Here is a 144,179-nt window from a genome sequence, read left to right as displayed (position 1 = left end):
AGGGATTCAGCAACTTTAATTTATACCCGTCAGGAGAGATGTAAATAGCATAGCTGAAAGGAAGTATTAGGGGTTTTATTTTAAACTAAGCCATAAATAATCAGCAAACATGGCATCTCTGACTTCTTTCCCACTTATTTAGAGATTTGAGTGTCAGTGCTGACTTTCTGCTGAATTTAATAACCCTTACAATCACTACCAGAATTAATATGAAAATTTTCTGAGATGATCTATAATTAAATTCTTTTTAACTCAAAAAAAGTCGTCCTCCCCTTCCTTGGACACCAGTGTCATCACCTCATTTAATAATCTCATTTTTAAAGGTGACATTACAGCTGAATGAGAATTGCAGGTCTGACAAGGCAAGGATATGCAGCACACAAAACCAGAAAGTACCTGCCACTGAAGTTCCTGCATCTAAGCAAAAGATAATGGTAAAGGGGAAAAAAATACAAAGTCAGGATGCTGAGAAGTCCACATTACTTTTAACAAAGGAATTTGCTAGAATGAATAAACATTTTCAAGTTAAAAAAAAAAAAAAAAAAGAGATACTGGGGTTTTTTGTATTTTTTTTAACTGTAGTGTATGTCATCATAGATACTAGAGACAAAGACTGCAGGAAAACTCAGCCAATACTGTTTACGTCACTGAATCTGTTCTCCACAAGAAAAGGACAGAACACACATCTGAATCCTGTCAATGCTAAATCTTTTGACTTGGTTACCAACTAAAACAGTACTCCCTCAGCCCCACTTGGAACACTGTAGATTTCCCTGCAATACACAGAAAAGAGCCAGAAGCTTTACCTAGTGCCTCCTTGAATACTAAACACTTTCACTGGTCTGCACGCTGATGTTGTCCTTGGACTCAAAAAGATAGCGATCTGCTTCAACAACGTGCCAAGAAAGGCAGCCTGTTGATGCTCCTGGTTCTGGGGGTGCCCCCAGGGGTGCTGGAGGGAAGCTGGAGAAGACAGGGTGCTCCTGGTTGTGTTTGGTGAGGAGCAGGACCCCTCCTTCACCTTACAGCCCTTAGGGGGACAGGCAGGTTCCACTTCGCTCTCACACATCCTCTGAAATCTGCCCTGGAAAACACTTCCCTTTCCTACCTGCCATGCATGTAATACAGATCCCAGACACAGACATGTCCAAACCTGACCTATAATAACATTTCCTTCAACGGGCAGCAGGCTTACATTAATATATATTAGTTTTTGTAACCAACTTGAGTAGAGATGTGACATCCGCTCCCAGAAGTGAAATTATACACTTATCTATGTCCTATCATGTTTTGCCATCTCATTTCTTTACAGCAGTCAGCTTTCACATTCTCTCTCACTCTAGTCTGAAAGAAAATCTCCTGGGTTTAACAATGAGAAGGCAAAAAACCCCAAAGAACAAGCCAATGTCAGTAGCAGGGCACTGAGCCCAGTTTACGTATCCAAAAGTTGAGGCATGAGACAGTTTTGAACAAAAAGGATTGTGTTTTACCAGTCTGCTTTCAGTCACCCCTCTGGGGAAAGAAACCTTATCCCTCAGAAAACTGAGCGGTAACATAGAATTATTACCTTGTTTGTTTGTTTTAAATAAAGAAAAAAAAAATCTATAAATATAAGGTCTAAAATGTGAGTAATGTGCTAGTGAACTATGTGCCCACACATGTAAACTGATCCAAAAGCAGCCTAGAAAGCACATTTTACAAATTCAGATCTTTCTGCTCTTCTGATCTTGGTTATTTCACTTTTTCTTTTTAAAATAATAGAGTCCACCAGCTCCCATCACTAAGATGTGTATGATAGCATCATCCCACTACATCTCAACCAAGCAATTACAAGTCCATAAGAAGCATGAAATCTTACTCATTTTATTTGCACTTATATTGGCTAAAATAAGATTAAAAACATAAAAACAAAACAACACTTCTAATTTCATCAGAATAAAATGATGTGTAGTGGTGTGAACAAAAGGAATTAAGTATTGGGGCAATTATTTGTTTTGTTCACAGAAGCTGGATGAATAATGTGGGATGAGTAATTTATAGGATAAATTTCTAATTTACCAAGAATGGATTCTACTTTATCCACAGTCTGCAGATAACAGCACCACAGATCCTACCTGAACTATTAGCATTACCTAAATTGAAAATATTGATTATTACAAGTAACCAAAATTCAATTCAGATTTTTTATTTCAGTTAGAACATCACATGGGTTTTTCTTTTGCCCGCAGGTTCAACTTTTAGAGTACATAATATTTTGCATTTTAAGACAATATATTACTGTGCTGCCACCAAAAAAGTAATTGTGCCTTTCCTCCAAGTCACCTACACTGTTACCATTTCCTCTCTAGTCATCCTATGTGCCCCCAAGTCAGATCAGCTTCCTCATCCGACTAATTAAGAAACTGGAAATGAACTGAGGACAAATTGCTATATAATGCATCTGACTTACCTTAAAGTTACTAAATATGAAAGAGAAGAAGGTAACAACAATTTATTAGTTTTGCAAAAGTAGCAGGACTGTTCTGGCAGACAGCAAGCCATGGTTTTGGTAACTCAGGTCGATGAGGTAGCTGCAGTGCTGGGTGTCACTGCTTCACTCTCCTTCCCTAGTCCTGCAGCTTTTTCTTCTGCACCTGCCACAGTGTGACCACAGTGTAATATCACCTCATGCAATATGCATGGTCTCATACACTATAGATTCAAACATTACTGATGAGAATTGTTCAAACCTTGCTCCTGAAAAATATTCTTGTCCTTACCATCCTTCATTCTTGCCAAGGGCATAAGCATGTGATTGACTGTAATAGGGTGATTTTAGATGTGTAATTAAGAATACATATAACAAGACTTCTAATAAAGGAAAAATTATCATAAATATTTAATTTTAAAACCTGTACTGTTATAATGTTTGGTCAAATATATGACTACTTTAAACCAAGGATTCTAAATAGGGTTGCTATTAAGATTACTTCCCCAGCATTCTACCTGCTGTGAACTAAAAGACTTAAAATTACTTGAGGTTAAATGAGTGGAGGCACTGCCAGACAAACCTCATGGTATGCAGGATGCTTAGTCTTCATGGTTGTTGCCCTATTACTACTCTGCTAGCTGGAAGCTGAGCTCTTCCAAGAAATCAAAGATTTCAAATCCATTTCTAAAGTCAGCACTGCATAAAGATTTAGGAATTCAGTAAAATCAGAGTAATTCCTTTCTATGCCACAACCAAACAAGAGACTAACAGCAAGAACCATAAGAGACTGGAAAATTTCTTTCCTTCAGATATAGAATTTTATAATATATGCATCCAATATATGAACATACATGCCTCAGCCTCTCCTGTAGTATATTAAAAACAATGGTACAAATTAACATAAAGCTACAGCTTCCAATAACATTATCCTTTGTTTTAAAGAGTGTTTGTGAAAACTGACAGCTAAAGATAGTTAACTCTTTTCAACCAGTTATGCTTTTGAGTCACACATTTGAGAATAGTGCTCTTAATACATTGCCCTAAAGAGTTAAATTGTCACTGGATTAAATACAGTGCAGTTAACTTTGTTCCTGAGAAAGAAGAGTCCATTCTCTTGTAGTGATATGAGTTAGATTTGGGTAAATTCACTTGTGTTTGTGCAGGCACAGCAAAGCCTGCATTATCCCAAGACTCTCAGAAACTATTTAAGTGCCTTGCTCCTAAGAAAATCCAATGTTTGCAGGAAATCCAGTGAAGTCTCCCTTGTAAATCAGTCTCCAAGGATGAAGATGATGAGAGCCATTAGAAACAAGAAAAGAAAGTCAACACTAAACAATTCCAGATCACAATTACTCCTTTCATACCTTTGGTTTCTAAAATGAAAATGTTGTTAGCAGACAGGTACGAAGAAGGTGGGACCAAAACCTTGCTAACTCTTGTTGTGCTCATTCCATGGTCCCATGTGGAACTGGGGGTTGCAACAGCCGAGACCCCTCCCCCCTTGCACACAGGGCATTTACACAGGGGCAGGATGCTATTCCCATCCCCTGCTGAGCACATTAAGGGGAACATCACCCCTGTGTAACAACTCCACAGTGCTATTAGCAATGCAATCAAACTACAGGGTACTGAAGGCTGGACATCACAGAAGATGAAGTTCCAGGTGCTTCTCCTACTGCCTAGGTAATTTCATCAACTTATTGAATGCCACAGATAAAAAACCTGCTCCAGATTCCTGTTCTTCTAGGTCAGCTGACACTCAATATATTCTGGAGGAATAATTCTGTCTGGTCAAAAAACCTCATTTATATCACTTAGTTACACCAGAGTAGCTGAGAAAGGGAGTTCTTCACTCCCCAAGATGGATGAGGGTGTTTTACTGGCAGCTGCACGGTGAGCCCAACCTACGAAAAGAAACACTGAGAAACAACGTAGCAAATCAGAGCAATAGAGAGGAAGGAAATAAATAATATATCCTTCAGCATCAGTCAGGGACTTAGCTAGAATTACTCCTGCCAGATTAGTTTCTGCAATGCCCTGAGCCACCAACTTCCAAAACGACTGGTCCAGTGAATACCTTTACAAGAAATAGTCAACTTCTCGGCTTCTTACGACTCTTTCTATAATTCTTTAATCCTGTATCAAAATTCATCAAACATGAGTCTTTCCTGTTAACATGGCTTAAAGCGAGGATCACAGGCAAACATGAAGTAACACACACATCCTGATGGTAGGTTTGAGTAACTGAAATATCAGTAAGTGATACCACCGACAAGTGCAGAAGTTGCCTTTTATACTTGTGTGCTGCTTCTTTCCCACTGGCAACTCTAATGAAAATTGATTGGGTTTTTTTTAAATTGTTTTATACTACACAATACAAGCAACTCTGCTTCCAAAGTCTTCCCTCCCCTCGATTCAAATGCATTGTGCCAGTTCCCCTTTTAAATTATAAATGTCTTTATGGCTCTGGCCAAGCTTATTGAAGGGTTTTTGAGCAACAAAACAGGCAGACAAGTAAAGCTGAAAGTTAAAAGAATCAAAGCTTTAAAGGAGTCCAAGAGAGGTCCCAATGAATCTGCAATTTTCTGGTGCATCATTCTGCATCAGATGAGTAATCTATTGTTTGGGACCACTTCCAAGAACAGACCATCTGCTCTCAGCATGACCACACTCATGGAAGCCGCGTAGAATCTTTCACCTCCTCTTTGACAGCTCTAGAGAAAAATAATAAGGTTTCTAAAAAGAACAAAGCCAATAAACTGTAAGCTGCTTTGCCTGAAATACTATCTCTTCAGAGGTTCAGTACATGTAACTTGCATTAGTGCCCTTCTGCCACACACTGGTGGCATTTGACATGGAGGAAACAAATGATACCGACAGGAGAAAATAGATTTTGAGCCATGAGATCACAACACTGAAACAATAAAATCACAGATAAGTGATTGAGGGAATTTACATATGTACAGTCTCTGAATTCTTCCTAATTTCACGCACGTGTTCCATCACAAATGCCTTGAAGAGCAGTGAGGCAACCACAGAATGAAAATCCTTCTCATCCAGCCCCTACTCTGCGTGCAAGGAAGGCTACAGGACAAAAGCCCCTGACCTCAATACTCCAGCAAAACAACTCCATGGAAGGAGCAAGATCTGAAAGGGAAAAAGAAACAGGCCAACCACTTTTTATCAAACTGTCCTGCTAAGTTAAATGAAGGCAGCTGGCTAATGGGATAGGAAATCAAATTCTCTCATCAACAAACAGGTGGGTGCTGCCAGAGAGGTGTCAAGTTTCCATTAACCTTGGCCGCAGCTTCACAACCATCCCTACACCAGCACAGGCACTCACCTGACCCTTACAGGAGCCACGCTTAGGAAACTGAACCAGCAGAAGGCTTCAGATTTTTACACAGGAGGAAAAAAAAAGCCTCATGAAGAGTCTCCAGCCAGGAGCAAAAGATCAGTAACAGCATTTTCAGCAGTGGCCTGCCAGCAGGTCACTTCAGCTGGTGGTCGCACATGAATGCTAATAGCACATGGGTTCTAGCTGTGGTGCAAGGGAGACCATGCAGCGGAAGAGAAGGCTCAGCTGTCCTCTTTGTTACTAAGAGTAGTCTTAGATCCAGTATTTTGCTGCCATCAAAAGGATAAGATGTCACTGCCTCCCCACTTCCTAGCTGCAGGATCCCACTCGCTCTCCCTTGTGAGGACCACTGCTCTTCCAGACTTCAACAGAGCCATGACCTCAGCAGAATTATCCATCAGGCTTCATCCCTCAGACTTATAAATCAGAAAGCCAAGCTGACTTAAAACCAGAAAGCAGAGCCAGCCACAGCAGTGTCACTCAGACTCAAGCTACAAGGACCCTAGAAACTTCAGCCTTTATTACCAGCCCTTATTCCAAATCATCTTCATCAGTTATTGCAGGTCTCAAGTATGGTTCCAGTAGTCTTTTGAAAAACTCAAATATTTTAGGTAATAGGAGAAAGGAAAAATTCAGCACAGACCACTGGAAACATCTCTGGCCTGCTCATCACTCTCCTTTACTCTCTTTCACAGACATTTCCAAGGCAGCTTTTGAGCTGCCAGATTAATTGCTCAGCTGGCAGGCGAGCAGGCCACCAGGTTCCCGAGGTCCCAGCTGCTCCTCCCCTATTACTATCAGGGCTCCCATTAGAGGCAACATATCCTACCCTGATTAAAACGTTTCCTACCCAAGACTTACACCAGCCTCAGCCTGCCAATTTCAAAAAGACATGCTCTTGATTTATACCAAAGTGAATGAGAGGAGAAGACAATTAAGAGCTGAAAAAAAGGCAAAACAAGGATGGGGAGAAAATTTCAGAAATACTCAGTCCTTGAGCTACAGGACCATCACTCAGACCTATGAGTGTTGGTCCTAAAAGGTGATTTATTATCTTAGTCATCTAATATTTTCCATAAAGAAAAAGTTGGTTTTGTGCTTTATAAAAAAACATGCTCCATTCTCAGACTAATATCAAGGATTACTAATATCGACTTCCAGGATTAGCTATTGCACAATTAGGTGTGATCCACATTCACAGCTGCACCATTTCCCAAGCACTGCAAAGGGCAAAAAGGATGTAGTGAATACACAGAAACTGTATTTACAGTTAAGAGCAACCATCCTATTTGCCCTTCTTTTTGTTACAATGTTTCAATATAATATTAACACTCATCCTTTGTGCTCCTCTACTCTGCTCGGTCTTGATTGATGATTCTTGTAAATATTTGTTTAGCAGTTAATCATCTGTCTCCTTCTTTTGGACTTTACTGAAAGCATCTTGATCACAAAACAAAACCATGTCATACAGAATACTATCATTGCCTCCAAATAGAGGAGAAAAACCAAAAAAACCCAATAACTAACCTACTTTGGAATTCTGCAGCTCCAAGGTCTATGGCATTGATACATGGCAGTGAGCAACCACCTCCTCCCAAGCAAGGGCTCAAAATAGATACCTTAAGTATCAACAGTGATTGTTTAAACAGGGTGCTATGGATTATTGATCAGTGATGTTACAGAACATTAGTTACTGGTACTACAGAGTGGGTGATTGTTTGTGATTTGGGTTGTTGTTTTGTTGGGGTTTTTTTTTAAAGTACCACAGCCAACTATTTCCCCTCACTCTTTTCTCCTTAATGGAAAAAAAAAACAAACATCCAAGAGTAACAAGTTATATTTGACCAGGGTGATACCTACTTGACAGGTAATAAATTCCCTATGGAAATCAAGGGAAACTTACAGCTTTGAAGCTCTATGCTCATACTGAAAAAACAAACAAAACAAAAAGCAACACTGAGAAGGAAAATAACCTGGTTGCTCTTTTTTTGTTCATTTTTAAAAAAAATCTACTTTGTGAATCTCTCATTCTTCACGCTCTACTGAGCAACATTGTCTGCAGCATCCAAGGATATCCCTGCCCTAGGAAACACACCTCCTCATCTAAACCAGACCAAAAAAAAAATAATTAAAAAAAAATAAAAAAAATCACTCTGACACCCTATAGCATGGAGTAAACCAGCACGAGCCTGGATAAGAGCTCAAGTTGATGAGATGTTTTGTGTTGCATCAAACTTGATACCAGAGCACAAAAGTCCTTCCACAATTTAAATGGCACATTCTTCTTTAGTCATGGAAGCATCACCAAAGGAAACCAGGTTTACCTGCTTAAACTGTTCCACTCCCTTGCAAGCAAGACCTTTCCTACTCTCCTCCTCCTTGCAGCTCAACCATAGCATATGGTGTATGTAGATATTGACAGTCTGCTCCCAAAGATACCACAGATCCAGCCCTTGTAGCTGCCCTCAACTGGTAAACTGGCTTTTGCCAGCCCCATTATTGCTGCTCTCTTGGCAGAGCTTCCCATGGCTGGGGAGAAAACGTGCTTCTGTTCCATTTGCTGCCAAGCAAGGATGCCAATCTTTGGACACCAGCCTTTGGCATCAGGCCAGAGGGATGCTTTCTGCTGTTCTGTGCTTTATGGGCTTGAATAGCAAGAGACTAGGAACTGTGAAAACACAACACTGGTATCTACTGCAGAAATAGGCATTGGTCTGCCATGCAGAAGTGAAACAAGCTCAGAGTAAAAATCAGATTTTTAGAAAGAGGAAGGTGAGTGGGGGGAAAAAAAAGAAAATAATCTAACAGGAAATCAAAATATAAAATTTATCTAGAGAAATAAATGCAACTTACTACTAAATACATGCACTTGAAGTAAATTAAGAGACAAACGTTGCTGCACCATCTTTAAGAATTGAAATATTACTAATGCCTCACATCCGTGGAACAGAGTCAGGGACTTGCAGGTTTGGCATCTCTTTCCAGAGCTGGGGAATTACTATCTGAAACCTCTGAGAGAAGCTGTGACATCTGCCTTTTCAGCAGCTCCTAAGGTGGTCCCCATAAGCAGGTAGCATTTTCTGAGCAGAAATGTCTGCCTCTTCTTCCCTCTATCCCGTATATACGGCCACACTTGAAGCTTAAACCATTTCCCCGTATCTACTTCATCCATCAGATGAACTGTTCATTACTTGACTGTAAGGAAAATTAACTTACGGCAAAGTAGATAATTCAGGTTGGATTAATTATACTTCCCGGGGCAGCCAGGCACGGACACAAAGGGAAGAGTAACCTTTTCAGAACAAGCAGCAGATCAGCAGTGACACAGCCTGCTACACCCCGATACTATCCTGTGCACATGTAACAACAGTCTGTGCCTGTCTGGCACATTTACCAAGAGAAATCTGGCATATGTTTTACTGTGAATAATTAGGACAAACACACAGAACTCTGTTATTTCAAGGTAGCTTTCATTAGGGCACACATATTGATTTTCCTTTTTAGCCAAGGATTTTTAGTTGTAGAAGAAATGTGTCCATGGAAGGGAAGAAAATCCACAGAAAAATCTAGGCAGTGTCTGATTAACTCTTTGGTTACAATAGCATTGAGTCTCCCGATTTTAATTGCAAGTCATGCCATATCTAGACGCTTCAGAAAATGCTTTTTACTTTTTCTATTACATTGTTTTAAAAGTAATAATAATCCTGAGAGCACACCAGAAGCTACAGCTGTCTTCCATTAGGTATTACTGTAGAGGAAACTGTATCTTGGAAATGAGATGTAACCAAAGGCTTCTGTAGCAGTGTTTAAGCACTTGGGCAAAAGAAAACCAGTTCATACCAGAACAGTGGTTAGAAAGTTGGTCAAGTACCCAATTCAAGGAAAGAAGGTTGTACAACCCCACCATAAAAGGGAAGAAACAAACAAGATTGAGCCAGCCTTGTAGGCGGGGTGTGGTAACAGGTAAACAGGGGTGGGACATCAAGTGATAATCTTAGGTGTCCCCACCTAGCCAGTGGGGAAAGAAGGGAGGGATAACTCTGTTAGGATTAGAGAAGAAAAATTGGGCTAAGTGCCCACCCAGTGGGTCTACTTTGTGGGTCCCCAGCTCTTTCAAGAACATAGTGTGCTGCACTGAGGAGTCTGAGCCTTTACTGTCACCTCTTGTGGTGTTTCTCATGCTCCTGGCACCAGCTCAGACCATGAAGGCACAAACAGGACTTCTGTGATTCACAATCCAAAAGACAAATGGAAAGACCTCTAGATGCTTCAGTGTTTTGGTTTGGTTTTTTTTTGTTTGTTTTAAATAACATTACAGTACCATGTGGTAGTCTTGAAGATAGTGAGATGTATCACGTGCTATGAATACTTGTACTAAAAAACCTACCACTAGCAATACCTTTTTTGGCACAAAGGCTACCAAGGGAGCAAAAGTCACAGGGAGCTACAGGAGCCCTCAGTTGCTCCTTCCTGCTCCTCCCATCCTTTGAACACCAACATTCACGTGGACAGGCTGAGAACAAAGACCTGTTTCCATATGTCCCCAAAGAGTGGCTTGTGCCCACACAAGGGAGATGGCAGCCAGCCCAGCAGCAGCCACAAAAAGCCCAGCAGCAGAACAGGGCAGAAGCACATCCACCAGTGCCAGCCACAACAGCAGCACACATTTGACTGTATCTTGGGGATTCTTCCTTGGAAATTCAAGAGTTTTCAAGAGCCCTCTTAGCCTCCATTTACACAAATTTAAAAATCCTTCCATGCTTAGGCTGGACAAAAAAATATTAATGTTTGACACAAACAAGCCTGTTTATAAAGGGATTCAAAACCAACTTAGAGCCAGAAGCATCAAAGCCTGACCAGGAACAACGACCATAACCACAACCAAGCTGGAAGAAAGCAATTTAATTAAACTGGCTTAAAAGAGAAAAGTGGTGATAGGAGAGACATAATTTGGAAAAGAAACATGTGGAGCTTATGCATAATGTTTTTTTTACACCAAAAGCTTACAGTTCCTGGTACTTCTAACTTGAGATCTTGCAGCACCACTCCCAGTTACAGCTGAGTTTGGAAAGCCTTTAATATGCCATTCCAGACAGCTGTGGTGAAAGTGATGCGTTACAAGTCAGGGTTGGTGTCTAATCAGCATAATTAATCTAATTTAATGATTAAGCCAAGGAGGGAAGAGCTCCTTTAGGCACAGGTTAAATAGTACATGAGTCATTGCTTGGCAGTGATTAGTTTGAAAATGCAAGTTGTGGTTTGTTGGTAGATTTGGACTAAGTATAGAATGGAACCACACAAATTATTAGGCTTTCTCTGACCATCAGAAACCAAGGCAGTACTGTCACTAAAACCATCTGATAATTTGTCAAACATGAAGAAGTCTTGGGACACAACACCCAAGCTACAAGTGTACCCCAAACTCTGATATAGGTCAGTTCTCCTGCAGGTATAACGACAAGGACTCTTTGCAGACAGCTTTATACATTATACCACAGTCTGAGCCTTTGTAACCATAGATCCCCTCCCGTGGAATTGCCATAAAAATGCTCTTAATGTCCATTCAAAAGGCACAGCTTATACAGTGCCAGGACCCATTCTACAAGTATCTGATGCCTGATGTCTCCAAAGCAGTTCTCCTGGTTTCTCCACACAGAAATTTCAGAAATCCTTTATGCAACTTCAGAGCTGCCTCTCACCAAATATGGTCCAATTTCAGCAGACTAGAAGCAACAAGGTGTTTAAGCATTGCTATACATTCCTATAAATTGAAGGCAGCAAGAGCTAGCACAGTCTCCAAAGGAAGCAGCCTACCTTTGAAGATACTGTGGTACATTTTCTGCTACCTTCATGCCTTTTCCCTTTCTGCATCATGTGGCTGAACAGAAAATGGGATGGTTGAATATACCCAAGGTAAAAACATTTTGAGGTAAGCAAGATTAATTTTAAGTTTATGCAAGTTGAGAGTATATGAAATTTCACCTGTTTCTTCCAGAAGCATAAGACACTGATGGAAGAAGAAACTAAGTCATGTCACATCTGACATCAGAGACTTGTCCAGCCTGATTTCAAGCAGCTGTTTGCCAAGTAAGCCAATTGCCACAGCACTGGAAACACACATGGGCTACTAAACGGTTCCTAGTAATTCCTGGTCAAGTGTCACTCCACAGACAGATTTAGCAGGCTGCCTGTACACTTAGCTGCCATGAAAATAGTTGCTGCTGTAGTGATTTATCCCCTTAGACCTGACCTAAGCCCAATGCAGCTCGCCTGCAGCATCCAGAGAACTTTGGACAAGAGTATTTACAGCTATAACTGGCAAATGTCTTACTGCTGATAGAAAAGTCATCTTCTGTTTCATCTTCAGAGAGCTAACACGCAGCATATTTCATTTTTATTTCTTAGCTTCCACTAGGAGAGACACAAATGTTGAAACTCTTCAATAATCTATCGTCATACAGCATGCAACTAGGGAGAGAACTGTCCCCATTCTATTCAGATCAAAACCAGTTGCTACTCCTGTTACAAAATAAATCACAGCTCACATCTGTATCAACTGTTAAGGCAGGAATGTGCTTATCCAATTCTTCAGACATCTCTGCTGAGGTGCATGATTGCTACTGTGCAAAGCAGTATTGAGGAAAGTGAGAAACAAAATCTATTGAAGATTTATGTTGGCCATTAGCAGAGGTCAGGACAGCTGCAGAGCCCCCCAGGAGAGAGACCCCATGTGTTGCTGCACGTTGCATATGAAGATGCAAAGGGCTGTTTCAGATTTCCTACATACCTCCAAAGAGAGGACCAGAAATTCTCAGGATGAGCTAAAATTAAGATTTTTCCCTTAGTTCCTTTGTGGTTACACACACACACACACACACACACACACACACACACACCCAACTGTAAAATTTCTACTGAAAACTTAAAGTTGTTGGTTGGTTTGTGGTTTGTTTTTTTTTAATAGTTCAAATTCAATAGTTTTAATAGTTCAAAGTCAATAGTAGCACAAAGATGTTAACAAGGACAGTGCAGGGAGGGGAAAAGTTCTGCAGTAGATAGAAGGTCAATTCTAGCCCAAATCACAGTGTTACTGTGGAGAAAACATTAATGAGTGATGTGGGCAAGTGCTTTCAGAGCAGTCATTACCAAACAGTTACCATCTTTATTTTTTTCCAGCATTCTGGTGGGCAGCATTATTACAGGGGACAAGGAATACATGCTTACAGATAACATATTACTTTTCACCCATGAAAGAAAACTCTCACCAGGTCATGATGTAGGCCAACTTTTAGGCTCACATTAACAAGCTTCCACCAGCCCTGAAAAGTCAGCTAGTGCAGAAATGCTGCTCTCAAGGCCTGGCAATCCACTGCCCTTCCTTCATCTCCCACAATGCATCAATGACAAAAACAAACATGCCTTCCTGCACACACACACTCTAAATCAGTAATATTTTCAGTTTAAGTTGTCATACACTTGGAGGTTTTCCTATAAGGTCACATAAACGTTATTAGTGTACCTGTAAGAACAAAATCATCCCAAAGCCAGAACATGTAACTCAAGCAATTATTATGGAAAACTGCATAAGGAAGCCTTGCAACAACCTGCCAACCCTCAGATTGCTGTGCTGTAAAATATATGACTCTGAGAAGTCCATATTAAGAGGACTTATGCTCAATGGGGCAGTTTGAAAGCATTTTTAAGTGAGACCACGCAGCCATGACTTCCCGTCCAAGCAAATAGCCAGAGCTAGACCAGAACTAATTTGGAGCACTTAGTGAATAAACATGAGAATAAGGGATTATAACTGGCCTTGAACTCAGGCAAAACAAGCAGGGAAGTGTGAACACGAACCCACGGCAGGCGTGAGAATTAAGTCAGAGCATCAGGGCTGCTGCTGGTGACAGGCAACCCGAAGGATTGACAGCAAGCAAGAGGACAGTTACAGATTCCAGTCAGAACAGCAGAGACCACAGAACATTCTCCAAAAGCAACATAGGAACCAATTTCTAAATAAGATCCTCCATCCCCTACAGATCAGACTGATGAGCAGTTTCACCACAGTCAGCCCTGTATCACTGGAAAAATCTCTCAAGACACAAACAACCCCTTTATTTGGGAAGCCCCCCCTACCTCACCCTCCCCCAGCAGCTCCCCAGTGCTTGTTATCTGGCTATTAGAAACCTTTTCATCTCTTCTGATGGCTTATTATTATTATTGTTATTATTAATATTAATATGTTGCATTGTCTTGTTCTATCGATAAGAGATGAGGGGAAAGAAGACAGCAGCAATGGAAGTTTGAAAATTCCCACCCTTATTCCAGAGAATCCAGGAAAATTGGTGCCTCTGTGTTTGTATCATAATTATACTCTCAGGAGGTGCAAGAATCTGCTCTGCAAGGAGGACTGCAAGAAGATCCAGCTCCCAACTGGTTGCACAGAGTCTTGAAATCCTAAAAAGGATTTTTGAAACAACAGCCAAGGGCCATGAAATAGGAAAACAGCAGGACCAGCTGCGGGGGACAAGCATGAAGGAAGATGATTGTTTCAGCTTGAGGAAATAATAAAGATTAACTGCAAAAGAGGAAAAAATAAAAAAATAGTTTGTCACTCATAACTCACACAAAGCCATGTCAGAGTATCCAGTCATTAAACACATTTCCAGTGTTAAGGGGCTATGCAAAAGGCAGTGGTGGATTCCAGGCTCGGAGGTTGAATGGTCATGGATGGGGAAAGGCAGCTGAACCACCTCCATGTGCTTCTCCTTCCTGGGGAGCACTGCCTTTGATTACAGCACAAGGCACAGGCAAGCTCTGGAGGGTTTTTTTATGCAATTGCATCAAAAAAACAAAACCTCACAGGTACAAATAGGGAATGACTGTGGTGTTTTGGAAACACTACCCTGAAGTCCTGAAGAAACTATTTTAAACTTATTGGGATTTGAATGCTAGCAGTTAGACAATAAACAGCTGCCTCACTGCAAGAGCAATAACAACCATTTCCATTTTGTGACATGAAGGGTAATGCACACCAGAAAAAATATTTTGTCAGAGCTAATATTTATCCAAAGTAACAAATAACTTACTTTGTTGACTGCAAACTTCTGGAGTCCTGGGTTGAATCTGAATGAAGTATAAAACTCCTTCCAGCATCAAGCAAGTTTTTGGTGGCAACCACCAAATGGAAGGAAACTCAGACATACACGAACTGAATGAGACAGTGAAACAATTGTTTCACACCCCACTACAGGGCTTTGTCCTTCCTCCATCTGAATTATCCTGGCAATCTCTACAGTTATCGTTAAAAAATAATCCACGTGCCTTTCTTCTAAACAATTTCTCAAATTTTCTGATACAGTTCAGCCCCATGCAATCAAGACACTATCAACTCTCAATTGATCTTGCCTGCATAAGATTGTAACTTGCAGTTTGCCTTGTGACCATTACCTGCTGTACTACTCTGTCAGCACAGAAGAGGTTCGGGTTTAAAATGATCAACCTCATTTAATTGTTGGGCTGTGAATATAGACAGGCAAGTTATGTTATGGTTCAATAGTTGCAACGTCTAGTGTACATTTGAACTTTGATTGAAACGAGACCAATATCTGTGAAAAAAAACATCTGCCCTGTTGAAAGCAGTTGCAAACAAGCACTACTTTTGGTTGTTATTGCACAGGCACAGTTTTGTCTCAGATCTAGAGATGAAGGTGTTTGGTTTCTGACACTGACTGGTTTAAAATCATTTGCCTCTTCTAGTGCACATTGATTAATCTACCCATGCATATACCTTTCTTTTAGAACAGGACTGCTGCAACACTGAAGCAATTTCTGTTTGTTATATGGTTTCATATCCTTGTATAATCCCCCCCAATGTCTACGGGTCCCACTAATTACTGTTACCTTACGGATTTGTGTAGAACATAAATGAATCCTGTCATCCAAACAACAACCAAACAGCTGGGGCAAAGACAACAATAGCTTAAATCCCTTATTGTCAATTTTCCACTTCATTGGATTTGATACCACAAGCCAGTAGCAACTCCCTGAAACCAAACAGGGTCATGCAGGTGCAAGCCTGTATTGAATACAGCATATGCAGAGGTCATACAACTTAACTTGTCCCATTCCTTCTCAATTTGACACAAGCTGTTGTACTATTTCTTGCTCCCATTAAAAAAAAAAAATAAAAAAAAAAATTAAAATAGACACCTTCAATTCCTGCAGTGTTGAAGGATTTCCAGTCATCAGATGTGGCATATCTGAAAATATGCTTGACTTTATGCACGTGTTTATAGGCATTAAAACAGAAGAATACCTTAGTTTTGAGACTACATCATCTTTGTTATTTATAGAGCTGTATGCATAGCATGTTCTGCACGAGAAGCTGAATCACACAATACACAGTTAACATCAAATTACTTAATTTAGCACAACTGCTACCTCCACTAAAACAAAGTAACACATGAAAATTACCATTCTCTCCCTTTAAAGTTGCATTCATTTTATTACCCTTAAGGTGAAACAGGTGTATGGAGTTTAGGACACATTTTTGCTGAATGTATTCAAATGATAACCAACCTTTGCAAGTCCATGAAATAAATTCTTCAGATACCTGCAGGTTTACTTAAAAATCCTTCTTTAAAAGCCATTTCATAAAGAAAAACATCCCTACTCACACTTGCACTGCAAATTGTCACAGGTTCAGCAGTTCAACTGATTTCTTCGGTGTCTACTCGGTTTTAAGACTTTTACACATATATGCACACCACATAATTGTAGGTACAATACTTCCCCTTATTATTTAATCCCCTGAAGCTATAACTGAAAAATGCTAATATTACCTTGCATGCTTGAAGCAGCTTGTTAAAGAAAGGCAATTTTCTCATGTGTCAAAAGATTCCAGTCCCATGAGATCCTCCGGTTAATTCATAAAGTAATTTAATCATAATTAAAGCAAAATTGTGTCTTACCCAACCATCATGTTTTGCAAGACAGATTCAGCTAAAAAATAATTTTTAAAAAATCTACATTGCCAGCAGAAAGAGAGTAAAAGCACATTACAGGAGATGAGGGAATCAGAAGTTGGAGGCAGTCTCTCTGCTACAAGTGATAGTGAATTTCTGCAGGTCCAGGTTCCTCTGCAGCCCTTGGTGAGCCCATGGGTAGGTGGGTCATACTCTTCTGTACAGGACAGATTTTTTTTTTTTTTGCATTTCTCCTACTTAAATACCACTTACTTCAGGAACTCACTCACTCCCCACTAATTACAGCAACACAAAAGCACAGCCTTTTGCTATTTGCCCACACACAGGCATCAGAAAACAACATAGACATTTCTTTCCTGATGAGTTATATTTAGCCACAAAAACAACCACATAGCCAATGATCACATAAAAATTAAAGATAACTGCATCAGACCCTGTACCTAATGTCTGTTTTCTGGATGGATTGAATCAGCAATAAATCCAGCATGCAACACAGCGAGTGCCTGCCTCTGAGTTAAACCACAGCATTTTGTGAAGGAAACAAAGTCTTTTATGTTTGGACTTGGTTTGATTTTTTAATTACTGAAAACTGAGATGTATATCAAATACAGTAACTGCTATAATCTAGTTTATAGAAATTGTTAGGGGTCAGGAAAACTATGCCTAAAACATCACGTTACTGAGATTAAAATTTTCCCTCACTAGTAGCTGGAGAATTCTGATGTTTCAAGACTACATTAGAGTCCAATGAAAGTCGGTTCAAATGGAAATGGAGCACTCAGAAAATAAGGCCTAGATAAGAAAATTCTCATTAATTCTGACACACGTCTTGCAAGGGCGGAAAAACCACACACACACAAAAATTAAACCAGGAAAACACACCAGAAAAGCACTGTCTTACTGTGTTTAAACAAAAGAAAAAGAAGTACATCAGATAGAACAAATCTCTACACTCACTACTAGAAAGTCCTTAATAGAGAAGCAGCAGCACAAGAACAACTATTAAATTCCAAAATTCAGCACTTGTTCAAGCACTTTTTTACTAATTCTTTTTTGCAACAAGCCAAACCTCAAAGCTCAAAACACAATCCTCCTCCAGGGAAAAAAACAACTGAGCACTCCGTGGCTGTGGCACCCATGGCTCTGTCCCAGTTAAATGAACTGAGCTTATGGCAAGCACTGACGAGACAAGGTCACCATGCCTTCCAAAAGGGAGCTGAACGTGAAGCCCACCAGCCTCTTGAGACTAGCTCTTCAGGGGTGGTCATGCCAGAGGTCCCACTATTTTCAAAACCTCTCAACAGCAGGCTGTGATATCCACACAGATTAGGTCATGTACCTGACACTCCAGAGATACTCCAGCTTTTCAAAACCCACAAACAGCCCAAAACTTGCTAAAAAAAAACCTTCTACAGTATCACAGCAACTACTTTAATTAATCATTTATTCCTTGCTAATACATGCAGGAGTGAGGGAGGTTTGGAAGGGGTTTTGGGTTTTCTAAACATATGTTTCAGATTCCCAAGCCATTCTCCAAGTAAGGAACACCAATACAAGTTATTAGGGCTCCAAACTACAGAAGGGCCTTACTGAGATCAAGAGCAGCTCAGGACTTGGAGAGTATGTGGTGGTTTCTTCAAGAACAGGATGTGTTTCCTACTTTACTTCTGACAATCCAAATGCTATATTCCACAAACACCAAGATCTTGAAAGGTTTAGTTCACAAAGAATAAACTACCATAGAAGAATTACACAAGGTACCCCAATGCTTGCACAGACCAGGATATTTCTGATATGGACCTCAGTGAAAACACTTTTCACTTTCTAGGTCTTTTCTTATTTTTTAAAAGAAAATACATTGAAACAAAACAAAAAGCCCTGCCATTGTTACAGCTCAGAAGCATTATTACAATCCAAACCAGGAGGTCTCCCCTTCTTCGAAGATTTCATTATACATTATAGTTTTTAACCATGACTTTCAAATTCTTAAACAGAAGGCCAACAAGAATCAGAGTGAGTGCAGTGTTCAGAAAGTTATTCAAATTCTACTTGACTTTTACTGGAAGGTTCAGAAAGCATGTCTCAAGCATCCTTTAGAACTCTTCAGGACACAAAGTACTGTGGTTATATCACCTGTGCCATCTGCAGGGCTGCCTTCAGCCTGATGACAACATTTATGAAAAACACAGTTGAAATATTTCTCATTACCACCTCATGTAGCACTAAGGTGATACTTAGAGTTAAGGGATGGTGGCAAGCAGACACAAGGGACATAAGGTCTCCAGCAGATTTGCTGACACTGTCACTGACCCACCTGTAAATGTTCTAAAGGGGGATCAGTTCCCCATGGGAGATTATTAGCAGTCTACTACACTTGAGGGTCTAACAAATCACTGTCAGGATATTCCTATAGACATTCATCTGATTTTTGTTGATGTTTCTTCCATGTATTACTTAATAATCCAAATCCATCTTGACGAACTGCTCTAATCAGTCTGTGCTGCCACAAGCAAGTGTAATACTGCATCCACCCCAGCTCCTCCAAAGACATTTTAGCCCAACATGTACATTTTCTGTATTGCTGAACAAGGACAGAAACAAGCTCTGCTTACCTTAAGAAAGGAAACACACCATCTCCATCCGGGCCACAAATGTTTTATTTTAACAAGTGTTCTCTTTCAGATCAAGGTCACTAATTAGAAGCTAAAGAATCCCAATCTGCCTGACTGGTAGATCTGTTAAATCAATCAATAATTTATTAACATTGATTTTGGACCCTGACATGGTTTACAGGGCACTGAGCATCTCTTACTTCTCACAGTGCATTCTGTAGAGAAGCCAGGAGTAAAGCTGACATCCATGACAGGCCTACCTTAGCAGGTGCTTGCAGAGGAGAAATTGAAGACAGAAACCAGGAAATAAAGCAGAGTTACCTCCATGATTTACAGCATGAAAAGGCAAGAAACGAGTCCCAGCTCTGACATGTTGTTTCGCCAATGCACACAGGATTCTTTTTTTCCAAATTGTAACAGCCCAGCATAATTAATCTTAACACACTTAGGTGGGAGTTACAGGTTTTTGTGTGTTCCAAGCTACAGGACAGTCATCTCCTTCCCATCAGAAGATAAAATTGTAAGCCTAACCATGACCTTATCATGTTAAGCTAACGTGATAGCCCCACTTCAGCTAAAGCACTAATACCACAATGTTCAATGCAAAACCACCAGGTTATTATTGCTACACTAACATGCTACAGTAATAAGCCACTGTCACCTTAGTCACAATCAGGCACACTAAATTGAATTATGGCTCAAGGGTAGCCTTGCCACTGACTTGGGAGCAGGCAGGTCTGAGCTGCCTGCATCTGTAGGGCAGAATCTTAGAATGGTTTGGGTTTAGACCAAAATATATCCCAGCCAAACATCTCACAGTATGTCATGATACACAGAAGCACAGGAAAGTTGGTGGTATGGTGTGTATATTGCCTGCTGGGAACCAACGTGCAGAAGGATAAAGCACTTGATTCAGTCACACAAGAAAGAAGTCTGTGACAGAAGTAAGAAATGCAGCCAGATGCCCCAAACCCAAAACCAAACCCTAACACTGACAAAGCACTCCAGGACAGATGTGGAGTTTCTTACATCAAACAGAAAACAAGATTTGAGAAGGGAAAATGAAATATTTGCATGTAAAACAAGGATCCATATAGGCTAAGCAACTCAGCTGAACTAATCAAAGGATTCATTGATCAAAGGATTAATGAACTGAACGGTCCAAATGCTTAATAGAATCTAGTTTTAAAAGCTGAGTGATGTCCATTTTTCATCGTTATGGAATATCATTAATATAGTTGTCATATTTAATGTCATGTTACACCATGTTTCTTAAGAAAATTTTACAGTTAGGTGCAATTCCTATTCTGAGTTTTGGTCCCAGCCTAAAAGCCTGAAGAGCAGAGCTTGGAGTCAGACATGAAGGTAGCACATGTTTACAGAAACTGGTTCAGCTCAACTGAAGCTGAAGAGAACTCAGCAAAAACTGCATCACTTCATTTTCTGTAACTTACTATAATGATATTTTCATGTGACAATGTCACAAAAATGTATTCTTCCTATATAAAAGGCAATCTGACAAAGTATAGGAAACCTATAAACAAATCCCTAAGTGCACGAGACTTCACAGTCACCCCTACGTACCAGGGCCAGCTTTGGAGACTCAACTTTTAGCATCTCATTTATAAAATATAAATAATTTTAAAAAGGAGAATCCCTAGTAGCACTGTCACCGTTTATAAGCACCATGTCACAAATAAAAAATGATAAGCCAATGCCTCTCTCAAGAAGAGTTTCTCATGAGTATTTGAAAGATACATTGAGAAGATCTGACATCTCTGGATAAAGACTTAGATTTACAGATCTAGTTACAAAAGTATTTTGTCTGTTAACCTGAATCTAGACTACTGTGATCAAAACTGGCTTTTGGTCTATATTTGGGAAGCATCAACAAGTCCCACAGCAGCCACACATCACTGAACACCCTGGGACAATTTTGGAGTTTGGTCTATGCAGAACAGGAGTAAGATTAATTTTGCACATACAACAAGCCAATGACATCTGTGTAATAAATTAGTATCCAGTAGTGACTTCATGGCTGCAGCTGCCAAAGTACTTTATTAAAATTAAAGCATACAAGCAGGAACCTGTGGATCAATGGAGTGACTAAATCTCCAGCTTACAACAGAGCACACACCTGCAAAATCATCATTCTCTCCTTGATAGGATCCAAGCCCATGAAGTCCACAGATCTGTGAAACACCCATGCTACAAAGAGAATCAACTTCAGGACAAGAATTATGACTCTAAAATTACACAAAAAAAAAAAACAACAAACAAACAAACAAAAAAGTGTGCATCCACATGGACAGAACTCCTTTTCAGTCACAATCTCAAATTCCTGCTTAGTGTTCAACAGCTTCTCCCTCACATTTCCAGTCACGTTCCTGCAAACAAAAATCTGCTTCTCCATATTTCCCTCCTAAACCCAAAGGAAAACCTAGTTCTGGTAACTACAGAACTGCAGCCCATTTAATCATCCTGTAACTTTACAACTTGAGGGACCTCCAGGATCTGTGTGTGGCAGCCTTCATCTTTGCTTAGTGCTCCTTTATCCAGAAAACACCAAACTTGCCACTAATTTTAGAATCCTGTCATCCAAAAAAATCAAGCCAGCCCCAGCAGTGGCAACCTGGCCATCCTCTCTCCATTCAAATCCATGTACCATAGGCTACTCCAAGTGAATTGGATACCTCACCTATGTAATCCACACTAGATCCATATGGATCTAGAACCATACAAAACTTCAGGATGGATCTTATAACATGCCTTGTTTAGCAGCATAAATGCCAGGCTGAACTGGAAGATGAGCAATAGCTGCCAATTCTCCTCAAAGAGTGGCACTAAATAAATATTTAGGGATTACCCTGCTGCTTCTCACAAGGGGAAAAAAAAAAAAAGAGAAAGAAACTGATGCAAAAATACATTTGTGTGAGCATGCAGTATTCCAGGGCTGACTTATACCTTAAAAATAACAACTCATTTCTGTAAGGCAGCACTTTGAGACCTTAGAGGTCTTTTGTTTACTGCTTGCAGAGGACTGAGAAGCATTTGGAGGGGAGTAAAATTACCCTTAAGAAATGCTGCTGTACCAGTTGGGACTTTTCCAAGTGGTTCTGTAATTATCCCTGCACTGAACCTTGCTGAATTCTTATTATCTGTACATTGGTTTGCACTGATGTGTCTGCTGACAATAAAAAAGCAATTGAGGTTTCAGAAGTGAAACAGAGAACCTAATTTAGCCCCAAAGACTTTTATTACTGATTATGATATGCAAAAATGAGAAAACACAGCTTGACATTCAGAACATATTGCAGCTTTGCTCAATTGGCAGTATCTGAAACATTTTTCCTAATTTGCAACCACAGATGTCATCTTCAGTAAAATTCCAGTGGTATTTTTACTAATAAGTTCCAATTATTACTAAAATAATTGTCCTCTCCCAAAAGTTTTCTTCAAAAGCCCTTCAATGATGAGGCTTTTCCTGATCTCCATGTCAGACAAAGACACAATACAAACAAGACAGCACAAAGGTTACTGAGACCAGTTCCAAATGTACATTTATTCCAAGGTCTCCAGATGTTAAACACCACTAAACCCTGCTAGAGTGAACCAGTGTTGGGAGATATGATAAACAATTCCATTTTTTTTTCTTATTTTTAAATCAGAAAATAAATGTGAGAGGTTTTTTAATTTAAAAAATTAGCTGGACTTCTATAACATGTCTATTAAATTAGTTTTGTACACACAGCCAAAGCAGCTAATGAAAGGATGGCCACATTCCTACTGGGATACAAGATGAAGCACAGCTACCCACACTTGTGCCCAGAGCCTTGCAGCAGTTTAGGAAGCCCTGATCCCTCCCAGTTACTCATTCCTGCACAGAGCAGTGCACTGGAGCATCCCCTGGCCACAGGGTTAACTGCATCTGGAAGTGCTCCCAGTGCCAGGTGAAGAACTCTCTATTCCCAAGAAAAGGTTTTTTAACAAGCACAGGAGCAGGCTCTTATTCAGCTGGTATTTTCCAACCATTCCCAATTTAGATGCCCAAGCAGTTGCAAACATTCATCTGCAGAGCCCCAGGTGGGTGGCTGCAGCTTGAACTCCAGCTCACACAGGGCACACGTCCACCTGCAAGTGCCCAGGTAATGTTTTTTACCTTAGAAAAGTCTGTGTGAGGATGTTGTATTTCAAAAGCTTCCCCTCATTATTTGGATAAAAGCTGCTTGCAGGGGATAGGTGCTGAAATTATCCTTCTTAGTATGCTGTTGAGTATTTTGTTATGGATCACACCATCTGTCCAAGCTTGTGAATGCAAATGAAGCTATCAATTTTTAAAATATAAACTTAAAAATGTGCATGTGATATTAAAAATCCCAGACAAGCACCTTCCGCTGCACACTTATTATTTGTAAACTCCATTGAAAATGTAGGATTATTTCAAAAGCATCTTTCAAGTTCCTAAAAAAGACCCATTACTTCTAGCTTCACCAGTCTTTGTATGAAAACAATACTTCTGGCTTTACCATCTGAATATTAACAGATACAGTACAAAGTATTTTGTTGACATTAATGTGCTCAAAGCTTATTACACGGAGTTAATTAAAATTTGAATAAGGTAAAATCTGGAAATTCTGCATGTCTAATTTGTTCCCTAAAGCAACTTGGGTAATAACACACAGCTCTAAGAGCATTAGGCTATCACAATGCAGCATATGATTCCGTTCCAGCTCCACTCATTTTGCAGAGAAATGGGAAAAGCTGCATGTCTTCATGGACCAAATATTAGCTTGTCATCTCTGGGGAAATGGTTCATCACAGCATTTTGGCTCCAGCCAGATTACATCTCAGTCTGCTTCTCCTTCAGCAGCATCTACGGGCATGTAGCAAGACCATGGAAGGGATGTCCCGTTTGGGACAGCTGAGCCACCCTTCGGCCTGAGTCTGAATTTTTGAGGTGCAGTTCAAGTCATTCGCAGTTTACTACAGCAGCAGTTAAAAAGGTGCTGTCAGAGGGAGGCATGTACAGCAATTCCATTTCTATAGCATGCAGCCTGGAATGTAAGCTTCAGGAAGCACTACAACATTACTCTCCTCTCCAAAAGGTCTAGTGATGCAACAGGCAAGAGCAGAAGATCACCAGCCAGGCTAGAGCTTCAAAATGGAAACACAATCATAGAATATCTCGAGTCGGAAGGGACCCATAAGGTTGCAACATCCTTTTTGCTCTGCCTTAACTCCCTGCTCACAAAAATCCTGTGATGGTACCATCACACAAAGCCTGAAGCTGCCACATTTAACACATTACCCACGCATACTCGCGAGCACACACACCAACACTGAGCTGTATTGGCCACTGAAGGCTTTACAGCCACAGGGCTGGATCGTCAGCTGGGTACAGCCTGACAGCCCCCACTTGTCCTAATGAAGCTCTGATAATTCACAACAGCTGAGGATTTGTCCCCTGGGAATCTAGATTGACATAAGTTATGTTAGCTGCTTGCATCCTCTCCTCCCCTGCTCTGTCAGCCAGCATAAGCTCTCACTACTGCTGCACCAGCTACTCCTAAGACAGGAATTTTCCCAAAATTCCCAGTTTCTCCCCAAATCTCAGTTTTGCTTATGGCATTGTTTGACTTTTCTCTAAAAACCCCTGTCTCTAAGATCTTGTGACTATAAGAGAAATTTTAAATCTCCCTGAAAGCAGAACAAAGTAAATCAAGGAAGGTTCTCATGTTGACTGTCATAGTTGGAGAAAATCAATACTTGACCTAGGTTCAAAATTCCCAAATTCAGTAAACCTAAGTTTAAAAGCCTCCCAACATTCAGTGATTCAGTCATACCCTTGACTACTTGAACTTCTCCTGCAAACATTCAGAAGTTGAAAAGGAGAAAAAAGCAGAAGGAACAGTTGACTAAATGAAACCTGAACTGAAGCAATTTCGGTACATGTAATACTTTTTATTTCTCCCTAAATTCCACTTCCAAGCGCTTCTTCAGCTCACGTTACAGAGAGAAAGTGAAAATCCTGCTGGATTACTTCAGGAAAGCTTAGTTAGAGCTTCTCAGGAATATGGGAGCTCAGAACTGTTGTCCACACCACCAGCAGATACCTGCAGCCAGAAAGGAATCACTAGATTCTGTTTAAACTAAAGTAGATTAAACACTCAGAGACAAGTACAAAAATCTCTCCCTCACCCCGAACAGAGCATTTGGGATTCATTCCCTAGATGCAATCTGAAGTAAGAAATAAAGTATTCACAAATAATAAAATAGAACCTAAGCACAAATGAAGAATCAGCTCATTCATTATCTATTTGTTCTCAGGGCAACGAGCTGCTAGCACCCAGATTTCAACCTTCGTGCAGGGTGGCATGAAGAACTCTGGTGGGCTGATGATTACAAATATCCTCTGCACCACATCTCTCTTTATCAAAGCAGCAGGGCAAGTGTCCAAAGATGAATGAAGAAACAGATTAAGTTGCCAGTATCCTGCTAGAAGTTGCCAGTCACCACCAGCTTGTCAGTCTCAGTGCCCACTCCTGCTCTTGGCAACTAAGAGTTCTAGGACCCTTCAGACTCAGATAAAACAGATTTGGATTATTAAGTTGCTTTCAATTTAAATATTGTACTGAAAGAAGAGTAGTGAGATCCATCAGAGCCTCCCACTGGTAGTTCAGATGATACTGCTGCCTTATTCCATCCAGTCAAGCACAGTACCAGGGCTTCCTAGGGACACAGCTTTTCTCTAGGCACCATGCTCCTCATCATGCATGAGCTTCAGATGAAATTTACAGAATGGCATATTTGACAAGTATTTATTCCTTAACTTCTCTAATAGTATAAAAACTTGCCACAGTCTTTCAGATGTAACCTCACAGTAAAGCCTCCTGCACACACAGGTTCAAGCTGAAGTAGATCCAGAGTCCTTGGGAAGGTGTTTTTCAACAATACTTAGCAGTGGCCTCACTGACCAGCTACAAACTGGCACCAACACAGCAAGTTTTTCCTACAGGAAAATGTCTTGAGCATACAAAATCTATAGTAAGGTTCATGAAGCAAAGAATGACCTGACTGGTAAACAAAGGAACCCCCAACTCTCACCTTATGAGAAAGGACTCGAGATGGTATATTCAGTCCTTAAGTTCAGAGCTCTTCAACTGCCAAGGCAGTTCATTTGCATTTTGGAACCAACTGCTTTACATTTCTACAGTAGATAAATTATGTGTAAAATTCAAACTCAGCATCTGGATATCTAATCAACCATGGGAGAGTTGGGTATTGATTACACAGGAAATATTAATTCTATCATTTATCATTATACCTATATTGTGATTATACTATCCCTTCCTCTCCCCAGTCAATAAGACATTGTAAATCCAGTAACTCAGACCACAGAGTAAGAAATATGTAGGGTAAGGGACAAAGGAACCAAACACCCTGTTCCATCAGTGTACAGTCTGTCAAGCCACCTATTTGAGTTGCTGATAGATGTGCTGATCCCACAGGACTTACAAGAAAAAGTTTATAGAGTAATCCTAATGATTTTTGCAAATCAGCATAAGGGCTCCTAAGGGAAGCTGAGAACCTCCTGTGGCACCCCAAGGACCCCCCAGTCTGCACAAGCAGTCTCCATTCTCCAGCACAAGAGCAGGCCAGGATTTCTAGACTCTTTCAAAAAAACACATGATCAGGAACAAGCTGGGCTTGAACACTGTGTTTAGAACAACCAGGCCAAACATCTCAGTGTCCAGTTTTGTTGGTTAAGGCCTGCTGTTTAGCACAAGTCATTTCAACCAATAAGCGGAGAGGAAGCTTCCCATGAACGCAGTAGAGACTGGAATTGATATGCAGGGAGTGTTCCTCTCAGATAAAACAAGAAGCTATGACCAGGGCTTCAGAGAGAGGAGCAGAAGCTGTCTGGGTAGCACACTGTACAAAGCAGTCCTTACTCACATCCTTCTCCACTGGTGATGTGTAGGTCACTCATGCACACAGCCACCAAGCTGCAAGCTGCCGCAGCAGACATGAAGGACATTGACTCTTGCTGCAGACATTTTTCCACATATCTCTCCCAGTCCCTCTGTCTCACTTGCTTCAGAACAACTTGTGTGACAAGACAAATCTGTGTCGTCTATTTCATATTAGGGCAGAGGGGGAATCATTATCGTCAATGTGCAAAACAGGTTTATTTCACAACCCAAACAACTGACTTAACCCCTCTGGTCAGATAAGAAGATATGCACAAAAATAAGAAAAATTAGAAGTAAAAATATTACAGAATTTAATATTCTGGCATTTATTAATGCCTAGTTCTTTGTATAGAGATTTCCTTTTTCCTCCCCTGTTTACTCTATAGTAGTTCTTAGGTCTATCTTCTGTGGTTAAGCTGACTTTCAACATTTAAAAAGATGTGGCATTATTTGTGTTTACATCTAGTAAAAGACAAACACCTAGGTACAAGCAAAACCAATGCAGAGCTTTCTCACACCATACTTCCCAAAATTAGCTTTATTTTCCATTAATATAGTAGATTTATATTTAATGTCTTCTCTGTGCTATTCAGATTTAAACATGATTTTAATTTAACTACTCTTTTTCCGTGGGGACTTCTTATTTAAATTCCATTCACAACCCAGCTATTTCTCTAAATTACACTGATGTAGGGATGAACTGATCTTATCAGGATCACTGGACTAGCACAGCCCTTAATACATGGGTTTTAATTATTTTTGCTGTGACATGACTTGCATCAAGTCTATTTACAAACACTAAATTGGTCGGAAGGAGAGTCTCATCAGCCAGACAGGTTGGCAGAAAGACTTGACAGCAGAGCAGAGGCTCAAGCAACTGCTTATATCTCTGCGTGAGAAAACACAAGAAAAGCAGCAGAAGCCCAACATACAGCACTATCAAGAAAAGCTTGAGTGGTTAAGGAAAAAAAAAAACACCACACAACTGGAGATATACAGTTATCCAGCTAAACTTTAGAGTTTAAAAATCAAAATATTTATTAAAACAAGCCTAAAGCTTTTTGCACAGAACTTCCTGAAAGGAAACAGAAGATTTTCTCAGCAGAAGAGCTAAGGCCTCCACCAAGTGTTACTTAGCATCTCCTTGCAGGCACAGGTAGGGAAACTGTAGCAACAGCTAGGAAGCAAGGGACCTTCTTTGACAACATAGAATAGGAACACCGAGGTGAGGTTATAATTTGTAACTGTTTTATACCAGCAGTGCTCTTGGACATCAACAGAATACCCTGCAGCGCTTACTGCTAAGCTCCAAAATTTATATTTTTCTCTGCATGTCAGTCAGAAATGAGCTAATAAAGAAATTTATTAGAGATTTTATGTAGTCCACTTCTGCGTCACCTAAGTGCAGGGTTTTTCCTCTACCCTTTCCCCCCAGCCCTCTCTTCTTAGACTAGGAGATGCAGCCTTTTTCCCCCAAAGGAAAGCCAGACCTAAGGTAGATAAAGCAGACTTCTCTCTCAACCTCTGTCCTCCAGTGTTTCACGGTTCACAGTTTACAGTCATAACAAGATTCTGAATCTCGACAGCAGCCAGCGCCGCACGGGTACTATTAAAAACCTCTCTAATGGCACTGCCAGCAGGAGGGAGATAACAACAACAACCCCAGCGTTCACCATCCAGAGCATCGAGGGAAGCCTTACCGCAGAGAAGTGCAGCTGGCAGCCTATAACCACGTTTTTTACCTTATTAAAGGGCTGGGAGAGAGGATGGATGAAACAAAAAGTGACTGGTGCCCTTGAAGTTTCCTAAAAACAGCTGTTCAGAAGCCACTTGGCATCATGACTGCTTCACAGCCAAGTGATGATGCTTTAAAACATAAGACTGCCTTTGAAACAGACTAACCTCCAAAGATACATGGAAGAGCCCCTCAGCTCCCCTCCCCTGTTCTCTCCATCCTCCAAGCACAATTCAATATAAATAATATTACTCAATTGTTAAAGGGGGGGGGGGGGGGGGGGGGGGGGGGAAAGGTAAAGCTTAAAGGGTCCCTTGGATTTCAGTACAAATCTGCCACTAGAAGAAAAAAATCTTTCATCTTGTATGTAGGTTATGTAGGTGACATTTGAGACAGGTACTCAACTAAGTATGCAAGTTAAAGCTCACTTCATTAAATTTCAATTTTTGGCAGGTGCTGACTGATGGTATCTGACCATTTCTATGCTTAAACCCAAGACATCCAGACCAGCAGCAAATTCATATAATAGACTGCATATAAAAGTCTTCAAACACTCCCACAGCCAAGCCACTTCTGGCAGGAGTTGTGATGTTTTTATTATTATTTTTTCCACCCCCAGTTTCACCTTGAAAGCAGTTGAATATCAATGAAATAAAAATATCATAATCACTTTCATTTAAAGTACACAGCATGAAGATTGAGAGGCCATTAAATAAAATTGCCCATGTGACCAAAATAGCTGTTACAGTAATGCAGAAAGGAGACCAGATAGAAACATCCTGCTCTTTTGATCAATACCTGTTTCCCCTCGAATGTTTATGCATGTATGTCTTTGAAGAAAAAGGCCCTTCTTTGAGATGCTTAGTCTCCAGTAAAGAATGCTCCATTCTGGTAGGGTGTGAACACTTGCATTTACTAGACAAGATGTGCTAAAAGGGGAGTGGAAAGTGTTTGAGCGCATTGTAGTAAGACCTGAGACCAGTCACCTTGACTCCATAACACAATTAGGTTGAGATTCACTCATATTCCTTGTAAGCTCAAGTTTTCTTCCCTTAAATAGATTTTTAGATCTACCTTTCCAAATAAAACCTAAATACCATCTCCTTGCTATAGTTATCTTTTTGCCCCTTCTCCTGTAGTAATTCTATACATCTCAACAGTTTTCATACACACACAGACAGGACATTGCTGTATAATTTCTTTCTCACTTCTGTTAACTTACATGCCAGGCACATACTGCTCAGCTTAGGTTAAATAACACGAGACTACAGCAAAAGAAGTGGGAACAGCAGACTGTTACCATTCCAAATGCCTCTGAGAAGCTGTCCCTGCCTCCAAGTCAAACTCTGAGCCAGCTATCTGCTGAAAGGCACCAAAGCCCTGCACTGGGCACCCACAGCCCTACAAGGCAGCTTTTCCTGGCACCCAAGGGGCAGGCACAGCACCACTGAATATCCACCGTAACCTCTTTTTCTAAATTCCACTTGAAATTCTGATCTCTATTGATCTCATAGCTGCAACAGGTTAACTCTGAGCTGCTGTGGAATTCTAGAGGTGTACCCCAATATCTATCAACCTGCACTCCAGCTAATACTTCTTTCCTGCTCAGCTCATAGTGTCTTAACAAGCTACAGGTATTAACCATACACTTACTCATGACCTCAGCTTAAACAAAATTGAGTTGAACAGATATTGTTCTGCAAGCTTGCCCAGTAAGTGTGCTAACATTTCTCATGCAGAAAATTTTACGTAGTTTCAAAGAGAAAGACTGCAGAGAAATTATATTTTTAGACATGTACTTTTCCATCTTGTAGTAAAACAAGCCTGTCAGCAAATCAAACTCAGCATTGAACTTCAAAGTAACTGTGTACTTCAACAGAAGGGAAATAGCAGTTATTTACATCAATAGATAAAACAAGCATCTTGTGCTTTTTGTAAGCATTTTAACATCATTTAATAGAAGCACTTTGCAATCTTAGCACTTTGTAATGTGTTAACAATGCTGAGTAGATTCTTAAAAGACAAATATAAACTATTAATATTTTATGTGCCAACATCTTCAGAAGACTTTGGGACTATTGATTACTTAAATCCATTAAGTGCTATTTTGATCTTAAATAGCCAGAGATATCTGCAGACATTCAAGCTAAGTGGTAATAGTTATTTTGAGAGCAAGCAATTTTCAGCTGTTATCATTACTGATAATGAAGTTTGCCTTCTAGAAGCTGCTAATCAGTAAACAATAGCTGCTGGGAGAGTTTGGTCCAAAAAGACTGTGTTTCATCCAAAAGTCAATTTTTTTTCCCTCCTCATTTAAACATGCTTGAGTCCCATTCTTACCAGCACTACAGACCAAAAGATAATAAAAATTACAGCATGAGTTTTCTTACTGTGCCATTTCTGTTTACTTTCTTTCAGAAATCACTGAAGATAAGACTAAGTTTGCTTCCAGAAGCAAAAATAGATCACGGCACAACCTGAGTCAAGAAAGAAGCAATTGCTCAAGCAGGAGGATGAAGCCTATCACAGCACAAAAGCTCTGTGCACCTCAGAAAGTCCTCCACTTTGAGATCTCTAACCAGAAAAATAGACCTACTCAGGTAGTTAAACTCATCTTTAATGAAATATAACCCTCTGCTTCAAGGGAAGTACATAAGAAATTTGAGTTGGATTCAACACTTCAAGCAATTAACAAGTAATCCAGAGATTTCTTTATGCTGGCACTGGTGACTACTGTAACATGATTTAACAGCAGATCTGCCGTTAGTCACAAATTAGAAACAGTGAACATATCACAAAATCATATTGAGACCACAGCCCACCCAGTTTACTCCTTTTTAAAAGACATTTCCTGCAGAGTTGCTCCAATTCTGAAAGACCATAAACTACTGCACAAAGCACTGAAAACAGTGGTTTAAAGACAATTATATTAGCTGCTCTAAAAATTTATTTTCAAACTTTTCAGGCAGCTGAATTGCGTTTATGTTGAGTTACAATGAAAGACATCTGAATCCAGGTGGAAAAGCACATTTCCAAATTGTATTTTGGTGTTATTGAACTGTTCTGGCAGCCTGATGGAGACGGGATTGTCAGGCTCATACAAAGCCAAAATCTTTGACTCTGTTGCTTGTTCTCTTCTGATTGTCCTATGGGAGGCATATAATGGACACACAGTGCACATATAAGCACTACGGTTTCCATGAGAATGAAGTGCAAGAAAAAGTGTATCAGGCACTGAAAATATGTGCATTGTCTTGTATTCTGTTTTGGAGAGCTCCAGATTACTGGTGGGCATCATTTCATCTGATTTTGCTTCTCTTTAACTATATTTACAATACTATAGCCAGTTATCAAGACTGTGACTGACAGACAACTACTCAAGCATCAGGGCTTCAGTGACAGTACAAGGTGTAAGTCAAAGGATTCTGTCCTCATGCAAGTGCACGAAGATAAATTGAAGAAAAGGGGAATTTTAGAAAATAAAAGAAAGCAAAACCTCTAAAAAAACCTGTTAACTGTATTGACAGCATTTTCAATCTCCTAGGTCTGAGCAGCTTGGAGAAGTGTTGACTATCAAGTGTACCTGTCAGAGTACACTACCCAATCTATGACCCATAAGCACTGCACAGGCCTCGTAACATCTCACTCCCAAGTCATCCTAAGACATCATGCTCCAAACCTGCAGCAGAGCCACACTGCAGAGACCTTTAATACAAAACACACATGCATAAGATACATGCACACTTTTGTTGTTGTTGCATCACTGCGGCCCAGAAGCTGAACACATTCCTGCCTCTTCGTCTTGTGTTTAGACTAAAACATTTCCACTAACCTCCTCTTACCAGATTCTGTCTTCAAATAGCTTAGCATAAGGCATATCCATCATTTCAAAGCTGTGTCTTGCAAGATGTTTTTCTTACTAAGACTCCTCAGATACCATGTCCCCTTCTTACTAAACAAGGCAGAAATCTAACCAGAAGAGCACACTTCCACCTACAGCAAGGTCTGAGTAGGACTTAACCTCAGCTTAAATAGTGCCAGGGGTTAAAAGTGACAGGTCTGGTGTTGCAACCTTTGCAGTTCAAACCAAGAGGTTTCTGTGTCCTCCTAAGGAGCACGTCAAATTATCCAAGCTAGCAGCAAAATACAAAAGAGTCAAGTCCATTGCTCTAATACCACAGCAAAGCTACTTGAAGCTTTTCCTTCAGAAGAAGGGCAGTGTGAAGAGCAGAGATCACACACAACAGGGAAGGAAAGGTCAGCTACAGAAAGTTCTGAGAGTTAAAACAGGCTTGAGACTCTCTTTTGCTGTAGAGGGAGAAGTCATCCAGAAGTACCATCTGGAAGGAAAAAGACAAGTCTAGGACTTGTTTTTTTAAAGCATCTATACCCTTGTTAATTATAGTTGAGGATTATGTCTATTTTTTTAAAAGTATACACATATACATACACACTATTAAATTGAGCCACCAGGGCTCACAAATCAGAGACAAATCCATCACTGGTCTAACCTCCATGCCCACATTGCCTCAGATGTAATTCATACCATTGCACTTTCCCAGCTTTTCACTCATTTCTTTTTTCAGAATGGCAAGATGGGCTTTTTTTTCTTTAATACTAGTGTGTAACAGGGAAGCTTGAGATCTGAAATATTGGGTAAAAGTCTGAAGTTGACAGCTGCAAGTGCTCCAAAAGTGCACAGCATTATTTTCTAAAAACAAAGAAAATACAACAAGCAATCCAGCTACGGGGGGGGGGGGGGGGGGGGGGCGGAAATCAGAATTTTTTTGTCTAGAAGATCAGGGAGACCCACATACTTTCCAACAAATCAATAAGCATCCAGACAGCAACAAGAGGAAGGAAACTCAGAATAATTTCTCCTACAGAGCCAGGACTGCTGTTCTGCCAGACCCCCAGGAAGTAGGGAGGGGTACTTATGAAGCCAACAGAACAGGAGAAAATAATTTTTGAAGCCAGGCAGTATTGTCATTTCTAATGATAGAATGGACACAAATTTGAGACATTTAGTGAATCACCAAATCCAAGGAAGGAGGCAGCCTACTGCTCCAAGCAGCACTGCTTCCCTAGAGCTTGTGCCAAGCTGTTAAGAGAGCCGTGAACTCAAGTGCTTTACAAATATTTCTGCAGGACTGTAAATACCCAGTTCCATGGGGAATACCAGTGTACACATCTCAAATACAGAAGCTAATATAGCAGTAAACAGGAGAAAAAGCTGTGCTACCCAGAAGTGCCTCTGTTTCAAATGCCAGCTCAGGTGTCCCTCTGCACCATTAGGTAGCAGACACCATTAGGCACTAGCAATAACTTCATTCATACGGAGCGTCCCCAGGGCCAAATCCAGCTTCTGGTCAAGTCTCCTCATCCACAACTCAGCACCAGCTTCAAAATGTCTCAAAACACTTGGCTTGTTCAAAGGCTGAGATGTTATAGGATTCTCCCTTTGTCAGCTGTCAGTCAAGAATGAAGGGCCAGGTTAGGAAGAACCATGGTAAAAGCCAAGGACAACTATCAGCATTTGGAGGACTTGCACCCATCCATTTACCTGCCTCATCACAGCCAAGACAACAAAATAGCACAAACAGCTTTAAGAAAAGCATTTCTCAAACTAGTCCTTACTCACACTTTGAATAAAATCCATGTGCTTTAAGATTATTTGGAGGCAATGGGGTGGCAGGTTAGAAAAAAGACTGGGAGAACCTGTTCCAGGGTGAGAAAGGTGTCCCTTCATCCAGACCTGTCAACTATCAACACGACAGCACCATGAACATCAACTCAACACAGTGACTGCCTAGTCCCTGGCATCAGTATCAGCAACGATAGGCTTGTGCACATCTGTCCTGGGGGAAACATGCATAAGACACTTATATTTTAGATGCTAAAAAAACCACTGATAGCTCCACATCATGGGGCTTTTTCCCCCCAGGAATTACACCTGCCACCAGCTGTCAGCAGAATCACAGCGATCTGGGGCTAAACTGTGATTGGTGATACTCTCCTTGATACCAAGAGCAGGGTCTTCTCGTGACAATAAACCATCCCAACCACTCCACCAAAGTGGAGGACATCACACCACTTCCCTCTTTTAGTCTATTACCACTCCACAACAGAAAACCATGTAAAATGTGGAGACCACGTGTTAAAGTTACAAGTGAGAAAGGTTCAGACCCCATGAAAACCAAGTCAAGGACAGCGACTCCACAAAAGGTGTACACTGGACAGGAAAACCAGGACTCCCAGGGTCCTATCACATACACAAGCAAAGAATCAGTCAGGAAGAGGCTGTGCCAAAACACATCAGAATGCAGCAGGACTGTGTGTTTCCAACATTATTGCCAGGTACCTTGTTTCAAGTTTCTTTTAACCTTTAGCTCTGAATACCCAAATTATTTACAGTCCTTCCTTAACTACTGGTGTTCTGTTAACATTTTCACTCATAAGCTATTGCTAACATATTCAAACTTATCTTCTCCTTAATCAGTGGTTCTGGATTTCAGATGCAATTCACTACATGAAAATAGCTGTAGTCCGTGATAAAATAGTATCTATTTGTGTTTACACAAAGGACTATTCATTTCACATTCAGGATCTAACACACAGATAAGCCTCACTGCAGAGGCACAACAAGGAAACCTCACTAAATAGAAGACCTCGGGGTGCCAAACCAATTATATTGCTTTTTCTCAAAGTTTTTTTCCACCAGCAACGCTATTTTAACTCCTGTGAGGAGAAATAATTACTTTAACTTGACAGTTGGAGTGACTACAGTTACCAAGTTTAAGAGCAGCTGCAGAGGCTTCTTGAATCTGCACATTTGATCTTCCAGCCCACAGTTATGGCAGACAGAAGCACAATTTGTGTTAAATAAGCATAAAAAGACAAAAATAAGTAGGGCACTTACCCTACTTTAAATTACTGTTGTGCAAAGAGAAATACTGAAGGTTGTTCCAAATTCCTAATTCAGCCTATACTGAAAAGATAATAAAAAATGCACAACAAATGCACCATTCTAGTTCTGACCTTGCAGAAGGTCCCTCTTGCAGAAGACAAGTTTTATCTAAAACTTTGATCTTTTAGCTATCTTCAAGGTCAGTCCCTATTCCACAATCACAGTTATAGGGTTAGTTATCAATAGAGTAGCAGCTTCCTCTAGAAGAGACATCCAGGCAGGAACAGATGTCTTGTTTTCCCCTAGGAAGAAGAAATTATTCACAGAAGGGGCAAGGCCCCTTGCTGGGGGCTGAAAGAAGTGTAAGCTAGTCCAGGTATTCATGACATAAACCATTGAAAAGGAACCACAATAAAGACACTGCAAACACATGCAACTGCAACCAGAAAACAAGCATAATGGAGCCAAATAAGTTACCCATGCAGACCAAAAAAAGACCAAACAGCCTCTGGACCTCCTTAAACTATCAGAGAGACCCTGATACAAACAGTAACTGAGTGTTACAGCACCAGAAGCCCTCCAGGAAAACACACACCAAAACAAGTCACCCACACAGGTTTACTTTTCTAGACTGTTATTAGTGACCACTGATGTTATCTTCCAGGTTCTCCCATATCTTCAGCATGGCCAGCAGGAGTAGCAATGTGATCGTGCCGCTGTACTTGGCACTGGTGAGGCCACACCAAGTACTGTGTTCAGTTCTGGGCCCCTCACTATAAGGAGGACATAGAGGTGCTGGAGTGGGTCCAGAGGAGAGCTACAAAGCTGCTGAAGGGTCGCGAGAACAAGTCCTGTGAGGAGCAGTTGAGGCAACCAGGGATGTTTAGTTTGAAGAAGTGGCTGAGGGGAAACCTCATGGCACTCTACAACTACCTGAAAGGAGGTTGTAGGGAGGGGGGTGTTGACCTCTTCTCCCATGTAAATAATGACAGGATCAGAAGAAATGGCTTGAAGTTGCAGCAGGGGAGATTTAGGTTGGATATTAGGAAGAATTTCTATACTGAAAGAGCGGTCAGGCACTGGAACAACCTGCCTAGGGAGGTAGTGCAGCCACCATCCTTGGAGGTGCTCAAGAAACGTGTAGATGTGGCACTTCATGGCATGCTCTAGTGGCTGAGGTTGGGGTTTTTTTGTGGGTGTGTTTTGGCAGAGCATATGTGGTTGGTTGTGTTCGGTTGGGTTTTGGTGGGTCTGGTTTTTTGTTCTGGTTTTGTTTATTTTTTTGTTGTTGGTTGGGTTTTTTTGTGGTGATTTGACTCTGATCTCAGAGGTCTTTTCCAAACATGACAATTCTGTGATTCTGTGATCTTCAAAATGGGCATCTAAATATTTTTCTGTTTGCAGGAAGAGCACACACACCCCCCATTACCAGAACTATCAATGACACTTCGTTTGCTCCTACAGCTCATGGGTTTGTGTGCAACAGACCACACTGGAAGCACAAGACCAAGTAAACCAGCCAGCATTTCTGCTGTTGCTAATACAAACAAGGAAAATACAAGGGAAAAGGAGCTCCCAGCAAACCTTGAACAACCTCAACAAAAAACAGCATCAGCAGAAATAGAGATGTAACTGCTTGGAAAAAAAAAAGTTACTTAAAAAGTTATTCTTTACCTTGAACTGCCTAGAAGTATGATGATCTAGTTTAGAAGACACTTCTCCAACTTGCTTACTTGAACTAAGGGCATTTATATAAATAAACTTCACAATTTTATTAGACATCTATGACCACTAGAAGACTTATCTTAACCTTCTAGATTTTGGGTTTACTCTTCAGCACTGAGAACATGACTGAACTTAATCTGAAGCTTTGAAAACTTAAGCTTTCAAGAAGTCATGTTCTCAATGAACACTAAAACAGCTGGTGTTTGTATTTAAAATCAGGGGTTAATTTATCAAGGAAGGAAGTTTCTACGAGCCACAAATTTTTGGGAAGCCACAATCCAAACACCTCACCATAGCCTCTAAATTACAAATACAAGCCATGAAGAGGTCAGAGAACACCATCCCTGCATTTCTTCAAAGGTGGGCTCTCTTGTACATGCAGTTTTAAGACCTTAGCTCTTAAATAAAATTAAGGGAAACATAAAGCCTCAAGAAACTAACAGGACAAAAGAAACCTATGAAAACTACCACTAAGGATACTAGATTTTCTTAAATTTTGGGAGGAGTGGGGGCAATTTGAGCATTTTTCTATTTTTAAGACATATTTGTCTCTTAAATGTATATGTGGTTTACATGACTGGAGATGACCATCTTCCCTCAAAAGAGGGATGTGAGATACTTTAAAATACAAACTTAAATGGAAAATGTACTATTTTCACTGCAATTATAACCTTTAAAATAAGTAGGTACTTAATTACAGAGCAACTGTCCCTATCTTCAGTGACATTTGAATGAGGAAACAAGTTAAAAAATATATACATGTATATATGTATATATATATTAAAACTCATTATTTCTTCCAGTATTTGGAACAGCTGGTAAAAGCAATCATTTGGCAGGGTCTGCTAAGGGCCAAAAAAAATAAGAGAGTATTTGCTCTGGTAGATTACATACTTTAAACCAAAATGAAAGGCTGAAACATACAAATATTTGTAAAATATTTGTAAGGGGGTTTTATACTTCCCAACTGTGCAGTAAACATATATTTGTGTACATACACACATCACACGCACCAGGTCAGTGTGCTATAAATATATCCCCTTCATTTCATACTCTTCCTATTAACTATTACTCTTACTATTTAACTCTTTTCACACATCCCATCTTTTTACATCACACATACCACCATGTCTGTGCAGTTAGGGATGGCCTTCAAGGCTTGTATTTATTGTCTGAAAAGCTTGATAAAGTCACATAAATAAAGTGGGGAAAAAAAGCAATTTTTTTTTTTTTCTAGAAAGCCACCATTTTCATGTCATCTGGGAAATCATTTTACACAGGGCAAACAATTTATGGAGCACAGGGATAATACACAGCTATGTAATAAGAGGGAAAAGACAACAGAAGGACAGAAGTTTCACCAGAAGTCATGAACCACTTTGGATGACAGAGTTGCAGTCACAGACAGGAGGGATTGCTGCAGCCCCTGGCTGTGTTCTTCATTCACTGCTCCAGCAGTCACAGACAAAATGAGGCACTTGGAGCTCAGTATCATTCATGCTATTGACAGAGACCCTCGCAGGACCCAGCATAAGAGCAGCATCAAGTACAGCCACCAGCTGCTTGGCAAGACCCTCCGAGCACTCAGAGGGGAAGACCGAGTTGGGTCACTTCAGCACCATCCCATTTTGCCTTAGGCCATTGCCACCACAGCCACCACTTCAGTTTCTGGAGGATACCTGACATCCGACACGCTGCAAGGAGCCTGGGAAGCCTGAAGTTATTGGCAAAGATGACTCAGAACAACCTTTTCACTCGCTTTCACCCAATGGGCCAAATCTCACACCTTTCCCTCCACCACCACACTTTCTGTGAACGGTAAAAAAACGGACATGAAGAACCTCAGAAGGTCTCTCTATCTCCAAAGGCCAAGTAATTCTTACCTTTGAGCTTTAGACAGGACTTGATTAATCCCATGAGAACACCCATTTTGAAGCAGCCTTTCAAATACAAAACTGTTAAGTGGATTGTGACCTATTTTAAGTAAATTCATATTAAAAACTTTGAACCTGACCTAACGTTAAGTTGCTCAAACAAACCAGCCGTTTTCACTCCAGCTGGAAGCACTATGTCATCTCTGAAAAGAATTACTTCCCTTTTAGTATTCCGGATTCCTTTCACTGATGTTTCTTGAGGAGGCCAGAGCTTCCCTTCAGGTGGCACTAAATTATGCAAAGGTGGGTTCAGATCATGGTCAGACTGAACATCAGCAAAGAGTTACATTGACACAAAATGCTGGTCAGAAGAGCCCAACCCCACCCCATCTTGCACAGAAGCTGAGACTTGAGTCTCAATGTTTTCACAACATACTGAAACTTTATTAACATTCACGAGCAGAACTAGAATCATTCAGTTTCACACTCATTCATACTTTGTGGTTGACATTTCTAGTGTGTGAAAGGTACTCCTCTGACTGGAGCCTTCTGCATAGGAAAGGAACTTAGTCTTCCTTTCTCTCTAGAAGACAACTTACCTGTGAACACGTTCAAATTCTGTCAAATTACTTGAGATTAAGATAATGCTGTCTGTCAGTCCACCACTGCACAGCTTTTACTTTCATTATGAAACCAGGCTAAATGCACTTCAGCCTGTCCTCCTAAACACAAGACCCTGACACACACAAAGCACCTACCGGGCTTAAATGAAAGTATCTAGGAAAAACACATTAAAGGTCTGACATGATTCCTCCTTGCCACTACCTAGCCATGAAATTACAGGTATCAACTGACCTATGGAATTCAGAGGGACCTCAAAGAGCCTTCTATTTCAGACCTTTCATAGGCTCAAACCTTGTAGTACTGGCTACACTGTGACCCTGAGTGGCAACAACCACTGATAAAGTGGTTCTAGATACAGTGCTGTATCTTTTTATACATCATACTAGTACTTTCATTGCTACTTGGTCAAATATTCATTCTCATGACTCCAAGATCTAGAATGAGGATCCAACAAAACAAAACCACAATTAGGAGATAATTTGAGGTGTAAAGACTTTAATCTAACCTCAAAACATCCAATGTTTGCATCCAGCAGTGCAACAGATGGCCCAGAAACTACTTTTTCTGGCCTTTTCCTAGCAGTCCACAACCTCTGGCCCTACAACCCACACTAGACCTCAACAGGGGTGCAAGCAGGGCATGGTAAAGCAGGAGAGAACAGCCACAAGAACCTGATGGGGAGCCTGATGATAGTACATGATCAAAACGTGTTAATTGATTAAGCTCTTAGGCTAATTTTCAAAATGCATGTTCCAGGACAAGGTTGTTCTTGCCCGAGACAGGTATTTCAGCCACCAACCATACAGGTTAAGCAAGTAGAAAACCCTTCTTTCTCTATCTACCTGTTTTTCCATTAGTCTCTCCCCAGTGTACATGTTAAATGAACACCCAGCACTAAAAGGGATCCCTTTATGTGGCAAAATGACACGAATAACGATGCATCCAAGTTTCTCTGCTAGCCAAGTTGCCTCTAGTGCAACCACTTGAATGCTTAAATTGGCAATAGACAGTGTTCATTTTCCAGTGGCATCACACCCACTCCATGAATTCATTAAGAGAACAGAATTATTTAAAAAAAAAAAAAACCTGTCAGAATCAATATCACAAATTAGCAATTCCCTGCCTGATAGGGAATCTCTTCAACTGAGTGTGACTATTTCAGAGTAAGCTATTCACTTGAAGAGGCTAAGAATAGGAAACCTAGTGTCACATTCAAAGCCACACAACCATTGTGCAATCAGTTCATACATTCATAGGCCAATTCTGGCTTCCAAATTCTTTTCAGAGATGCTCCTGTGCACAACAGTACTCATCTCTAAGCAGTGTGATAAAAATCTGAATATTTCTGATGGAGAAGTTGTCCACTGTTTCGTGGCTGACTATCACAGGACTTCTCATATTATTCAATCCTTCAGTCCTTGCCTCCAAGCTCTTAACTGCAGATGCCTGTACTGCTGGGGAAAGTACATCTCTGGAAAGACTGGAAAACCCTAGTGTTTTCTGGAAAGTATTTTTCCTATTTGCATACCAGCTGGTCTTCAGCAAGCTTGTGCACAGACCACACTGTGCATCACCCTCCTCCGTATTCTCTACATACATTTTAGAATCTTACCCTGAGTCTAAAATGCCTAGGATACTTCAAGTACAACTTTTAAAGCATCAAAGAGCAAAAATAGAGACCCTTATACAAGACTTCAAATGAGAAAATCCATTTTTCTTTAGAGTGTATTAGCATAATGACAAGACCTGACCTTTGTTAAACAGAAAATTCTTCTATTGATGGCATAGGGACAATCACAGTACAAGTGGAAGAGTCTAACTCAGACATATGAATTCCAGGTATCCAGGAAATAACACAGGCCTTAGTATCACCACTGCAGTCCCCAATAAAATGTAAATTAGATTGTGAAAAAGACTACAAACCCCATCCCTCCACTGAAAACAAACTAAAACAGCAATTCCTCAGCCTTTTCCAATGATTTCACTAGTTACTCTCCTTCATTTCTCAACCTTGGATGGAACACTGAGGCTACACATCTACCTCATCCAAAAACTGGGAAGAGTACACCCAGAAATACAGTAACCCTACACAAAGCTGCTCTGTGCCAAGCTTCTTGCTTCTCCATTTTCATAGCCTCCATGGAGAAGCAAGGAACAGACAGTTACCGTTTCAAAAATGTTGGTGCATCTTGGTGGACAGAAAGATCCAGCTAAACCCACCACCTTTTGTCTATGGTTTAAGTTCAACTATGTGCCCTTCCACCAAGGGATAATGGAGCCCCTGTCCCAGAGATCTTACCATCTGCTTACACAGATGTAAGGATGGAGGTTGTGGCATGTAAGAAAATGCAAAGATGCAAGCTGTTCAGGTGACAGTTTAACACAGGTTTTCATTTTCTTCGTGTGTATACTTTTGAAACACAGGTCAGAGCCAAATAGAGTAAATAACAGTTTCTCTCATTTTTAATGAGGCCACTTTATTGTTTCCCTGCTGTTATTGTGTGTCTGCAAAAATTACTTCTTCCAACTGCGTTTCCTCTCCATGTGGCACAAGATCTGTTATTCAACAACCTTTCCTTTCCAAGGCTGCAGTGAGAAAAGTGAGAAAATTGCTACCATTCTTCCTGGTTCTTTGCATTTCTTTCTGTACAAGTTTCCACTGCAATGTGAATTTGGTTTAAATTAGTTTTCAATACTAATTTCCTCTGATCCTGTGGCTCTACAGAAGCACATAGCCAAGCACACAGTCACTCTAGAGCAAACTTTTAAGATATCACCTTTAGTGCAATATTGCACAATAGGCTCAAAACACTTAAAAGGAAGGAGCAAATAAAAGGTTTTTATGCAGCCACAATCCTGTTCCATTGGACTTGCATCCCTCCCACCATCACCCCACATTGTTTAGTTTTACTGAAATATCCTGGCATTTTCTCTGTTCACCCCTCCTTTTATCCAGAGCTTTTCTTAATAAAAATATCTTCTGCTCCTGAGTGAACAGATATTCCCCTCTCACCTAACCACTTCCATCACCAAAGGAAACATCCCCTTCATTGCCCACACAGTACATTAGCAGTTAAAAATACATTCTACCACTTAAACTTGCCTGCCTGAAAGAGCAGATGATGCCCACTCCAGCAGCTTTTCTACACTCAGATGCCCCATCAATATCAATGCTAATTCCCCACAGAGAATAACTACAAAGACTGGGCTACTGCAAACATTTATAGCGTAATTCAACATGCTTAATTAAGTAACTGTGACACAGACCAGAAAGAATACCAGTTAAATATGTCAGGCTTTAGCCATATGAAGAGAAATTAATATATATAAAAATAATACATCTAAATCATGACAACTAAAGGCTCTGCATTAGTGAATAGTGCAGCTGAACCAACAACAAAAAGAAAACCCAACAAAGCTTGAATCTTGAAAGATGAAGAAGCTTACAGACAATTACACAAACAGTAGAAAAGCTACTATTAAGTTTCTTTCAGGAAGAAACTAATGTGAAAAATCAGCATAGCTGACCTAACTTACAGGTCAGTTTCTCTTGATCAGATATGCTGAGGTGCAATCTACTCCAGTACTATTAAAAAGAAAAAAAGCTAAGCTTCAGGTTAAATACCATGGATTAAAAAAATATTATAGCAACTGAAGGAAGTAAAATTACATAAAAGGTAGCCAAGTATGAGAATAGTTCTCATCTTTTAATTTCCAATAATAAGTTTTACACTTCTTACACACTGCCCAAGAGATAAGTGTCTAGTATTGGGTGCTTATCAGTGCACACACAATGGCAATTTCTCGTGTTTTGCCTACAAACCCAAGGTTTCCAAATTGCAGTCATCTTTTCACAAGCACTTGCTGTCTTCATCACTTCATGGTTTAACATTAAAAAGAGTATATGAGGCATCTAGTGATTTCAAAGATTTCCTTCCTCACAGTAAAACCCTTTAAAAATCCACTTCTATGTTCGTACGCTTGTCCTTCAGTCACTTTACACTGGGAAACTGGTAGAACTGAACCTAACAACCAGGAAACTGGTAGAACTGAACCTAACAACCTAATACTCTACCCCTGGAATGACATAAAAATCATACTGCAAACTACTACTCATGTCCTTGCTTTTCCAAAAGCAGCACTCGAATTTTACTGTGTGAATTACATTAGTTCCCTAATTAGATATTATTTTCCCATTACCCAAAATATTGGTATTTGATGCAATGCAAGTGTGTACAACACGTTATTAATCACTGTCAACAATGTGAAAGGTTGCAAAGATAACTACTCGTCATTATAGAATCTGGGCAGGTGGCCAAAAGGAAAAAAAAAAAACAAACCTCATGGATATTAAGTTATCATCAATGGTTATGAATAGTTGTTGGCTTCCAGAGTTCAACACTCAAAACATCTGACATACTACCTGGACCTGTCTCATGAAAGCCTTGGTTTCAAGAGGCTTCAGCTGGATGATGTTCTCCACTAAGAGAGCAGATGTGGTAATGTGTTACAACTGACAATGTGCTTGTATTGCAGACACACAACAGCTAAGATATTGGAGTCTAAGACTTGTTTTTGAACATATTTTTCTGAAGTGCACAGTGATGTTTTCCTCTCAAGAATTAAGGTTGAAACTAACATATTAAACAGTCACAATGTTGGTTTACATTATTCCTTGACAGCTTCTGCAAAGCCCAAGACAGTACATAACAAATAAAAACACTCTTCTTCCAGCCATTAAAAAGAAATCAAGATTGACTGTTTCCATTATTTAGGTGCCACAGAAAAAATCCAAAGTTGGAATCCACATTCCAGTTCTGCAAGAATGGATACAAAAATATAAATGAACTGCAATAATGTAAAAAGCACTCTAGATTTCTCATCTTAATTAGCAACCAAATATATAAATTAAGTTTATTATAGGAACTGACTTGCAATAGAGTTATTTCAGCATACTACTCTCTTTCAGAAAATTATTCATTCTATGCTCCCAAAAGAATTTGGGCATATATCTGCACATCCTTTAAGTTTGCTAAAAACACAGGCAAGCTTTAAGGAAACATAATTACATCCTGTTGTATCCTCAGAGGGCCACACTAATAGTCTTTGTATTACCTCTCTTCAAAAGGCACATCCCCAAGCAGTCAGCCAGGGCAGCAGTTACAACACTCTGGAGCACTTCGTGCAGTGCCAGGTTGTTAATAGTATATATTGAGGTTGATCAGGGCTGGGGGGTTGTTTTCCTGATCTCAGCATGCATTGTGGCAAGGACAAAAGGATTATTTCCCTTGTCCTCTGTTTTGGAAAATTGTTGTGTCTAGACCAGTTTTCCCAAGATTCCAGAAGCAGATGCAAGCTTGAAAAACTACTAGATAAGTGAAGTAAAACATCTACCAGCACTAACTGTGGCACACACAGTACTTGCCAGGACTGAGAAAGAACAGACTCTGTCCTGACAGATTCTAACCATTCTCTAGCTTAGACTCTCCCACTCAAAACATGTTCACTAAAAACAAACAAAAAACCTCAACTCCTTCCTGCTCTAAATATTTGAAAAGGTTTCCTATAGAAGCTGCAACTGTAACCACTGCTGTAGTTCACAGAAACAGGACTCCAGACACAGTTACATTCCAAGTCTATTAAAATAAATTAGAGGTTTACTTTGAAGACACCTAGTAAGATAAGCTAATTAGCATGTTTAACTGGTTTATACATGCACCTCTTCAGAGACATTGAAAACATCTCAGCCCAAAGATGCGATCATAAAGAAGTCCCTCTGCACTTCATAGTCACTAGATTTTATTGCACACCAAACACTATTAGTCACGATCCATCACCTTAAGGCAGAAGAAATGGAAGGGAAGAGAGGAGGGATGGAGAGCAGTTACTGTTTCGTCATCTTCAGCAACATGTGCAAGTGATGCAGATTAAAGAAAGCTGTTGGGCTGTCCTTGCTCCCTGAGAGCACAGGGCAGCAGAGGAGCAGGGTCACCTCCATCTCCTCATGACATTCCTCTCCACACATCCATCATCAATTTGCTGTTCCCAGAACACATAAAAACTTCAAAATACAAATTAAAATCCAGCTATGGAACAGTAGCAGTCATTTACAGACTAGATAGAAAGTATTTGGGGTTTGTTTCTTTTTAGAAATAAGGACAAGCATCTATTTTAATTTTTAAGCTGACTTCCTCACATGAAGTAAATTCTTTAATTATTCATGTGTTGCTTATTTTGTATCCTAATCTGCAAGACTAGAACAAATAGTTGTCATCATTCATTAAGATTTTCCAAATCCAACTTCCATTTTACTTGTACCAAAAAGAAACAAATAAGAAAAGAAAATAAAAACCCAAGCTAGCACTGCAAAAACTTGCAGAAAAAAGAGAAAAAGCCAGAGCAAGCCAGGTCTCCCCTACCTTCCCATTTCCCCTGATCCTGAGGTCAGCTGAGGATTTTGAAGCCACATCGTCTAAAAGCTACAAGGGCCACGTTGCCAGCCAGATTCATTTGCAAATAAAGCCCCTTCTCAAAAAAAAATAAATCTTAATCCAAGGGGAATCCAATACTGTGGGCTGTGTGTCTCTCATCTGTGTAGGGCAACACTGAAGGAGCCATCTGAAGGACATATTAGCCCTTGAAATGCAAATCTGCAGCAGTGAGGCAGCAGCAAACTGAGCAGGCCAACCCGTGTTGCACAGACTGATTCTTCAGCGGGTTTTTGTTTGTTTGAACTTTTTAGTACAGCTCCAGAGATGCCTCTTGCTATTGCAACATGAACAGGTTAGGTAAATTACTACAGCCTGACTGCAGCAATTGAAATTCAGATCCTGTGATAACCAAGCAGTGAGCGAGGGAGCTCAGGTTTGCTTTTGTACCTCAGCACATCACATACTGCTCCTAAAGAGCTCCATCTTTCCTCCCATTATTTCCAACTGCTAGAAACTAATATTCTGCTCTATAAAGAGATCCTCTTGTACAGACAGTAAAATTGAACAGCTGCCTCTATAAGCTGAAAACGTATTACCTGCAAGCCAGATAAAGACAGATAAGTATAGAAGGCTATCAACAAGACACAGTGTTTATGCCATTATGGGCTACATTGTATGTTAAAAATCTGGATTTTCTGCTAAGGTCCCTCAGCTCTGGCATTGGGAGGCCCCAAAATGTTTTGTTAAGTGAATGTTACCCCACATTTTAGATAGGAAAGACCAAGAGACAGAAGTCTTTCACATTATCTCATTAATATGTTGTGGGCTAGGAGAGCAAGGACACACTTGTAGATTTGTATTTGACACCTTATCTACCAACAGTATTGCCCTCCTCCCCACAGTTACATGAAGTATACTTCCATGCTCTAGAAGTGTTTAAGACCAGGTTGGATGGGGCAAACTGGGTCTAGTGGAAGGTGTCTCCACCCATGGCAGGGGGGGTAAAATGAGATTTTACTGTTACAAATCACAGGCCTGTTAGTCTGACTTTAGTACTGGGCAAGCTGATGGAATAGATCACACTGAATTCATTATGCAGAACATGCAGAACAACCAGAGGATCAGGCCCAGTCAGCATGGGTTCATGAAGGGCAGGTCCTGTTTGACTAAGCTCATCTGCTTCTATGACAGGTTGTCCTGTGTATTGGATGAGGGAAAACCCCTTGTTCTATCACTGCCCCCTCTGGTGAAAAGCCCCTCCCCAGCTTTCCTGCAGTCGCTTCAGGCACTGGAAGGTGCTATAAGGTCTCCCAGGAGCCTTCTCTTCTCCAGGCTGAATAGCTCCAGGAAAGGTTCAGATTGGATATTAGGAAAAATTTCTTCACAGAAAGAGTGGTGAGGCCTTGGAACAGGCTGCCCAGGGAGGTAGTGGAGGCCCCATCCATGGAGGTGTTCAAAAAAGTGGTAGGTGTGGTATTCCAGGAGATGGTTTAGTGGTTAGGGGTTGTAGGGCTGGCAGTTGGTCTTGATGACCTTGAAGGTCTTTTCCAACCTCACTGATTCTATAATTCTATTATTGATTCTATGGTTTTCAAGGTCCTTTCCAACACAAATTATTCCATGATTCCATGAGCAACAGTTATAACACTATCATTATGCAGGATGGATATTCCAGCTCATTTTGAATCTATCAGGGCATTAAACACCTTCACTTCAGATTCAGCTACTGCAAACACAATGAATGACATCAGACCACCTACCATCAAGATTTAGAGTTCCAACCTCTTACAAAAGCAATCAGCTGTCTATCTGGGAAGAACCCTGTCTGTACATGCCTCCATCTATGTCAGTGATTCAACATGCTATACTGCACTCAAAGTTCATATGCAGTTTATGTAAGGTGAAAAACCTCCCCCATACTCCACTTTCATCTTCTGCCAGCTGGTCTATTATATCACTTGAGTTTAAAAATTGATACATCCATGTATTTCTTTTTCCCCACCTGATAAATATTTATGAAGATTTTATTCCAGTCCTAATGCATACATGCTATAACTAATCTTTTTATTCAGTCAAGCATCTTAAAGGAAAAAGGAGTTTGAAAACAGGCTTTTCCTGTTGCCAAGCTTGTGCTCCAGAAGTCAGCATATTAAGTGAAATGATGCAGGTTTGGAAGGCAATGAACAACAAAAAAAAAAAAACACAAAACAAACAAACCAACAGCCACCACCACCAAAAGAACCCAAACAAAACAGCACACAAGATTAACACCAGTTTCACAACAATGGAATGCAGTAAGGACTTAAGACCTGCAAAAATTAAATGTTTGAAAGAAAGATGTTCTGGCATTTGGTGATGGTTCCCTCATTCACTAGGATGTGAGCTATCAGCCTAAACAACATTAAAGCACTATTTTATGTAACTAACATATAGTTGGTGCGACTTTCACTCATTTCCCATTTATTACACTGATTTTCATCAAGGTTGCTAGGGAAAGGACACTGTTGTTTTGATAACTGAACTACCACTGTCTAGTATTTATTTGTTTTAGCATTCACTTGTGGACCAATGGAACAAAAATGGAACTGAAGCCCAGTTCCTGTCCATCTCACAGATGATTTAACTACAATTCAACTTTCCTTATCCAAACTCCATGGCCTCTCTAGTTTCTAGCCTGTCTTATTTCTTCCGTGTTTGCACAATTTGCTTAGAATTTTTTTACATCACAGTACTAAATGCAAGACATTAAAAAAATTAATTACCTGGCTTACAGTGATACAGCAAAAAAATCCATGATCAAAACAAGTAATTTCAACTGGAAAAATTCAAAGAGAGCCACTCAAATAACATAGGCAATTTCATCTGCCTTGCTACATTTTTTGAGTAGTCATATCAGATGCACATTGTTTATCCAAAACAAATCCTCCAAGTTACTGAAGGTCTGATAGTCTCTGCTGTCATCACAATGAAGAACTGAAAGGCTTCAGAAAATGAACTGCAAGCTGAGTGCCTGCAACACAGAGTTCTTGTTTTCCACCTCTAAATGAGGTTTTTCATAACAAGCTTACTTTGTCTCTATTGATTTCTCAACTTACTCCATTATCAGATCTTGGAAGCTACTCCTTTACTCCTTGAATAGGAAGGCAACTCCTTTCTTAGCAGAACACTGGGAGTAATAGTTACACAAGTCTGAGTACATATTTATTACTATCAATGTGTGATAGCCTCAAGAGACAACCACACATCATATTCTGTTAGCAAGAAAAGGAATCACGGCCTTCAATGCCATGCTATTTTTTCCTAATGCTGCAAGGACAGGCTAATTTCTAAGCCAGATAATTCCTTTCTAGAGGATGAATAATAGTCTTCTGTAAAGGAAAAAATAAATAAATCAAAGATAGTTCTCTGACAGAGTTTTACTGCCATGGGAATTTTTCAAGGGGCTCCCAGCAAACTCCAAAAGACAGGCCTCCTTCTCATCTAGAAGCTGCAGTAAGCTCCTGAGGAAAGGGAGAAATGTTTAGGAATCTACACTGGCTCTGTGTTCCCCTGTAACACCACACACATGCCATTTCCACCTCATACTGTGGTTCTCTGTCACCTCTGTAACCTGGGGGGTTATTTTGCACCCCCAGAATAGACAGTGAAAGGTCTGATGGGCAAAAAGCTCAGTGCAAGAAAAGGCAAGAAACTCAGAGATGTACTATTCCTCTTTCTTTTTCTCAGCAAAGAAATGGGAAGTTATGACCTGATCTAGCAAACAGGGAATAACATGATACTGCACTACAAGTGGATTTGAGATTCAGAGAGCAAGTAAAGGTAATTTAGTCCAGCAGTCTCCTACCAGTTATTTTAGAGTTAGACCAATGTAACCTTGAACAATTTTAGGAAACAAATAAATAAAAATATTCAGCTTTTGTCTGTAACACAGCTGTTTTATTACCACATTCTGTTAACACTCCACATATTCCTTTTACAATCCTTCGAAAATATTATATGAACCTGAAAGCATACACAGACATATGATGCTTTTCAAAGAGAAATACACAGCTAACACACATTTCTTACACTCACTAGAACCTCCTTCATCTGCACTGAAACCTATCATGGAGCCACAAACTGCACCAGTAAATAGGCTTTGACTGTAGTACTGCATCTACACCTTAACAAAGAAATCTGATTTCTTTGTTAAAAATATCCTGTAGCTTTACTGCTACGGGAAGCTGTCACTAATATTTGTTTCTTAAAGTTGTTATAAATTGCTGTGGTATGCAAGCACAAATAAATCTATACCACATCTGTCAAACTAGACTATAATCAACCAGAAAAAACCCTAACACTCAGCACCTAAAAATAAATAGTGACAAATGCATGTATGTCTCTCCCTAATGCCTCCCTCTCTGGAAGACCCTTGAGGTAAGCTCAGCATTGCAATATGTCCTAGAATTAGTAAATAAGTCAGTATTATCACAGAGGCTGTTTCCTTTACACCCTTTCTCCCTTCCTTCCATTCCCTTTCATACCCTTTCCCCCTTCCTTCCATTCCCTTTCATACCACTCCCTTTCCCAGGAGTGCCAGAATAGACAGCAGACCTCAGGGATATCAGATTTGCTTCCAGGCAGAGACATCATGAGGGGCAATATCTGACTGTCCAATACAAGTTTCCCAGCTATTTAGGTTTTGAAAAATTTAATATCATGGCCCACACATTATTCCATATGACAATTACTTCAAAGCCAGAGGCTAGCTATTTGCATAATAATGAACATTTTTCTAAAGAGGTGTACATGAAACTACATGCTAATGAGTTGTAGTATACATTATCTGAAAGTCACACTTTATAAAATGATTAAAAACACAACCTCTAATGTTTACTTACTTGTGCCTTTTATGTAAGTGGCTGTGCTATAACCTGTCCTATTAAATGAACAAACCCACAGAGGATTAATTTTTGCCATAGTGAGTCACCTGAAATTCAGTAATTTATGCTGAACTGTTAACATCTACACAGACAGCAGGGTGGGCTGGCTTCAGAAGCTGTGCACCAGGGAATATGCATCCTGTGGCACAGAACACATGCTTTTGCTGCACCTCAATCCAACAAAAAAAAATAAATGAGGGAAATACAGCCATTTCTGCTAATTTGTCCTAAAAAAGGGGAAGGACAAATGAGGAGCATTTCACACCTGGAGAGACAATTTCAAGAACACTTGGAAATCTGACAAGCCAGAGGTAAGGTGTTTTTTTTTTACACACTCTCTCATACAAGTCTGTCATTAAAATGATTACAGAAAGAACTTGTAACAGAAAATAGAAGAAAAATAAGAACAGAATGCCTTGTAGCTATCAATGCTCAAATCTCCATTGCTGAAATGAAGAGAGCAACCTGTTTCCTTGAGCCAATTCCTCAAAGTCTAACCAGTAACAAGAAAGCTTATTAGGCAGGGAGCTCTCCTCAGCAACCCACATTTGATACAAATGCAGCAGGCGTTTGACAGCAGAAATTCACCTATTTTGCAACAAGTGTATACTCTAAAGAACACATACTAGATTGCATAACACTTAACCTCTGTTTACTGCTTGAGCCCTTAGGTTTCATTAGCTTTGAGATTAGTGTGATGAAGCTGTAGGGATCTTAGATATCAAATCCCCATTTATGCCACAGGATGCACAAAACTCAAGTAACAGTCTCACTAATGCATTGAGAGACATTTGCAGCACCAAGACCACTCTGGGAGCTTTCACTCTTCAGCCCACACTCACATCCAGTTGCCCCAGGAAAGGAAGCCCAAAACCAACTAGAGAAGACAGTGCAAAATACTACCTCTCCATACAATCCATGGCTGACTGGAGATTTTCCACAGAACCAAGGTGCCTGGCTGAATTTTAACATCTCTGACCAGTAATACTTGTACTCATCCAAGACAAGGGCAATAATCGCCCCTAACGCCTGAGGGTTTAAAGCCAGTTGTCAGCAGCAGCAGGAAGAAGGGCTGGATTTCCTCCCTACAAGCAAGGCAACCAACTGATGCATCACATAGCTGGGTTTCTCTCCAGCTCTGAAACATCAGATATTGATCAGTGCCACAGGCAGTACAGCAAACCAGACAGACTGTTACAGGATTTGTCCGAGCGGATCACACCAATGTGTTCTCAATCTACCCTCAGAGAAGAAGGAGAAAAAAAGCCAAACAGATGCCATGTAGCTAAACACGTGTGAGCAGGGATGTCCTTGCAGGGAAGAGCAGCATTTGGGGTGTCTTATGTGAAGTCCTCATCATGCTCCTTTGGAAGTTAACTCTTCCATATTGTACAACAGTTTTAACTAACAGAAAACATTTCCACCTCATTTTGTTCAGTGCCATTTAAAATGGCATCTGTACTTACTTACTGCGTAAATAACTCTTCCATGCAGGCATTTTCAGAGGCATGACCTCCAGGATTTTGGAATAAACCCACACGAATAATTGTTCTGCTTTTTGTGCATGTGGGGGGAAGTGGGTATCGGGCTCTTCTGATCACCCTGCAATTCATCCCCATTCTCTATTTCTTGTTAAGATAATGATCCAGAACTGGACATTCTTCATCAGAATTTTCAAAGCACACCCATATTATTTAGAAAGGTATGGTACATTGTCTTGTAATGCTGCTGTGCTTATACATGAGTATTTTTCACATCCTCAGAACTTCAGATCACTTGGTCTTGATGGAAGGGTTTATTTCCAAGATAAGTAACTTCACTCAGGATAAGGAAAAGGCATAGGTGATTCAGTGACCACAGGGCTTTTTTTCATTATTTTATTATTGTTTAATGAAAGAAAAAAAAAATGTTGTGTTGGATCAAACAAAATTATTTAGAGAGCTGAATTTAGAATTCTCAGTTCAAGACAGAAATGTGTCAATGCACCTACATTGGATTAACCCAACATACACAAACTCCCTAAAACTCAGTTACCTTGATGTAGATTTCCTGCATAACCTGGCAATATGAACAATAGACAGATGATAACCACTCCAGATCAGGCAAAAAAAAAAATATCAGGATTTGAACTTGGTTATCTACAAAAAGGTCTCTCCTTCCTATGATAGCATATCATTAACATCAGCTAGGGTATCTTGGGATGGACTCCTTAAAGGACAATTGTTTGGAAGAAGGCTCCAGAACGTTAACAACTAAAAAAAAAAAAAAGGGGGGGGAGGGGGGAGCTCATACCCATTATAGAAGATTGCATAGACTCTGACATTGTCACAGAAGTAGCCTCATCCACTGGGAGAGAAAAACCAGTTTCATATCAAGTGTTTACCAGGAAGCTTAATTCCAGTCACAGATGGAGAAAAAAAAAATATTAAAATTACTCAGGTTCACAAGCAGCAATTATGACAAAATATGCAGGAATGAGTCCATATAAACCAATCTGGACACTGCAAGATGGGAGAATTCAAATCAAAACTTGATTTAAATCAGGGTTTTACCTCACATGCCCCATGTAAACAACTAGATCACAAGTGGGAGTCATTGCTGCCCCTTCCAGTTTTGCAGTACTGTTGTAAACTTAGTCTTGTTATTCAAGCTTTGTGCCCTAACTCCTCTAATCCATGAACACAAACAGCTTCAGTTCAATTAAGCTGGATTTTCATTTTTCCTTTGGATCACAGATCCAAAAAAAAGCTACCCACACAGCCACAGAAGTGCTCATCTTAGAAGTCTTAGTGTTAAGGTAACCACTAACAGGAACAGAAACAATCCAGCACACCTCCATTACAAATCTCATCCATCCATATTCCATCTGTTAGCTTCAGGAGCCATATATATATATATACATACACATTTATGCATCTAAGAAGCCATAGCATGTGTACATAAGCTGTATATTGTTTACTTACTTTCATGCAGCAAAACAGACCTAATCAACAATTAGTGCATGTATAAGGCCTCAAGAAATCACAAACAAGTTCTTTTTTTAAATTATTTTACTGTAACAGACTTTGGAAAAAAAGACATGGCAAAAAGATGAAAAATGACTCGGGTCAGTTGCAGATGAGACCATACCATGGATACCTCATCCTAATGTAAACTTACTGAAGTTGGAAAAAATCACCCTCTATTTTTAAAAAGTTTGCAACATGCCTTTAACTAGACAAGTATTGCAACTGACATCAGCTCAACAGGCACAGTTCACTGTTTATCATTTACCTTCTATAATATTCTGTTTACTGTTTACCTTATATAAATATTTTGGACAATCCTAACTAGCCTTGTTTCTTCATCCAGGAAATTTCTATGAGACCAACATCTAACTGGGAGAGAACTGGCAATAACAAAAACACAGACTCTTATACAAGTCTGTCATTAAAATGATTACAGAAAGAACTTGTAACAGAAAATAGAAGAAAAATAAGAACAGAATGCCTTGTAACTGTCAGTGTTCACATCTCCGAGGCTGAAATGAACAGAGTTACCTGCTTCTTTGAGCCAATTTATTAACAAAGCGTGGTTTAAAATAGTCACAGAGAGCACATCCACAAAATGGGTTTCAGGAGCATCTTAATAGCAGTAAACCTATGACCTTAAAGTAGAAGTCAAGCCTAGGACAGATCACCAATGCCCACCCATGTAACCAAGTCTCCCAGATCTCATCCTGTTAATATCAAGATTAAAGTATATTTATTAACAATCTTAATCACTAGAACAAGAACATCAACTCCATAGCTAGGAACTAAAAACTTTAAGATTGTTATGTTTACAGAAGGTTTTAAACATTAGCAAAATGAAGGAGAGATTGACAATTTCTCAGTTCTCTTTTTCACTGGATTTTTATTGCTTTCCTTTTTCCATAGCAGCCCAGTTAGTTACATTATCAAAACACCACATAACAGTTTGCTACAATTTCAGAATGTAAGCCTTGCTGCAATTTATAGGTGGTTATAATTGAGTGCTTGCACAGTGGCTCAGCAGCACACCACCCAGCAACTGCATTAATGTGTCAGCACAAAAATCTACCAATGAATATGGTTCTTGGCCAACATTACACTGCTTTAAACAACACAAATTCTCAGTACAAGGTCAACACATGCAAGACCACTTAAGCTCTTTAAACTGACAGAAAGTAGCAGCGAAGTATCCTCAAGCAGTTCTGAAGTGTATCAATAACAAGTCAGGAAACACAGAACACCAACCAAGAGAAAGCTACAGCATATGGCTTCAGTCATGTGTGTCACGATGACTATTTCGATAAAAACAAGTCAAGAGAAAAGACACCCCGTGGAAAAAGTGTTAGTCTGCTTTTAACACTATAAAACTACAGCTCACACATTCATCATTCAAAACAAAAGAGATGAGGCAGTTTTCTATCAAGTAGCAAGAGGGAAAAACCCTACTGTAAGGTCGCTATGACTTTGGCTTTACAAGCTGTGGTGTCAGACCCACTGCTCATCTGTGATAGCTTGAACTAACACTTCAAAGTCCAGGGTGACAATTTTTCTGCAGTCAAAAAAAAAAAAATCACAAACCCACATAAAAAAACAACCAACCACCTACAAGGGGCAATATTAGCACACTGCCTTCTGCGCTGCTGATGGTAAAGAGAATTTTTCCTAAGACCTGCTAGCCTAATATGCCAGATAGGCACAAATAAATCTCTGCTTATCTTGTGATGTTCAGCTTTTATTAGAGCCAAAAGTGTAGCTGGAGAACACAGCACATATAAGCACATTAAATGCACGTTACAGAGATCCTTCCAAAATCTAAACTCGTTTCACATTTATGTTGTACTCATTCAATCAAAGAAGGCTCATTCAGGCAGAGCAGAAGACTCTTCTGTCACTATTACACATACACATTTCTTCACCGTGTCTCACTAACTGAAGAGCTACTAACTGAATGAGCAATCAGGAAGACAGGGAATGAAGGATTGAAGTCAACCGAAGAAATATTCCATTTCACTCATCAGGAGGAAATGCATTTAATCAGAGCACAGGACAATACTAAATTTTTCATAAGAGGATGATTGAAATGTACCTAACTAGATTATTTTAGCAGCAGTTTTTACCTGCTGTACAGCAATTTCCTCTGGTGGTCATGAGCAATCATCCATTTTTTAATATCAAAACAATAACCTATACACAAAATCAAGAAGTCTATAGCATCACTTATGTCCCTCTTTTATTTAAAAGACAGTCACCAAGGTCATATATTGGCATAAAGCCTCCTTACTTTATTCACATTAACATTCATGTTAGCAATCCTACTACCTTCCGCTGGTCCACTTACATGGTTGTTAAAGCTGATCAGATTTTTCACTAGTATATTACAAGTTGCCCAGATTCTGGCTGTTTCAAGTTAATTCCCCCTACAGCCAACCTAAGTTATGTAGACAGATGTGATGCTATCCTAAACATTAATACTAGAGTCCTCTTAAACTCACCCTGGAAAGCTAGTACAGCCATGAGTGAAAAGAACCTGCTTCTACTGATTTCAGCAATGTTAGGTGCAGCCCAGTTTCTAGTTCTTGAAGATCAGCCAAAATGCAAAAAGCAAAACCTCATACCACAAAAAAATACACAGAAATACTAAATCTTGTCTTGTTTTAATCAATATAGCTTCCAAGTAGATACTTAAATATACACTTACCAAAAAAAAAAAAAAAAGTAAAAAAGCAAATTAAGCTTTATTTCTACACCACAAATGCAAGCCTAGCTTGCTGTATTTTACTTGGGGAAAACATGCCAGATGCATCATTGACCGGTGTAGTTACACACACTGATTTCTTACTGATTCAAAAACACTAAACAATGGTTGACTTCATGTCCATAAAATATATTTCCATAGAATGGAGAATGTGCTTGCCTGACTTAAAATGAGCTTGGTCTTATTTATTCCAGCACAAGCCTCATTTCCAATAACAGAGGTGTCTACTGATGATTAATTCTAATGGCCCTTGATCACACACCCACTTTTCCCAACCAGAAAGCTCAGAATTTTAAGCTTATGAACACCAAAGTTTATATTACTATTCAGCTCCACAATAACAACTGAGGTGCATCACCACTCTTATTCCAAACAGATTTTCCCAGCAAAGTAAGTCTAAGCAAAGCTCTCCTCAGTAACCTTTCCCTACAAAATTCTATAGGAAATGAAACGTAATACTCTATTAAGACTTGTTTTACAAACAGAAGTGAGAGAGATCACCCAAGCATGCAGAGTCATTAAAATGGATCTTACATATATCATTATAAATTTAATAATCTCCATGACGGCTAGAGTTCAAGTTAAAATGCATGTCAGCAAAGCATGACCAATTGATGTCATCCCAGCTGCCACCAAGCCTCACTTGGGGTTATATTATACTTTCAGAGGCCCCAGACTACATGTGCACCACATACCCAGAGCCAGGAGCAGATGGGAGATGTAGGCTTCTATACCCATCAGCAAGGAGATACAGACATAATTGCATATTAATTTTGGTGCATCAAAACAATTATAGCATACTTGGGTGTCACAGGTCCCAAATGTTTCTCTCATCATACCCTACATGCAGTATAATGTCACATGCTTAAGGAGACAAAAGCGTATTAGCAGGCTCCAGAAATGAAGTCAATAGAAGGATTTTGTTTCAACCCTTATTGATTTACTTCAGTCCCAAAATGCTTCCTTGAAAAAAGGAGAAGGAAGACCTTGGCAGTTTATCAGCCAATAGATCAAGCTTGGTGCAATTAAAATACATTTAGGACTCCTGTTTGGTTCCCCAAATAAACATTTCCTAAATGTCAGTTCTCTCTTAGGAAACATCTGCATTTTATTCAATTTCTGAAAGATTTCCAGGCTGCTTAGATTTCTAATGGGGTGACAGAGAAACCACTTTTATTCTTCAGCAGACTTGATGAAATTGTGACACAAACCTCCCTCTCTTGAAAATTAGACAGTGCTGTTGAACAGCAAAACAACAGCTGACAGTCAAGTTTTTTTCCAACTCACTTTTCAGCTGAAATAAAAATCACATGTAAAGCAAAAGGAAAAAGAAGCTCTCAATACATAGCTGAACACAGTGATTTCCATCACCCATCAAATCTGCATGGGAAACGACACATCAATGATTCATACAGCAGAAACATGTTGAGTTTTACAGTTTGCTTGACTGGTGCCAAGTAAACAACTTTGAAGTCCCAATTGTTCACAAGCTACAGTTTGTCTGAGATGGCAACTTCATTTAGGTCAGCTTAATGTACCAATCCATTAGCATTAAATACTACAGTACTACCTTGACACACACAGCTTCCACAAAGCACTTGTAGAAAATAAGGTCCACCAGCTGACACTGAGTCTGTTCCAACATGCATTTCATTTTAAGTCAAATTCAGGTCTGGAAGCTACAGGATAATGTGAATGCTACCACCAGGACAAAAAGGATACTGACAGGTGTACAACATTTTCAGCAAACTGAACCACCAAATCCCAAGAAAGCCATTTTTAACCTCTCTAATGATATTAATAAAAAAGTTAAACTTAGAAAAAAATCAATAATCTGACCAGACTCAGTAATAGTCAGTATACTCTATTCACACTGCAAGTTTCTTCAACAAGAGCTATCAAAAATTCTGGATGTTTTTCCCTTCTTTCACTCAAATTACAATTTTCCCTTCCCTCAGGTTTTGCTTCCTAGATTGGAACAAGCCTGAAGAGAAAGACAAACATTTTTTAAAAGTTCATCATCAGGAGAAGAGATCTACAACTGGCTAAGCACAACAAGCAGCAACTGCGATTAATGAGAATTACAGGGAGCTCTTCTGCCACTTGTATCCAGCAATTTAAGCTGCAAGTGCTTCCACCTTTTATCACTTACCCTTTTTTGATCTTCCAGTCCATGTGTCACAGGCTTTCTGTTCTGATGTTGGCTGGATTCAGAGCCAGGTTCCATTTCCCAGCTATAAAGACTCTTCCGGCCTCTTTAAGCTTTCCCTAAAAATCCATAGTAGGAACACCCAAAATCTAAAAATAAATTAAAAAGGCAAGAGGAGCATTCCTTCAAACCTTGTCCGTGTTTTTTAGCATCCTTCTAAATCCTTGTTTGCCATCACTGCTCATTATCTCAACAAGCAGCCATTCTGTGAGCCTCTATATCCTATTTTAGCTCAGATGAAGGTTTCCACTTGCGTGCTTTACAGAAGGACAACAGAGCAGAATCCAAACCCAGTAGTTTGTGCCACATTATTGCTCCATCAGCAGCCTTTTCAGTGCATTTCTGGCACGGATAATTTATATGTCAATAAAGGTGTAAACGTGCATTTAATCCACTGTGTTGATATTATCAGCATCCCTCTCTTGGGCCACCTTCCTCCCATAAATCAATGTAAACACTTCACAGTGATAATTGCCTTTTGCAAATCTAGCAGGTGTTAATTACGTAAAATCATCCATGCACGCTTGTCGTCTTCTTCTATGTATTCAAACAAATACCTAAAAGGGGGAAAAAAAAGCAATTTTTACCAGCTTGAAAGAAAACACAGCTACTGATACTCCTTACCCAGCACCAGGAGCCACGAGGCAGAACCAATGCAATAACTGCATGTGTTGTACAAAGTACACTCTTCATCCAAGCCTCTCAAAATACTTAGATGCCCATTTAGTGTGTTCCCTTGCCTGTGGTGCTCCTTGCATAAAAACACCCCAGAATGACAGAACTGTACATCAGACTCAAGCCCACTGTCATGACAACTGAAGCCTGCAAGAACCAACTCAAAACTCAAGTCTTCCAGGATTCAAGTCCTAGACCTAAAGCCAATCCACTATTCTTCTGGGGACTCTTACCCAAAGATCCTTCTCCACAGTTTATAAGGTTGTTGTGTGCCACTTCCCAAAATCCTGGGCACAAGAAAATCTGAATTATCAGTTTCATTTTTACTTGGGAAAGAAAGTTGCACCTGAAATAACAGGTTAGCAACTCACACACCTTATAATTCTGCTCTTCTTGTACTGAGACAAATATCTTCCCAAGCTAATTTGTAAGGTAGGATCAATAATATTAGCTTGAACATACAGACATCAGAAAAGGAACATTTATTAAGTATACCTAAAAAGGCTAAGTATTAAATAATTTGTAGTAGTCTTAGCTGAGCATGGTAGGAGACCACACATTCAGCTGCATGTTGTTGAGACAAACTTTGGTCATGAGACAAGCACCAAAAATAAGCCAAATGTAAGTATTCTATGCCAACAAAGAAAATAAAATCATCCTAATGATCAGACATTCTCCCAACACTAAAGGATGCGTAGAATGAAAAATACACTTTATGTACAGACAGTAAAAACTAGGTGTCTACATCCCACCTGCACATTTCAACAAAGCTTCAGCACTGCCTGAACTGAATACCTGAATCAAATATCCAAGCTAGATATAATGCAGATTTTCAGTCAAATGCATGAACAGGTTTGTTCTACATGCTGAGGTCCCTTGTTATTCCAAGGCAAAAAACAAGACAACAGTTGGAAATACTACTTCTGCCTATCACTTTAAATACTCTTTTACTGCTCCTCACTGTGAAGCAGTAGCTCATTAATCCAGTTTTTTTTCTTCTGCCAAGTCCAGGAAAGACTACGACTGCATTGGTGCTGCTCTGCTTTACTGTTTGAAAATAATCTAAACCCACATCTATTTTATAGAGAAAAACAAGGTTTCAAATTTTATTTTGAACCACAATCTCCTCCTGATCTGTGGTTTCACACCTGCTGATATCCATGGAAATCACCCAGGGAGCTTGAAGGCAGTAAAGGGCCTTTCACCTTAGCCACAAATACTAAGCAAAAAAAAAAAAAACCCAATTTTTATAAATATCCTCTAAGTACCACCGACAAAAACTTCTTCCCTCCAGTGATTTCTCTGTGATGTGACACATGAGACTGCATCAGTCACATCGTGTAATGCCATGCTGGAATAGCATGAGATAACCAGTGCAACTAAGGACAATGTCTCGCTGCTCAAAAGGTCCCCTGAACCAAAAAAAAAAAATTAAAAAAAAAAATAAAGAAGAAGAAAAAGTGCAATCTCTCTGGAGGTTCCTGTACATTCAGTGTTATGGCTTCAACCGTGGTTGAAGCTGACAGACTCTCCAAGGAAACATGCAACTTCAGTTTGTATATAATAATTAGTAAATGTCTGTAACCTCAGAGCATGCATTACTGGATATTCAGTGTTACTGCATGAGTTGGTTACATTAAGCTTCATATAAAAACATATATATATATACACCAGTAACAACAAAAAAATACATCCTGAAGCTTAAAGAATTCTTCAGTTCAAATCAGCCACGGAACAAAACATCAGTTAGTTAGATTTATTTTCTTCTATTTTCCTCCCAACAAAAAGAATTTTCACTTTTTATCTCTGCACGTACCTAATTTTGTTAGCAGGAAATTAGCATTAACAAAATAGGAATTATCACAAGAAGAAAAGCCAGGTTTGCTGGGGAAGCCACCACATGTTTGTCAGAGACACTAAAACCAACAAAATGCCAAGGGACCAAAAAAATCTCCCTTATCTCCTTTTCCTACCGCTGCAACATCCAGAGGCCCCAGTCAGGCTCTGGACCCTGATGGGATGTGTACTGGTCTAAACCCGACCTCGGTGCAAGCACATGAACAACCTCAACGAAGCTCAGATGAACTACTATTCCTAGAATTTAAGCCCTAAGGGGCTGTACGTGGATGTGTCCTACCAGGGTCCATCCTCACTCACAGCCCCAGGAGGACCCACACCTGCACAAAACGTCACTCAGAAATTTCTGGCTGGGTAACCAGATTCCCCAGCCTCCTGGGTCTCTCTCTCCTTTCCTTGAAAGCAAAACAAATCAGCACAACTTTCTCGTTTGTTGGTTTGGTTTTTAGCTCAGGATTAAAAAAAAAAAGAAAAAGGCAACCTTTCGGCATCGGGAATGTTTCATTCCCGCAACTGTGTTTCAGGACAAACCAGCGAACCAAAACACACTCGCAGGGTCTTTCTCCACAAGTTTTGGGTTGGTTTTTCGCTTGCTTGTTTGTTTTTACACGGAAAATAAGAGCGAAACGGCGAGTTCCGCCGGCGAAAGACAAAACCCGGCGGAGGGGCGCGCACCCCTCTCCCCCAGCAAGACAATAAAGAATAAAATAACCACCATCATAACAAGCAGGACCGGGCAGAAGCAACACCCACCCGGCGGCAAACCGCAGGCTGGCAGCGCGGGGAGGCTCCCGCGGCTCAGCCCGCACAGACCCGCAGGGCTCGTCCCTGAGGCTGGAGACCCACGGACCCTCACACAGCCCCTCACCCCACAGACACCCCGCGCCCCTCACACGCGCCCCTCACGCAGCCCACCCCACCCCGCCCCACAGCCCCTCACGCAGACCCCCGCACCCCTGCACCCCAAAAACACCCATAGCCCCCTCTCCCACCCCAGACACCCCGCGCTCCTCCCACGGACCCACAGCCCCCCCACACACACACAGCCCCACAGCCCCCCCCCACACACACACACACAGCCCCCGCGCCCCACAGCCCCTCACACAGCCCCCCACACCCCTGCACCCCAAAAATCGCCCGTAGCCCCCCACAGACACCCCGCGTCCCTCACACGGATCCACAGCTCCTCCCAAGGACCCCTCACACAGCCCCCCCCCGCCCCACAGACCCCCACAGCCCCTCACACAGACCCCTGCACCCCAAAAAACACCCACAGCCGCCTTCCCACCCCAGACACCTCACGCTCCTCCCACGGACCCACAGCCCCCTCCACACACACAGCTCCCACGCCCCACAGCCCCTCACACAGACCCCCACACCCCTGCACCCCAAAAACCGCCCGTAGCCCCCCCACAGACACCCCGCGCTCCTCCCACGGACCCACAGCCTCCCCCCCCAACCACACACACACACACAGCACCCCCCGCCCCACAGACCCCCACGGCCCCTCACACAGACCCATGCACCCCAAAAACCACCCATAGCCCCCTTCCCACCCCAGACACCCCGCGCCCCTCCCACGGACCCACAGCCTCCCCCCCCAACCACACACACACACGCAGCCCCCGCGCCCCACAGCCCCCCACAGCCCCTCACACAGACCCCCACACCCCTTCTCCAGAAGTCGGGGGGCCCCCCCACCGAGCAATCCCGCGGAGCAGCCGCTCCCGCCGCAGCACGGGCGGGCAGCGCCGGGGCTCGCTGCGGGAAGGGGCTCCGGCTCCCCCGGCGGGGCACGGCTCCCTGCCGACCCCTCCCCGCCAGCAGGGCGAGGGGCTCCACCCGCCCACCCACCCGCCGGGACCGCGGCTCCTCTCACCGGCGGAGCAGCCCACCGGGACAAACTTTCGCATCCCTCCTGCCAACCGGACGGGTTCCCCGTGCGGGCGGCGGCAAGTCCCCCGCCGGTACCTGCTGCTGGTAGTGCTGGTGCTGGTGGTCGTGGTGCTGCTGCTGCTGCTCCCGCGGTGCCCATGCGCCCGGGGCAGGGCGAGGGGCCCCCCCTGCGCGCCCGGCTCAGCTCGGCGCGGCCGCCGCTCCTCACCTCCCGTTCCCCGGGCAACTGCCGCCCGCCCCGCCCCGCCCCGCCTCGCCCCGCCCCCCCGCAGCGCCGCCCGCCAACCAGGAGGCCGCCCTCGGTACCACGTGGGGCCGCCCGGCCAATGGGAGGGCGGGGGTTGGCGAGCGGCGAAGTGAGTGCGGAGCCGCTTGCCGGGCGGGAGCGGGGCGTGAGGTGTGCGGGGCGTGAGGTGTGCGGGGCGTGCGGGGCCGTGCGAGGGCGCGGCCGCCCCTCCGAGCCGCTCCCGCTCCCGCCGGGAGGAGGCGGCGGACAGGCAGCTCCCCGCCCCGCCTGCCAGCCCCGCGGCGGAAGATGGCGGTGGGTGGGCCCCCGGGGCACGTCAAGGCGGTGCCGACCTCTGGTGAGTGCTCGGGTGACCCGCAGCAGAGCCCGGCGAGGCTGAGCCAGGCAGCGGCGGGAAGGCAGGCGGGATGGAAGCTCGTCAGCCTGCTCGTCACACCGCGGGGGGGCTCGTCGGGAGCCAGCGCTGGTCCCGCACGCCTCGCTGGTCTGCGAGTCCCGGGTCCCAGCGGGTCTCCCGCCGTGACGCGGCTCCCTCGGTCCCGCCGCCTCTCCGCTAGCCCTGCCTGAGCCGCGCGGCTTCCGTGGGGAAGGGGAGCTCCGGCAGATCCCCTCGCAGGTGCCGAACGCGGGGTCCAGACGGGAAGAGGGGGCTTCGAACGGAAAGGCCGCTTGTTGCTGTGGGGGGCAGCGCTGTGACGCCTTGCGCTGAGAGGGGAATGTTGCCGTCGGAGTCGCGGAGGCGCTGAAACGGGTAGGGTCGGGAGGCTGGGGGGTTCTGAAGGCAACCAGTTGGTTACGACTCACTGCCTGCTCTGTCTGCAGCCCAAGAAACCCGGGATGGCTACTGCCTACCGCCTTTTGAGAGGGGTAAGCATGAAGAGAAATGGTACCAGTTCTGTGGGAGGTTGTATCCAGGAGCAGCACCAACCTTTACCCTTCCCGTCCTGGTAGCAGCCCAGGATTTCAAGGGGTTTTCCTCATTTTCTGTAAAAACTCCAGTGAGTCCTACCTGTCACTCTTCCTCTGGCGCCTCAGTCTTGGAGAAAAGAAAGTACAGGTCCTCCCCAAATAAAATCGTGACTACAACCTCACCTTGCTTTTAGCTTGCTCCCCAAGGTTGTCAGTTCAGCAGAGCTACAGGTTTCTGCCAGGATTCAGCAGCTCTGCTGATCATGGGACACCAGCCAATAAAATTTACATCTAATTTAGACCATTTATTTCATTTAAAAGTTAAAGCATGTGGCTTCTGTAAAAAAAAGTCTATGAACTTAGGTTGCCTGAGCTTTTGTTTAAACTTCCTTGGAGAAACAAGATGCCACAAACACCTGGGAAGCTGTGGCTCTTGGGACCTTGCAGGACATCGTGGCTTGCAGAAGGCTTTGTGGCAACAATCCTGCCTGTGCCTGAAGGCCTTTGCAAGCATTTGGTGTGCTTGCTGAATTTTTGTGCAGGAAAATGGCATTTCTGTCACTCCAGAACTCAACTGCCATTTTTTGTTTCTGATCCGTGTTCCACCTGCAGACAACGGGAATGAGAAATTAAGCCAAGTTGATTCTTTGCCAAATTGAGGTGGTGTTTTAGTACAGAAAGAGGTGTTTTATAACACATTAGTAAGACACTCTGCTTCTACTGTAAGATTTTTAGGTTTAGAAAATCTTCTTTTAAAAAGATGTGCCTAGAGGTAGAAAAGAAGATTATAATAGCCTAGTCTATGGTAAAGGAATATTGCAATTCAATGGGACTGCTGTAAAGGCCCTTATTTATTTTTCTCAGCACTTGCATTTTGCCTTTCACTGGCTTGCCTGCAGCTTTGGTTGCTGTGGAGGTTTTCTTCTGTAAATTCTTCAAAGTGATGGATTTTCCCTTTGAAAGAATGCTTGACTGTAGAGAACTACAGAAATGTAGCATTTTTTATTTTTTTCCTGTGCGTGTGTGATGCTGTGAGCTTTGACAAGGCAGGTGTACTGCCACCTCTTTTGCTCATTTGCATGCCAAGAGCCTGAAAAATTGCTTTACTGGTTTCACACTCCTCAACTGAAAGGCAAGGAATTCATTCCAGCTGAAGGTCATCTGCAAATACGTGTTCCTCTCTAGTTCAGATAAATGGGACATTCAGTATTTTATGAATCAAGGAAGCATAAGCCAGATTTTTATTGATTAAATGTTACAGGTGTAGCAAGAAGCACTAAGGTACAAGGTGTTGCTTATAATCTAGACAAATAAAAGAGAAAAAAAAACCAACAAAACACATTTTAATCTCTATTTTAGAACCAGAAAGCTATGGCACAGAGCTGATGAGAGGGATTTGCCAAAATCGGGTCTCCCAACCACCATCAGGATCTTAAGCACAAGCTGTTCTCCTTCTTGTGGGTTCTTCTCATTTTGATGTGTTCCAGCCTGTTGGGTAGGCAAAAGTAATCATGGGTGAAGCTACAGACTTGGACTATAAAAAGATAACGATCAAAGCCCAAGTTGTCATCTCAACGTTGAGAACTGAAAGCAGGAGCAGTTTGATGACTTCATTGGACATTAACAGAGCAATAATTCTCTTATTTAAGAGTCCTTATGGAGCAACAGATAACAGTCATTGTCCTATAAAAATCAGTAACAACAGGCTTTGAACACTCACCTTTAGTCTAGGGATAATGTCACTCAGATCCCAACACAATTCCTACGAAAAAGCCATTTAGAACAGTCACAGAAATGAAATGGTGCCAGGGAACGAGGGGGACTCAGGACTCCCCAATCTGTCAGCTTTCTGCCACCTAAGCCCACACCAGCTACTGTGGGAGAACACTGGGTTCCCACAGGAGAAAAATCTAAATGCCAGCCATGCACTGTTAGTGCTTTAAATCAAAGATTGCCTTTTACTACATATTCCATAGAAACTCTCACAAAATGACCCCTTGATCTTAGCTGGGAGTTCTATGTACCAAATCCACAAGAATTAAGTGCACACTAATACTGGCTGTGTTTTGGAGTTGTGGTCTCAGCAAGGAAAGCAGGATCTGCACTAAAGCATTTTAATTACCACTGCAATACAAGACAAAGCATTTGAACATCTGAGGCTTCCTCTGCGAGTGCTTATTTCATGATACTACAAAATGTCACAGAAAGTTTAGTTCTAAAACAGTAAAAGATGCCTGAAACTACTGAATGTGATTCCTATTTTAAAGACCTGGATTTTATTGTAAGTGAAAAATAATTTTCATAATTAGAAAACAAAACATTCATGATCAGCTACATGCAATTCATCATCTAAAGAATTTAAATCACTTACCTTCAGATGATTCAGCTTTGATCCTTAGACTGTAACAGTCAGCATTTCCTGAGGTGTTTTCACAGACCTCAGGACACTCTGGAGTTAATTTGTGTGTCTGCTGCAGGATCTGGTAAAACATTCTGTTATGAAACTGGTGGCTGCAACAGTTGGGATGTTTAGAGAGCAGAAAAACAGGGATGTTATACTAAAATAGCAATGCTTTCATTAATTTTTCAGGTCCTTTTATGTACCTTTTAGATTTTTGGCTGTAGCTAATCAAATTGAATGTTCGTGTAAGTACTGACTTAAGGCAATAAATTCCTAAAAAATGTCTTATTTTGCATTTTTAAGATGTTATGGTGTAATGCATGTACATTAAGGAAAGTTGTTGCTTTTGGGGATAGAATGCATCTTGAGAATCTATTTACTTCTATGAAATTCAATATAATCCTTGGAAGATTAACTCCTTAGATAGCTCATAGGTTTCCTCTAGGACAGCCAGATGCTGTTCTTCTTTGTTATAGTCTTTGGGTGGGAGACAGATGGTTTTGGTTTTTAAATATTTCTTTAAATATAATTTAATTTTGGAAAATGATGTCAGCTGATCATTTGATCAATGGAACAAGACAAGCATATAAAGTCTTAGAAGCTGCTTCACTTAATTACCCCTCCTGTGGTCTGTGAACTATTCGACTGAAGAGGAAGTTTATATGCTACATTGAAAAGACAGTTTTGAAGGAAAATGGTCAGCTTATATTTACAGTGTAAATCTTGCAGGGCAACCCTCTATCAGCTGTTGTCATTGTTATCTAGCATCTTGTCCCTCCCCAGAGTTGTCACTTTGTATTTCCATGGACAGCAATGGTTAGTTAGGATGGTGGTGGCCCTGAGATGTTACCAGTGTTCCACACTGCCAGAGGAGCCTGTATCTACTGCCTTTAACCTGTATGTACATTCCCTCAGGATGTCTGAATTTTTCAGTAAGTGGCAGCTTGCTACACTCTGATTCTGTCACTATCGAGTGCTTCCTTTGGATAATGGCATCAAAATCTTAGCATTGGCACATCTGCTTCAAGATAGAACAGAGGCAGGAAGTAGCAATTTGATTATACTAGTTTAACCCTTGCTTTGGCAGGTGAGGCTAAGAGCAGAACTCAGTTGTTTGTCTGTTCCCAAGGTCTTCCCTGAACATCTGCCAAATGTGGTGGCCTTACAATTCTCTCTGCTGTCAGTGTTTCCCTGGCCTCTGAGACAAACCCTCTCTCAGGCTGCCAGTGAAGTGGAACCCACCAACTGGAATCTAGCAACCCTCACACCATGTTCTCCTCAGCCTCCAAGTGCTGTTAGCCCGAGGATTCCCACTTGGCCATAGGGACATCATTCACCATGGATGACTTCAAAATGCAAAATAGTTATTAACTGTTACTTGGTGGAAAGTCCACCTAAGAGAAGCCAACTTCTCCTGTTACACACCTCAAATGTCAATATTTGAGACGGCTGTTTTGCTTGAATAGGACACTTTGGAAGTGTTTCAGGAGATCTACATTCAAACAACCTCTCCAAAACACCTTTTCCATGTCTTCTTTTATTGAACGGAATCTGCCTTACAAGTTAGTCATGTACACTGTCAAACATTGTGGGCTGCATATTAACATGTTTAATGAAGCTGAGTACTGCAAGCATAAGCAGCGAAAAGATTTTGTTTACTTAACATTTATACACACTCGTGTAAAAGCTTGTAAATCTTGGTTGGCTGAGCTTGTTTTCAAAAGGGACCTAGAAGGCTGAAAATTAAACAAATCAACATGCAATATGCATAAAACCACAATCATTCATTTTAGCATTCTAATTAAGTCAATGATTAATTCTCCTTTGGGGAAGAAGTGGTGATAAAATAACTCTAGTCTAACATCAAGTAGTAATATTACAATCAACTCAAGAGTTCAGATGATATCAACACATGCATATGTACTGCAGGAGAAACTTTCAGGCCCCACACTTTAAAGAGAAATCTGAATAAACATGTGCTTACCTGAGTATCCAAATGCAGATTCAGAGTAGCTTCTCTCCACAATTGGCTTGTAGATATTTGCTCTGTCTGCAAATAAAGAGGTCACTGGAGTTTTCTACTGACTTTAAATGGCTGAACTGGAAGAGCAGGATAATGGCACAGGAGCAGCAGAAAGGGCTAGTTCTGAAATAAACTGTCTGTTGTCAGAAAGGCTCATCTGAACCCCAGTGGGATGGCAAGATGCTACAATGATACCTTTTTAAAACCATGACTATCTGCTCTGTCTTGGACAACCTGGACATCATGAATGTTGTAACAGCTTTGAATACAGGTTTGGTAAGGGGTTTTCCCCCACTGACAGGGTTCTCTATCCTACTTGTCAGTAAGACTGCAATAATATAAAGCATTACCCAGCTGGAAGCCCTAAGACCAGCACTGGAGAGAAAACTGAAACCTTCTGCAGAAGGCAGGTCTTTTCATACTGACTGAGGAGACAGGAAACTGAGCCTTTCCTCTTGGGGCTGGGAAAGATGGAATGGGATGCCCAGTATGACTAAGAGGGCCATCAGGAATGCCTGAGAAAAGCAGCTTTCTATGGACTTAAATTAGCAGTTACAGCACAGGGGCAATTTCTAGCCTTAGCAGATCAGGAGAGTAGGACTTTCAATATCCAAACCAAGAAGCTGAGAAGGCAGCCCTTATTTCCTTACCCTAACTCTGTCCTCAGAGATGCAGTGCTCCAATGTCTTGCAAAGGCTGTTGGCTTATTTCTCACACACTCATTAACAGTTCTTATCCCGTCTCTGATTTTCTTAGCAGGGAAGAAATTGTCACTGGGAAGGTCCATGGACAATCTTGTAGCTACAGGGATAAATTGTTAAGGTGGAAAAAAAATTCTTTGTGTCCCAATAATGACATTTGCATCAATTTTTGTGAAGGTTATTCTGGGTCGTTAGATTTTTAATTTCAGTAATATTCCTAAAGGCTTCCATAGGTTTTAGATTCTAATGGAAACAGAAGCAGCTGGGTTCATGGATGATCTGGTGGCTGCAGATAGAAGTTGGTTGGCTAAGATATTATTGGGATAAAGCCCTAAGAAACCTGGTCTGACCTCATAGCTAACCTTGCTTTGAGCAGAAGGTTGGACTAAAAGTCTCCCTGAGGTGATTCTAACCTAACTGTCCTATATTCCTATGAAAATAGAAAATATGTTTCTCAGAAATGCAGACGTTAGGAAAGAGAAGATGGTTCTTATCTAGAAAACAAATTATACATTTTGAAAAGATTATGCCAATTATTTTGCAGTCTGAAGTTACATAAACCCGATAAAGGAACTTCTGTTTCCCTACTAGAAGGCTCTGGAGAGAGCAGTATGAATCTTTCAATACTGATGTAGTCCTTCAAGATTCAGCTGGATTTAACCAGGACCAGATTTTAATTGGGGAAGCACAAAGACTGTGAATAGAATATTAAAAACATTGCTAAGAAGTTTTTACGTTAACTTGGTTAACATGAACAAGATTCTTTTAAAAAATGGACACTTACAACCTCATGTTCTCTGTACATCAAAGGAAAAAGCATTTGCCTCATTTCTGAGGTAAGCTGAGATGATTACAAAGATCTTCATAAACAGGTGAGTTAAGGGAGAGAAGGAAAGAGGTTATGGGTTCACATTTTTGCTTGAACAGTAATATTTTGCACTTCCATAATCTCTTTCATCTAAGGATTTCAAAGCACTCTGTGGACATTAATGAATTAAGCCTCACAGCAGTCCTGAGAGAAAAGGTAATGATTTAAAGATTGAAATTAAAGGAGATGAATGGATATAAATGGGAAATAGCATTCCTAAAACTTCATCTAGTACTTAGACCATGTAGAAAATCCACTGTTTTCCTCTTCATTTATATTCTGTGTGCCTTCAAGCAATTCACAGTACTGGAAAAATGTTTAGGAAGAGTTTACAGCTGCTTACAGCTGCTTACATAGGGACAGTTTGGACACAGTGACAACAGTAGTAGCAGAATAAATAAGGAACAGATCAGATTACAAAAAACAGAGGTTGTTTTGAGCATGTGAAACTCATTTTCAGCCTACAGAGGTAAAAGATTTTACAGAATATTTTTGTATTGAAACAGATTTGCTTTACAAATTACAACATTCAGGGTTGTATGAAATAACTTGCCCAAGACAGTAGAGTTAGAGAAATGCTCTCCTGCTAAGAATCGACCCAGTTCCTGAACACAGAGGCCACAGCAGAAGGAAGAGTCTTGGCACTCCCTGGAATGGAGGCAAGGAAAACGCTCAGTAAACAATACATTAAAATGCACTTACATTTTTAATGACCAGCCAAATTCTTATGCCTTTGCTAACCTGACAGGTTGCATATATAAATAGTTCTATCAAGAGCTAGCAGCATCCATCCCAAAGGATGCAATATCATGTGCAGTGATACAAACAGTATCTTTCAGAAAGAAAGCAAAGCCTTTGATGCGTGGGGACACAGCATTTCAGGAGGTGAGTAGGTAGCCTGGGAACTCTTGCAACTTTTCCCCTTTTATGTTTCCATTGGTCATAGATACATTTTCTTCTCAAGCATATTTGCAGTTCTCCGAGCCGTAAAAATTCAGAAGCAAGACCCAAAGGGAAAGTGCCTTGGATCTTCCAAGGAGAATATGTGCTGCAATCACGCAAAAAGAGACCTCTCCTGATGTACAGCTTTCATTCTATGCAAGAGTCAACAGTCATGTTAAGGGCATGTAATTTCCTAGCTCAGAAGTTCTTGCTGTCCTGGGGCATTAGGAAATGAACCTCTTTGCAACTCGGGGTTTTTTTTCAGGTTTTATTTTGTAATGGATTATTCATACTTTCAACAGAGCTAGAAACTGCTTACAGAAGAAGCAGCTTCACATCAATCAAGAAAACCTGCAATTACAAATGGAAGCTCATTTCACACTCTCTAAAAAGCAAACAAGACTGGAGTTATAGTACGTATTAGATTTTATTTACAATTATGACAATGGAGCTTCAAGATAGACAACTAGGAGCAATTTTATTTTTATTTTTTCCTGAAGGAGGGCACTGTTCCAGGTGTTCAACTCTAGGAGATCCTGAGTTGATTTGGTGGGCAAGCATTTAGTTCAAAAGAGGCCATCCTCCCCTTTGCTTTGTGCTGCTGCGTTTCTCCGTCTTTTCAGAGAGCATGGCAAGCTGAAAAAATGTGCTACCCCAAAATCAACATCATTATGAAGATTGATCAGGAACAGCAATGTTGTAGCAAATCCAGCTGCATCTGTCCCTCTAAAACTACTCTGAGGTCTTAGAAAGTAAAAGCAGATGTACCCAAAGTCCGTTTTATTCAATATCCCATCCCCAGCTGTGCTCAGTAACCAAAGTCTGTGAAAAGATGCAGGAACAGACCCAGGACAGAATGATGTTTCAGCACTTTATACTCCCAGCTTCCAGCAATCCATGGCTCATAGCCTGAGCCAGGTACTGTCTTCTTGTTCTTGTGTTAGAAAAGAGAGCAAATGAATACTCTGTCTTCTTACAGGGGTAAGAAGAACACAGCTGGGTCACCTTAGGCATTTGGACATCCCACACAATTTCTTCATCTCTTTACATTAAAATAGCTAAAACTGTGTGTGCATTCTCTTAGGGATGAGGGGAGTAGAGAAAGGCAGGCCCTTCTCAGTGGTGCCCAGTGAAAGGGCAAGAAGAAATGGGCTTGAGGTGAAATACAGGAAATTCTGTTTAAATATTTTTAAAGTTTTTGGGGTTTCGTGGTTTTTCTGTTTTGGTTTGGTTGTTTGTTTTTAGTTTAAGGGTGATCAAATGCTGACATGTTAGGTTATGTAGTCTCAATCCTTGGACACAACCCTGGACAACCTACTGTAGCTGATCCTGGTTGAGCCAGAGTTAAACACTCAAAAATGGACAGCTTATATTTACAGTGTAAATTCAAAATCAAGCTCTAACTCCCCAGTTTATTCCTCTGTTTATTACTAAGATTCACAATTAGGGAGCTGATGGGCATGGGTTGGCTTTGCTTGTATTATTCACTCAGAGAGCTCAAGTTCTCTTATGATCTGATTCTTTCTGTGACACATGATAGTTCTAAAAGTTCCTCTGCTGTTTTGGGTGCACCAAACTGGCCAACAAAACTCGAGAAGGTAAGAGTAAGGCTAAGATTAGAATTCCTGTGGTTCATTCAGCATTTCAGCTCACTGTGTGGCCCTACAGCAGCACATACAAATAACAACAATGTTAAATGCACACCAAAGAGAGTTTTAAGCAGATTTTAAAAAAATCCCATGAGGAATAAGGGAAACGTGTTTGTTCCCAAGCCAGTTTTGCACAATGTTGAGTTGTCTTCTTGTTCACTTCTGCTGCTGTCAAATCAGCCTGTCACGGTCTCTCCCTCTTTTGTTTACTGTTCAGCTATCAACAATTGCTGGTTACTGCATGTTGTCCTATTTAAACACTCCACAGATTTTCATTGCACATAACAGGAACTGCCTTCATCTTTGCAAGTATCTGCTTTCATGCTAATTTACTCAGCTGAAGCACTAAAGAAAATGGAAATCTATTCTAATGTCAGCCAAAATGTGCTGGAGTGCAAAACACACCCTATACACTTATTTCATATTGGTAGTCCTAAACTGACAACTGTAAAGACACAGAATATTTTCAGGGGAAGGAGAAGCTGGGGGGAAGAACAGCTGCTGGTGATCCTCAGCTGTGAAGTCTACACCTCAAACCTCTATATAGAGAACAATTCTTACCACAACCACTGAACAAGCCAGGCAAGAAGTAGCCTGAGCCTTAAAATAAAGCCAAAGATTAGAAGCAAGACTTGAAGACCCAAAGTAACCACTACTGGATCATGTTTATTTTGGCTAATTTCTTCTTGACATTCAATGTCATCCAGATTACTATTTTTTTATATCTTTTTTAATACTTTTTTCAAGATGGCAATAAAAATAACACCAATAAAGGTCCCTATATTTTGGGGTAATGTCACCTGAAACCTTGCTGTTACTGCTTATGCCTCATAGGAAGAATTTCATTATGGGAATTGTGTGCAGAGACCAGGTACTTGTAAAGAAAAAAAAGATTCCATACCAAAAATACTCTGGATCAATAACATAAACAAAAATCACAATTCCTTTCCCCACTTCCCAGTTTTAATAATTGCTTTTCTTTCTGGATAGGGGAAAGAGGGACTTGAGCAAAGAATGTTATGACTATTGACCTGAGACAGTCTCCTGGAAATAATCTAACAGCAGGGAACAGCAAGTCCTTTTCAAAACCAATGAAGCAAGAAAATGCTGTTGACCAAGCTATTGTGACAGATTTGAGAGAGGGGAGAAGGGAAAAAAAGAGGTGGAGAAGAAGGAAAAGATGAAACTATGCCTTAAGACTCACACAAAGTATTTGCCTGGGAAAAAGCACCACTTTTATGCCACCTGTGCTGTAACTAACTCTTGTTCCCAAAGAGATGCTTGTTTTTAGCAGCAGTCAGCCTGCATGCTTAGGTTTATGGCTGCAGGGTTTTTCTCACAGCGTGCAGTGCTCAACAGCCTTGGATTATCCCTGAGCTGTCTCCTCATAATATCCTATGATAGCTGTTGAAAAACACCACAGTATTCCTGTAAGCTAAACATCAGTTTGCACTCTTCATCAGAGGACCTATCTTTTCAGCAAAAGGTCACTGTCTGAGACAGGAATTCTGAACCATGTTTGGTTGTTTTTTTTTTTTTTTTGTTTAAAGAAAACAAAACAAAAGCTAGGGAAAAACCAGACAAACAAACCCCAAAACATATTCCCAATCCTGATGAGATCAGCAGCAGCCAGCATTGCCAGGGCTTCACTGTGAAATTGTGGCTTTAAAGAGTCCCTGAGGGTGAGTAGGACCTTGCTGGGGCGCGTTTGGTGTGTGTTACTTCCAGATATTACTACCAGTACCAGCTGGGTCCAGCACTACAGCAAAGCTGTCCCCAGGAACACAGACTCTGCACACATTAATTATTTGCTCCCTACAGATACCTTATCTCTACAAACCCCCTTTTGTTTCAGAATTACAATGGACGATATAGCTATATTTTTACATCAGCATCTAGTATTTTCAAACTTAGTAAAGTATCTATGTGGTCTCTCAACAATCTTCACCAGCTTCAGTAACTTAAGAATGAATGAGGATGAGACATGGTCATGTTAGAGAAGCTTCCCACTCAGGATTTGGGTTTTGTTTGTTTTTCATGAGCTTTGGTTATTCTTGCTGATCTTTCATTGTTTTTGTGCATGTGCACAGGCACACAGAGTGGTTTCTCACTGAGATACAAAACCCTTAATGTTAATCCATCTTTTGAGTTAATCCATTTACACTGGAAGCCAAGAGACTGAAATTATTCTTGTTGGGGACTGACAGGGGCTACATCAGGAAGCCATAGAAGTGGATTTGACTTCCCTGGTTCCTCATCATTTTCCCACATCAAGTCTGCTAATCCAAACTGTACATAAACAAAGGGGAGGTTTTGTCTGTGAGTGTTAGGGAAGTCAAAACTGAAGACATGGGTGAACTCTGGCTTTTATTTGTGGAATTTGCTGGTGAAATAGACACTTTTTTCCCACCACACCATAAAAGAGAGTGAAATCCTGCTCTAAATGCTCATAAATCATCTATTCTTATTTCTCAGACACTATCCACACAGGGCAATTTAATGAATAGGTAAGTCTATATTTACATTTTTAACCATGATGCCACACTTGAGGATACTTTTTTTAAGGAAGAATTCCTTGGTTATTTCAAGTAAAAACCAAAACAGAGCTGGTGGGTTTGAAGAACTTTGCATGGTTATCTATGAAAGAAATTTCCTCTGCTGCATCAAAGGCAGTTTCTGCAGAAGCACCAACATGCAGAAAACAAAAGCTAAACTGTTGATGAAATAATTAAGATACTTTTCCACATATTTAGGTGTCAAAACAAATATAACAAGTAAAATGTAGTGAAAGAAATAAAGAAAGAGACTAAACAAAAACCACACAAACCATCTTTGGGATGAATGCAAGCACATGTAATGGGAGCCCAAAGGGTAATGTATTCAGAAAGTGTAAGTGCCTGAAAATGAAGGCTTAGAATGAAAGCTCCTCTTCAGCCATAACTCCAGTGTCACTAATGTAAAGCTATAATCTTTTTCCCTATGTTCTGACTATTATCCAAGCACTGGGTTTCAGTTAAGAAGATGTAAAAGAGCAGGAATTTTCAGTGGTGTGGAAATCTTTTGTCACCTGTTTTCTCAGATATAGAAATGATAACAAGAAAATTACAATTTTGTTCATGGCTTTTAACTAATCTTTGGTTTACTGCTGCTGTGACAACCTTTTAAGGAGGTAGGGTGTGAAATGAAATTATACTTTAGCACTCTAATAGACTGAAAGTATCTTTCTTTCTTTTTTTTTTTTTAACCAAAAATAACAGTTTCATTATTAAAACCAGAAAGGTTAAAAGCCTGTATCTATGACAGTGGAAAAGAAGCAGATCTGTCAGCAAGCAGGAAGGGACACCAGTTCAAGCTTCTGATAATTTTTTTTTGAGGGTTGGTAGGTAATATGTAACTGCCTGGAGTCAACGAATTCCTTTGTGTTGCAAGTTTTCTTATTAGTATCAGGAAAATGAGAGTATTTTTACCCATCTTAAAGCAGAGAAAAATAGAAGCATTGCAAAGGGAAATGATTTATGAATATCCTCCTTGCTCATAATTTGTCATTCTTTCATAATATAGCTCGTATAAGAATAGTCAGGCTGGTATTTGCAGCACTGTTGAAAGAACATGATACTGCTCAGAGGAAGCAAGAAAGCAGAATATATCCACAAGTTGCAGCCAAGCTCAGCTTACTGTTTGTTTTGCTTCGGAAATGGACACTTCCAAGGTTTCAGACTTAAGGCATTGTGAGGATTTGAGTGGGATGCCTGAATTTTGAACTGACTCCCTCTCCAAAGAAGGAGCACAAAGAGTTTTGGAGTCCCTGTACTAATGACATTTTATTCTCTTTTAAAAATTAAAGTTAGTGATAAATATATATATATTGATATACTTTAATTTAAATAACGTTTGTTCACTGCTTCCATGAGACATGGATGCAGCTGACCAGGCAGGGAAAAAAGAGCTGTGTCTCTCCTAGAAGGGTAGGAAGTTGGGTTTACACAAGAATTTGTACCTCCAAACATGCCATAAGCTGCTTGTTCAAATAGGTAAGCTATAAAAGGTCTCTGAGGGAAACTTTTTACCAAGTTGGTATATTCAGGGTCTTCTACCTTGAATAACTGGAAGACCAGATACACCCCAGCTCAGCCATGCCCTCTCTTCATTCTCCCCCTTTTGGCAGGCTGACATTGGCTGCTGAACTGAGTTTCCCCTGTTAGAAAGGGCTCTGTACACTGAGGCATTTTCAAGGAAGAATTTTCATTTTTCAAGCTATTATAGGAGCACCTTAATAACACAAGTCATTCTATTATTTTTTAATAGCTACTAGATTTTCCATCCTTTATTTAAGAACCTAGTGCATGAGAACTTGCATTAAGACTCTCTTTATTGAGCAGAAGTATTTTGTGCTATTTTGCATGGCTCATAAAGGGACAAGGGTCTTTTCCTTCTTCATCCCTCTCCTTACAACTGGAGAGGTGATTAATAGAGGAAAGAATTTTCAAGAAGTTCCTCTGTCTGAGGAGAGTTCATCAGCTACTGCTTAGCATGAGCCATCAAATAAAACAACCCAGTCCTCACTTAACCATAACCATTTTTTAAGGAATAGTCTCAATCTTTGTATTTTAATTTTCAATCCATGTATGTCATCACACAAGAGAAATTACACTGTCCCTCTTCCAGAGAAAGTACTTAAAAAACATCATCAGTACAGTTTCAACTATTCTAATAGCTTGAACCAAGTGCTTATTACACCATTAGCCAGCCTTACAAAAGGCTTTGGGTTTTGGAGTTGGGTTTGTGGGTTTTTTTAGCTAACAGTAAAATGAAGCAGTGAAGTTTAGAACCCAAAGTGTATTCTCATCCCAAAGTGTTTCTGTACTCTCTGCTCTGAGATAACCAGATAATAAAATGCTTCAGTCACCCCCAGGGAAGGCACTTAAGCTGCAGCCATGCATTTGGGCACCAGCTCCTGGTTCCTCAGTTTCACTCTTTGCTAGAAGCACCCACTAGCAGCAAGTTTCAATTACATCTAAAACACTTACCAGTCTTGATGAGCCTGAACTGTGGCATTTGGATCATAGAACTATTCAGGTTGGCAAAGACCCTTGGGATCACCGAGTCTAACCCTCAGGATCCCTGCTTCTGAGACAGTTTCCTTTTGAATTTTCTAACTCTGCCTGGTTATCATTAGCTTTCTGCATCCTAGAGAGACGTAGTAAAGCAGGAATATGGCAACTGACACATTATTTATTACAAGTCAGGTAAGCATGGTAGCTTTTCTTAGCAAAGAAAAAGCTTTACTTCCTTTAAACTTAGAAGCAATGAAATGCATCCCCTGCTACCACAGGTAATGTCAGAAAGCAACCTTTTAAAACACTAAGTGGTTTCTCTATTTATTCATTCCCACAGAAATTACACCTTAGCTTGCCATGTGCACAAATGGATTCTCATCTGTAAATTGCAAGTAATTCAGCAAAGTTTACTTCAGCACAGCCAACGGGTAATTTTAGGCTTGTCAGTTCTGTTAGTGTCACACCCGTTGCCTCAGAAAACGGGCATCAGTCTAAAGGATGGTCTGAGGAAGCACAGTCATATAAGGTATTACTACAGCAAGTCTTCAGTTGGTAGAGCAGCAACTAACTAGTAGAGACTTGCACCCTGCAGCCATTTCTACATGAATATGGGTCTGAATTATTGCAGTCTTAGTTAAACTTCCTCTCCAGTCTCACCCAGAAAGAGCTAGTAACTAGGAAATCTTAGGTCCAGGGCTAGCTTTTCTTTTATGCTCAGGAAAAATAATAACCATATTCAGTATTCAGCAATCATCTGTTTCCTCCATTTGCTCCCAAAAACCAGAAAATAAAGAAACATTGAAACATATCTGCTGCTGGAGTTCACTCAACATTTCTATAATTACCCCTGCTGAGAAACTCATTTTAGAGAGGAGTGTTTTTTGGGTTTTTTTTCCCCACAGAGGAAGGAAAACAGATTAATTCCTTGGCAACAATATTCTAATTAATCAACAAGGTGGCTCTATTCATTCTTAGCTTCTTCATTATAATAAAGTGTCAGATATTTGCTGCTGAAATTATAGCCTTGATTCAATGCAAAGTCAGGTGGCTCTTAAGATGCAATTATAGAAATAAAAATCAGGTTGACTGACTCTGCACAAGTGTTTATCTTGATCTGTGATTCACTGATTACAGAGATAAATAATTTAACACGAGGCAGGACTTTCCACAAACAACTGGAGAAACATGCTGATCTCCAACCCAATAGACTGTCAATCACCCCAGCACACTGTCCTCCCCACATCAACAGCAAAGCACTGGCTTTGTACCTCCACAGCTTCATTTGAGCAATTACATGAAGGGAAAAAAAATAATTTCAAGAGCAGTCTGGCCTGTGTGTAAAAGCCGCTCAAGGCACCACTTGTGCTGCCACCAAGGTCACCGCAGAGATGTCTACTTTTCAGCATGCACAAGCTTCCACCGTGTCATTTCCAATACAAACAGCAGCTTTCCATGCCCAAACCCCACCCATCACCCACCTCCATCTTCTTTGTGAGCCACATCTCTCTTCTTGTAAACTCCTGGGGCAGGGAACTTTTGTCTTTTCAGCGTTGGATGAACCTGACCCTGCCTTCTGAGCCCACCCAAACCTCCTGCTCAAATCAAAACGTAACCCTGGTTTTGATTAATGCATTTAATTTGCTGAAAACTTTTCTGTCAATGTTAGTTTGTGCATACTGAAGTTTCTGTAGGGAAAATATTGAACCTTCCTTACCTGATAGTGTTTCTCTTTAATCATGCTTGCACATGAAATCCAGCTACCGAGAAGTGAAATAAAACACCAGCAGCAGTGCTGGCTTGCTTTGCTTTTCCATAGATTTCTTCAGTGTGGGGAAATGGAGAACAGAGAGATGTGTCTGAACCTTGCCTTTTTTTCCCCTCCTACTTAAAAAAAACACACCCCAGATTTCACCTTTACTTAATGTAAAGATAGTAATTACCATAGTCTAAGAAAATTATGGAGGTACTGACTAAATGCATAAAGGGGAAATGCTCTTGCACCTACAAACCCCAGAGTGAAAAGCTGAGCAATTAACATATTTAACAAGCTTCAACCTCACCCCTTCCAGGCCTCTGTAGTTTTGCTAAGTAGCCCTTTCTTTCCCTCAGGATTTTTCAGTCTACACCATCTTCTAGATTTAAGTAGCTACCTCTGCTCCACCCCACGAAACTCCTCTGGAAATCCTCCCTAATAAGACTCCTGAAGTTCTTCTCAACATAAGGAGGTAAGAGAGAGGAGTTTCAATTGAAATGTCTTTCTTTCTCCAGCCAAATACAAAGTCAATTATGGTCTACAAGTGAAAGAGCTTCAGCAGAAGAATTGAGAATACTCTCCTGGTGGTTTAGGCCATCCAATTAAAAAGTGAGGGCATCCACCTGACCTTCCTGTCCTACACCAAACAACATGCAGGTGTTTTGAGTGAAATATCATCACCAATACCCAGCTCATCATCATCTTCACTGGTTGCAAAATTCTCCTATGTCAGACTATTCAGAAATAAAAAGGCTCTTTGTTAGAGCACCACACACTCTCCTGCATCCTCCAAGGGGGGAGAAACAAAACAGAACAAAATGGCTAAAAAAATGAATATTCAAATGCTTTTAAGTTCCCTTTTTTTTTTCCCCTTTGTATCTTAGCAAGAAAATACCCTCAGAGAATTATCATTTCTGTGAAGAATTGGTGAAGCTGCCAAGCAAAGCAAAAGGGAATTTATTTTGATGGGCACACTGCAATGTGTATTTATCATCCTCTGTCTCCTTGGAGCATGAGTATTCCTGCACTGTATTGTCTGTGCCAACCACCTCATGTGGAATATTGTCATGCCTAGAGAGTACCCTAAATGTATTTGTTTAGTTATTAGCCTTAATTACTAGGATTTCAGCAGAAATACAGTGAAAAAGTAATAAACATGTTTCCACTCATAATAGAGGACTGTAAGTTATTTTTCTCATACAGTTTTGGGTTAATGTATATTTGACTACATACTTTTTTCCAATAAAAATATTTCAAAAGAGTGAAACATGGCTTTATTATTTTGGGAGAAAAAAAATACCCCACCACTCTTAAAAACTTGATATTAACAACATTTTTCATTTATCTTGACTTCTATGATATTTTAATCAAAACCCTCACCGTAAGGCTTTGATAAATGACATTTTACCACCATTTTAACCCACAAAAAATGTTAACTAACCACAACATGAAATTTAGCCCCTTCAAACAGTAAGAACTGCAAATACGTTTTGAAAAATAGCACTTCAGATATTTTGTCTACAAAATATCATGGAGTGGTTTGGATTGGAAAGGACCTTAAAGATCATCTAGTTCCAACCCCCCTGCATAGGGAGGAACACCTTCCACTTAGATCAGGTTGCTCCAAGCCCCATCCAACCTGCCCTTCAACACTTCCAGGGAGGGGGCAGCCACAGCTTCTCTGGGCAATCTCCCTTTATTCAGTTACTTTATAAACTGAAACACAGGGGGCTCAGGAGCCCATTGCTGAGGGAGGTGGCACATCTTGGAAAAGTCTCCAAAACTTAAGGATCAATTTGGTCATTCATCTTGCTTGCTCTCCTTTCTCCACTCACCTCTGACATTTCTTCAAGTTAGAAGCACAGCTCAACTGTCACTAGAATTTAAAGCACTAAGTATTTTCTGTTAATAACACAAAACTTGACAGAAAAACCTCAGTCCTTTTGTAGGTTAAATTCAGTCTCTAGCAGCAGCCTAGCAGGCTTCCAAGCAGAGCATAAGCTCAGCTGGGACTCTAACTAGAACAACACAGACTAGAATTCATGACTAAAACCCTGCTGACCATCTTCTGTTTGCAAGAGTGGACACGTGTCATCACTTGCTATGCTAGCAAATTATACCTTGATAGATGTATGCAGCAAGAGATCTAGTGAGAAAGTTATAATGAACCTCTGAGTGAATTAAAGGAAAAGCAACTGCCAGAGAATAAGGCAAGGATAATTAGTGTTGACATGTTTAATCCCTTTGTGGCAGGTGAAATAATTCAGCCTGGTTAAGATGCTATATACAGAATACAGAGTGTTTCAATAGAGATGGCATTTGGAACAGAAGATGGCAGGTGCAAATAAAGTTTATTTCAGATATTATGGGCTTTGTGGTGGATTTACTGCACTCGAGCAGTGTTCTCTTGGGGGAAAAAAAGAAAAAAAAAGGTTATCTGTGCAGTGCTGAATAAATCCTTCTATACACAAAAGACACAGGAAAACTAGCTAATGGAAAGTAAAGTCTGTCTTCAACTCATAACAGAATTTTGCTTTTAATTGCACATGGAAGAAAATCAGAATCCCCTTTTCCCTTTATGCCATGAATGCATGCCACTTCCAAGAAGTGAGGAATTTGCATTACCCATCCCACAATATGGAATCCACAGCACAGACAAGCCACCCGTCTGACTTTCAGATGTGCTTACTACAACAAAGACTGGATACAGGGCATCTGCTGCCGAGTACTTCTCAAATTGCAGAAGGTCATTCAGTAAGTAATCCTTTCAGCTAGAAAGAAGGAAGGAGGAATGCTCAATCCCTGTTCAATGTGTTCATCAGTACATGACAAACTTGGAGCTAATTATCATGCACAGTCATGTCCCAGTGCAGGTACCTATCGTGTGCCTGTCGCTGTGGATGGGATTACCCAAGAGCAGACTTGAAAGAGAGTCAGTGGGAAACAAATGAGCTACTGGAGTCAGAGCAAGGGGACCTGCAGAGCAAGAAGCACCTGAAGATAAAAAGGTGGCTCAAGTTAGAACTGCAGAGCTGGCTAGAAGGTTTAAAGCAAGACACATGAAGAGCAAACACAAAGAAACAGCTTTGAAACATGTAACAGTATGAAAATGCAGGGAAGAGAGAAATTCATTGAAAAAAATCTCCAAATAAAAAAATACGATAACATGCCTGAACCATATTAATTCCTCCTCTAAATCCTCTGAAACCAGTCAGTTTACACTAGAGGAAAACATATTCCTTGGCCTGAATGCAAAATTAATTAAATTTGATGAGTTAAGCCAAACAATTAAACACAAGAATATTGTGAATATATTCAATTGAACCAGAGGAGTAAAACATGTCTCTGAAATGTCAGTATAGGGTGTTTGGTTATTCTTACAGAATTTAAGTGTTCTGCTGTTGACAGGCCACTTAACATTAACTACCTAAAGCACTGGGCAGGTGGGGGGAGGTGGGGGGATCTGTGTAATAATCTGTGCTTTGAACAAACATTTAACTGTTGGATGTATCTATGCAGTAGGAAAACCTTTGAATAAGAACTGAAATGCTGCTCGTTGGCAAGAAGCTAAAGAAAACAGGTCTAGAGAAAAACGCTTCACAGGCCCCTTTAAGAATCCACACTTGATTCCACTATAAATATGCAGCAGAAGAAACACAAAATAAATGAAGCAGTTTCAGTAGCACAACCACCTAGGGAAATAAGATCGGAAATAAGATCTTCCAAAGGCTCCAGCAAATAACAATGTAACAGCAAGCTTTTTTTGTGTGTGTTTTTTGTTTTGTTTTGGGTTTTTTTTGTTTGTTTTTGTTTGTAGCTCCATCACATAAAACATTCTGGCAGGGAATTATCTCCTTTTGTTGTATACTCATTCCAATATCTGGTCAAACAGTACTATCAGATCCTACTTAATACTGCCATGTGTGCTTCACCTCTAAGCAACAGGAACCTCTGTGATATCAGCAACAGAGCTCATGACATTATCTGTAGCAACACTGCCTGGTGCTATGAGAGTAGCACTAAAAGCACCCCTTTCCAGCAGACCCCAGCTGAGAACACCATGGCAGCCCCTCCTAACTGCTGGTTTCACACACAAGCAATATTACGCTTCTCATCTCACTTCTGTTTATCCACAACTCATCTTTATTGCCCCTGTCTGAGCATTCATCTTCTCATCTTCCTTGCAATCAGCAGCAAAAGGTAGTGCTGGGAGAGTTTCTAACACAAAGAAGCTTGGGCTGATGGACACTGGAGCTTATAGATCCCGGGAAGTCCAAGGTATGCAGTGTGCAACGGATCTGCTGGCTCTGTGGAAATGCTATATACTTTTTAGTGTATAATGTGGCTTCTGTCACTATTATTATAATCTCTTTTCAGGAATCAATTTGACCCTGTGTTTTAGCTGGCCCGTGAAGCTCCGACTTCAGTGAGTTGAGTGGAAAGTACACAAAGGAGTAAAAAACAGTGTAAATCTAATACACTAGTTCCAGGACATGAAGCAAACAGGCCTTTGCTCCAGCTTACACTTCAGAGTTGGATCAAAAAATAATATCTCAGGGAAAGGCTTGTCTGTACATTTCCCTTTAGGAGGCAGAATTCCTTTTCATTTCTCAATAAAAATTTAAAAAAAAAAATAAATTATTCACTTAAATGGCCACGAGTCTCAGCTCTTAGTAGAGATGTTGAAATGCTAAAAGAACAAAACTTACCCTAAATACAGTGATTCAGATGCTGTTACCTGTACATCTTTGGACTACAGAAAGTAGGATGTATTTGAAATAGAAATGTAATTTCTACTCAGTACTTCAAACCTTGGCTCTATGTTCTCAGCACCAGTGCTAAGAAAGTGCCCTGTTGAACCTCAGATGTGTTTGATCTTGAATACACCCACACTCCTCTGCAGTTATCTTCTCCTCCTGATAACTCAGCAGAAAGCATCTACCTACAGAAGTGAAGCCCCCAGATGCTGTATCTCTATTTATTTGTACCATGCTATTAATATTCTTCCAGTGTAGTTTCTGATGAATCCATTAAGTTTAATTAGCACTCCCTGAAATTAGCATGCCTGGAAAAGGCATTTGCTTGTTTAGGAATCCAGGTTTACATAGTATTTCTTTTTGTTTCTTTCCCGGCTTTCACCTCAGAGTTTGACCAGCTGATTCAATTTGCCTAATTTTAAAAGATACTGTAACAACCGACAGCAAATAAATTGAAGCTAAATTCAATCAACTCATTTCATAATATGATTTAATTTTATGCAGACTAATGAATACAAAATGAGGCAAGGCTGGAGGAGAGCACTCTGCAGTGCCTTCTGGAGCAGGCACTGCCACCTCCTGACCCCAGTGCAATAACACGAGGTGTACAGAGCAAGCACAGCCCCAGGACTTAACAGCAGTTTTGTCTTTTTGGATACAAAAGAGTGAAATAAGTCTTCCCTCTAGCGAACCCGAGCGCTCTGCAAGAGGCAGAGCCTTCCCTTCACACTCTGGAGAGCTTGTTTCACAGCTCTGACACGAAGATACATTTTTGTTACAATATAACCCAGAGTGAAGATGAGAACAACAAACAGAAAAGCACTATAATCTAATTACTTCAGAGTTTTGGAGTGAATGGAAAGATCAAGGACAGAAAAGCATCTGAGCAAGGAGAAAGCTGTGGTTTCTGACTACTATATGGTGCTGATGAATCTGCCTTATTTAAATGTTTATTTAATAAAACCATTTCATTATTTATACTTAGAAGTACATCAAATATTGTAGCAAACTTTACTGAGAGATTTCTGAGGTATTTCAGGGTCTGCTTTTATCATGGACTTCCTGACTAGAAGCACATGCCTGTGGAAAAGGGCAGTCTCTCCTAGATGCCCATCAGGCACTAGAATTAAGGCATCATAAAAGAGGGATATCTACTGCATTTTACATTAATTTGAATAAAAGAAACCATAGAAGAAAGCATTGCAATTGAGAGAGAATTATTGCAATAAGCAGCAGCCCTCCCAAGGTTTGCCACAAGCAGTATTTCAGCAACAGAACTGGATGCCTAACCTAAGGCACTTTCCTGCAAAGCTCCCATTAGTGACTGCTGCTTACAAGCTCACTAGTCCAGTCCTAGAAAGAATAATCACAAACCAGTTTCTAGAGGAAAGCAGCCTAAAAAAAAAAAAAGGTCTGAACAACCAGGCAGTGGGGCAGAAAGCTTTGGGAAGTTCTGTTTTCCAAAGACTGGAGATTCCACCACCTCCCTGGACAACCTGTAGGTGATTTTATACATGGAATTACCTAAGAAGAATTATCTCAGTAAAATTATTTATGCATTTAATTATTTACAGTTCTGCTTGACAGAAATACAGCAGCACACCCATGAGGGACACTTTGCTGCCTTGTGATCATGCTAAAACAAATCCACTATTGCCAACTATTTTAACACAAGAAGCACAACTTGGAGCAGAGCACACCAAGCAAACCAGATTAGTTCTTTCTTTAGTGCACAGCCAATGATGTCACAGGAACAGCAAAATATCCATGGGCAAGATAAGAAGGCACACTTAGCTGGAACACAGGCACTAGAAGCACCTCAATTTACATATTCTTGACTTATTTACCACTTTTCATCATAGCTTATCATTAATTGCATTTGGCTAAACCACCAGGATATACCACACACATATTTTTTTTTTTTTTTTAGAAACTCTTTAGTTGAACCAGCATAGATAAAATTGCATATCACTCTCCAGCACTGATTTCTGGCATCAGGTGGTACCTTGATTCAGCACATTACTCAGAACAGAGCAAATGTCCCACTTGAGAACCATCATGCAAAAAGCTTCAAGGTTATACATTAAAAGACCTATTGTTAATGGGCTACTGGTGCCTCTGGTTCCCAGTCAGGGCCATAACATATTTAATCCTTATGCTTTTCCCTTTAAAAAGTACCTAGCAGAGAGGGTAAGCATTCCTTCTTACAGCTGGGGCTCCAGAGATCAACTGGAGCAGGAGCAGAATTAAATACAGCTTAAATTGGTGGCTGCAACCAAACACACCAATTAACTGCTCCCTGTATTTCTGCAATCTCAAAAAAAAAGCAAGGGCAGTAGCATAGTAAAGGCAACCACACAAGTCACAGAATTATTGTTTCAGTAACAGTAATATTGCCAGCAATCCTTTTAATTTTCACTGAAAAATACTTGATACTGGCAAAAGGGACAGATTCTAAGGTTAAATCTCCTCCGAACAAAGGGCATGGGAGGTTCTGTGATGTGTTTGAACAGAGATAATGGCTTCTTGACTGGGGGATAAGGGCAGTTTTCAAAGCTCAGCATAAATTAAAGAAGTAATCAAGCGACAGCTTGAATGTAAAAGACATTTTTTTTCCTTTTTTTTTTTCCTTTTTTTGCAGTTTACCTTCTGAAACACACGAATGCATTTGCTCCTCTTTTAATTAACATCTAACACGGTATTACATGGGATCATCTCTGGAAGAAAGGGGAAAAAAAACCAACCAAACCACCACATCCCTCCATTTTATAGTATTTATAATCGCGTCTTTTAGGAGTCTCATACCAAGTTAAAGAACGGTGAGGTTACACATCTCAAGGGCACTTTCCAGTGCACAACTGACACGAAAAGCCAGAGATTTGATGCCGTCGTGGCATCAAAGCAAGGGCAAGGAGCAAGTGTTCACCCAGCCCTAAACCTTGCGTTTCGGAGTGTAGGTACTGCAAGAGAACAAGCCTTGGCTGTTATTACATGGTCGGTGATACCAGAGAGTAAAGGTTACCCGGGTGATTTTTTTTTCCCCACTGGAATTTCCTGCTTCCGAAGGCGCCCTGTCAGAACACGACGGATGCTGCCACACCAACAGGTCTCTCCTTCACGCCACCCCAGCCCCCAAAAGGAAGACGTTTTCAACCCTGAACATCTAACCCGCAGCCCCCAAGGGCTGTGACACCCATGACAAGCCCCGCACCTCATCTCAGGGGGGGGGATCCGAGCCAGGGCTCGGTGACCCCGCTCCACGACGAGCCATTGAGCTCGTTTCCCACCCTCCAACCCCCCTTTTTTTTGTTGTTTGATTGGGGCTTTTCCTCAAGTTCAAGAAGGACAGGGAAGTGCTTGAAAGATTCCAGCGCAGAGCCACAGAGATGCTGAAGGGAGTGGAACATCTCCCTTATGAGGAAAGGCTGAGGGAGCTGGGTCTCTTGAGGTTGGAGAAAAGGAGACTGAGGGGTGACCTCATCATTGTTTACAAATATGTTAAGGGGTGAGTGTCAAGAAGATGGAGTTAAGCTTTTTTCAGTGATGACCAGTGATAGGACAAGGAGTAATGGATACAAATTGGAGCATAGGAGGTTTAAGGTGAATATTAGAAAAAAATTTTTTACTGTGAGAGTGACAGAGCCCTGGAACAGGCTGCCCAGAGAGGCTGTGGAGTCTCCTTCACTGGAGACATTCAAAACCCACCTGGACATGTTCCTATGTGATGTGCTCTGCGTGACCCTGCTCTGGCGGGGGGGTTGGACTGGATGATCTTTCGAGGTCCCTTCCAACCCCTAGGATTCTATGATTCTAAGTTCAGAGCACCCGGCTCGCTGAGACCTGTTCCCGGGGCTGCGGAGCTCGGCCTGGAAGCCCGGCGGGGCCTGCCCCGGCCCAGGCCGCGGTGCGGGGCAGGCGGGCGCTGAGGCACGAACCCTCGACGTCGGGCGTTGAAAGAAGGCCACGAACTGAGGAGCGGCCGGGACGGGCTGTGGCAAAACGGGGAGCCCGGGCCGGCGGGTCATTAGCTCGGCTCAGCTAATTACCCGGCCCGCGCCCGTTGATGGGGGGGGGGGGGGGGGGGGGGCCCCGCGCGCCCCGCTTCCCGCGCCCCGGCCCCGCCAAGGCCCCCCCCGGCTCGCGCCCCGGCGGGAGGAGGGAACAGCCCGGGAACGCCGCGCTCCGATTGGCTGCCGCGGGAGGAGGGCTGGGAGGTGATTGGCTGGGCTCACACCAACCTCCCCAGCCCCCCCCCCCCCGCCCTCTCAGCGGGTTGAATTCAAATCGGCACCGGGAGCGGCGGGACCGGGCGGGAAAGGACCGGACCGGGCTGGGGCGGCCGGTCCCGGTAAGTGCCGCTGACTCCGGCTCGCTGAGGGGAAGCAGCGGGCAGGCGGAGGAGCGCGGAGCCCAAAGGTAAGCGGCTCTGCCGGGCGCAGCAGCAGCGCTGGCGCCAAATGTTTTAAACCGGATCCCGGAAGGGTCCCGCCCGCCGGTGCCGGCCCAATCGGCGGCGCCGCGCCCGGGGCGGGGCAGGGCAGGGCGGGGCCGGGCCGTTGGGCGGCGGGCGCGCGCGGGCCGGGCTGAGGGGCGGGAGGCGGCCGGACGTTCCCGGCGGGAAGGCGGCCGAGGTAGGATCATCCATCTGCCCGGCCCGGCCCGGCTCGGCCCGGAGGGATCCTCTTAACGCCTTCCCTTCCTCCCGCAGGAGCGGCGGGAGCTGCGATGCGGAGCCCGGCGGCGGGTGCGGGCTCCTGAGGCTGCGCGGCGGCGGCGGCATGCGGCGGGGCGAGATGGGCACCGGCGGCAAGGTAACCGCTCCTCCCTCCCCGCCCCGCCGAGGACCGGCCAACCGGAGCCCCCAGCCCCGGGGCTGCCGTGCCCCGTTGGGGCCGGTGAGGGCCGGGCCGGTGGGGCTGTGCCCGCTGACAGCCCCGCTGCCCGCGCCCCGGCCGTTTGCGGGAGGGAACCGCGGCCTCAACGACCGCGGAGGAGAAGCGTTGGATGGCGGCGACCGAGCGGCTTGTGCCTGGGCTGGAGTTTCTCTCCTTAACGAAATTACCTCCAGCTTCGCTTGCCCGCCTTTACCCGCCGGTTTGGTAACGAGCGGTTCTTCCTCCTGCCTCCCTGTTCCTTTTTTTTTCCTTAATTAAAGGTTTTTCGGTCGCTCTTTACAGCTTTCTGCTACGGATTCACATTCATCCTGACTCTCTTCCTCCTGGAGGGAAAGGAAAATTTAACTCAAGAGTACCACGGGACCCGTGTCTTAAGCTAAAGGCACCAAAAATGGTTTCAGGGAAGGTTCAGAGCCCAGCGTTTGACTTTGAGCTCCCCCAAAAACGCAGCTGATCGGTGTCATCATCGACTTATAGACTGGTTTGGGTTGGAAGGGACCTTAGACATCATCTAGTTCCAAACTCCTTCCGTGGGCAGGGACACCTCCCACCAGACCAGGTTGCTCCAAGCCCCATCCAACCTGCCCAGGGAGGGCACATCCCCACCTTCCCTATCCCACACTGACTGCTATCCACAAACGATTTACAAGGCTGCTGGTTTTTAATGTCACCGTTTTACTTTCTGTAGGAAAACCATTCTCCTGAGCCATGCAGGAACGTCCTGAAAACCCCACTGAAACAAGCAGCTACCTCACACTCGGTGCTGACTGAGATCCAGTCTGACTGTCAGCCTCTCACCACACCCCCAAAGCCTAAAGAAACCCTTCCAGCAGATCCATGGACACCTACTTCCAACCTGAAAATGCTGATTAGTGCAGCTAGTCCTGAGATTAGGAGCAGAGAACAGAGAAGGGAGCTGTCAAACAACACAAGTGAGGTCCGCCAGGCAAAACACTGTTTGCAGGTATGTTGTAAAGGGGTCTTCTGTATTTACTTTATTTTTTTTTAAGTTAGCTGAAGGCTGTTTATTCAGTATAAAAAAGTTACACATTAACACACAACAGTGGTTTTAAAGTTTGGAGTGTTTACCAACCATAAGTTAAGCATATTGCCTATTTACATAAACCAAGTAAAGGTTTTGCTGGGTTTATTTCACAACAGTGGAGGACAAAGGGAGATCATGGGGCCTTTGACAGTGCTCACAATGAAGCTATTAAAAATCTCGTTTACATATTTATTGTAAAGAATGTCAACTTCTCCATTTCTTACTTCCCTGTAGGAGCACTTATCAGGAGATGAATATGAAAGATCTCAACCGAGTCGCAAGGAGAAAAGTCTAGGATTACTGTGTCATAAATTCTTAGCTCGATACCCTGACTACCCCAGCACTGCAGAGAGTAATTACATTTCCCTTGATGAAGTAGCTGAAGAGCTTAGTAAGTTGGTATTTATGCTATTACATCTTTCCACGTGCCGATGTGCCAGTAACCTGCCATTTGTGTTGGCACATCTGTGCTCTGTAACAGTTTGAATGCTTCCTGCATACTCTCCATATTGGTTTAAACCAGCTTTAAACTCTTCATTCTTGGAGCAATTCTTCTAAAAAGCTGAGGTTTCTTCAGTGAACCAAATTGAGAAACTCTGAATTATGTTTAATATTAAGCATCCAAATGATTGCTTAGACCACAAATAACCAGCTGCAGGTGTTTTTGGATCTAGAGGTGATGGCTAAGAGTAGTGCTTGGATTTTGGAAGCAGGAACTAAGAGTTTCTCAAGCTGAGCCCCCAACTTCTTGTCCAATCGTGACATCAAAGCAAGAAACTACTTTCTGCTCTTTAATTTTCTCATTTTATATCACTATTTTTATATCACACCAACCATCTACCGAGCACCTGAGTTGGTAACATTAAGCAGAGGGTTTGTTTTTTTTTAATCAAGGAGCTATTAAGTGACAGTATTCTACAGATTATAACACTGATAATAATTATAAATCTCACTGCTCAAAATGTCTTCAGAATTTTTTGAGGACACAGAAGAGGGATGAATTTCAAATTAAACAAAATGTCTTATTTTAGTTATACTTTGTACCAAATAACACCTCCTTTAGAAAATGCCTAGTCAAAACCAAGAATTTACACATGAAAGAGAACATTGTGTAAATAGAAAAAAATACAAAAAACAGTTACAAAACTGTTGTCTACCATGAATTTCCAAGGATATTTAATATGATGTAAAATCAATGCAACGAATAATTAAAAATGCTTTGTTTTTTTTTTAAAGCTGTATTGAAACCCATCTAATGGCTCTTCTGGCAACAGTAAGTTTTATTTCTTAAGGAATGCTGTAAACCAAGCATAACTGGGAAAAAGCAAGTCTTTCCATATCAAAAGCAAGAATTATTTTCCTCTCCTTGCTGGCAAGATCTACGAGGGCTATTTTCAGAAACCTTTGTACGAGAAATTATCAAAAATGTCTTAGAAGTATATTAAGAGGAGGGGGAAGCAAAGGAAACTGATGCCTTTGTGCAAGCAGTATTTCAGGTAAATATGACAAAACGTTTTATGTAGTGGAGTATCTCATGGTCATGTGTGGGGTTTTTTTTTTCCAGATGTTGAACGTAGACGTATCTATGACATCGTGAACGTGCTGGAGAGCCTGCACATGGTGAGCCGCCTGGCCAAGAACAGATATGCTTGGCATGGGAGACACAACCTCTACAAAACCCTGCAGGCTTTGAAAAAAGTTGGAGAGGAGAACAAATACACCCAACAAATTCAGATGATCAAGAAAAGAGAGTACGAGCACGAGTTTGATCTCGATGGGGAAAGAAATGAAGAAGTGGCAAGAACTTTGGGCTCGAGTGAGAATTCAGAAATGTCTTTTGTCGAGCTCCCAGGAATGGAATTTCGTGCTGGTAATAATTCTCTGTCATGCCCCAGAATAATATGGCTTTGTAATGATAAATATCTATGAATTTTGGGAAAAAAACTAATTGGAACTTTTTTTTTTTTTTTTTTCTGAAATGGTACTGCCTGAAAGGCATCACAGCTGTTCGTGGGGAGAATAAGTTCTCTGCACTCTTTCAGTTCTCTTATTTGTTCAGGTGTTACACGTGCATTTTGTTTTTACAGTGCAAGAACAAGGGGGCATCAGGTGAAACCATCAGACATACCCAACACACAATCCAACTGCAGGATTTGTTACTATTGAATACTGTAAAGCCAGAAGTGTATTGATTACTCCATTCATCTATTTATTAATTTAGGCTTGATTCATGGAAAAATGTTAATTAGGGATTGTTTAAATACCTTGTATAAGCTGCAGTTAAGCATCTGTAAGAGTACAAGTTGTCAGACAACAGGAGATGTATACAAGAGGAAACGTTGCACTCTCTCTTTGTAGTTAGACTTAGTATCCACCTAATTATCTGATTCTTGCCATGTAGACACATGATTCTGGAGTCCACAGCAGCCCTGCCTAGTTGCTCTGTTTTTTGTTCTTACAATAATTGTTGCTGACAAATTTCTTCAGCGTTTTATAAGCGTTCAGAGCTGGTGTGTCACTTAATCCTTTCATCCTTTCTCCTGCTGCTGCAGCATCAGTAAATAGCAGGAAAGACAAGTCTTTGCGAGTGATGAGCCAGAAATTTGTGATGCTGTTTCTTGTATCAACTCCTCAAATAGTGAGCCTTGAAGTTGCTGCTAAAATCTTGATTGGAGAAGACCAGTTAGAAGACTTGGATAAAAGCAAGTTTAAAAGTAAGTAAAATGCTGCTGTTAGTGTCTGCTTTTTGATCTTGTTCTAAATAGAAATATCTGACTCGACTGTTCCTGTACAAGTTTATATGGTGTAAAATATCATAATCTTTTTCCTGCCACAAACAGATTTGAACCTCTGGAAACTCACTAAACACCTTGCTCAGTTTTTAATAGGGACCCACTTGTGCATAGTCATTGATACCTAATGACCACATGAAAGAAAAAGTCCATTAAATCTTCTGTCCTGAGTAATGCCACAAGGCTGCTTGTGGGCAACAACTTACCTTTCCTCAAATCAAGCCTTTCAAAGATTTCAGTATTGTTTCTTCAAAGATGCCCCAGAATCATGCAAATCTGTGTTCTGATTATAGAACTTACTCATTTGAAATCTAAAGAAATTCTGTAAAAGTCTTGTTAATAACTTACACACGAGAGGAAGCGAAACCCAGTGCTGTAACTGCCAATTATTTCTTCATTCTTTTACCCTGATCTCAGTTCCTTGCACACTTCCTCCTCTTCCTCTCCTATCAAATGAAAAGGTCCTTCTAGGTCTAGGCCTGTGTATCTGTAATAATAAAAAGATGTGCCTGCTCTTGAGGCATCAAGAATGAATTGTGGGTTTCATTGTGATACATTATTTCATAGCATAAATACCTGTTCCTCAGAATTGTTCTTATAAGTAAATGACAAAGGGTTTTCCTTGTTGCTAAAAGGGCATTGTAACATTTTTAACCTGATATATACTAATTAATCTGTTGGATTTTCTGTACTTCACATTTCTATTTATTTTATTTCAGCCAAAATTAGGAGACTTTATGACATAGCAAATGTTCTCAGTAGCCTGGAGCTTATCAAGAAAGTTCACGTCACAGAAGAGAGAGGTAGAAAACCAGCATTCAAGTGGACAGGACCTGAGGTCTTGCCAAATATTCAGGGTAGGTGACTGTGCCATTTCCTCTTGTTCTGCTGATGATTTTGATTATTTCATTGTTTTCTTGGGGAGAATTTTTTTGACAAAGACAGAGGAAACCAAGCAGAAAGTCTTTACTACTTACATTACACCCCTTGACAGCCCTGCACACCAGCATGTCACAGAGTAGATACACTGAGATTCTAGCATTTCCATTTCTGCTGCTGCTAGGACTTAAATAATTGTAAGCTAGGCTCAAATAACTGCTTTTCATTACTGAATGTGCATATGATACCTATTTACTCTTTGGGTTTTTTTTTTTCTGCTTTTTAGGTACAAAACTTGAAGCAACTTCTACAACCTGTCCCCCAGCTATTTCAGAATGCATCACTTCCAAAGAGCAGTGTTCAAAAAACCTTTTTCCTTCAAAAGGAAAGCAAAACTTCACCAGGCATCCTTCTCTAATAAAGTTAGTTAAAAGTATAGAAAATGACAGAAGAAAGATCCAGTCTGCTCCAACCAGTCCAGTTAAAATAAGTGCAAGTAAGTAGCTGAAACATATATTCCTGTATCTTTTTCTAAGAATGTTTTTGACTCAGATGGAGTCTTGCATTAAATATTCAGACTTACTACCTCCTCAAAGGAGATGTGGATGTCTGGATATATCTTCTTACAATAAAAATGTTTTAAGAAATATCCAAAATATACAACAAGGTGGGGAAAATACATGTTCCCTTTAAATCTAAGGCTTTGATAGTGAAAGCAAAGCTAAACTGATCAGTGCTCAGTGTGTAAGCTCTGCAATTAGTAGAAGCTCTTTTCAACTTGGTGGACCAAAGCCAGTCACAGCTTGCACAGTTGGAAAAAAATAGATACATTTATTGAGATTTGGACCAAATTCAGCACACTGGGGGGAACTCCAGCCTCCTCTTTCACACTGAATACACAGGAAGTGGCATATTGTTTATTTTTGCTTTAGGAAGAATATTAAATCCCTTTTTACACCCCCCTGTCTTGACTCCGTGTGATGTCTTACTGGCTACAAATTCCTGTTTATGCAGTATAGTTGATTCTCTGGATATTCTATATTTTGCTTTGAACTACTGTAACCCTTGTTTGTTGTGGAAACTGCTTTCAGTCTCACTATTTAAGCAGTTCTGTATTCCATAAAATTGTCAGAAAATCACCTAGAAATGTTCATGTTCTTGTTAGGTATCCTCTTCAGAGGGAAAAAAAATAGAGCTGAGGCTTAAGAATTTGTTTGCCAGAAGCTACCATCCAATTGATCAAATCCAGTCAGGGCTGCAGTTTGAGAATAACAAGGAGATTTAGTGTCTGCTCTTCCAATGTGTGTGCCAGATGAAGTAATGCAGTTTCCCCGAGGCAAAATTTAACTTCAGTTTTGTTTTGTTCTCCCCTTCCAACCAGGTACTGATCAAAATTTATCAGCTTTCCCAAGTAAAATGGCTCAGGTTCCAGCAATCACTAAACATCAGCTGGAAGGACAATCAAAGTAAGTTTGCACAAGCAGGAAGGTGAGAAGCTTTCTTTTGTCCCTGGCCATGAAGTTAAAGTTTGAGTTGGGCAACAGTCTGCAGAAACTGGGAAGCCCTGGTACTGCAGGCTGGGTTTTTTCACTTACTGTTTTCTGTTCAGTGTATTGAGAAGGACAGGTTCATGTTAAGTCTTTGTATTGCAGAAAATTACTTGTCAGGGCATGGATTTCTGTGTAAAGGTATTACAATAAATTAAAATACTGATTCTTTTTTTTGTTGGCTTGTTTTTAAGGAAAGCAAAAGAGATGAAAATGAAATTGTCAGGATCTGCTTTGGAATGCAATTTGTCCTCACCTGAGGTAGTTCCCAAGCCCAAACCTCCTGGCACCTCAGCACCCTCTCAGCAGCCACTCAGTGTCTGTCCTCCAAGCCACAGTTCAGTCTCGCCAGTGATTCTACCTCATACTCATTCTGGTGTTTCATATGCAATCTATCTGCACCCTTCCCAAGCCCACACTGTGACAACATACAGCCCAAGTTTCATGTTGCAGCCTCTACCATGTGCTAACGTAACTGGAATTAAGAGCGTCAATTCAAAAGTACTAAATAAAATAACCACTGAGGAAGGGGACAATCAGATAGCAACAGATGATCCAACAAAGTCCTTGGCAGCTAAAGGCAGACCAACTATAAAAGCAGAAACTTCATCACAGCAGTGCCTTAAAAGATCACAAGCATTACAAGAGGATAATTTAATTAAAAGGTATAGAAGTGACAAGGAAAGCCTTGATACGTTTCCGGTAAGTTGAATTAATTTTATCATGCCATTTTAAACCTTAATGATGTTGCCACCTACTTATTTTTAAAGTGTCTTAGGAGCCTGCCATTATGTGTAGGCATTTTAAATAACACCATACTTGAAGGGATGATGTTCATTTGTTGTGCTTGCTGATGTTCAGGGGGCTGGTTTTTGTTTGTTTACACACACACGTGTATATAAATATCACATAATCCTGCTGGCATTTGCAAAGCATCAGGCAGAATATATAGTAGGCAATATACCACATGGCTTTGAAAGGCCATCAAAGCCTCTGAACAGGGAATGTCCCAAAATCACCTTCTAAATCTTTCTATCCATTGTTGTACACTGGTAATGCTGGCTTGTTGTAGGCATAATAATAATACAGATGGAGAGATGATGAGGTTCAGATACACTTGATGCATGTAGAGAAACTGGATGGCTTTCTACTCCTCCGTTGCTGAATGTTTTAATGTCTCTGTAAATTATTAGGCCCCTTTAGATTGTGATTGCCAAAACAGTCGTGCAGTCTTATCAGCATGTTTGGACAACACGTGGTGTCAAACATCCACTAGCTGTGGAGGACCGAGAGGGGACAACATAGAACTGGTTGTCTTACTGAATCAAAATGTTTATAGCACAAACCTGGGAATCAGGAGAAAGGACAAAGCTTGCTTTCCTGAATTTTAAGATGTACAAGTATCACTGTAGGCCTGTAATTGAGAATGTTAAGTCTCACCATGTCTGCCTTTGGTTTTGTATGGACTTTTTTTTAAAGGGGGAATCCGTTAAAAATGAAAGACCTCCTTCCAGCAGCTCACAAATGAATCACAAAATGGACAATTTTCAGGAAGAGAGGCAGAACAAAACCAAAACAGTACATCAAAACACAACAAGTTGCTACGACCCAGGTAAAAGAGAAGATATTCCAGAAGATGAGGACAAACTCAAAACTAAGCAAGACATCCCTGTAGCATTTGCCATTCCCGCTCACGAGGTAAGCCCTGGCAGACCCCACAGCACTTCTTGCCTGGGAAAAAAACACTTGGAGTCGTTGCAAAATAAACGAAACTATCCTCAACTACACATATATAGATTGCCCTTGGATGGATTATTTTTAGTGTGCTTTTAAAGCCTTATTTTGTAGGAATGTAGGACTTCTGTTTCAGCATTTAAGTACAAAAATAAGAGGACATGAAGTGACTTTCAGGCTTTGCTTGGGATGAAGATCACGAAACTAAGTAGATGAAGGCAACGTTGAGATCCCTTATATCCCCAGTCCTGTGTTTGTCTGTATTTAGTCTCCAATACTTTGATTCACAACATACACAAACTTTCATCAGGAAAATTTGTTATTCTGCAGTTAAGACTTACTGTTGTAGTAAGCCTGAATAAAGAACAGTTCTGATGACAAAACCAGAACTTGTAAATGCAAATGTATATGTTTTCCAATATTTGTCTTAGGAAAAACAGAATCCAAAAATGAGGTGACATGATGATTACTGGGTCTAGATGTTTCTTCGGGGGGGGGTGGGGGTGTGGAAAAAGTAGTATTCAGTATCAGGATCTCTTTTGTCTAATCTAATTGTACTGTGTTACTCCCAGATGGATTTCTAATTCCTCACTGAGGATATCAGCTGGAAATTGAGCCAGCTGTCTTCTGCACACTAGGCCAGTCTTACCTTAAAGAGTGCTCGAGTCAGTTCCATCTAATTTCAGACAGAAGGTGGTACAGGCATGGAATATAGGATCTGGGGGTGTGGAGGATAAAGAACAAGGCAAGGGGGATGCAACCTGGGAGAAAAACTTCATCTTCTATTTACTAGGGGTTTGTATTTTTCTTTTTCAGACTTTTTTTCCATCTGGCTATCTCATTCCCCTCACTCAGTGCACCCATGGCAGCAAGGCAGGCTTTTCTGATGCAGAGAAAGCTGCAATATGTTCCTTACAGCACAGCAGCTACAGCTCCCCCCTTGCTGGTGGGTATCCCATAGAACTGGCACACAGCTGGGAGGATGTTGGGCCAGATTCATCCCACTGAGGTAAGAAAATCACAAGACATTTAATCCCCTTCAACACTTGATTTTTTTGTTTCAGGTGTCATTCCAGTGACAACATCTGACCTGAAAGCAGTTAACATTCCTGCTTTTCATATCACACCCTGGAATATAATGCTCTCACCAACTTCCATAGCACCTGTGCTGAGCAACTCCTGTCCCAATTCCAGCGATGCCAGTTCTGCCCCAAATCCAAGTTCTTCAGTTCTGAACTTTGCACTGCAGCACGTAGGACTGATACCTGCTGGTGTGCAAGTCCCTGCAAATCCTGTTCTTCAGCAGCTGCCAGTCACTCCACAAACAGACAATGTTAGCCATAGCTCAGGAAACATGAACTTGCAAGAACAGAAGGTAAGTTAAAATATATTGCAACTTCTTGACCATGATGGGTTGAGTGGGAAGGACCATAGACTGGTTTGTGTTGGAAGGGACCTTAAAGATCAGCTGGTTCCACCCCCTCTGCATGGGCAGGGACACCTCCCATGAGACCAAGTTGCTCCAAGCCCCATCCAACCTGGGGCTATAATATAGTGCAGTACAGTATAGTGCAGTAATTCCTTTACAGCAGGCAAAATTTCCAAATAAACATTATTTTTTTTAAATCTTTCTAAATCAGCACTGCCCATAAAGAGCTGGCAGTGAAGGCCAGTGAAAGTACAATGTAATTGAGAGGTTAGAAAGGAAGAACAAGTATCTTACTTGTTGTGGAAGTGTAGCCAGCTGGAAGCTGACAAGGTGTGAAGAGACAACTGTTTCAGAGGGAAGATCTCGCATAGATCTGACAAGACACTTATTAACAAATCATCCATTTGTTACTTCATCTTTCCTTTGTGTTACCTCATCTAACTCTCAAGTTCTTGCATTCAGTGTTAGGTTTTTTTAAGAGGATGGGATTGTAGAGGATTTTAAAATTGAGTTTTTCCCAGGAAGTTTCTCTGTATATTTTGTGTAATAGTGTACTGCATAAGGTCAGTTTGTATGAAAGAAGAGGATAATGGGATTAGAGAAACCAGCTTTTTATGGAATTGATTTTTTATATATATATATTTCTAGCTATATCAAGGAAAACAGATATATTCTTCTCAGTAAAGTGTTGGGAAGTTCTTAAATTCCAGGAAAAAAACCCCTGATTTGGTAACATCCTGCAGAGACCTACAACTACAGTTCTTTTTAAATTCCCCTTAACTGAAAGTAACTTTCACTCTTTTCTTCAGCCTTCTGCTCCAAAGGAATCCCAGGCAGTTACAGAAAACTTTTTCCGCACCCCAGGAGGGCCAAACACAGCATCTTCACTACCTGCAAGTTCAGATGGTCCCAACAGGGTCTCTCAAGGAACTCTTTATATTCCTCAACGAAAACTTGAAGTGTCTGAAGACTAACTCTGAGATATCAAATTGCTGAATGTGTTAGCAGGCACCAGGGCTGGTAACACACTGCACACAGCTTGGATGGTATGATGGAAAATGTGTGGTTTGGACACTGGCAAGACTTCAGTACTGGAATAGCCTTAATTAATGCTTTAGAATTAAAACTGGCTCTTCATGAGAAAGTTCACATCTAATTTTTTTTTTTTTTCAAAAGGCTTACCTGAAGTATTATAGCAACAAAGTTATGTATCTAGTGGGGGTTTTTTTGTGTTGCTTTTCTGCTATGCAAAGGAAGCTGAAATGGTCTGTGGACAGAAAGGTACAGTCTATCAGTCAGTACAGATTTTGCACAAAGAAAAGTACTGTGAGTGTGTACATATTTTATGTCTTAACAAAAAGGCCACAGTTAAAATGTCTTGCTCTTATGTTCAATAATGCTCTTTTGTAAAGTTAGTTTTAAAAAAAAAACACAACAAAAAACAACAAAAATGAATTCTTAATCAATTTTTATATAAGTTAAGAATTATTTATACTGTATTTTTAAATCAATTTGTTCAGATTAAACTTATATCAAACTCAGATTTTTACTTTTTTTGTTTGATTAAATTAAATTACCTGAGTTAAATGATACATTGTATGTTCACTGACAGCTCTTCTTGGTCAGACAAGGGTGTGTTTGTTGTCTGAAGAAAGGGAAAATGGTATTTCATCAGAAAGGGATTTCAGTAGCTCCATCTGAGTTCTGGACTCTGTCAGTAGAGGTTACATCTCCTAATAACAACAATTAGAGGAAAATATAATTATGAAGTTTGGAATTCAACAGGTTAAGCTGAACCAATTGAATTTAAATATGCAGAACAGAGTCTGTTCTGTGCTGAAGGAAAAAAGACACAGCCTCCTCACCCGCTCTTAGATGACAAGGAATAACTAACAAATTAAAGGAAAATACAATATATCTTCCTTTCCAGGTGAAACTGTTTGGCTGTTCAAACTAGGACAGGAGAAACAGTAGCAAAGGCTAAAATTCAGGCTTGGATGGGACAGAAAAACATAGTTAAAACAGTTGATACAATAAAACTAATTCCAAATTATTTTATAATGCAAAATAGACCTGACAGAATATGATCACTATAGGATCCTACATAGGAGGGAAAAAAGAATAAAAGCTGGAAAATGGGAGGATTCTCACAGCAGCAGTGAGATCTTTTTTTCTTCTCCAAAGGGGTAATTTATTGATCTTCCTTAAACCTGCTGTCGATCTCATTCTAGAAGTATAAAGACCAAGGTTTATAGAAACTTGCATTACTCAAAGAAAAGAAACCCCAAACCTTTCATTTTTTTGGACACTGCTGTTGACAGAATAAGAAGCTGCAGTCATGAGGCTTGGAGAAATGGTCTTCTCACAAACTGCTCCCACCGGGAAAGCCGAACATACATTCTGCCTTGCTGTCCCTTGGCTCCTGTCAAAACACAGCCTGCTTGTTCAGGCAGGCTTCACAACACCTTGCACTTCACATTCTTCTTGTTCATTTTTCAGGCTGAGAAGCTGCTGCTTCTCTGCTTGAAGTGCCCTGTTCCCCAGAAGACCCACACTTCACCCTGACGGAGCTCACCGCTCCTTCCACCTACCTCACCGACCCTCCAACACGACCTGAGCACCTGCTGTGCCCTGGCTGCCAAGCTCTGGGAATGTCCCTCTGATCCTCAGGCTCCCTTTGCTTTTAGATACTCTGCATTCCCATTCTCCAAGCAGCATTTTTTAATCCCTGCCTTTAATTCTAGAAAACCCAACATTCTCACTCCACCAGGAATATAAAGGTTCACACATGTACATTCCAGTCGCCTGTTTCAAGTCTGTTCTTCCAGCCTCTGGCCCTGATAACCACAGTAGGCCAGGGATTAGTTGAAATGCCACCTTAAGGGTCTGACTGCTCCTCTGAGCTGTAAAGAACCTCTCAACAAGCCTTCCTTCCTTACAGGGACACACAGAGTCCAGGGTAGCCCAGAACTACAGAAATAAAGCAGCCCCAAATACCAGGAAACTAAAGGCTTTTCCCTGCCTTTTCCCCTTACACTCTCAGACAAATTCAAAGGGAAAATACTTATTGATATTTTAGGGTAAAACACTTCTCTACAGAATTGGTTATGGTGCAAATCCACCCCAAGTGCATGATCTACATGACATGAGTGACAACTAACTTTCAGTCCCCTCAAATGTCAAGGGTCCTCACTTATCAATCACCAGGGCTGCAAACACCAAGTGGTCACAAGCCTCTTGGTGCTCTCCCTGTGCTCCAACAGCCAGCTCAGTCCTGCCCCAGCCTCCTCACTGCCATCCTTACATCAAAAGTTCACACCACACAACCTGCACCATCACCTCTGCATTCAGCCTCATCTGACACAGGCAGAAATGTTCCATTCACTACCCAGGGAGAACCACCAAAAAGAGATGGAGCCCAGCTCTGCTGCTCAGGAAAATACAGTTCTCCAACTTCACAGCAAGAACTTGTCTCTGCATTATAAAACCTTTGCTGGGCTATAGGCTCCCAAAGGATTTCAAAGTAGCCTCAGTGAACAGACCCCTAAAATCCTACAGTCTGATGTGGATTTAGCATCTAATTTCCTTACATTCCCATGAAAGTCTCAGAGTTGAGACTCTCAGCTTCAGACTCCTGGAGTTCAACCCCCAGGCTGTAAGGGCTTGGCCCTTTCACACACAGCAAAGTCCACGATAAGTTCTCTAAATTCATACAGCCCTTCAGAAGATGAGAATTAGCTTCTACATCTTTAAAGTAATTAGTACCCTGTAAAAAGTGAACTTTAAAGTGCCTCCTACTTCAGTCTGGGCATCTTCAACACATCTGCAGCATCATCCATTTCCAAAGGGCTCAGTGAGGCATGGCAAAGATAATTGCAATGATTAGACATGCTACATATTATACGTATTAACTAGCCATTTTAACACCTAAGCCCAATAAAAACTTAAAGATTAGAGTGAAAAGCATAATTCTCTGTGCCCTAAAAGACAAACCAGTTGTATCTATCGAATCATGAACTACCAAATGAAATTCTATTTGGTTTAAAATTCTCCAGTTCCAGAGGTTCCTACAAACAGGTTTAAATCTGATTATTTTTATCCTAAATAATCACTAAATAACTACTCTGGTAAATTACTTCTGGCACTGTGACCTTTTATGACTAAATCCTCATTTCAGGAGCCGTTATTTTATGGTTCACATTTAAACCATGTGGTAGCAACTCCAAAACTTTAATCTTTATTTCTGATCTATTTGACCACAGTCAGGAATGCTCTCCAGGGCTAATCTGAGGGGCTGCATTGTTGTCCACCTACTCACAAGTGGACAGAAGGGAACCACATGCCAGGCTTTTGTCAGAGGTTATTTTCAGCTTGGTGATAGCAATGGCATTGCTCAGATCCCTGAAACTCTCTCTCCTTCCCCTCCCCTCCCAGCTTATAGGGCTGAGAGCAGTGGCCACTGCATTTAAAGAGTGCAGGGATCCCTCGTGTTCAAACCCTTCCAGGCCCAAGAAAATAAGGAGGAACATCAAGCGACTCCGGTAAGTGGAGCATATTGGGTTCTCCCAAGGGTTTCTGATTATAAGGGTTTGGGCATTTTACATTTTTTCCTAATGGATCATAGAAACAGCTTATTGCTTGGCAAAGAAAAAGGTGTAAGTATAGTACAGAAATGTGAGTCCTAAAGAGCTGAGAGCAGTATTTTAGGTTCGGAGCAGCCACTGATGGAAGAGATTCTTGTGGGCTTCTCAGCCTGGTTAGTAGCAACTAGTGTTCCAAGAACAGGGCTGTGGGGATCCTCGTTAATGGGACACACATTTTGGCTGCATCTAAGACTGGATAATAGAAGTTTCAGAAGGTTTAAAAAACAAAAAAGTTATTAAGGAGCTACGGAATTATGGTTCCACAAACATTTTGTCTTTGTACACGCAATTTTTAAAGGATATAAACTTACCCACATTCATAATTTCCCAGATAAAAGTATTCTAGAAGTAAAAAAGAAAACCTACCAACCAAAAATCTTGAAAATATTTAAAGGCAGTGACAAATTTGTTTTATATCAAGTGACAATAAGACTTCTATGCAGACTCACCAGAAAATTACTAGATAAGACCACAAGCTGAAAGAACTCACTTTTTCACCACTCAAGCATTACAAGACTCATGATTGGTCAAGTGTTCAGAAAAGCCCCAATAGTTTAAAAACAGAAAAAACCTAACAAACAAACAAAACCCCCAAAAAACTATGAAAAGTTTTCTACCTAAAAGTATAATTATTTCAAAGAATAAAGCCTTGGATGTAGATAAAAGAATTCGATGCCCGATCTCAATCATCACAGCAACTCTTCCCGGTCCGTAAGAGTTTTTCTGGGCACTTAAGAGACTTAGTGCACAGACAGGGATTTAGAGGAGGATTTAGTGGAAGGAAAAGTGAAAGCTGATAGCCCAGGATTAGGTCTGGATCATTTGAACAGCAGGATGCAGTTTCTACAGCCACACAAAAATATCTCTGTGCATGGATGTGTGGGGCTGTGGTTGCTTTCTAAGTCAGAACTAAGGACCTTGTTCCTGTGTCAGGATATCTTCATTTTTTGAGGTGCAATCTTCAATTTCTGCCACTATGTGCATGAAGGAAGTTTTAAAAGAAATGTGGCATTACTAGGCTAGAAAATAATAGATAATTGGAAGGACATAGAGATGAAAGTGAAGGACTCAGACAAAGGAGTCTGGGTTTTTCCATCAGCTTGCTTCATACTAAGCCACCTTAAGTATCTTGTTTCTAAAGGGCTTGTGTAAACTAGAGTGACCAGTGTCAATGAAAAATTATCAGTCTGGAAATTCCCAGCCCTTGATCTCCCTGTGTTGGGAGAAATATGAAGGAAACAAAGCTAGTTATCAGGAGACTGTGATGGAGGCAAACCTAATGAACTTAAAATGTACCTGTGTCCATCATCCACTGAATGCACTGGAATGCGAGAAATACGATTATAAATATATCAAAACATTGAATCTTCCATTAAATGTGCTCACTCTTTGAACACAACCATTTTCTCTGTTGTGAACCTGTCCTACTGAGAGGGAAGGCTTTCTGCAAGGGGCTGGATTTTGACAAAAAACACCTTCAGGCTCTTGTTTGGAGATGCAGTGGCAGGAATGGTGCTTTCCACTGCAGACACTTCAAAGCAAGAGGAAACACAGTCAGTGTTAGTTGCAGAAAAAAACCTCTAGCAGCATTTTATGGCTGCTTTCACAAAGGAAGTTGTATGTCTTTGTCTCCACGGTGCTGGTGAGGTGTGTAACACTAAGGACGGTCAAATGAGTCACTGGTGGTCACAGGACAGGTCACAGCAGAGCTGTGATTAGATATCACAATGAGGTCCAGGCTGCACTGGTGTTTCCCACAGGCTTCAGCTGGGAAAAGAACTTTCAATGTCGCCTTGATACTTGCATTTCAGTGATTTAATTTGGTATTGTTACTGTTTCTTTGCTAGGTAAGGAATCAGGATTCTTATACTCCTAACAAAGTCTAGGCTGAAGAACTAGCTAGGACTAAAAGAGAGAGAGAGAGATGCAAGGCACAGCCTGTCCATCACTCCTCATTCAGCATTTCTACCACAGATCACAAAGAAGGACATTTTCTATTCCATTTATCTCCTTCAAAGCCATCCTGTAGCACATGTGGCACCCTGAGATAATCCTCCCAGCCACACAATACGTGACTTCTGCAGCCCATTCAGACAGGACCTGAGCTCCAGGCTGCCAAATGGGCAAGCACTTGGGAGGGAAAACCTCGTGCTCAGGAAGGAAACACCAGGTGACTTTCAACATCTCTCTTACCTCCACCGCCCTGCCTAGCACCAGCACTGCCTTTTATTCCTCTGCACAACTTCATGGGGCCTGCATCGTCTTCCCGTTTCAATCAATGGATCTAAAGGTATCTTTGGATTATACACTTATCAATAGCCCTCTGGTTAGGGAGACACTCTGTGACAGTTATATGACACCCAGATTTGTACGGTGTGATGAACAGCCCAACACAAGCCAGCTCACATATTTTCATGCCTGTGTAGAGCACAGAAACACTTCAAAGGCTTCCTTGATCTGAGGCCAGCCTGGATAGGAGTGTTATAAGCTCTAAATAATGAGAAGTATCCTTGGCTGCCTGTCTCATGTGTATGAATTCTACTCCATATAGCAGCTGCATTTTGAGAAGGATCAATATGAGTTGCTTGATGCTGTTAGAGCGAGGCCAAGAACACTCCTCCACCTCAACTCCTAACTCCTCCAGGAGTGCCTGCCAACATGCCACAATATTAATAACTCAAAAGTTCCTGTGTCTCATGTTTAGTACATGTAGAGTGGGCCCACTCTGCTTCCCACTAGGTCACCAAAATGTAACAAGTACCACGTGGTGAGCAGTCACTGCAAGTTAACCAGATTTAGGCAACAAAGTTTGGGGGATTTCACAGGGATTTAGATACTGACACCCAAGGAACTTAAGTGAAATTAAGACTTTGGGTGTCTTTCTCTCTACAACAAATATGAGACTGAGTTCTGTTTGCACATTGTAAGGATGGAGATTTATCCACTGTTATGATTTAGATGAGGAGAAAACTGTGAAAGCCACGTACCCTGTGGAATTTCCTTGCTCGTGGGAATGCTGCTGCACAGGCAGCATCCGTAGGGATGGGTGGGCACTGCAGTTCAGTGTTTGGAGAGAAGAAGAAAGCAAGGACATGAAGAGCACATGTCCAGGTGCCTCACCCAGCTGTTAGGTCAGCCAGCACAGACACCTCTGCATACGCTGCCGTTCTTATACCCATATCCTCATGGGAACGTTTTTACTGTGACTCCTTTCTCCTACAGCTTCCCATCAGGTGATGCCAAAAAAACATGGAAAATGTGTTTGCATGCCCAGTCATGCTACTATAATTAGCCTCAGGAGCAATGATTCTTTGAAGAGCTCTACCCACGGCCCCTAACAGCACAACCTTCACTATCGCGCATTATCAGACTTTTTCAGAGATTATACTTTGCCTTCAGCTAATGATGTAATTAGAGCTGGTTTCCAACAAGCACCCAATTGCCACAGACTGAGATGCTTTGTGTGCCTTTCAGAGGAACTAGAACAGCAGAAGCAGTTTTGCTGAGGCTGGAGGTACAAAACCCTCTCCTCCCTCCTCAGCTGGTATGGGATTCAACTGGGAACTTGGTTTGAAAGGGAACATTCAGAACACAAAAATCTCATTTTCACTTCCCAGAAAGTGTCACAAAACTGACTTTTATCTCCCATTGCTCTTAAAATGTTTGAAGCATTACTTGAACTATTTTTATATATTAAAAAAATGGCACTGATACAAAATTACTTAAAAAGAGGAGAAAATACAGAACGGCAGAACAAGACAATAAGATTTTACCTGTGTTAAAGATTTATCTCTGTTCCATTATGTCTCATCTAAAAGAAACAGAAAAAAGGTTTTAGCAGTGTTATTCAGTAAAACTTTCACTGATTAAGGGACCAAATTAATCATCTGTTCCTTGCACACAGTTACTTTTGTGTCTTATTTCAGCTACATGATATTTTTGTTCTTCCTCATTGCATTAGAGATAAACAGAGTCAGAGACAAGCTGAGAATCCTCTTCCTTCTTGCATGATTTCTGTTTTCTAATTGTTAGAGCAGCTCTGCTCGTGAACAGGTTCCCAAGAGAGCAGACAGGGTGTGAAAGAGATGAACGAGGCAGAGAAAGAGAGGTTGGATCTCACCTGTGGATGACAGCCATGCTGTCTACCACAGGTTAGCAGTCACAACAGCAGGTATGCACTTCCACAGGGTTAAAGACACACTAATAACCACAGTCCTAAAGCAGAAATGTTTGGCTAGGCATTGTTATCAAACACCGAGTGTTAAAACGTGCTGACATTGCTGTGTCTCCAGTGCTAGAGCTCCAGTATGTGCACACACTCCTATGCCAGCTGCCTTTTGCTGGACAGACAATTTTCTTTTGTACCATCCTGTGGTGTTTAGTGTTAGTTGCCAGGAAGAATTCTTTTCACCTTCAGGTTCAGCTTGCTGGCATGTAGCAATTGATCGTTTCATTCTGAAATTCAGAAGATACAGTACAGAAGCCACTGAGATGATGATATACAGGGGACATTAGTGTCCAACACCTAAAATACAAGCTATTTACAAGATCAACTATGTTACATCACTGCTGTGACAAATTCCCCTCTCTCTCTTGCTTGACTTCAGAGGAAAATTCTCAGGTAGCAGACCTGATTCAGCATTCAAAATTCCTTTCTTAATTGGGAATATCTCATGGTGAATTTAATCAAATACAAATAGCACAAGCAGGCTTTGCAAGAACTATAATAAGAAGGTGACTGGTTTTCCAAGAAGGACAAGGAAGCCCTGAGCCAGGAGCTTGGAACAAGCTGATAATATAATGTGCAGATGACAAGATGACGTCCCAGTCTTTCCAGAAACCATGACTCAAACAAGAAAACAGAAGGGCAAAGGGTGGGCTGAGGTTGTTTCAGATGTGTGATAGTGCAGTGATCAGGAAAGGCACTTACTGAGAGTGTGGTCAGGCGACCTCCACTGGGCTCCTGCCTCCAACACTGCCCTCCTGTGTGACCTTGGGCAAGTCTCTTCAGCAGTAGCTGGAACAATAAAGCACTATTCTCCTTTTTTTCTTCCCCCCCCTCAGATGTTTAAATTTTTAAAGCAACTGACAGAGAAAAGCCCACCTTAGGCACCTTAGGAATCTATCTGTTATTCTTTCACAACAGCTGTGCAGCACAGTGATTGTGTTTTATGAGGAATTCAGAAAAGCAACAAACAACTTGTTTCCACTAAAGCGTCCTCTGAAATAACATTGTGCAGTTGTTTAACTTCAAGGTGGAACTATCCAGGTGTGAATTGTATAAAATGATATCATACTGACAGAAAATTGCCTTTATATGTGTCACCAATGAAGCTCATGTGGCACTGGATGAACTGGTCCTTGCTCTGGAGAGGTATAAATAGTACTATACCCTGTCTCTCAACAGAGAGTTTACATAGAATATTGCTCTGTAGAAAACTTCATGCCAGATACTGCCCACATGTTTGCTTAAACTTCAGCAGAGTTCCAAAGTGTTTCCTAGCTTCCATTAAAATTTGCCTTGCCAAGTCAGATCAATGCACAAAGGAAAAAGTGAGAGGAAAAGACTATGCTAGGACACAGGGGAGGGCAGGATTGAAAGAAAATTACTATTTGCTGGCAGAAAGATCCTCGATCCACTTCTCCAGAAGAGATTTGAGTGATCCTGGTACTTTTTTACTGAGCACCCATGGACAGGACACATCCCTGCAGTATATCCTGACTACCAACGTGCCTCAAAAACCCATGACACCAGCCACAGTTCCCAAGATCAAGGAAGGTCTCTCCAGGTCTCCCCTCCTTTGTAGGGCCAGCATGTTGAAGCTCTGAGGACTCTCAGTTAATGTCTCCTCTCTTTGCTACTAGATAATCTACAAGCACTGTGGTGTCATTCACACTTGCAGATACTGGCTTGGAGCCACCCTGCAATAGCAGTTGACTGGAGAAAGGAAAACATAATTTAAAAAAAACCCCAAACCACCAACAAAAAAACCCAAACAAGCTGTAATGTTTAAAATCATTCACTCTTGCTGTTGCATTTATGTGATTTGATTTTCTAGGCTTCTTCTGAGATACAAGGATGCCAAACTGGGGAGGTGGAGCCAAATGTGGTGCCTGTGATAAGACCGTGTACCATGCTGAGGAGATCCAGTGCAATGGAAGGAGTTTTCACAAGACATGCTTCCTCTGCAGTAAGCTGGGCTACACTGGTTTCACTTCACAGCATTCACACAGCTCTATATTAACCATCCAGTAAAGCTAGTAAATTTACTTTTGTATTACTTTGCATGCAATAAAGAAGCTTCATAGCTTCCCCAGTTCAACATGTTTGCTCACAGGGCACCTAGAGCATTTAAACACCTTCAAACATCTTTTTTAAACACCTTTAAACATCTACTGAGGATAGTAAAAGCAATCAGCATCAGGCTGAAGTTTTGTAAAGCCTGTGCATCTTTCTTCTGGGAGAGCTGGAGGTGGAGGGCAGTTACATGTTAATCATCCTACCTCAAGTACAGCCCAGTGAGACTGATTCTGGTCTGGCACCCTCTAGAAACCTACACACAAAACCTGCTTCCCATCCTTTTAGTAACAAAAGGATGGAAAATGACCAGATAAAGCAGCAGCCACCTTCCTGAAATGCCAGTTTGCCACTCCACGGCAGCTCTTAATAACCAAGCCCAGTTTTCTAGCCCTTTACCCCAAGCAACCTGCCTCTCAGGATCTGGGCTCTTCTTTTTCCAAACATGCACTGGGTGACTATTGTTAGGGACAATGGTTCATCTCCAAGAATCCCTACCTTCTGTCACACGACATTACAGGTTTCTTTCAAGTTAAAAAGTCTAGAACAACTACACAAACAGCACTTGTAAGACTGAAGTATGTCTTACTAGGATATTACAGGAGATGCTTAATTTTATGGTGAGTCCTAACGTTCATTCATTTCACACAAAAAGGTTAAAAACATTAACCCCAGCATCATAAAAACATCTCCCACCAACACCCTTACAAGCATCTCAGCCTCCTCATTCCCCTTATCTCATTTCACTTACTCTTTTACTCCCCACACCTCTGTAAAGTTTGGCAGATGGCTTCTAGAAATTTTGCTTTCTCTGCTGATGAGCCAGCACTTGAAAAAATTAGTGAGAAGGTATCAGTTCAGCTCTTTCTGCCCTTTGTGGAGAGACTAAACAATTTGATAAGAACCAAAGATAGCGAAATAGGGGGGTTTTTTGCAGACAAAGCCTGAGATGTAGTATCTTTGCAGTATGAATTCCAGCACAACAGCTTAGAAGCCATTGAATCCTATTTTTCACCCTCCTTTTGTGGATGGAGAGAGAATTCTCATCTGGAGGCATGAGAATGATACTCCATGGTTAGATGACATGGTACAGCACCATGCAGAATCAGTCCCAGGGACACACTGGAGTCTTTGCTGTTCTCCAAGTGCCCTGCAACTGATGTCTAAAAGACTGAGCAAGAAAGAATACCCTCTAAAAGTTTTCAGCTAATTGACAAATCCCAGCCAGTTATTACAGAATGGTAAAAATCTCAGCTTTGTGAAAACCAGAGACTTCTTACTGACTCTGTGTGCTGCCCATAACAATTAATGCCAGGTATCAGAGAACCTACAGGGAGAAGGACATGAAGGTGCTAATTATGAGAAAGCCTTTAGACACTTGTGCTTTATCAAATGCTAGAAAATGATTTGGCAGAAGACAAATCAGTAGACTCTCCAGTGTTTAATAAAAATAAACAGGGCATAGCTAGTAATATTTCTCTCCCACTTAATACTAGAACAATTCTAAGCTTAATTCTTAGTGTAACTGAGATTTGGTTTTTTATTTATTTTTTTTTTAGTGATTCATGATAAACAACATTAGCTCTGCCAACTGTTTGTTTAGTTTGCTGTGTTCTGATTTTTTTTGTTTGGCTTTGGCTAGCTGGCTGGGGCTTTGGGGTTTTTTGTCAGTTTGGTTTTTTATTTGCTTCTTGTAGTCAGGGAAACATGGAACTGTCAGAGCTGGAAGGGATCTCTAGAGATCTTCTAGTCCAACTCCCCCACTAAAGCAGGATGCCCTAGAGCACATCACACAGGGCTGCATCCAGGTGAGTCTTGAATGTCTCCAGAGAAGGATAACCCACAACCTCCCTGGGCAGCCTGTCCCAGGGCTCTGTCACCCTCACAGTAAAGCAGATTTTTTTTTATATTTAAATGGAACTTCCCATGTCACAGCTTGTGCCCATTGTCCCTTGTCTTGTCACTGGGAACTACTGAAAAGAGTCTGGCTCCATCCTCCTTGCACCCACCCTTGAGATACTTATAGGCACTGATGAGGTCTCCCTTCAGCCTTCTCTTCTCCAGGCTAAGGAGTCCCAGCTCTCTCAGCCTTTTTAAGTCCTAAGTCTGAAGTAAATTATTAATAGGTTAGATGCTAAAAAGAAGTATTTCCAGCAGAACTATGTGTAAGGTCAAAAATTAAAGGCACATCTAAGCTCAGTTGGCATATGAGAGGCGTGTTAATTGGCTTTACTTCTCCCATGATTCACACACTTATCAGGAGCTCTGGATGACTCAGCATCATGTACCATGTTCATGGGCTTTTCAATCAACTCGATACAGGATTTCATTTCTCCACAGAAAGAAAACAATCCTTCCTGACCTAACCTCAGGTACAGAAACAGTTAACCTATTTGACGGAGCTTTTGCCTTTTTATATTAAGTATATTTAATATATACATTACATTTTAAATTCTGTTTGACCAGACACACAAAACACACCAGTATTTTTCATCAAAAATAGTTCAATTTGGGCAAAATGACAAACAATTTGAACCAACCTGTTAACACAGCAAGAAGCAGATGAGCTAAACTAAAAATCACACTCTCCCCACTCTGTAGCTTTTCCCCTACAAATGTTATGAGAGAGAAACTTCTTCTAGGAGAACAAACCCTCCATCCCAAGCAGATTGCTGTTTACCTACCTTTTTTCCCTGTCAGCTTTTCCTTAAGCTGCAGCTGTGATGGACACTTGGCAGGATCTCACGCCACCAACCTGAAACTTCTCGGTGCCGGCTGGTGAACAGAAGCTGTTGGCAGATGACAGGTCTCAGAGTTATTTCAACAGTAGCACTTCAAGGGCTTTTGCTCCATCTGTTGTGGTGAATTGATACTCTATCCCTAAGGTGCCAGAAATAGACACACTTTATCTACTGCTAGAGTTTCCATCATCCCTTAGCAAACATAATTATAATCTCAAAGCAGAGGAGACTGTAGCATGACGGGATCGGGTTCACACACTGACAGAATCCCCTGGTTTTATTTCTATTAACTTTAAAGGTCCTTGCAAACTATTTTTCCCTCTATGCAGTACAGTGACAAGATTACAGCTGCAGAGGTTCCAGGATCAGCTTAAATTCTGATGTGGATTCACACTCACAGCAGGACAGTTAAGATAAATATGGGGGGAAAAGGACTAATCAAAGGCTCGGCTCATCTTGAGCTTGAACTTCCAACCATTTGCAATACTTTCCTAGGTTTCTGTTGCTTCCATGAGCTAAGCAACTTTCTTTTCCAGGCTACCAACAGCCCATGCACAGCTGGAACCCCCTCTGGGCAGCACGTACTTGTTTAAGGGAAGGAGAAGAAAAAGGTTTCCCCTATATTTTGTTTCCCCTGGCAACTCCCATTGACACTGTGAACAATTTGCAAGAAGTGTTGAAATCTTAGGTTTTAAGCATACTACAAAACCCTGATCTTCTAACAGGCTCTCTGACCTGAAACCCTCTCTTGATGGGGTGGGGGCTGTCTCATGCTGAGTTCCCAGAGCAATGCAGCACACACAGTCACCGAGGAGATGAGGAGTGCAGCTACTATTTTTTCCCCCATTAATTATTGTCCAGTTTCCATGCATAAGCAGCACAGAGATCCATGGGACCAGTAACAGAATTCAGTCTCTAGATGCTGACCAGCTTTCAGATGAGCAAAGAACTGGGGAAAGAGTGGTCTGTCTTCTACAGCCACTCGATGAGAATTAACCCTGTGTGAGACTGCTGAACTCTAGGGGTGGCTTGTGTTTCCAAAAACGGGGATACTTGCTTACTGAGATCTAAGGAAGCAGCTGTTAGCACCCATTACCTTTTGGTCCTTCCAAGTAGAGGCTAGGGCTAAAGTAGTGCTGTAGAGGACAGAACTTGTATTTTATATTCATGTCGAGCATTCCTATGGCTCTGGCTGTCCAAAAGTCTCCCAGTCCTTTCCTGGTGAGCTGAGCCAAGCAGTGTTTCTCTAAATGAACACATTTAGGAAGAGATCTCTGCTTTTGGAGCAGCTCTAGTCATACTTTTGACATCCTGGAAGCAGTCTAACAGAGCTGAGACTGCCAGTTACTTGGGATCATTGCTTCGCCTGGCACCACAGCTGCAAGAAATAAAACAACCAAGTCCTGCTTGACTCTGTCTGGACATGGCACATATTTCACAGCCCCTTTTAGGAAAATGCCACATGAAAATAGCATGGGCTGAGATGAGGAAGCCAGCACAGACTCAGGGTGACTATTTTGGAAGATGCAGGTGCATGGTAGAGTCAACAGCCCTGCAGCCTCCTTTTTTTGTTTCATATTTGGGAGTGTGAGATGATGATCTGCAATTCATCTTAAGCTTCACATACCCAGACAAATTGTGTGATTTTTCTAGGGTTAGAGTATAACTCCAGAGAGAAGAGCAAGTTCCATGCATGCACACCTACTTGTGCAACAGCTAAAGTAGTTCCTATATTTTTAGCTACATTTATACCTTTTCTATATTTTACTTATATTTTATATTTATGTATTTAATTTCTATTTTACTTAGATTTATTTTGTTTATTTCCTTTCTTTGTTATTCCTATATTTTAAAACGAATTTAAAACTAATTGTAATTCTCCTGAACCACATACATTGAAATTGGCAAGCACAGATGTTTCTCCATGCCTCTCTTTTCCTGTTCCCAGTGGCTTGCAGAAAAGGTCTGGACAGCACCACAGTAGCAGCTCACGAATCTGAAATCTACTGCAAAACTTGCTACGGGAGGAAATATGGTCCCAAGGGAATTGGCTTTGGGCAAGGGGCAGGATGTCTCAGCACGGATACTGGTGACCATCTGGGCTTGAATCTGCAACAGTGAGTCAAACCCCACTGACAGCACCTTCTCCTGGTGCTGCTTGTCACTTAGCTGGGTATCTTAGATATTTTATTCTGTTTCCATAACAACATCCAGTGTAAGTAGCAGAACAGACTCTCCTAGAAGCTTTCCTTTAGTGGACAGAGTAATTTACCAATTTTTAATGATGTTCTGCCTCTTTAAGCCTTCTTTATGAACTAGCTCCTCCTTAAAGGGGAATTATTCTCCTGAAGCAGCCTTTATGTGCCACCACAGATGTAAATATTCAATCTGCCATCAGTAGCACAGAGGTTAAGTCACATTCACCACAGAACATGAGCATTTCATCTTTTTTTTTTTTTCCTATCAGAGGCTAAAATACAGCAAAGCTTTACTGTGAGAGAAAAAAAAAAAATCACATTACCACACACTGTTAACTCTCAAGGGGGGGAAATAACATTTCTAAATCCTCCCTGTGGCTCTAGGAACACTCACAAACACACCGAGAACATGTTTGAACAAAGGAATTCTAATGGGAAACCACCTTCCAAAAGCCTCAGCTGCACATAATTATTCTGACAGTTCAATTTTAGAGTATTTTTCTACAATTCTCAAAGCTGCATGTTTTCAAATAAAAAAAATGCTTTCTTCTGGTTTTACTGTAAGGAAACCAATTAAACAATATGCTGTGCAGGAAATAAATGCTTAAATAATGTATTTATCTGTAGCTCCTCATAAGATATGAATCCATTATGGGCAGAGTTCTGTATCAAAACCTGCCACATCCTGCAGATTTAATGACCTGTTGCAGGCCCACAATCCCATAATTCAGAACTCATTTTGCAACGGGCTTTCAGCTGACACAAAGACATAAAAAAGCACAAAGTTCAGAAATACAAAGCAAGGCTACTTTTCTGATGTGCTTTTGACCCCAGGACAGCTGAGAACCCCAGCTGCCTGTCCAAATGTTACAGTGATTAATGAAACTGCATGCAAAATCTGAAGGTTTTCCACTCACTGCTGAGTACCTGCAGACAGCCAGTTACAAAGAACAGTGAGGTCTTTGGCTGGTATTTTCCCTCTTGCCTCTGGATAAAACAAAATCTTTTTTTACTTCCACTTTTCATTGAATATAATCTTTTCTGCACGTGGCTGCTGTCAGCCCCATGCACTCAGCCCAAAACAGGTTATTATTAGCAGTTATAGTATCAGCTTTTCAATCACACAACACAGAATTCAACAGAAGACTTGAATTTTCTCTTCCCCCACCCCCTTTTAGCATATCTAAGACCAGTAATTTCTTATTCTTTAATCCTTACCAAACAATAGTGAAATAGTATTTCTAGGATGAAGGTAACATTTTAAGCAGCCTTTTTAAAACACTGAAGACTTCTGTTTTAGGGGGTCACCAAAGTCTGCTCGGGCTTCTACACCAACTAATCCTTCCAAGTTTGCCAAAAAGGTGGTAGATGTCGACAAATGTCCCCGCTGTGGCAAATCTGTGTATGCTGCAGAGAAGATCATGGGAGGAGGAAAAGTAAGTAGTTACTGCAGCACTAGAAACAAAGCACACTCTTGTAATGGAGATAAAAGTATTGCTACTATGTCCCTGATCTTTTAAATTTTTACACATGGTCTCTACAAAGAAAATGTGAGGATAAATCAGCAAATTGCTGCAGAGTCCAATGTCCTTCTAAGTTTAAAACCATGTGTTTTTTGTAAGCCACCTTTAATTTTTTTGCATCTTGCTGATGTCTGAAGAACAACTCATGGCTACTGTACAGGCTGCTTCCTCTACCACTGTCACTTTACTGCCATCTCTGGGCTTATTTATAATTTAAACATTTATTTGCAGTGGCAATTGCAGATACATTAAAGAGATCTTGTGACTACAAAAAGGAAAGCCTGCCTCATATGACATGCTAGCTCTCTGCTCCAGGAACTCTCACTGGAATATTATCTCTGCACATCAAAGGAGTGGCCAAAACAAGAGCAGTATCTATAGCTCCCTGCTTTTTACTAGACCTCCATTAACAACAAAGTCACTAGGTAAAACATTGATACAGAACAATACGGTAATTGAAAAAGACTAATCGAGAATGATTAAAAATGGAAGCCATAAGGCAAAAACCCCCCAATTTTTACCTTTTCACCCTGTAAGAAAAAGCAATAGGTCTTTGTTTCTTGTATCTGCTAGCCATGCACTTTCTGTAATATACAATGAATCCTCTTAATTTCCTCAGCCTTGGCACAAGACCTGCTTCCGCTGTGCTATTTGTGGAAAGAGCTTAGAATCTACAAATGTTACAGACAAAGATGGAGAGCTCTACTGTAAAGGTAAGAACTGTAATGAACCTGAGTCAATCTGAAAGTAGTCTTTTTAGACCTTGTATTGGCATCATCACTTACCTTGTTGCATGCTTAACAACTTTGTGAAAATTCATGTTATCTTTTTTAACAGCTTTCTGAAAGCAAAGAGCTCTGGTAACGTCGCAGTTGCATCTTCTGCTGCTAGCAATTCAATTTTAAACTTGTCATTTTTCTCAACCTGGTCTAGTGGAGGTTCCCCTGCTCACAGCAGGGAGGTTGGAACCTGATGATCTTTAAGGTCCCTTCCAACCTTAATCATTCTATGAGTCTATGATTAAGTCTATGATACCCCCTCAGGTCTGTCCTCTGACCTTCTAACAGGAACACTGGCCATATCTGTTGGGGAGTCTCATGTACCTGCATAATCTCCCTCACTCAAAAACCCCACTAAGATACAGATCTTCAAGGGTTAAATATTTAAAGTCATGGTCCTATTGGACTTCTTCCCAGTCAGAGTTAAAAGATACTTCCACTATATTGGAAGACATGCAGAAGATAACACATTCATGCTAAATTATACATCTAGATGTTCTTCTCAGATCAAGAAAATTCACCAGCTTTACTGGACTTTCAGTAATAGCATAAGGGGCAAAATATGCAAAGGTTTTAAATCCTAGGCTGAAGTTTACAGAGAATCCTAAGGAATATCCCAGCTCTGTGACTTTGGGTGCAGTCTGACAACTGCAAGTGATCAAATAAGTGTATCTGGAGAAAAGCACTGACCATTACTACTTCCTCAGCAGAGCTGTGATAAGCAATATGCACACAGTCAGCAACACAGCTTAAACCCTTCCATTCTACCACCAACAGCTTCTGGACCATGCTCTAGTTCTTTTAACCTCCTCTGAAAGTCTCTGACTTGCTGCTCAGTCTCTATTACTCATCCAGACCAAGTTTTACTGAGTATTTTCAGCCAGGAAAGTAGCTGTCACGAACATGTTACACAGATTTTAAATACCTAAAACTTCTTAGGGATCTTTGGAGAAGATGGCATGTGGCTTTTAAGTCAAATACGTGATTCCTGTGGCACTGTTAGAACCCGTCCACACCTCCGAGAAAGATCCTCTTTCAGATTTCCTCCCTTTTTATCAGCTCAAGGTCAGAAGTAGTACTAAAATCTAAAGCCACTGACCTCTGCATAAAAACATTCAGAATTTCACTTACCTCTCTCCTTCTTTTCCAGTTTGCTATGCAAAAAATTTTGGTCCCAAAGGAATTGGGTTTGGTGGCCTCACTCAAGCGGAAAAGAAAGAGGAGTGTGAATGAGAAGAAATGGGTGCAACAGACTCAAACTGCTGGTGATGCCACCAAGTGACAGTTGTCAAGTAAAGCACCAAACATCACACATTGCTACGACCTTAGGGCATTTGTTTAGTATTTTCCACCTTGCAGGAAAAACTTGTGAGCTTTTATCTTAAGATATTCTTAGAATCGCTTAAAATGGCACAGTGATAAAACTAGATTTGTATTTGCTTTACAGTAAGACAAAAAACCCTCATGGAACGTTACTGCTTCTTAAACTAGTATTTACCACAGTTTAGACTGGACGTGTGAAGACTCAGCATTCTGTCCTGTTAAGACAGGGACACCTTCTGGAGCACGAGGGTCAGAGTGTTCCAATTCAGGCTGTACTTTTCTTTGCTCAGGATGTTGTGCTGCCTGTATTCCCAAAATTTCCCAGTGGCATTTTGACATCTTGTGTGACAGCAGAGATGTTATTCACTTTGAGAGAATTAAAAAGGGTTTGAAATTCTCTCTCAAGGGGAGAAACTTCTGAAGGAAAAACAACATTTTATTAGGAGACAGTGTTATAAGTTTTGTAATTGTATGTCTTCAAGCTACAATAAAGTACTGATATTGCTTCACATTATTTTCACTTGGATTTGTTGGTGCTTCATGTTCTACAATATCACAGATAAACGCATTTCCCTGACATGTATGAAAACTCCCATTTCTTAAGTACAAGAAATCTGTTGCATTACACTACTTCACTCTCATGTTGTCAGTTTTAGAAGGTATTCAACTTTAATTTTCTGATCCTGATCTGTTTCTCTGCTGGTTTTGATCATTATCTACGTCAACTTACATCCAAAACCACACTGCCCAGTTGGCCACCACAGACCAATGTTGCAGCCTTTTCCTGGAAACACGTTTTACAGTTGGGAATAATTCCCTCTTTTTATATACGTTGCTATTCTCCCTCATCAACTTACCCGTTTTCATACACTAACAGGGCAGGCAAAACATGTAAAATATAAGGCAAAGAGTCAAGCCTTTTCTTATGATTTTGTGCTTACCTGTTCTTAAATATCTCACTGGTCACAAAACTCCCTTCAGAGTCTGTAAAAATACACTTGGAAGCATGAAAGCTGTTTTATTACATGTAAACCCCCCAAATACAAAGACTTCACAGCAGTTTTCACAGCAGGAGTAATAACAGGGCAATTGTAACATGAAATTTTAAAATATTAACATTACCCTTAATTTTCAAAAGTAATTTTATTATCTGCAAAATAAAGCAGAGAGTACCAACACGGTTTTGAAATTCTGCCCTAGAAACTTACCTTTAAAAATATATTCTTAATCTCATCATATAGATTTTCAGTTTCACCCCAAACAATATATACATACAGTGATTGTTCCATACATAAACCTGCTGTATTTATGGCAAGATAGGTTTAATATTTGAAACAGTAATTAAAAAAAAAACAACACGCAACTTCAGAAGAATTTGTAAAAATTAACAAAATATCCACTTTTATTTCACTTTCAAGTCAACAGCTTTAGAAATCAAAGTTTCATACAGAATGAACATTTTTCTCCTTTGCCAGATGAAAAAGATTGTATTGTTTGGTCCAGTCAACTACATTGGGTTTGACCATACCAAAGCAACTGCACTGAAAAAAGTCTGCAAGATTCTGGAAGCATCCAAGACTGAAAAAGAGAGAAATACCCATTAATAAACCTAGAAAATAAGAATACAGAGTTCAGGCAAGATTACAGGAATCCAAAAAACACACCACAAGACAGTGCTTAAGATAGAAAGCTGTATCAATAGCCATGTCAATAAAGACAGATCTGAGAGAAGAAATACAAGCAGGGTTCTCCTATGAGCATCGTTCCTTTGCTGAACTTTTACAACCTGTATTATATTTAACAGTGACAGCAGATCAAGTTCAACTCAAATACCTCCAGCTTAGTACTTGGTAAGATCTCATCTGTTAACACACTGAGGAAACATGGATTTCTAGTACTAACAGGGAAATTCTGGTACTAATTTCTCAAGTGAGCTAAATGCTGGAAGAGAAGCCAGAAAGAGGCCAGTTCATATCTTAATTCTCTTTCTGAACCTACAGAACAGAGACTGATCAACAAATTAAAGGACAACATCCCTCACCCCCAAAACAGCCTCTGCTGAAGCTGTGGACTGATTTTGGCACAGCTTTTCCCTATACACACAGCTATGTGGAAGGAATTCCACTAGCTCTTATGCTCACGGGTTTATTAGCTTTATTTCCTATGGCAAAGGAAGTTCTCAGCAAGGAAAATGAGGTTCATTTCCTCCTCTTAGCACAGCTCCTAACAGGCATGTCCAGCATGTCCACCAACCAGCTTTTTTTGCATTTATGAAGTAGTGAAGCATATCAGTAGTGAAAAGATACGTGGTTAAAACACACCATTAATTAATACTCACTTATATGGAGTTCTCCTGAGTGAAACAGGATGCTTAGAGGATTTATTCTGCATCAGGATGTTCATTCTCTCATGCCAGGTCAATCCCAAGAATGCAATCTTCCAGCAAGGAAAACATAAGTAATGGTTAAAACATCAACATCACAAATTAAAATTCTGGTGATACCAAAAGATACTATTGAGAAGGGAGGGAGGGGAAGAGGTTGGCCATATCTAACAACTAATACTGCCATAATTAATGACACCCAGACTAAAACAAAACACAGCCAACTGTAACACCAGGCTTTCACAGAGGAGGCAAGGTTAATTGGAATGGCTGTAGAACTGTACCTGCACAGGTGTCTGTACAACAAGTTTAAGATCTATGACAGTTAAGAACCTGTCTCCTCATATTTTGTCTACCCCAAATAAGACAACGCAGCTTAGCAAAGAAGATGAAGTAGATGGCAAAGATTCAACAATAACTTTCTCATCTTCTGGATCTGGTGTTTTCTTTCACTGAGTTTCACTGTGAGATTTGTTTTTTTTTCTGTATTTTTGCTGATCTATCGCTTTTTCCTTTATTTTTTAAAACTCAACATAAATCTTTTGAGTCCTTATAAATGGCTGCAAGGTTGCTTTGCTGAGTGACATGCTCCATGTCCTAAAGCAGTACATTTACAATGACTGTGTATGAAACACAGTAGTTAACTGTAAATATCCTACCTAGACCCCTTTTTATCCCCAGGACGATATCTCAGTGTCTTGGACATTACAGAAATCTAGCAGCACACATTTCAAATTGTGGAATTTTTATTTATTTAAAACAAACAAACAAACCAAGATGTAAACCAAATCTTTAGCTCAGTATGCTTAACACATATTCAAATGACACGTCTTTCCTAAAAGCTGCTAAACAAGCTGTTTCTTAGATGTTTTAAGACAGCTCCCCTTAATCTTGTTTGCAGAGCCAAATGCTCTGAGAAAAACCATAAAGCAGAAATTGGACAGTCCTCATCAGGACAAAATTCAGGCCATGCATTTTTATTGTAGCAGTGGGATTTAATACAGTCTAATGATGCACTGGTGAGCTCTGCAAGAGAATTTTCAACTCAGGGCTAGTTGTGTTACGGAGTTTTTGTACCCATTTAGGGTAGTCATATCATTTCTATTAATCAACTAAATTTCTTGCCTCTAAATCCATCTTTGGAAATTTTTTTATGAGTAGGAAATCCAGAACTCTGTTATGAGAATGATTTGCAGATCGTGATCCTACTTTTAATACAGCAATGCTGAGTGCACAAGTACCCCTGAAATTTAAAGGACTGCCCTGAGATTTAAGAAAAGCACCTAGAAGTGACATTAATTAGCCAAGGAAAGCAAAGTTTTTGTGGGAGCAAATAATCCAGGGAAATGTTTTAATACAATGACTCCTTGAGAGAAGAGCATAAGCTGAAGCAAAATACTACCTGATAGAGCTGAACAGTTAGCCACAAAGAAGTCCACACAGCATGAAAACTGGCTACTGAGAAGATGTAGAAGACCCAGGGAGAGCAGTATATTATCTGTGTCAAGTACATCCACGCTCCATCTTGGTGATAACTTGTTGCACAGTGGTTTGACCAATCTGACAAGATGCAAGATGAGTTAATTAGGTTTTTAACATAGGCCACTTCAGAACTGAACAAAGATCGTTGCACAGAAGGAAAATTACACAGCAACATGCCCTAGAAGTATTATGTTTGACATGTCACGTTCCCACTTAAAAGCACCCACACAGATATGTGATTTCTTGCTGTTCTGGCTGCATAATCCTTCTGTGTTCACAATCCACAACAGCAACATTCAAGGCACTGGGCAGGTACTTCTTTAAAGTTAACTAGTACCAATGAAATAAGTCATCTTCTCTCACTGTCATGACTTCCGAAATTTTGCTCTGTGCTTATTTGTAATTTTAGGACAAGAATTCATCATTTCTCTTAAACACCCTCATCAACAAAAGAAGACACCATGGTGACAATGCCAGGATTTTTTGCACTATTAGATGCAAACTAGAATGTTCAACTTCTGTAGATTTCTTAAGAGACAGATACTTAAAAGCCTACCCCATATGCCTTTACCCTATAAAAAAAAACACAGAAAAACTTAAAAGCAAAGCAACTTTTCTTTTGCCTCCATGTCAGTAGAACAATAAAGAGGTTTTTCCCCTCACATGGAGAAAAAACGTTTTTTTGTATACACAAGACCACCACTGAAACACAGGAAAGCAACTCGTGTTCACCTGGGTGTCCTGTGTCCTACACTGCCACAGCCTGTTCACTTCACTCTATGTTGAAGACCAATTGATTTCAATATAATGAAAAGTAATAGAAAAGAAAATGAACTCCCTCTACTTTTTATTGGAAAGGTTAGTGCTTTGTTAATTCATCCTCAGGACCTACATTATCAGGGTTTTTCTCTTCCCTTCAAGAAATTTTTTAAGGTTTCCAAAGCAACAGTTTGGATTTATCAATGAGATACACAGTTCTCCTCTTTTCAAAACATCATTACATTAAAAAAAAGTTTGGCCAGCAACATGGATATTTCCAAATAACAAAATCAATAAAGCATTTGCAATAATGTATTTACAAACTTGTTTTCTATTGCAGCAAAGGGTAACCAGACTAGACCCTGATCTTTCCCCACATGGTTTCCCTATTTCACCTCTAATAAAAATGTTTTCTGATATTTTATTTTCCAATGGACCTCCCACTAGAGTTCTATCTTAGTTTCAACTCAAATGTAATCAGATATTTGACCAAAGACTCAGACATGATACATTTTCACTTAAAGACAGAACTACAAGATAACATTGTTGCCAAAATATGGCATCATTTGCACACGTATAATTACACTTGCTGGAAATGACATAAAGACCAAACTCATGCATCTTTGAAAGCTAAATTAAAACAAAGTAATGGATACATACACAGAAGAGTTCCATAAAGCAGCCAGCCACTGGTCACAGACAGGAAAAACAGGAATAATAGGTAGTATCGATGGTTCCCAAGGCCTGTTAAAAACCAGACATTTGAAATTCAGCACTATTTGCATTTCCTTGTAAATTCACAGGAAGAATAAAAACAAATTATTACTTCTGCTGTCCTCAAGGGAGTTTGACAAGGCTGCTTTCTTTCTCAACTTTCTCCTATAAGCCACCCCAATTTATAGAACAGAATTAGTTCTGAGCAAGTCAACCAGGATTTGTCTCTTCTTCAGAGCATGATTCAGCTGCTCCAGCTAAAGGACAATGTTATGCTACCACAGCTCTCCCTCTGCACACAACTGTCTCATATGATTGAAAAATATCAGCTATTCCCTTTTATTGCATGAGCTTTGTACACTTCAGAATTGCAAATATATCCATAAACCCCCCCAGGTTTCTGTCAGAGAAACTTACATGAAGATATACAACTATTTTTATCTCTAAATTGCAATCAGCATTGCTTGCAGCTTTGAAACAACCCACCAGAAGGTTACTTCACCAGCTAGTAAACAGCAAACACTGTAAAAACATTTCCAAGTTCTTAACATTACAAAAAAACTGTTTGTAAAATAATAGGCTAAAAAATGTATTTCTATTGACGTAAAGCTTTAACCTCTCTATCTTGAGCATCAACAGTAATGGGACAGAAAGGAAGAGGGAGTTTCTCAACGAATACCAGAACGTAAAAACGCCCTAGGGGATTATGCTGCTCTAACAAGGACAATAGGAAACACAAGCTCAGGAGGACAAAGCAGTCTGGGTGCTTTCTAGAGTTCCTTCTCCTCATCCCCAGCTACTGCATTAAAGTGTCAGAGTGTGCCTACTTGTCTCATTCTTTTAGTATTTACTTTTGGGCACATTGTCCAAAAGTTTGTCTAATGCCTTTCTGAACCTCCTGGTACTGTCTGTATCTGGAAACCTTTACAGCAGCAAGCTCCAAAATTTCACTGCCTGGCCTGTAAAGACATATTTTCTTTACCAATTTTAAATCCAAATGCTGTCCTCACTAAGCCTTGCTTAGTTCTAGTATGATGTGCTTGACGAGTAACAGTTCTGCATGCACTTTGGCAATCATCTTCATTCCTTTTTTTTTTTCCCCTTTTAAAGTCTCAGTCATCTCTCTCAAAAGAAGGAGTTTCAGGCTTTCTGTCTCTACTTTTAGGGCAACAACTCCATCTCTTTTATCTTTGTAGAGGCTTTTCTCTCTGCCATCTAACTCATTTCCCTCTGTCAGCTAACAGTAAACCCCTCAGTATCAGCTGGGCATTCCTGTACCAGCTGTGCTTTTGAAGGAGACAAATGTTATTTCTGCAGCTTTTGAAACAAGTGGTATTTTCAAATTTGATAAAACAAACACTCTCACCTACACACCGTCCAATCCACAGAGAATGCTGGTCGTACCTGGCCACACATGAATCACAAGCAAGGCAGTGCATGGATCTCAGAGGCTTCCTTACCTAGGGGAGGATGAAGGAAAACAAGAGTCAGAGCAAAAGCATCTATTTTGCTCAAAGTTTAGAGAATCAATTACTGTTTAATAGACCCCACAACACAGAACATAGATGAGAACTATACAATTTAATTCTACCAAAAAAAAAGTGATTGAAACACCAACCACCATAACAATGCTTTTTTATTAATATTACAGTCAAAGGATCTCACAGCATTTCTTTTGTCACCATAAAACAAGAAAAAGAAATCTAAGTAACATAGACCAAACTGTGCAAATCACACCTGCATGACAAGAAATGAGGGAAGAAGTTTTTACAGCAGTATTGACTAAAGAAAACGAAAAGGTTAGAAAACAAATAGCAAAGCTTCACTTACAAGACATGAGGTGCAAAATGTTCTGAAGTCCAAGCAACCTGCTTCTGCAAGAGCCACAATGTTCTGAAAGACAAAGAAGTTCATGCTAGCATTTGGATCACATTTTCAAGATGTATGAAGATTTTCACATTAGGCTTTTTGCAGTTCATAAGCATTTTGGCTGCCAAGCACCAATAGGAATAAGCACTGGGTTTTTAAAAAGGTCCAGGAGAAGCATAACAGATTAATGCAACTTCAGTGATGCAGGATTATTCAGAAAAGTATCTCTATGTTGCCAAAATTAATAATGTGAATTAAATGTTCTTAAAAATGAGATGGTATTAACATACAAGGTACCTCTCCTATAGTCAGAGAGAAGAGGAGAGCTGCCTTATTTACTGTTCCTTAATGAGTACGAGATAGACAATGTTTACTAGTTCATTTACTTGCAGTTTATTCTCCCTGGCAATCTGAAGAAATAAAACCTCATGCAGAACAAAGAGATGATAAAAAGAATGCTTTCCTTAATCCACAGGCTGGAGAGACCAAATACTGAATTCTCTACCCATTGATTTGCTATTATTTCTTTTTGCCCTTCTAAAGCGGAGCTATGAAACAGCCTGTGATTTACACAACCCTTAAGCACAAAAATCAAAAGAAATTATCTATTATCTACATTGTTCAATGACAAAGAAAATAACTTAAAAAAGGGTTTCACTGCTTTCAAAATTAGCAAAGCTGCACATAATGACAAACAAATCTACCAATTTTGTGCTGCACCAGGTTAGTCCTTCCATTTGTTTCACCTACCTCTTTTCTTTCTTCTTCTGAAGTCCTGATATACCCAGGATCAGTTCTCCAAGTTTTATAGAAATAATAAAGAAGACCCATCACACAGATCATGACAGTGATTTCAATAATTGTACTGCCTACATGTAATGCTCAGGTTAAGGAATATATTCTTATATGTATTCTTATATATATATATGCTCATATCACCGTTATTTGTCAGACAAAATATTCCAAGATTATTTATGTCATTTTACAAGCAGCATACAAAAAGGAAGATACAGACTTTCACTTTTACAGTAGGATCCTCTCTGTCCTTCAGAGGCCACCAGATCAGAGAAGCTGAACATTCTGTACAGTTTGAGCACTGGAGTGAAGTCTTAAAATACAGCTCCCTCTCAGCTTCATTATCAGAGTGCAGACCTTTTGCCTTTGAATATTTAACAGATATAAAATAAACACAACTGCCTTTTCCCCCTCTGAAGTTTTTCTGGTTTATTTAAACAATACCAATCAGACACCCGTAGTTACCAAGCTTCCAGCAGCTCTGAGATTTCTTTGCTGCACACACCCCTAAGTCACCAAACAGGCTCTTACTCAAACTGCTTTCTCAGTCTTGTCCTCACTTGTTTCAGCTAAGACAATTGAATAGGTTTCGATAGAAAAATGCAACTTGAGTCATTCCTGAACTACTTTTGTCACTCAAACAAGTGAAGCACACACTGCAAAACACTTCTGAAGGTACTAGGAACCCTTCTTCACTCACAAGTATATTAGAAAAACCCTGATAATTAAATAACAAATTCTTGGTCTAATCTGACTTCTTTTTTTCTTGCATACCCTTTGCTTTTACCCAGCAACTGACTGTTTTAATGACTGTATGTGGAGAGAATTAATCTCTCATGAAGTCCAGAGATGCAAACTTGAATTTTCATACATAGTTTTTGCTGCAACTTCTCTCGTAGACCAATTACATCTATCTAGTCATCAGGAACACAACTTTTACACCATGGACTAAAAACATTCGTACGCCAGGTGAAAGGGTGAAAAAAACATGCCAAGATGAACTATCTCCAGAGGAGTGGGATAAATTTCATACCAATTAAATTGAACTTGAGAGCTCAGACTCCTTAGGAATAGTTCAAGATGCCATCAAGTAGCAGTCTGAGAGCTCAAGCCTGAGTTTGATCTCCAGTGACCACTCAGCCACTCTTATGAACTGCATAGTGTAAATAACTCTTCAAGTACTGCAACCTCGACATTGGGTTTTTTTGTATTATGAGTTTAAAACACCACAAAGTAGCTCTAATTAAAATCAAGATAATAAATTATGAAATATTTGTGCTACTAACAGCCTTATAGCAGTGCTGGTTGCAATGCAATTGCAGTGTGCACGTATGTAAAATGATTTCCTGTGGATATTACTGGTTTATTTGCACTTCTGTTGTTTTTTGGAACTGGAAGGAGTCCTCATTTGAATGGCTGAATTTTCATTTAGACATAAACACAGATAACTAAAATACTGAGCACTTCTTTTAACACTCAGATCTGTGACAGGTTCCAGAAGGAGAAGACACTGATGAGAAAAAGGGCTGGATAGTAAAATGGAAAATGATGCACTTGCCCATCTCACCAAGCTATGGTCAGACCTTCAAGAACGTCACTACGCTGTCTTCAGCCAAGCATCTGACTCAAACCCCTATTCTTGGAATTTTTTCCTTTTGATTTAGATGACATCAAGAAAACCTTAAAGTTTCACAATGCAAGACTGACTAACATTTTAATCTGGACAAGCATATGCACGTATCCCCAGCAGGAACATCCTTGATCAGTTCATCGAAGTTATTCCTGATAATTCTATTAAGGACACCTTAATTTGGAACAGTACAAAAGAAAATGCCACTTGAAGAATGAAGTAATTAAACATTAAACTTGTGTAGCAATATATTATAGCTGGTTTAGTAGAAAATTATTTACAGTTCTAAGCACCTCCCTAAAGGCCTTTTCACAAAAACTTAATCAATAAACAAACAGATGCCCCCTGTGTAAGAGAAGAGCAGGACAGTGAAAAACAAGTGTAAAGTAACACGTTTTTGTTTTACTCATGAGTGCAAAACCTCTTCAAAGAAAGTCAATGAAAGGTAGACAGTAATGCCCTGTGCACTGAGGATGCAGCATAACCTGTGAATAAAGATAGACAGGAGACTGGAAGATCAATTTTGAAGGGGCATGGAGAAATTTCCTGTTTTTTGGGGAGTGGGGAGCGTGTTGTTTTTCTTTTTAAAAGCAGAAGCATGAATACCACCAACTGTCCAAGCCTTGTCATTTCAGAAAGAATAGATGCTTTGAAAATTATGCTGAATGCATGTGCTATCTGCTTATACTGCATGCCAAAAATACATTACTGCATGAGTCTCCATGAGGAAGATTGAAGAGTCACACCAAGATGGTAACAGAGACAATAAAGTTCATTTTGATACTCCAGTAATTTAAGAAATACTTCAGAACTGTACACAAGCATCTGCTAAGGATAAAAGAAGGTACAGATCTTTAGTTCAGGTTTAACTTGAATTCAAAATTATTTCACCTCTTCCCAATGCAAATAAACCAACTTACCAGACATTAACAGCCATGTAGGGTGACCTGGGACTGATCACTGCTATTTGCATGACCAGACTGGGATTTATTAGGAACAGTAAGGAGAGTTCTAATGCATTTCTTGAATACAAAGGATATAAGGCAGGAACCAGAAAAACCAGGTCACGAACATCCAAAAAACTGAACTTAGCAGAAATGCTGTGGGAAGATACCTTAGATTCTTGTACCCTATAAACTGCCTGAAAGAATATTAAAGGAAAAAGAAAGGTATTTATTAAAAATGCTTTTAAAACATAACTCCATAGAGTATAAATTATCTGGTTTGTTATTTTAAAAACTTCACAGGCACAGTATAATTCAAGTCCCTCTTCAAGCAAACAAGAATTGTCACTCAAAAGCATTTTTTAGCCAGATGTGTAGTGGGTTAACAAGGCAAAATTAACACTGAAGAGTGCTTTGTTCCAGCCTAGTATGATACATCAGAAATGCTGATCTCTGCACACTGACAGCGTTGCCATCTCAATGAACACAGAGTGTGGCAGCAACTGCTGAAGAAAGCAGGAAACTGCCAAACAGCTTAGGGTAACACTGGGAGGTCTGGGCAGCAGAGGGGGAGGGAATAGCTCATTAAAACTCATTCTGTGTCACAAACACAGAAAGAAAAGTTGAGATAAAGCACATTTCTGAGCACTGTGAACGGATATCTGTGTCTACCAAGTGCAGACCTTCAATGACACTCTATCATTAAAATTAGCTAACAGACTGCTTAAACACTTCAGTGGTTTTTTTTCAGTTATTTTGGTGATAAGAAACTATTTGATTTCTATGGTCTTTCTAAACAGTAAATATATTTAAATCCCTCATACACTCTGCAACCATTTCTCAGGAGGTATTTTCTACATTAAGTAAAACTAGGCTCTGAAAAGAATACTGCATTAGATCCCTTATGTGGCATCTATGACAAATATATAAAGAGAGAAAAAGCCACAAACCTCACAAACAGAGTCATCACAAAGAGCAGGATGAGAAGGAGACCTCCTTTCAAAAGCCAAGAATCAGAACTTGAGTTCATTATGTATCCTATGGCCCACATGAACGTCAAGGACGATGCCAACAGCAGGAAGAGCTATTAAAATTATTATTGATAAATGATGACAAAGTATTCAGTACTCAGATAACGTAGTAGCCAATGCTGAAAGACTCAAGGTAGGTAAGACAAAGTGACACACAGGGGAGGGGAACAAGGCCACACAAGACCCCCACCCAAACCACTGCCACATGCTTTTAAAGAATTTTACTCTTGTGCACTCAATTTCAGAAACCTTAGAAGATGATAGAATAATTTGCAACTTAACTCTTTTTGAAACATAGAATGCTGCAGCTTTATTTCCATTAGTTATTACTTGTGAAATTACCTCGTATTTCTCTACTATCTTCAGTAACCTGCTACTTCTTCTGCTCCTTATCCTTTCTTCCTCTTTCACCATGTAAAGGATGAAGCCATTCTGACTCTGACAGGCAAGGTCACGTGGTGTCTCTCCCTTTAACAACAGAAATGTTTCTTTCTTTATGCAGTTCACACATAAATGCTTTCCTTTTTAACTAAAGCAATAAATAATTATAGCTATAATTAAAATAACTTGGCAGTTACTTCCTCGTTTTTAAAGCAAGGTGTGGGAAACTGTTCTTTTCTTCCCCACATAAGTCTAAAGGGTATGCTAAATTCAGAGCTTTCACATGCTTAATTCAGTGCTCTGTACTTCTGTAAACTGATACTTGCAATCAGATTGCATCCATCTGAGTTATCTGCTGGGCTGCCTCCAATAACCTGAAACACTAAACTGCTAGAATACTACAGGCTTACTGAAAGGGAAGGTTTCTTGCTTGTGTTAACTATTTAAACCAGCAATAACCTAAGAGTCATACAAACAAATAGAAAGAAGTGGCAGATGGAAAATCTGCACAGCTTCATACAGAAATGCTGAATAACTAACTACGTGGTACAAACCTATCTATCTAGTTGTAAGAATCAATGGTTTCAAAATTATTATAACATATTATCAGTTTTTGCAAATATTAGGCTGAAGACTTCAGTATGTGACTAGCCCTTTTGAATGTACAAAGGTATAACCAAACACTGGTTTTCACAGGATGACACACACATCTTTTAAAATAAGTCTTTAAGAGTCTCACTGGACACTGAGACACTTATTTTTTAAAGTCTGGCCAAAGTCATTACTCTTTATGGCAATGATTTGAACAGCCAACTGAAAAAAAAAAAAAGAGGAAAAGAAAAAGAAAATGGGGAGAATCTGCAAAGGACACAGTTATGCTGAGTGACTGAAAGGCTTGGCTGTTCATTAAATGAATATTGTAAAGCCTCTCTTTGTGCCACACCACCAAAAAGCTGCTAACTCCTTTGGGGAAAGGCTAAGAACACCTGCTTTTACTCAACACCTATTCCAAAGGATATCCAAAGGGGAGAGGACTCAGATTTCTCTTTACATTCATTTCAGACATTCATGCCACACAGAGTGAAGGATCATGAAAGAAATTGTACCTTGGCATTTTTTATGTCCAGGCTAGCTCCAGCTTCCAGCAACAGGTCCACTGCACCAGTGTTTCCTGATGCTATTGCCCAATGCAGGGCAGTGTTCTTTTGAACACTGTCTACAGCATTGAGACAGGGGTTAAACTTCAAGAGAAACCTCGTGGGTTCTGGTCTAGAAAATAAAGTATAAAAGTTAACAAACTGAGTAGGATCTAGAGCGGAGATGAAATTTTTTAACACCTTCTGAAAATCACTGTTCCCATCTGAGAAATACCAGCAGATACACAATGTCTTGTCTCAGAACACTCATCAAAGATAGATCGAAGTTTATAATTCAGGACCTGCCCTCAATACTTTTTCTCTAGACTATGTTATTTCACCATTTTAACCACTATGAGCTATATACACAGATTATAACCTCCTACCACACTGTGTATAAACTTACACCTCCACATTCTTTTTATTCTAAATGTACTATACTGTGTCTACCTCCATTTGTCTTCTTTTCTGGAAAAGCACAACAACACTGCAACCAGTGCAGCCATAAACCTAAACTCCTTTAGAAACCTTCGTTGCTATATCCAATTAGGTACTTCATAACTCCTCATCTTTGAAGTACTGCATATTTTAGTACTACTAAAATCAAAAAGGAATGTCAGTTTAACAGGAAGTTTTCATATGAAAAAAAAAAATCACCTCACTGCTTCTGGGGTACAATAAAATTGATTCTTTTTAAATTATTCATTACTTACCCAATAGCTTTTTGTGCTGATAACATTAAAGGTGTTTGCCCATTGAGGTCTGTTGTGTCTATGTTCTGAGAAAAAGGTAACAAGCAAGTGATTACCAATGATTTCAGGAAACAAAGAGATGGGCAGATTCAGAGGTACACAACAGGTTTAGCTTCAATGCAGGAGTGGAAAGAAATCAAATGAAACCAGCTAGAAGCAAACACTCATTTAAACAATTTCTTCCCCCTTTCTGAGTCAGAACAGGCTGCCTCCACTATGGTTATTTTTAAGGGAACCATGACAACCAAATTTTTTGTCCTTTTTTAATTTAGACAACAAAAGAGGATTGATTATGTATCTCCATACGTAATTGTTAAAACATCTAACTCGTGTTACCTAATTGCCTTCCTTCTCAGTGAAAGTTTCCCTCCTCCCCACCTCCATCCATCATTACATTAAAGCACATTTAGTTAAAATAAATGTTTAATCACTGGGATTTTTTAGTAGATGATAGGTTGGCTAAAAACTTCCTTAACTTTGTGATATACACCATCCACACCTACGTTCCAGAAGTCAGTTACTCTAAAGAGCTTTATGAGGAAGAATTTAACTTAACCAACTCTCTAAATCCTAATACACAGGTTTTCAAAGCATCAGTCTAGATCATGTAGGAATTCTCCTCTTATTTTTATTAGCAAATTGTTACACTTGTCACTAGTTCTGCTTACTTCAGATGTAAGCTAAGCAGACATCAACTAGAGTCGATACAATATAAAAACTGAAGACAGACATTTCTAATTAAAAATTCAGACCTAGTCTGATCATCTATTCTGCATGCTTCAAATGATGGACAATTGCACAGGCTTTTACTTACAAACTTGTAATCAACCAGCATATACTGCTTTTTGTTACCAGGTTTAAAAGTTGTTACTTACACAGCACCACAAACCTAAACAGTCTTAAGAACCCTCCTTAAACACTCTAAATTGTGCAGGAATGACAAGAACAGGGGAGAGTATAAAAGATATACAAGTATATTTAAAAAAAAATAAAATTCTCTGAACTTATGGCATGGGGAAATAGCTGTTAAGCACCTACTTATCATCTAGAAAGCACAAGTTAATTCTGCAATGTATCCTACACACAGGCACAAGCAGATAACAATACTTGGGACATCAACAGCATACCTGGCCTTTTGATAAGAGGTAAGCTACAATGGGCATGTGTTGGAACAGCACTGCTAGATGAATGCTGCTGAATCCTTCCCCATCTATAAGACTGGGATCTGCTCCACATTTCAGCAACAACATCACCATGGGCAGGTGTCCTTGTCTGTAACAATAGATGAAATAAAACCACAGAGATGACAAAAAAAGCTGGAAATTTTAATGGAAGCATTTGCCTTAATGCTTCTCATTAATACCCTGCCCTTCCTCCCCCATTTTTAAAATTTCCTTCTTGATTCTCCGGGTTTTACTCAGGAAATTACTTTTTTTTTTTAATTAAAAGTGTGCACCAGAAAATTATGTTAAATATATACCTCAATAAGTCAGTGTAAGGAAGACTGGTAATTTCAAATACAATGGTTATTTTACTGTGATTTGTCCTGTGAGCAGTCTTTCTCAGAAGAAGTATCTAACTTTGCTTGGCAGAAGACTAAGTTAGCTAACTTCAGTGCCCTAATACTATTTTTTGCCCAGTAAGGCAGAACTGGTGGGGCAAAGTCTGAACAGTTTCATCCCTAGGGAAACTTCAGAACCTGAGTCCAAGTGGCTAAAACACAGGTACATGACAACTTTGTGGCCTGCACAGTTGCCAGGAATCAGAGAGTAGATTTCAGTATTATTATAGACATGCTGTGAAATTCCTTATACCTTAAAAAGAAAAATAAAAATCAACATACCACAGATTTGGATTTAAGGTGACCACTGCTGTGCTACACAAAATACTACTGTAACTATTAACAGATTTACAATTAGTAGTTGCAAGCAGCATTACCTAATGGCCCAGTGAAGGGGAGTTGAATTCAAATCTCCACCAAGCTGATCCACTACTGCACCCTTAGAAATATAATACCTGTGTAAAAGGAACACAGTAAGATTAAGAACAGACACAATAAAATATTTAAACGTTATACTAAGGATAAGATAGCTCTAGTAGTAAACAGCTCATACTGAAAAAAACAAAATAAATCACTAAAGGAGTAAATGCACAAGAGCATTTTTTGCAGTAAAAATGCTGCTTTGAGAAAATGTTTGAGGAAAAAAATATAATAATTAGCAAGGCACTAATAAAATAAGCTTTAATCTTTGTTAAACAAACCAAACCCAGAGAAACAGAATTATTTAACACACTACAGGATTTTATATATAAAGAAACTGCAGTAACTTTACATTTCAGTGACATTTTCACCAGGGTAATTGGGTTAAGATTTGAATTTCCTGCATTTCTTCTCAAGCAACACTTCCTTTGTTTTCCAGTATAACAACAACAAAGTGATTACAAGTAACAGTGGCAGAACTTTCACCAGGACTCTCCAGCTTACTTAACCAGCTCCTGTCTGTTGTTTATTGCTGCCCAGTGGAGAAGAGTCACATTTTCTTTGTCTGGTTGTCGGACATCAAATCCTGCTTCTACCAGTTCTTTGCATCGCTCTACTATCCCATACCTTCAATGAGAAAAGAAACCCATATTCATTTACTTATCATTTATTTGTTAAGGACCCTCCAGTTCAGAGACAGCCAAACATTGAAGAAATCCTCAGCAAGCATCACCCAGCAGCTCCTACTTGAACAAACTCCACATTGCATTTAATGGAAGTCTTACAAAGAGCTGGGCTGAGCCTTCATAAGTAGTTCTACCTAACAAACCTGGCTGAGATACCATGGTTTATGATAAAAATATTTACAATACTACTTCTAAGTGATTTTTCTTCTTTCACGAAGGGGAGACAACGGAGCTGTATGAATTCCCTTCATAAAGATACCCAACCTGGCTCACATCTGAGGACACTCCCATCACGTTCAGCACTCTGCACACACAGAATATTTACTCACTGTGTAGCCTTGACGATATCACAGGTGCCAGGGTCCTCAACAATCGGGTAGGGTCCTGGTAGCACCCCTACATCCTTATCCCCGTGGGCACCAGGACAGCTGTGCACATGAGGTCGATGAGGCCCACGGCAATGGTTTTTACACTGTTGGCAAGCAAAACCGCCCATCAACAAACATTATTTACACACTGCAGACCACACCTCCCTCTTTACCAGAGGCACAGCGTGGACCAAGCTCTGTTGCCAGAAACACGAAGCTCATTTAAAGCACCGTTAAAACCCCTTGAGAAGAGACTGATCCCTTCATTGGGCACTGGGGCATGGGAAGCCCTAAGGGAGATGTTTAAGGTCCATCAGGCTAAATTACAAAGGCAGGAAACGCCTCCAGAGCTGGCAACCCCACACAAGACCTTCACCCCAGCGAGGCTGCTGGGCTGGAAACCACCCCCCGTGCCTTGCAGCAGCTTTGGGAAACGCAGAGACACTTGAGAACCAACCCGGCCTAGAAAAACCAGCTGCGGAGGTCCCAGAAAAGCTGAACAACGCCAGGCGGGGGCGAAGGGGCCTCCACGTTCAGTCCAACCCAGCTGCCGGGAGCAGCCTCCGGAGGAACACCAGCCCCCCGGGCCGCTCGGGGGGGCAGCCTCGGCGGGCCCTGCCCGCCTAGAAACCGCGGGGAGGGCCCCAGGGGCCTCGGGCCCGGGCCGAGCTGACACCGAGGCAGCCTGAGGGGAGCCGGCCCCGGGCGGCCCCTCCGCCCTCCCGCCTCACGGGGGTCAAGCGGCCCTGGGCACCGCCCCGACAGCAGGGCCGCCCCCTCGGCGGCCGCTCCACACCCCTTCGTCCTTCCTTCCTTCTTTCCTTCCCCCGCTCCTCTCCCTGTCCTGCCGCCGTCCCCCGGGGCTGCCCTCACCGCCGGGCCGCCGCCCGCCATGCTCCCTCCCTGCCCCGGGCTCCTGCTGCCGCTTCCTGCTCCCGCTTCCTGGTCCCCGGCCCCGAGGAGCAGCCCGCGGGGCGGGACCAGGCCCGGGCACACGGGGCTGGGGCGGACCCGCTCCCGGAGGAGCCCGGCAGGGGCAGCACGGCTGGGGAAAAGCTGCCCCCGGAGCTTCCCCGGGGCCGGCCCAAGCGGAAAAACGGCTTCTGGTTTTCTTCAGCCCGCTGGGAAACTCCTCCTTCCCCCCGTCGCACCGGGTGGAGGCAACGCTGCCTCTCGGGGCGTGCGCTTCGGCTCCTCCTCCCGGGGTCAAGGGCGAGCTGCTCTGCCCCTGGAGGCAGCGGGAGGGCTCCGTGCCCCGGCGGGCAGCAAACAGGTCCCGCTGGAGGCGGCCAGTCCCGAGCAGGGCCGTCCTCTCTCCCGCCCTTCCCGCCCTCAAGCAGCCGGAGGGGCCCTGGGGCCTCCCCTCGGAGCCGGCGCCGAGTTCTCAAGGCCGGCAAAGTCGATGGGCAACCACGAGAAGGCATCTCCAGCCCTCGCCAAGGCTGGGAGCGTTTTCCACACCTCGGTGATGCGGGAAGCCAGCCCGGCAGCGTGAAATGTTACCGAAAGGATGATGCCAAGGCCGCGCACAACAAGTGCTGTGCCTCGTTGGTGCCTGGATGGAGCAGGGCAGGGGAGCAGGGTGAGCTTGCACAGCAGGACACGGCCACAGCTACTGAAGTAACCACCCTCTGCACGGGTGGAGGATGCTCAGGCTTTGGTGTTGCAACCTTAATAGCATCCATTCCACGTGTCTTTGTAATTACCTGCAACTATCTTTACGGGGGGGGGGAAAGGAAGACTCATCGTTAGGATCACAGACTGGTGGAGGTTGGAAAGGGCCTCTGGAGATAATCGAGTCCAACCCCCCCTGGCAACGCAGCCAAAAAACAACCCCTTCAGCCCACAGCAAATGGCCAAAAGGAGCTGTTACCAGTTATCTGGAGAGAGCTTGGCTAACATTGTGGGCTGGCAGCAGCTGGAAGATGCTCTTGGTTCCTTCCTTCCTCCTTGACCTATGACAAGTCTCCTGCTCGGTGCAGCACCAACCACTGGAGATCTGAAGAGGCTTGGGGGGCTGTGAACAGGGATCTCTGGTCTGGTAAGAGGAAGCCTGGCCTGGGACATCATGTGTATTATAAGCTCAGTGTAGCTGCCTTGGAGAAGGGATGGTTCTTCATCAAGCTCTTTAAGAAGCTCTACCCTGTTGGTAAGCTTCCCAGCTACCAAGTTTCTCTGAGGCATGCAAGTTTCAATGAAAAGATAGAGAATTTCAGAAAAAAGGTGAATTACATGTAGGATGTTTTTATTTTTGTTTTTGTTTGGTTTTTTTTTCCTGTTTATTTGGTCAGTTGCAAAAAGTAAAAGGAAACTTTACCACTTTACAGCCCTTAGGCTTGTCAGACCTCACACAAACAGTAACAGTGGCAGGGTTTCACAAGTGCCCAGAATAATGTGAAGAGAATAACTGACTAGATTATTAAGTCTTTTTATTTTGAAATTTACTGTTTACTTGTGTAAGAACAACTTCTGCTCCTTCACAATCCTTAAGAGACTTAGATTAACTGTATTGTCCTCTGAGTCTTAAAACAGTAATTCTCCTTCCCAAACAGCCTTTCACAAGTGTAATTTTGATTAGATAATGGTAGAGATACTTAGGTGTTTAGCAGCTTTCAAATAACATCTTGCATTCACTTCACTGGTTAAATGACAAAGAAGCAAGTATAAACCAATGCCATTAAATCAGATCAAATTATATTAAATTTGCAATTTAAATAGCTTAATACTTTATTATTATGGTGAAACATCATATTATGGATTTTACATTTTGCTTTCTATCTGAAGCAGTACAAGATTTTGCAAATAAGGGTATATTTTCTGAAGAAAAAGTCAGAGAGCATTCTGTTTAATTCTGGAAGCTAATTCCTTATGGTATCTCTCCTAAAAATCTTTCTCCAGTTCTCCCGTACAAGGAGTTTTTATGAAGCCACAGGAATAACATCACAGACCTGCCAACAGAAGGATCATTGTAATTCCACCTCCATTTACACCCCTAAAATAAAGCCATCAAATGTGCCTGTGAAATTTGAATAAAATGAATTGTATGTTTGCTTAGAATGATCCAAATTCCTTTTCTGTAAGATTTGTGCACAGCCAGTCATAGCCAGAGGTGGTGCAGAGGCACTGAGGTTTGAGACAACTGCTGTCCTTCAGTTTGCAAGTTCTCAGAGGCAAAACAAGTCCACGAACATTGGCCAAGGGTTCTGCATCACCACTCCAACAGAACTACCAGCTACAAGGGAATGTACAGATTGCCTGTGCACCTGACTCAGAGCCAGATTTCTTTTCAGGAAAGGTTTCAAACTTAGACAAAAATCAGGATGCGATACCCCCAAGAAAAGTATAGCTTGGAGATGTTTATTCATGAAGTTCAAATACATTTATTCTATTCTCAAAATGTTTGGCATGTAATTCTCTCTTCATCTAATGTAAAAAAAGAGCACCAAACAAAATTACTAGTTTTGATTAAGCTGTTGCCTGTAGGGCAGTTAAAAAACGTGGACACACTCAGTGGCTCTCAACATGTAAGAAAAAAGAAACACAAACAGTAAAAGCACTCAAGAAAACTAGATGTGATGACTACTGGCTTGTGCATGCAGCTTTCCCAGTTTCACAAACAAAAGCTCAGCACATCATAGTACTGAATTTTAACTAATAAAACCATCATTTAGGAGAATGGATGTTTATCAAAGTCTTGATGATTGTTTTCAGCTAGAAAGCAAGAGAATTGAGTGGGACAAAGCAATTTTTTTCCTGTGCTCTCCTCAGATAACAAATAGGGACAACGTTGCCTGAAGAGACTCATATAATCCCTGAACCATGAAACTTATGTCCACACAATGCCAATCAGCACAACTGGAACACAGTTTTTTCTTCCTCTTCATTTTTAGATTCTCAGGACTGTAAGTTGCATTAGAAACATGATCTGTAAGTACTTGGATATATATATTAAAATATTTATTTATTTATTTATTTTTCTTACTTTCAAACTGAAAACTGCTGGCCTGAGGACAGGACAGTTCTTTGAGAATGCATGAGTTTTACTTCAGAGCAACCTCACTTCCTTGGAGCTAACCATACCAGGTCTTACACAAATAGGGTAAACATTAGAGTGTGTGCATAGTCTGCATTTCTTATAGCTGTGGTTTACATTTGAATTGTAGGACTTTGGCACATCACCTCAGGGCATCACTTCACTCACTTCACCAGCTACAAAGAGCATAGAGCCAGTGTAGGAGCAATCAGTCAATTCAGCCACATGAAATTCCTCTGAAGTTACACAAGAGATGATACTAAGCAACAGAAGACACAGTTTCATAGTTGTTCATCCAAGAAACTGTTAATCCAAAGTAAGGAGCTACACAGTAGGACTGAGGACAGTTTAACTCTAGGGGATAGAAATACATACATGTTTTGAAATGCTAGACTCTAAGGCTACCCAGCTGTGCTGGAAGCACTGACACAGCTAAATAACTAAAAGGAGAGACTACGCTAAGCAGAAGCAACTCTGGGAGGAAAAAAAACAGAAGTATTTACTGGTCTTAAAACTTAAGTGAAATCAGAGCAATTAACAGCAAGGCAAGTACCATCTTTATGGTATCTATGATACCTGCAATGTAATAGAGAAAGCCCACCCCTAAGTGGTCCTCAATGGTAAGTACACTGTGCCAGCTGGAAAGCCAAACATTACAATATACTACCCAGACACCAAGATGGTTACTTATTACTGCCTTAAGAAAAAAGAATGGGCACATTTCAAGATATTTTAGGAGTTTATGATAGTGATTTGCTTGATATATTCATTTTTCAGCACAAATGAAAAATCTGGCAAGAATATCCCATTTTTCCTTACAAGTGATTAATCTTGTAGCACCACCCACAGTAGATAGTGAACAGTACAACCAGTACATTTTTTCTGTTTGCAAAGAGGTTTCTCTCTCTTGAGAAACTTATTGTATGAATTCATTCATGTAACCAGGCTGAAAATATTTTGGATTTATAGTCCCTAAAGCATAAGTTTCCAAAAGGAGATTATTAACAGAAAAATTAGCTAATATAAGTACAAAGCTTAAGATGAAAGGAAGAAGAAACTATTGTGATTTTATTCCATCAGTATTTCAATAGTCAGAGAATTGAAGCCCTTTCCATACTAGATAAATCTGAATTAATAACATGACTCTTAAGGGAAGTTTAAGAGTGATGGTGTAATGAAAACTGTCAGTTGGTTGTCCAGAAGGCAGGTCTCTCTCTCCACTGCAACAGAAGCAGAAAATCCAGAGCCACTCTCTTCTCACTAACCACTGCACCTGCCTTAAACATTTCCCCAAGCACTCCTGACTCCCAATAACAAGGGCACTAAATAACAATTTACAGGTTTTCTTCAGCTGCTAACTTAACCTTCCACATTTCAGGAAACATACGTCTGTAATACACAAAAGAAGACAAGGCAGAAATTAAATGACTGTTTAATTTTCCATTAATACATGTAAGATAAAAAAATAAAAATAAAATAGTAGTTTCATTACCTGTCCAGTTGCTGTAAAGTAGATCCATATCTGTAATCTCAAAAGTAATTAAAAAAAGTTTTGATTTGGCACATTTAGGTTTTGTTTACTTGTACGAGTACAACCAGAAAAACCGTTCCAGTTTTATTTTCAACTGCACATCACTTTTAACCTTCAATGAAGACAGTGCATCATTTAAAATAACCAAATAACCCAGTGCAGTTCTAGGTTAAGGTCAGCACATGATCAAAACTTAGACCGGTAATTTAGAGAAGAAAACACTTGGTGGCTGCCACCCTGCGGCAACAGCCTGAATGTCTGTTGTCCTTATTGTCTGAACAAAACTGGAACTGAGCAACCACATTTCCCTATATCCTAGGCACAGCCTTTTGGATTAGTCAGCGAGTTGCTCAGAGGTACAGGTTTTAAAAAGGGAGTTTACGTATTTCTGAACACGCTTAAAGCCTAAATGCGTGATGTGTGCTATAATCCACCATTGGAATCTATCAGCATTCTTGCAGGCTGTGTGGGAATAAACTGTAGTTTTGCATCGAGTTACAAACGATTGATCGTTTTGTGCTGAAAAGCAGAGCCCCGGTCTCAGAAATGTCACCGTTTCGTGACGCCCCCTAGTAACACGGGTTTCACATCTCAGCAGGCATCCTCCTTCCCTCCCTCCTGCTCTGTAGGTATTCCAAGTTGCCCTCTCTGCACTCCCCTCCAGCTGTAGATGGAGCACTGACAGTTTCTAACAGTTATACACTAGAAGATTGTGGGTTGGTTCTTGAGGTTTTTTTGTTTGTTTTCTTGTTTCCCCTTAGGTAGATCTGTGGTGATCTGGAACTTATTTAGCCTGTTGTGCCCTGCTTAAGTAGGCATTTGTTACTATTCTTCCCACAACAATCCAACCAAACTATTCCCTTAGTGCTGCAAGTAACTAGCAGAAGATTTTGCTGTATTTTTCCATTAGTTATAAGCCAATTTAAATACAAATATTGGCATTTCCATATTTGAAATTCCCACTGTATTAAACTCTCAAAGCTTGATAGGTGATATTGACAGCACAGTATCCATAAATATGAAATATCAGGGCAAAAGTTAATCTAGTATACACTGCCCACAAAACCTTCAAAGTTACATATATATTGGTTTGGGGTTTTTTTTGCATTCTGGAGGAAACAAATTTAATCATCACTGCCAGGCATCCAACACAAAATGTGACCCAGACATCACCCTATCTGAAGATGAGCAAGTTGATGGCCTTTTAAGTGATCATGTTTCTTTAAGTACTGCTTACACATTGCTTGTTAGAATAGATAAAAATGGGGTTTTGTGCTCTCCAAAAACAACTTTTTAATAAGAAATACAAGCCTGAATGGAATTAACACTTCCTTTTCCAGCCAGATGCAGACCACTGTGTGTATTTATCATATAATTACTCAGTCTACAGGCCACACAGATGGCACAAAAATGAAGATCTGTATGGACAGCAGGCAAGCCTGAGGAAGCAAAATCTGTATCCTTACAATAAATAGGATGTGAGATTAGCTCAGTGATGGCCTCTTGCTTGAAAAACCTTGCAACTAATTGCTTCCTACTGTGTTTGTAACAATCTGACCAATGAGGACTTCTCACTTGAGGCAGCTGGGCTATCTGCAGGGTCCAGCATCCTCAGCAGAAGCAGCAGTCTGCTTCAGTGAAACAGATAAAAGTGCCTCTATGCTCCAAGTGTCAAGCAGTACAGAAAGTCCTTTAAGCAATATTGGATTTAACAGAAATTGCTTAGGAGAAGCATAACACTCTCATTACTGCCCTTTTGCTAGAAATTTTCCCAGTTTTGTTTCTGAAGTGCTGATATTTTTATTGGTCTTAATTGGGCAATTTCTTCCACTAATCATCCAGGATTTATCTCTGAAGGGAGTGTACTATGCCATGCAAGGCTGCCATGATTTAGAGTCCAGAGTATCTTCCAATGTTTAAAGAGCCTTGGCACTAAAAGCAAGCTGTCAGTGCCATTTCCAAGGCTACAAAAGAAAAGGCTGCAAGCATGGAGCCTTAGGGAAGCTGGAAAAAGAATCCAATTACCCCAGCAAAGTCAAGGGAAGCCTAAAGCAATGCAGTGCCAGGAACTGATGGGGTCCAACACTTCCAGAAGCCCACACCTCAGTCTTCCCCTTCTTTGGATTGAGTTCTCTCAAATCAGCCATTTTATAAGCATTGCCCCTTGTAGAACTGTTAAGGTATTGGACTATGTAAGGCAACAGGCTTTGATTTGCCCCCTACCCACCCCCATTTCGGTATGTCTGTTAGAAGTCCTCTTCACTCACAGGAGTGCAAAGTTCAAATGTTTTACCACAGCAACAGCTGCCAGTGAGCATGCTATTATCACAGCCATCATTCCTCCTGTTATTAACAGCACTATAATGTACTGAAATCGTTACCTGCAAAACGGTGATTAAAACAGTTATGAGGTCTGCAGATAGTACTGATGCTACAAGAAGGTTTATAAGAGCTTTCTCTAAGGACACATCTCTAGACATGCTTGTACATCCAGCTCTGACACAAAGCCAATCTACATCTGTTTTCTAGGTTTGGAGAGACCCTTTTCTCTT

General features: G+C 40.9%; 3 protein-coding genes and 1 long non-coding RNA gene across 6 annotated transcripts; 2 read left to right on the top strand and 2 right to left on the bottom strand.

The window, feature by feature from the left end:
- The first annotated feature begins 90,104 nt into the window (after positions 1-90,104).
- E2F8 (E2F transcription factor 8) lies at positions 90,105-101,084 on the top strand. Its single transcript, XM_051620971.1, has 13 exons — positions 90,105-90,425; positions 90,910-91,185; positions 91,501-91,657; positions 92,831-93,136; positions 93,819-93,980; positions 94,778-94,915; positions 95,224-95,433; positions 96,319-96,403; positions 96,679-97,186; positions 97,964-98,182; positions 99,035-99,164; positions 99,283-99,593; positions 100,457-101,084. Exons 1-13 carry the CDS (start codon positions 90,105-90,107, stop codon positions 100,619-100,621), a joined length of 2,988 nt encoding a protein of 995 aa, XP_051476931.1. The 3' UTR covers positions 100,622-101,084.
- Positions 101,085-101,230: 146 nt separating this feature from the next.
- LOC127385550 (uncharacterized) lies at positions 101,231-113,357 on the bottom strand. Its single transcript, XR_007889698.1, has 3 exons — positions 113,273-113,357; positions 108,064-108,101; positions 101,231-101,380 (listed from the first exon to the last, which is right to left on the bottom strand). It is a non-coding gene; the product is annotated as an uncharacterized LOC127385550 (long non-coding RNA).
- On the top strand, positions 104,152-119,648 carry CSRP3 (cysteine and glycine rich protein 3). Its single transcript, XM_051621409.1, has 6 exons — positions 104,152-104,188; positions 110,350-110,481; positions 115,278-115,446; positions 116,828-116,963; positions 117,670-117,763; positions 118,980-119,648. Exons 2-6 carry the CDS (start codon positions 110,370-110,372, stop codon positions 119,060-119,062), a joined length of 594 nt encoding a protein of 197 aa, XP_051477369.1. The 5' UTR covers positions 104,152-104,188; positions 110,350-110,369; the 3' UTR covers positions 119,063-119,648.
- Positions 119,649-120,516: 868 nt separating this feature from the next.
- ZDHHC13 (zinc finger DHHC-type palmitoyltransferase 13) lies at positions 120,517-137,238 on the bottom strand. 3 transcript variants are annotated; one of them, XM_051621405.1, is made up of 17 exons: positions 136,937-137,238; positions 136,025-136,167; positions 135,514-135,636; positions 134,967-135,044; positions 134,156-134,300; positions 132,990-133,054; positions 132,247-132,409; positions 131,102-131,227; positions 130,679-130,812; positions 129,825-129,925; positions 127,110-127,234; positions 126,321-126,383; positions 125,857-125,950; positions 124,437-124,520; positions 122,938-123,095; positions 121,491-121,588; positions 120,517-120,730 (listed from the first exon to the last, which is right to left on the bottom strand). In XM_051621405.1, the coding sequence occupies exons 1-17, from the start codon at positions 136,955-136,957 to the stop codon at positions 120,595-120,597; spliced, it is 1,857 nt and encodes a 618-aa protein (XP_051477365.1). In that variant the 5' UTR covers positions 136,958-137,238; the 3' UTR covers positions 120,517-120,594. The 3 variants fall into 3 exon arrangements, with proteins under 3 accessions (XP_051477365.1, XP_051477366.1, XP_051477364.1); XM_051621406.1 differs by lacking the exon at positions 136,937-137,238 and adding an exon at positions 136,521-136,749; XM_051621404.1 differs by lacking the exon at positions 136,937-137,238 and having other exon boundaries at positions 136,025-136,509.
- Positions 137,239-144,179: the final 6,941 nt, after the last annotated feature.

The sequence above is a fragment of the Apus apus genome, chromosome 5, assembly GCF_020740795.1.
Source record: "Apus apus isolate bApuApu2 chromosome 5, bApuApu2.pri.cur, whole genome shotgun sequence".
NCBI lineage: Eukaryota > Metazoa > Chordata > Aves > Apodiformes > Apodidae > Apus > Apus apus.
Note: the sequence above shows the minus strand (reverse complement) of the source record. Positions and strands in the feature narration are given on the sequence as shown.

Bases quoted from the DNA above. Each gene is read 5' to 3' on its own strand.
- CSRP3 (XM_051621409.1), top strand. From the start codon at position 110,370: ATGCCAAACTGGGGAGGTGGAGCCAAATGTGGTGCCTGTGATAAGACC. The intron at 115,447-116,827 runs GTGAGTCAAACC...CTTCTGTTTTAG, and splicing joins CTGGGCTTGAATCTGCAACA to GGGGTCACCAAAGTCTGCTC. The intron at 117,764-118,979 runs GTAAGAACTGTA...CTTCTTTTCCAG, and splicing joins TGGAGAGCTCTACTGTAAAG to TTTGCTATGCAAAAAATTTT.
- ZDHHC13 (XM_051621404.1), bottom strand. From the start codon at position 136,191: ATGGGCGGTTTTGCTTGCCAACAGTGTAAAAACCATTGCCGTGGGCCT. The intron at 135,637-136,024 runs GTGAGTAAATAT...TTCTCATTGAAG, and splicing joins GATATCGTCAAGGCTACACA to GTATGGGATAGTAGAGCGAT. The intron at 134,301-134,966 runs GTAATGCTGCTT...CTATTGTTACAG, and splicing joins CCCCTTCACTGGGCCATTAG to ACAAGGACACCTGCCCATGG.
- E2F8 (XM_051620971.1), top strand. From the start codon at position 90,105: ATGCGGCGGGGCGAGATGGGCACCGGCGGCAAGGTAACCGCTCCTCCC. The intron at 90,426-90,909 runs GTAACGAGCGGT...TACTTTCTGTAG, and splicing joins CGCCTTTACCCGCCGGTTTG to GAAAACCATTCTCCTGAGCC. The intron at 99,165-99,282 runs GTGGGTATCCCA...TTTTTGTTTCAG, and splicing joins CTACAGCTCCCCCCTTGCTG to GTGTCATTCCAGTGACAACA.